The 126,885-nt window shown below is 37.9% G+C and overlaps 3 protein-coding genes across 6 annotated transcripts in view; 2 read left to right on the plus strand and 1 right to left on the minus strand.

Annotated features, from left to right (window-relative positions):
* Nucleotides 1–24,122: 24,122 nt before the first annotated feature.
* On the minus strand, nucleotides 24,123–31,011 carry Spcs3 (signal peptidase complex subunit 3). The gene is made up of 5 exons (XM_090354168.1): nucleotides 30,700–31,011; nucleotides 29,423–29,498; nucleotides 27,648–27,722; nucleotides 25,310–25,425; nucleotides 24,123–24,462 (listed from the first exon to the last, which is right to left on the minus strand). Exons 1-5 carry the CDS (start codon nucleotides 30,840–30,842, stop codon nucleotides 24,330–24,332), a joined length of 543 nt encoding a protein of 180 aa, XP_090210294.1. The 5' UTR covers nucleotides 30,843–31,011; the 3' UTR covers nucleotides 24,123–24,329.
* A 25,081-nt stretch (nucleotides 31,012–56,092) lies between these two features.
* On the plus strand, nucleotides 56,093–121,126 carry Asb5 (ankyrin repeat and SOCS box containing 5). 3 transcript variants are annotated; one of them, XM_090353777.1, is made up of 8 exons: nucleotides 56,093–56,345; nucleotides 90,332–90,411; nucleotides 94,342–94,449; nucleotides 95,137–95,287; nucleotides 95,444–95,578; nucleotides 96,667–96,858; nucleotides 98,222–98,350; nucleotides 120,994–121,126. In XM_090353777.1, the coding sequence occupies exons 1-7, from the start codon at nucleotides 56,150–56,152 to the stop codon at nucleotides 98,347–98,349; spliced, it is 990 nt and encodes a 329-aa protein (XP_090209903.1). In that variant the 5' UTR covers nucleotides 56,093–56,149; the 3' UTR covers nucleotide 98,350; nucleotides 120,994–121,126. The 3 variants fall into 3 exon arrangements, with proteins under 3 accessions (XP_090209903.1, XP_090209904.1, XP_090209905.1); XM_090353778.1 differs by lacking the exon at nucleotides 120,994–121,126 and adding an exon at nucleotides 102,387–102,466; XM_090353779.1 differs by lacking the exons at nucleotides 56,093–56,345; nucleotides 120,994–121,126 and adding an exon at nucleotides 73,120–73,322 and having other exon boundaries at nucleotides 98,222–98,555.
* Nucleotides 121,127–124,295: 3,169 nt separating this feature from the next.
* The window catches only part of Spata4 (spermatogenesis associated 4), an 8,750-nt gene continuing 6,160 nt past the window's right edge, over nucleotides 124,296–126,885 (plus strand). For both annotated transcript variants that reach the window (XM_090353780.1, XM_090353781.1), the window contains exons 1-4: nucleotides 124,296–124,541; nucleotides 125,268–125,397; nucleotides 125,731–125,849; nucleotides 125,950–126,170. In XM_090353780.1, coding sequence (XP_090209906.1) covers nucleotides 124,324–124,541; nucleotides 125,268–125,397; nucleotides 125,731–125,849; nucleotides 125,950–126,170 — 688 coding nt within the window. In that variant the 5' untranslated portion in view covers nucleotides 124,296–124,323. The remainder of the gene's footprint in view (nucleotides 124,542–125,267; nucleotides 125,398–125,730; nucleotides 125,850–125,949; nucleotides 126,171–126,885) is intronic.

Genomic DNA, 126,885 nt, shown 5'->3' on the forward strand with positions numbered 1-126,885 from the left:
TCCCTGCCTATCTTTCTTGTTTCTCCATTTATTTCCTAGTTACACATCTTTGGAGACCAAGATGAGGACATTTTGGAAATAAAATATCAACCTTGCTTGAATGCAAAATGCTTTGAGTCCCTGATAGGTTAATAAGGAGCATTATTATTGTTACAGATCAACAAACTTGTCAAACTGACATCGCTAAAGGTGATTTTTCTTCAGCTGGCTATGGGCAGGTGAAAGTAAATGATTATCTACAGGAAATGACTGCCATCTACTGGACCATAAAGGAAATGAAAAAAATGTAGGTAAACTGTTTAAGTTGGTTTTAGACAGTGTGGGTGTCTGCAATCTATTCTATAATGTTACAATTAATCCTTAGGAAGAAAAAGTAACTCTGATGAAATGGAGGACAATGAAAAATTTTGGTGGCATCGTAGTCAATCAAATCAAGATAAACGACTCCAGAATAGTTATGCAACTGTCCTAAATGTAAATTTCTGTTCCCTGTGACTTTTCTACATCTTATTGCTGATTTCTGCAGTCTGGTCTGCAAACTGAAGTTAATCTGATCAGTTTTGCTAATCCAGAGCCAACAATTTAATTGGCATTCATCATTTGAAGGGTCAAGACCCAAGTCTTCAACTGAGCTTTTAAAGGTATTTCACACCTCCAGCTTAATAAGATAAGCTAACTCTCCATGGATAGCTTATATTATTTCAATTAAGGTACAACAGTGATAACAAGATATGGTATTTTAGCTCCCTTTTTTCATATATTTTTATTATAATTAATAGAAGGGTTATATTATATTTGCCAGATAAAAGGTGCACACATACATTAATTCACATACATTGATACCCTTTCTCATGTCTTGTCCCCATTTCCCTCCCCCCCACCCCCATCTCTCATCTTGTTTTCCCCCCTTTAGCTCCCTTTTATAAAACTTTTTTTAAAACCAGTCCTAGGACTGGAATTATTGGCCTGAGTGCTGTCCTTGAGCTTCATTTTGCTTAAAGACAACACTCTACCACTTGAACCACAGTGCCACTTCTGCCTCTTTTGAGTAATTTCTTGGAGATAAGAGTTTTATGGACTTTACTGTCCAGGCTGGCTGGCTGGCTTCAAACAATGATTCTCAGATCTCAGCCTTCTGATAGCTAGGATGACAGGTGTGAGCCACTGGAACCCAGCTTAGTCTTTTTTTTCTTAAACACAGAATCTTGCTATGTTGCCCAGGCATGTCTTGAACTCCCGAGCTCAAACCATTCTGTCTCTGGGCTTACCTGAATCTTACAGATGAGAAATATGGGTGTCAAGGAAGTGCAGAAACCTGTGCATAGTTACATTAGTTGTAAGCAACAGAACTACAATTTTTTCATATATATATACATATATATATGAAGGTGACGTACAGAGGATTTGCAGTTACATAAGTCGGGTAAAGAGTACTTTTCTTTTTCGACAATATCACCCCATCCCTCGTTCTATAATTCATTCTTTAGTTCCAATGGACTCTAAGCTCTGTACTTCCCATTATACAACCAATGAGCAAAAGCATTAGATAGTATGTTCAAGTCTCAGTCTTACAAAGATATATATAATATAATACAGTATATATTGGAATATATACATATATCTATTTCAAAAAGCTGAACAAAGGTGGATTCTTTCCTCATGATGTAGCTCAGCTTCTGGACACTCTCTATAAGGCAATACTGAGCGAAGACCAGAGATGGTCAAGAAGTAATGCACTCTCTACCTGATGAGCATAACTGTAACCACTCTATACATCACCCCGACAATAACATTTAAAAAAAGACCTCCAGATGATGAGGTAGACTCCACAAAGAGTCAACAGAAGCCAGTTTCCTGTAGTTTAAAATGTGGTTCCTGGTCCTCTATTGCTTCTTCAGTATGACAGCAAATTTCTAAGTAAGCAATTTCAAGAATCTGTACCAGTCATCCCTCTACTTAGGAATACTATACTGCAGAGGTAACCAAACTTGGCTGTTGGATCAGTATAATTCTGCCATAATACAACTTGAAGAATCAATTTAACTACTTATACATAATATTTGTCATTTGTTGATTGAAAGAAGTATTGTTTGTTTTTCTCAGACATTTTGTTCTATAATACCACGTGTCAGCCGGAAAGCCAGTACTCACATGTCATATGTTTGCACACACACACACACACACACACACACACACACACACACACTGGAAATGTCTTATCTGAAAAGCACTTGACAAACTTTAGCTTTACATAATTTTATGCACTCTTCGAATAGTCTGGAAATAAAATCTATGTTTTGCCTGAAGAGGAAAATAGCTATGATTTTAACTTAAAATGCATGCAAGTGACTAAAAGAACAACCCTTATGCCCTACAGTAAAAGAACATTTAATATAAAGCACAATATGAAATATCAGTTATTATAACAGCTCCTTAAGAAGTTAACATGGGCTTCAATTTCCCAGAGGCTACAAATTTTTATTTTACCACCAAAATGCATTAAATAGTATGGATGTTTATTTAAATATTAATATTGAGGGGGAGATAACATAATAAAATGTCTTCTATAATTATTCAAATTCCTGTATTAAAATATACAACAGGTTGCATCTTGAACTCAATACTACCATCTAGTGGAAATCAACCAGAAATGCTCCACATTCAGTGAAAATGTGAGTCTTATAAGTACAATTTTTACTCTGTTCTATTCTATTCTAGTGCCTATCAATAACTAATCCAGATATCAAAATACTGGTGAATACTCTCTTGGAAAAAAGGCATTCTTAACAAAAATATATTTATTTTAATATAATTGAATCAAATACGTGGCATGTGATAATCTGATAATTTAAAATTATACTCTTGAAAACAATACAAGATACAAGATAGTTGTATCTCATAATCCAAGATACTGATAAATGTTCTGTTTTTGGTGGCACTACGGTTTTAATTCAGGGCCTTATTCTGGTAAAGCAGTCATACTACAATCTGAGCTATTGATAATAATTCTATAGTAAGATGAAGCAGTCAAGATAAAATATTATCTCTCTTTGGTCCTGAACTAAACTGATTGAATTAGAATAGCGGTGCCAAGCAATACTGGGTTTCAGTTTGTACATGCACACTTATTCATTCATTTTTTATATGCACTGTTTTAGGGTCTGGTACTCAGGGCCTGGATGCTGTTCCTGAGTTTTTGTGCTCAGAGCTAATGCTCTACCACTTGAGCCACTGCTCCCTTCTGGCTATTTTAGTGTTTACGTGGAGATAAGAGTCTCACAGACTTTCCTTCCTAGGCTGTATTTGAACTGTTATTCTCAGACCGCAGCCTTCTGCATAGCTAAGATCACAGGCATGAGCCACTGGCATATTATTATTTTTCACAATTTCTCTTGCTCTTAACATAATTCCTTTTCTTTTCTCTTCTATTTTCTCTCTGTTGTGTTCAGGATTTTTGCACTAACTTCTTGTAATCTTCTTAATCTTCTGTTAACAGACGTTCATCTGAATCCCAGCGTTAGGCCAACTACTTTTTGCTATTTCCATTACTGTTTCTTTCCTAAATTACCCCGGCTACCTGGTTCACTTCTATATATATGTAGTTTTATATTGTACTTTTTATTGTCTCTTATTCTAAAATGTAGCCAAAATTCTCTCTAAGCTAATTCTAGACAGAGGTTGTAGGGCCAACTTCCCAGAAGTAAACAATTAGCTTTTTGATAAAGCATCACAAGAAACAGTGTGCCCTCTTTATCCCTAGTAGAAGCATTAGTCAAGCAAAAACAACATATATGTTTCTGAAGTAAAAGAAGACAGATAGTTATGGAGTGTTCAGTTCCTCGGTATCACATACACAGAAGAAGCTGAAAGTGATGGGGTTGTACTGTTGGATGTGTGCTAGACATTTAAAAAGCAGAAAGACTGAACTGTGGAAGGTATGATAGTTGCTGTCCCTATCCTTCGTGCTGAGGAGAAAGACCCATCCTGGGTATATTACCGTGAATATAGAGTTCCAGGCATATGGCCAGCAATTGATTGACCTCTAGAGATGTCTCACTGTTGCATGTAGTTTGCTGCATCATAGGACTGAGAGCCTTTACTCTTTAAATTTTATAGTGTTGTCTACGTAGTAGTTTTGTCATTTCTGGTAGTTATTATAGCTATGGTTGTAGTCTTAATGAGTTTCTTGTATTTCTGTATCTGGTTTGTTTTCATGCTATTGTTGTTGGGCAGTTTGCTTCCTCATCTCTGAGTAGTTCTTGGAACTGAATCTTCAGTGGATAGTTTTCTATTGGGAAGTTATCATATAAAACCAGGAGAAATATTTATGACAACACATGCCGTCACTGAAACTTCAAAGCACAAAAAGTATGAAAGGACAAGGCAATATGACTTCTCCAAAAGTTTCTAACTCCCCAATAACTGGACCCAAAGATATCATAATAGTTGGAATGCCAAAGAATTCCCAAAATCTAGTCATTAAAATGTTCAATAGCCTCTAGCCAGACATGGTGGCTCATGCCTGTAATCCTAGCTTTAGTGCCAGCCTGAGCACTATTACCTCCAATGAAGTAGGGCTGTGGCTCAAGGGATAGGGCAGTAGCCTTGAGCTGAAGAGCTCAGGGACAACACTCAGGCCCAGAGGTAGTGAGGTAGCCTTGAGCTAAAGAGCTCAAGGACGGTGCTCAGGCCCAGAGTTCAAGCCCCATGACACCCCCCCACACACACACATACATACAAAGTGAGGAAAGGTGTGGCTTGGTAAGGATGGGTGAGAATATTGAAATGGATGACACTGATCAAGATGTATTTGATTCATAAACTGCTTTGTGGAATGGCCACTTCTCTGTGCAACTACTCAAAGATAATAAATAAATAAACAGGTAATATAAAAATACATGTATAATGGTGTGAAAAGTTAGAAGTAATGATGACTCAATAAAATGCTAAATATTTAGTGGCAATGATGGCAAGCTTATATAAGTTGAAAACAAGAATAAATAGCAGCATGTAAGTCATAAGCAGAATATGGTTAAAATGTTCTAAAGTCCATGTATTACTGGGGCTTTGCTAATTCACTGTGAATAGAATAGAACATTTTTTTAAAGACAAAATCCCAGCTCATGAAGCTTACATTCTTCATGCTGTACATTCTTAAGTATTTTCTTGAATATTCACTAACTTATCTGGCATGCTTGTGAATGCTTGTAATCCCATCTGTGTAGGATGACAATTTGAAGCCAGCCCAGGGTAAACAAAGGGGCAAATGATGGGGGGAGAGGGAGGCTCCATCTCAGAAATCAAGGGATATAAGCCTGTAATCTATGCTGTATGGAAGATAAAGGTAGAAGGATGATGGTCCAACTCCAGTCCAAAAGAAAAGCATGAGACTCTACCTATAAAATAACTCCAAAAGTAAAAGGAGCTAGGAGTGTGGGTCAAATAGTAGAACACATGTGTAGTAAGCCCAGAATCTGAGTTCAAACCTCAATGTTACCTGATACATACGTCATTAACTGAAGAATTTTTGACAACTGTAGAATATTAGAGCAAGAGGAGTACTGAGCTTTAAATCAACTCATAAAATAATGATCACTTAATTCCAAAATAAAGCATGAAGAAAAAACATTAGGCAACTACATAGTACAAAGAGGGGGAATCAATATAAATACTTCGATAATCACTACAACCAGTATTTAAAATATTTGAGGCTAGAAGGAGGAAGATGGCGCCTAGACAATAGGGACGCTGCCTAGCTCTCTCTCACAAAAAGAGAGAACCAGGGAGTCCCACGAATCAATTACCTTAAGAAATCCACAACAAACTCAAGAAGCAACGGAAAAGAACCCAAACTGGAAAAGAAATCCAGAAAAGCTGACATCCAACTTTCTCAAAGAATTCGGAACGCGAGGACCCCTCCCCCACCGCGCCAGCTCCGAGCCAAGAAAAGCGGCAGCGGAGGGGGCGCCGGAGGGAGCCGGGCCAGGCAGTGCCTGGCCGGGCAACCGGGTCAGCGAGCCATAGAAGCAGTGGAACCCAGATGCAGAACCAGAACAGCAAGCAGCGGAACCCAGACAAGGACCACAAGCGGTGGCGGAGATCCGAGGGGAGTGAAGGATTCTCCAACACCGTGCAGCATCCACAGACGAATGCAGAGGCGTGAGTACCGCAGCGGGCCCCCAAACACAGAGTGGGTGCCAAGCCATAGAACTTAACTCAGACCCCTACACCCCGCCTGAGAAGAGCAGGAGCAGGGGGGCAAGGAATTTAGAATCCAGCTCCTTCCCTCAACAGCCCCCTCCCCCAGGCCAATGACTGGAGATTGACAGGCGGGAGGCGCCAAGACCCAGCACCCCACCAGGGGAAGCGGGGGTGTCCCAGCTCCCACCCGCCCACCTGGTTCCTTTCCCAGGCCACTGGGTCTGGAGAGTGGGGAGCACTGAGTCCCTGCCTTACAACAGCGGGTGGGGTGTATGGGACAATAGGAGCCAGCATCTGTCCCCCTCAAATCTTGAGCCGGGCATTCTCCAGCTGGGAATCCTGAGCTAGACAGTACCGAGGGGTCCCCCACAGTCACAGACTCTCTGACAAAGCAGCAGGGAACTGAAGGGCCGACCAGCAGCCAAGCTCGCCTTCTGAGAATCAGAAAGGCGCGGCTCCACCCTTGGAGCACACGTCCTCAGCTGGGCCCTGCCCCTGGGAACAGAGTGGACAGCCAGGTCCTGCTGAGAGCCCCTGGAAACTCCCAAACCCCAGACCCTTGGCCGGGCCCCGCCCCTAGAAGCACCACAGGAAAACCAACCATCCGCCCAGCACCCTGAGACCAAAGCTCTCAGATCCATCCCATGGCCCACTGTGAGGCCACTGGCTGGGCTGAGAGCTAGTCCTACAGCAGCACACAACCTCTGGGAATCGACCGAACACCTACAAAAATGGCAAACTCTGACATAGTCAGCAGAGAAATCAATTTGGCTGAGAACCACAGGTATTCACATATTCCCAGAACCACGATCCAATCCAAGCAAAGATCGCCACCTACTGACCACAGAGCGAACTACAACAACAGTTCTCGATGCCGAGGAGAGCTCAAAGAAGAATCTCGACATACATAAATAAAGTCCCACGCAAAGCCCAAAAGGCAACAAGAGCGAAGGGACGAGAGAGATGTCACCATCCCAAGAAATGACACCTGAAGAGACACGAAACATGACCCTGTTCAAGGAGATGATTGTGAACATGACTAAAGAGATTAAAACAGAGCTCCAAAAACAATTCCAGGACATAGGCAGGAAATCCCCAAAGAGCTCCTCAAATTCAAAAGAGAAATGGAAGAAAAGATTAATACCCTCAGAGCAGACATGCTCAACTCAGTGTCCACACTTCAAGCAAAAATGGAGGCATTAAGCAGCAGATTGACGGAGATGGAGAATGGAACATCAGAAACGGAAGACAAAACACAAGAACTGGAACAGAGAATCGCCACCTTGGAAAAATCAGTCAGAATCTACCAGAGAGAGCTCCAGGAACTGGCAGATGCAGCAAAGAAGTCTAATCTTCGTATAATAGGAATTGAGGAGGGGGCCGAATTCCAGGACAAAGGTATGCAACCTTTATTCACCAAAATCATAGCAGAGAACTTCCCCAACTTCAAAAGGGAAAATATTCACATTATTGAAGGTTTCAGGACCCCAAGCAGGCAAGATCCTAGAAGGAACTCACCTAGACATATCGTAGTAAAGACATTAGACCCAAATACCAAGGAATTGATCTTAAATGCTGCAAAAACAAAGAAGGAGCTATATTATAATGGGAAGAACATTCAAATTACAGCAGATCTCTCCATGCAAACCCTAAATGCAAGAAAAGCTTGGAAAAACATCATTATGTCCTGCAAACCAACAACTGCCAACCCAGACTGATATATCCAGCAAAACTAGCATTTATATTTGAGGGAGAAACAAGAATATTTCACTCCAAAGAGAAGCTTTATGAATACGTGCACACTAAACCAGCGTTACAAAGAATACTAATTAACCGAGAACGAATTGTAGAACATCAAGAACCCCCATCAAGAAACAAACATCTATAATTCACTAAACACAAAAGGGGAGAAAAGACAAAGAAACTTAGAAGTAAAAACAAATAACAATGGACACTGAACACTTCTCCATAATCTCCCTAAATGTGAACGGGCTGAAAATCCAATCAAAAGACACAGAGCAGCAGACTGGATTAAGAAACACCACCCATCCATATGTTGCCTCCAAGAGACCCACCTCACTGCCAAAGACAGAAACAAATTCCAAGTGAAAGGATAGAAACGAATTTTCCACTCCAATGCACCGTGCAAAAAAGCGGGAGTAGCAATCTTAATCTCCGATAAAATTAACTTCTCAGTAAAATCAGTACACAAAGATAGAGATGGCCATTATATATTAGTAAAGGGTAAAATCCATGCCCATAATATTACAGTTATAAACATCTACTCCCCCAACACGGGAGCACCCAAATTCGTCAAACGAACTCTTTTAGAACTACAGAACAAGATAGACTCAAACACAATCATTGTCAGTGACCTCAATACTCCACTCTCAATAAATGACAGGTCAACTCAACAAAAGTTAAGCAAAGACACCATTGACTTAAATGACACCATAGCCCAGCTGAGCTTAACAGATATACACAGAGTCTTCCACCCAATGGTGAAACTTTTCACATTTTTCTCAGCAGCACATGGAACACACTCCAAAATAGATCATATAATAGTTCATACAGAAAACTTAAGCAGATACAAGAAGTCTGATATAATCCCATGCATCCGATCAGACCACAGAGGAGTCAGACTAATTCTGAACAATGCAGTCAAAGTCAAAAAACATTCAATCAATCAATCAATGGAAACTGAACAACACACTTCTGAATAACCCCTGGGTAACAGATCAGATCAGAAATGAAATTAAAAACTTCCTTGAATGTAATGACAATCAAGAAACATCACAAAGAAACTTATGGGACACAGCAAAGGCAGTTCTAAGAGGCAAATTTATCGCACTACGAGCGCATATTAAAAAGACAGAAGAAGAGCACGTAAATAACCTTAAAAAAAACTGAAACACCTAGAGGAGCAAGAAAAAGTTAATTCTAAAACAGCTAGAAGGACAGAAATAACAAAAATAAAATCAGAAATTTCAGAGATTGAAATAAGATCTACTATACACAAAATTGATAAATCAAAAAGTTGGTTCTTTGAAAGAGTCAACAAAATTGACAGACCCTTGGCAAGATTAATCAAAAAAAGAAAAGGGGAGACTCAAACAAGATTAGAGACCCCACGGGAAAAATCACAACTGATTCCCAAGAAATCCAGTCCATAATGAATAGGTACTACCAGGGTCTATATTCAAATAAACAAGAAAATCTAGTAGAAATGGATGATTTCTTAAATAAATATAGGCTACTCACACTGAACAACGATGAGGTAAACAAATTGAACAGACCAATTTCTTACAATGAAATTGTGGAAGCAATCAGGGAAATGCCAACCAAAAAAAGCCCAGGTCCAGATGGTTTCACTGCGGAATTCTACAAGATGTTTAAAGATGAAATAACATCTATACTCTTGAAACTCTTCCAAGAAATAGAAACAGAAGGAGCAATACCAAACTCATTTTATGAAGCTAATATTACTCTCATCCCCAAACCAGGGAAAGACCCAACAAAAAAAGAAAACTACAGACCTATCTCTCTAATGAACACAGATGCAAAACTCCTCAATAAAATATTAGCCAACAGAATCCAGAAACAAATTTAAAAAATCATACACTGTGATCAAGTGGGCTTCATCCCACAAATGCAAGGCTGGTTTAACATTCGCAAATCAATCAATGTAATACATCATATCAATAGAGCTAAAGATAAGAATCATATGATAATTTCTCTGGACGCCGAGAAGGCATTTGACAAAATACAACATCCATTCATGTTGAAAGCACTAGAAAAAATAGGAATAAGAGGTACATTCCTCAAAATAGTGAAAGCCATATATGAAAAACCTATAGCCAGTATTATACTAAATGGTGAAAGACTGGAACCATTCACCTTAAAATCAGGAACTAGACAGGGATGCCCACTCTCTCCACTTCTCTTCAATATAGTGCTGGAACCCTTAGCCAGAGCAATAAGACAAGAAAAGGACATCAAAGGGATCCACATTGGGAAAGAAGAAATTTAACTATCCTTATTCGCAGTTGACATGATCCTCTACTTGAGTGACCCAACAAACTCCACTCCCAAACTACTAGAATTAATAAACCACTTTAGCAAAGTGGCAGGATACAAAATCAACCTTCAGAAGTCAGTAGCCTTCTTGTACACCAACAATACACAAACAGAAGGCCAAATCAAGAAAATGATCCCATTCACAATAGCCCCCAAAAGAATAAAATACTTAGGAATATACTTAACCAAAGAAGTAAAGGAATTATTCAATGAAAATTATAAAAGCCTAATGAAAGAAATTAAGGAGGACACTAGGAAATGGAAAGACATCCCATGCTCATGGCTAGGGAGAATCAACATAGTGAAAATGGCTATACTGCCAAAACTGATATACAAATTCAATGCAATCCCCATCAAAATCCCAAAGATATTCTTTATGGAAATTGAAGATATAATCCAAAGATTCATATGGAACAAGAAAAGACCTAGAATAGCCAAAACAATTCTAGGCAAAAAGAGCAATGCTGGTGGTATTACAATACCAGACTTCAAACTCTACTATAGAGCCATAGTAACAAAAACTGCTTGGTACTGGCACAAAAACAGACCAGAAGATCAGTGGAACAGAATAGAAGACCCAGAAATAGAACCATATACCTATAGGCAACTTGTATTTGACAAAGGAGCCAAAGATATACAATGGAACAAACACAGTCTATTCAATTATTGGTGCTGGCAAAACTGGGCAGCCACATGTAGAAAACTAAAAATTGACCCTAGCCTTTCACCATGCACAAGCATTAACTCAAAGTGGATCAAAGACCTCAACGTCAGACCAGAAACCGTGAAACTGCTACATGATAATGTAGGAGAGACACTAGAACTCATAGATAGGCACAGGCAACAGATTCCTGAACAGAATCCCAGGGTCACAACAGATTAGAGAGAGACTCGATAAATGGGACTACCTAAAAATAAAGAGTTTCTGTACAGATAAAAACATAGTTGCAAAAGTAGAGAGACAGCCAACCAACTGGGAAAAGATATTCACCAACAATACATCTGACAAATGCTTAATATCCAGTATCTACAGGGAACTCAAGAAACTAATCCCCTGAAAACCCAATAAACCATTCACTAAATGGGCAAGGGAACTAAAGAGAGACCTATCATAAGAAGAGATTAAAATGGCAGAAAAACATATGAGAAAATGTTCATCATCTATGGTCATAAAGGAAATGCAAATAAAAACAACCCTAAGATACCACCTTACCCCAACAAGAATGGCCAAGATTTTGAACTCAGACAATGACAGTTGCTGGCGGGGTTGTGGAGAAAAAGGAACCCTACTGCACTGCTGGTGGGATTGTAAACTAGTTCAGCCACTCTGGAAAGCAGTGTGGAGGTTCCTTAAAGAACTGAAAATAGACCTTCCCTATGATCCCGCCATACCACTTCTGGGCATCTATCCTGAACAGCATGACTCAGGATATTATAAAGACACCTGCTCAGCTATGTTCATCTCTGCACTATTCACAATAGCCAGGCGATGAAAACAACCCAGATGCCGTACTGCAGATGAATGGATACAGAAAATGTGCTATATATACACAATGGAATTCTACATAGCCAACAGACAAGATAAAATAATGGCATTAGCAGGGAAGTGGATGAATCTAGAGCGAATCATGCTGAGTGAGACAAGTCAAGACCTAAGGAACAAAAGGCGCATGGTATCCTTAATATGTGGTTATTAAATCCAAAGTGTACAAGAGCAAAGACTCAATAACTGCATACTCAAAGCAATGGACACGGTAATGGAAATACAAACGTAACTATATAGACAAAAAACCCTATGACTCTATAATCATAATGTTTTATTTCATAAACTGATATGTTTCTATGACATACAAACCGTTAGCCTAATTTTGATTAAGTTCTAAAGACTAAGTCCCAGAGAATGTAATTAGAGATTCCCTCCTTGAACAATTGTTTGTTAAATTTGTCATTTAAAATATGATGTAAACATAAGCCATATAATTAATGATTGTTGTTCTTAAGGTACTATGTTATCTCTCATCACTTTTGCTTTCCCTTGGTTATCTCATATTGTTACACTATCTCACTTTGTTACCTGATATATTGGATATATTTGTATTTGGTTATCTGAAATTGGATAGGGAACGGGGGAAAACAAGATGAGGGGTGGGGGAGGGGGGAAGGGAAATGGGGACCATGACATGTGAAAGGGTATCAATGTGTGGGAATTAAGGCACCATTTATCTGGCAATATCATGTAACCCTTCTATTAATTACAATAAAAATATATTAAAAATATTTGAGGCTAGATATTCAAAATCCAGTCTTATCCTGTTGAAAAGAGATACCTAAACTGTAAGTAAAGACAAGGAAAGCGTGAGAGTAAAATTAAAGAATCCCCCATCTCTGCCTGTTAACCATCCTTTCTTACTGTTGTTTTGAAGCTGGCTTGTGATGACTTTTCAGTTTTTATTTATCTTGTTTCTGTTTGAAATTTATTGACAACAGACGTGTTAAGACCAATATATTGGTCTGTCTCACTTCCAAAGACTGTTTCTGTGCTCCTGGTTTGTGAGTTGACATAGCTTGAGGTTAGCATTGTTCTTTCCTATTGTTAACACTCAAAACATTTAAGTGTTATGTAAGACGAGTGTGAGTGAGCAGACGAATGCACACTCATTCTTTTGGATGATATTTCTTTATTTTTCAGTAAAACAAACTAGACTTCAGAGATGAGAGAAGACAGGGAATGATTGCTTGTTTTTACCAGCTATGACCATAGGAGGGAACCAAAGGACCAATTATCAGCACACACAAAAAACAGCATATGCAGTATGATTGTGAATAGTGGTTTACTCCCCTAAAATCTTTTCGTAAACACCCTCTGTGGTAACTTCATGGAGTGCAGTTGGTCAAAAGTTTCATTTAGTAAAATGTTTATACTGTCTTGCAAATTCTTCACAAACTCTTCCTATATTTGCCTATTCTATTTATCTGGAATCTGAGTGTGTTTATTCTATTGACAAATTCCTTTTACTATGTGATTTCTACCCAGATATACTGGAGCATCTCAAGTTGGCCGGATAATGTTGGATGTTCATATAGTAGCTGAGTAGAAGGCTGAGCTGTGTGTGGTAGCTGACGCCTGTAATCCTTCTATTCAGGAGGCTGAGATCTGAGGTTTGAGGTTCAAAGCCAGCCCTGGCACTAATGAACCTGAGACTCTTATCTCCAATTAACCACTAGAAAAACAAGAAGTGGGGCTGAGGCTCAAGGGGTAGGGCAGTAGCCTTGAGCTGAAGAGCTCAGTATGTAACTAGCCACTGCTTCATTCTGTTATGGATAATGGAGAAATCCCTTACTTTAGTCACTTAGACTTGTGTTACACATTCTATCATCTGATTTTGAGCTAATTTTTCTGAGCTTCATTTCTTTCCATCTGTATGGCTATGCTCATTCCTCTTGTCTTTCTTTTGACTGTTCCATGAACTTCTCAAGTTTCTCTGTCTTGCTCTTCCTCAAGTGAAGTTGTTTCTCCTGATAACTATAGGCTTCCTTCTTCATCAGCTTTCCTTGAGAAAGAAGTCTCCTGAGAACCCCATTTAAACTGATCCCCAATACAGTAATCCTTTCATGATTATTTTACTTTCAAAATGAAGTATACTTACCCCTCAGGAGTTAACTAGGGATTCTCTCCCTTAAACTAAATTTCCAGTAAGCACAATGTGTTTTTGGCGACTGTGATCACTGCTCCATCCAGCAACCACAATCATGCCAAAGGCAAAAGGAAACTCAATAAATATTTGTTGAACGTAGACCAAGAATGTTATTTGTAAAATTATATATCACAATATGTCTCGGTCAGTTCTTGTTATTGTGGGAACTTCATGTGTTTTTTACACGAGATATTGTAATTGATTTACTAGGTAAACAGTATGCTTTCCTTTCCTTTTCCATTCCTTCCTTCCTTCCTTCTTTCCTTTTTTTTTTTTTTACCAGTCCTGGACAATGACCCCAAGCTTCTTTTGGTCAAGGCTAGTACCCTACCACTTGAGTCACAACACCATTTCCAGCTTTTTCTGTTACATGGTACTAAGGACTCGAACCCAGGGCTTCATGCATGCTAGGTGAGCACTCATATCACTAAACCAGCTTCCCAGCCCAACACTATCAATTTTTAAAGAACATGGAAAACAAACACATGGCACCTCTCCCAATAACCCAAGTATCATTTTATGAAACTTCAATTGAAATTGGGAGGCAGAAGTGTGATCATATGATCCGAAAAGATGCTGATGATCTAGTACCTTTGCTCGATTCCCCTGGAGATTTTTTAGATTTTCTTTTTCTTACAGGAAAGTAACTGTCACAGGAAGGCTTAGATTTGGAAGGATCTTCTCTCTGTGTTTCTGTCTGTCTGTCTGTCTGTCATTTTCATACACACACACACACACACACACACACACACACACACACACACTTCTCTTTGTCTCTCATCCTCTTTCCCCCTCCCAATATATAAGAACTTTGATAATACCCTCCAAGGCTTAAAGCAATCCCCACAAAAAGATCAGATAGATAGATAGATAGATAGATAGATAAAATTTTGCAGCAAGAAATAGGCGAGACTGTTTTCATATCCACAGTGGATAGTTTTTCAGTATTTCTTCAATGTTTTATCAGTCTATGAGCTTAGAGATCACACAGTTGTCAACAGCATTTCACCCCAATCAGCTCCTCCTTAAATGTGAGCCCCATTCACTGGTCATCCAGCCAAGTGAAGTTTCTCACTGTTTGCCCAGCCATCTAGAAACTTGCTCTGCACAGCATACTACAAACAATAGAACTTTGCTAGGCAAGATTCAGTGTCATCTCTCTACCTTCAACCCATTTGTAGACTTGTATACTTTATTAAAAAGGACTGCAATCACAATACTTTCCGTTCTTAACTTTTTAATAGAGACAACTGGAGAAATCATAAAGGCTGACTGAGAGGCAAAGTAGAAAAACTTTCAAGAAAGCAAAATGTCCTTTGAGTAACTTTAAATGTCTTCACACTGCCCCAGGGTATAGGCAGTGTCTTGCCCAGGAGATGCTTGGAACATACAAAGAAGTACTAGAAATGTGGAGCAAGGTGAATAAAGTCTAGGGGTTATACCCATGTCATTTGCCAGGTTTGGCATTGAATGGTAGTTATGTAAGATAGCACCATGAACAAGAACTAGGAAAAGTAGCATAGAATCACACTAATTTTACAACTTCTAATAGATTCGTAAGTTTTTAAAGGATCAATAAAGGATTTACACACACACACACACACACACACACACACACAGAAAGAGAGACAGAGAGACAGAGAGACAGAGACAGAGTCTCCTCAGCTACCTTTCTTTTCAAAAAGAGTGGTAAAATATGCCTAATTATCAGTAATGTGTTGTGTTACAAAAATACTTCACTTCTGGAAAGCTTATCAAGAACTGGTAAGAAGATAAATCGACCAAGTGAGAGAAATAATAGAGTAGTCTGATGTTAAATAGACCACTTTAGAACTCTGCTAAGAAATGAAAAGGTGCGAAGTACTTGCTTCCCCCGCCCCCAGAGTTAGCATCAAACCATAATTCTCCACCTCCAGCCTCAGATATAGCTGGGATTATAGAAATGTACCACTAACATCTGGCATATTTGTTGAGCTTTGTTGAGAAGTGTTACTGTTTTATTTAGCCTATAAAATCATATATACATATATATAATCAATTACAAAAAGCTGATAGTGAAATATTTATCTTTAAGATCTAAATCATTGGAGACAGAACCATCTCATGTTCCTAATCTCTTTGGGGCCTTTTCCTCTTGATTAAATATGACATATTGCCTTGATCACTATAGCTTTTTGGATAGCAAGCCATATCATTGGTAGAGTGGAGGGTCTGTTTCTCAAAAATTCTATTAGTAATACTTAATATTTTCTGAGCCATGTGTTTCCAGTAAAAGGAAATGATTTTTAAAAGAGAAGAAAAAAAATCTCATCTGACTTCAAGGCAGCATTCTGTCAATAACCCCCTCTACCTTTCCTCATACTCTTCATGACCCTGTTCTTCTAACTCTGTAAAAACCCAAGCCTCCCTTACTGTCAGAGCCAAATTGTTTTTGATTGTCCAGTGCATTTTGTCTTCATACTTACTTCTGGCCAATTTTGCTTTGCTCTAGCTTTTCTTATGCCAGATAGTTAAAATGAGGTTAAAAATTTCCATAGTGTTCATGATTATTGCTTTATTAATCTACTGATTGAGGTAAGAAATACATGTTCCCCCATTTTTAGCAAAACAACAACAACAAAAAAACTATGTCATTCAGTGAACATGCTTCTTTAATTAAGAGCTAGTATGGTTCACCTAACATAAAACTTGTGCTGTTTGCATGTGGCATAACCCCAATCCTTTAGGTGTTTCCATGTAATATGCCTGAGCCGCAATTAAATAAATAGACATGATGCTTGTCATGTTCTGCTTCCATCCATTCTGGTTTGATTTTCCTGTACCAAGAGTTTTGTAACCTAGGACTGGCATGTGGAGTATATCCTAATACAGTCATTAGCCCTTCTTAATGCAATAAATACATGCCTGTTTTCATAAGGATACCCAATTGTCCTTTGTTTAATTCACTTCAAATATGAACTTATTCAGGTATAAATTCAAATATATTTGTTATATATTCCTCTCCTTTGTTTAATGCTAAGTACTTATTCTAATACATATTACTCACTTGTTACATTAAAGAGCCATTATTTATCCTTAAAAACATGTTCTAAAATGTCTATTTTATTTTTTTTATTGTCGGGGTAATGTAGAGAGGGGTTAGTTATTTTCACCAGGTAGTAGGTGCCACAGCTCCATTTTCATTTTTTTTATTGGTTTATTGGAGATAAGAGTCTCAAGGAGGCTTTTCTGCACAGGCCAGCTTTGAACTGTGATTCTCAGATCTCAGCCTCTGGAGTAGCTAGGCATCAGCCACCAGTATCTGGCTAAAATGCTAATCCGATTTCAGAAAACAGAAAACCTGGGTAATGTACAGACTCTTCACCATACCCTCAAGTTCTACATTTAAACTTTTACCTGTATTTCAAAAATACTAGAAAACTTATTGTTGCTATACAATGGCAGGGATATAGTTTTCTGACTCAGCTTTTGTTTCTACCAGTCTTAAGAAACTCTACACATAGCATTTGCAATTGTATAAGTCACTATAAATCGGCTATAAATGACTTTGTAACAATACAGAGAGGCTAGCTATGCATGAATGACATATACAAAGACACCATTTTATGCAAAGAACTTAAACACCATTGGATTTTGAAATCTGCAGGAGATCCTTGGGAACTAATCTCCCAAGGACACATAGGGTCAGCTCTAATTAAAACTTACTAATGACCCTCTTTTTTTCTTATTTTATTAAGAAATATGTATTTTCCTACATGGGTAAAAAAAAAAACAAAAACTTAGGCATCCTTATCATGCAACTGTGTATAAACATCCACTCACCCATCCATCTATGTAGATCTATTTATCTAGATAGTTGTTTAGACATAAATAAGTTTGCCTAGATGATAGACAAATAGATAAGCTCAGGTGGCAATAAGAACTTCCAACGTTGATGCCACTAGGGAAGGAAACAAAGCTGAAGAGCAACAAGTGCATGAATCTTGCATCAAGAATGTTGAGGACTGCAAGAAAGTTAGCTGTGTGATGCTGGCCCACTTTTAGTCACACAAATTTTTTTTTTTTTTTTTGCCAGTCCTGGGCTTGAGCTCAGGGTCTGAGCACTGTCCTGGGACTTTCTCAAGGCTAGAGCTCTACCACTTGAGCCTCAGCACCACTTCTGGCTTTTTTTCTATATGTGGTACCGAGGAATCGAACCCGGGTCTTCATGCATGCTAGGCAAGCATTTTAACCACTAGGCCAAACTCCCGGCCCCTAGTCACACAAATTTTATGCTTCTATCAAAGCAAGGGTGATCCTAGCAATTAGGAGGCATTCTCAAATGTTTAAAAGTAATAAACTCCCCATGTGTCTCACCCTGCTAGCTCCTGCAAGCAGGCAGCTTTGGAGCCAAGTTGGGCAAACACTTCAGGAGTCAGCAAATGGCTTTTATCTAGCTCAATTGCACTGTGATACACAGAAAGCCTGGAAGGACTGCTTTTTCCTAACTTCTGATGGAATAAGAGGCTAGAATGATTCATTCAGTCTGGTAACTTTTTTTTTTTTTGGCCAGTCCTGGATCTTGAACTCAGGGCCTGTGCACTGTCCTTAGGATTTCTCAAGGCCTGAGCTTTACCACTTGAGTCACAGCACTACTTTCAGCTGTTTCTATGTGGTACTGAAGAATCGAACCCAGGTCTTCCTGCATGCTAGGCAGGCACTCTACCACTACGCCAAACTCCCAAGGAAAGTTTTCTTTTTTTTCTTTTCTTTTTTGCCAGTCCTGGGCTTCAGCTCAGGGCCTGAGCACTGTCCTTGGACTTTCTCAAGGCTAGAGTTCTACCACTTTGAGCTTCAGTGCCACTTCCAGCTTTTTCTATGTATGTGGTACTGAGGAATCGAACCCGGGTCTTCGTGCATGCAAGGCAAGCACTCTACCACTAGGCCAAACTCCCAGCTGGAAAGGATTTTTTAAAACATAAGAAATGATATACAGAATGGATCTACTGTTTATCAGCTTTATTTTTAAACATACCATTTATTTTGTTGAATTGTCAACGACTGTATTTAGGTCTCATGCTTTTTGTTAAATGTTTACAACAGTAAGTTTGAATTCAAATAAATATTATTGGTCTTTGTATCGAAAAAAACATAAATGTTAAAGAAAAACCATTAGTTACTCCTTGATGGGACTGTACAAAATATTTGTTGAATTTCTTAACCTAAGTGGAAAGATTGCATGACTAGCAATCCAAGATTCATGCCTTCTGCTCATATACGTTAGTGAAGAGATTGTCCAACTAAAGCCAATTTCCCTTTCCATCCTTCCATCTATGCATACTTAAGGCTTGAACTCAGGGACTGGGTGCTGTCCCTGAGATTTGATCATATTCATGTATATTGCTGAGGGATCTCTACCACGTGAAACACACAGCTCCACTCTGGCTTCTCGGCAGTTAAGTCTCATGGGCTTTCTTATCCCAGCTGGCTTTGCATGATCCTCAAATCTTTGAGTAACTAAGATTACCAGTGTGAGCCACCTGCACCCAGCTTTCAATGAACTCAATCCTGGAATGTGTTGATGGTAATTAACACTGCCCCCAAGGAGTTTACTGTACCACTGTACTGGGTTCGGCCTCTCCATTTTCCTTCCAACCCTGGCCATCCAACTTGGAAGTGGCTTTAGGTGATTATAACCCTTAGGTAGGCAGGGGTGAGGCAATGAGGGGCACACTTGATTGCTAGTCCTTCTCAGTTCCCAGTCTGCTACCCATGGCCTCTGCCCGTATTGATGATTTTGTACAGCTGTTAAAGATGTTATAAACATCCCAATGGCTCCAGAACTGTGGTTCTTACCTCTGTCCTAGAGCGACACGAGATGGAAAGAATATGAGGCCTCCAGTCATACCATGTCGAAAGCTCCCTGAATAATCATATGGCATCCTTGTATGTGCAGAAATTCTTTTCCTGAAGTTACTGAAAGTTTGTTGCCTATTACACCTTATTTTTAAAAATAAAACTCTTAAATACCACATCAAAAGCAGTTATTACATGGATATGTCCTTATAGAATGCCATTTATAGACTCAAAAAAAAAAGTCTCCCAGCTTTAGGAAATTCTGGATTCAGAAGCAGAGAAGCCCCAACTGTTAGATGCCCAAAAATGTGGGAAGATTTCTTGGGTCCCAGCTCCCTGTAAGACGCTGCTCCAACCCCTCAATACATCCAAGTCCTCCTTCCCACTTCCCTCATGCTCTCTATACTATCTCATTGACTACAAAGGCTGCAGGGACCCCAAGAGGCTACTGTAGTGGGGATCACAGGGACACAGCAGGAGTAGGCTACACAGGGCGGAAAATGTGTAGTTCTCATCAGCTCCTTTATCATCTCCAGATGCCTACTTAAACTATACCATGGGCAAGTGGCAAGTGTGAAAGCTACACACATGAGAATCCTTCCAGCTCCCACCAGACACCACCAGGCAAGTCTAAAGCACAAATTCTTGCTAAAATATTTCACCAGGGAAAAGATAAAAATGCTCAAGTAGTACGAGGGAAACCATGGAATGAGTGAAGAGAATACTCTGGCAGTGTAATCCTGGTTAAAGACAGAAAACAAATGCATCAGACCTTTTGTAACTCACAAACACCTTTTAAAAACTTACCCTCTAAGCTTGTTTTCTATTGTTAGTGAAGCAGTTTTGTTCTCTCTGTCCAAGCTTGCTGGCAAAGGGTCCTTCTGAGAAACTTTCAAATAACTGGCACAACTCCTTAGTGAGGGCACTTAAGCCAAACCGGAGCCCTTGGCACTCAGTAAATAAGCTAGAAGTTTGAGTAGTTAGCTATATATACTTTAATCTACATCTTAGAACTCCATTTAGGCATGCATCCTGAGATGGTTTTAAAGTCAGGTTGGTGAGGGGTTTCTAGTGCTATTTTAGTCACTCTTTTCACCAGCCAGCTTCACTTGGCTCTTCATGAAAAATCTGGAACAGATCCCAGCACCTGGATAATACCATCCTTTACCTACACAGGACAGTGAGTTACAAACTGTGGACATGTTGACTTCATCATCACCAGTGTTTATTGGGTGCCCATCACATGGGCACGACACTAGGTGCTGAACATACAAAGATCCAACAGCCTGTCCTCAAAGGGCTTACAGTCTAGTATCTGAGCATTGTGTCTACAGAACCAGGTGTTTTGGATGTAATTTCCTTTCCCTTTATCCCTCATTTCTTACTAATAAAACACAATCCTAAGCTTACTACACTGAAGGCTCTTGTTAGTTCAGAAGCTTCACAAAAAAGCATACATCTGAGAATCTTTTAAAATGCATACCTGTAAACAAATTTTTATTTACTGCAATTAGGAAAATCCTCAAACACACATTGTTTTTTCATGTTAGCTGTGAATCTATTTTTGAAGTAAACAATGTCCTAAATTGCATCAAAAACATGCAACTTTTTGCAAGATCTCTTGAAACCACTGGCAGTCTCATAAGGCTCTCTGTTAGTAGCAAGGAAAGCTTGAAACAGATAGTTGTTTATAATCAAAGCTCATGACATATAGGATCCCCCCACAGACTTATTGCTTGTAAACACCTTCATACTACATGCCCCAAAGTCAGTTTCAAATTCTCAAACGTCATTCTTAGTACTATTAGCTGGACCAACCCATCAAAGAAATATGAAATAAACCAGCAAGAAAATTCAAGTTAGTCCATATTTCTGAACTTCCTCAGTGCTTGTGGCTCTTTCCTATAATCCTACTTTCAAAAAGGCTGAAACCCAGGAGAGTCCTAAACACTCCCACCTAAAAACCTGACCACCAGCAAAATGAATGCAGCCATGGGTCATGTGGTAATGCCAATTGAACAAGCAAGTGTAAGGTCCAGAGTTCAAACACCAATTATCACCACACACACACACACACTAAAATTTAAAGAAATCTTAAGTTTTAAATTTCCTTTTAGCATAGAAAAAAAAGTAGTGAACTGTGGAAATAAAAACCATTTTTTTTCTGGGTCCAAATGTAGAAGTAGAGATGAGAGTGCTACATTTATCCCCCCCCCCTTTTTTATCAGAATCATCTCTGGGCTGATTTTTGCTCTTCAAAACTTATAAATGCAAAACCCTGTCTTTAAAGACTTGATGACTTATTTAAAATATTGAGACTGACCATGTTTCATGATGAAGAGTCAGGGTAAACTCCCAAAGCTGTACTACCCCAAAAATGAGTTCCTGGATGCAGGTTCCTTATCTCCATATTAGAGCACTGAGTAGTTTGCTCAAAGTAAAACCTTAATCCACACTGAGCCAGATAGACCCTCCTACTAGCTATCTGCCTCAGCAAAGTGGATTTTAAAATCAACCATTACTGAACTTAAGTTCAGCATTCAATGTCACTAAAGATCCACTTGTTATAAAGCTAATGACCTCTTAATCCAGAAGCTGGGTTGGCTTTAACTGTACACAAGTTCCTGAATCAGAACACATCCATTCTTTCTAAATCTGGACACCTGCAGATTTTAAGTTTCAGTATCTAGAACCTACTGAGTCGATGAAGTTAAATTTTCTCAGTGAATAATGTACAAAGCTCAGATCAGGATGAACTGCACGTCAGTCTTTCAATCACCATCCTGATGTCACACGACTATGATGCTCTTCTGTTCAATCACCTGAACAGGATAAAGCAAATACTTGTGTGGCATAAAAAAAGACCACCATTTCAGTAAACCAGCACAACTGTAATGTTAAGATACAGAAATCAAGACCATGACAAGTTTCATGAAAAATTTAGGAGCCAAGCTCAGCTTAGCATTCATGCTTAACTGTATTTCTGACCTTTCTACTGGGTTGAAAAGCTTCCCAGACAAGATTTTATATGAACAGCACAGCCACATGGAACCACTGGTACGGTAAATAAAAGCTATTCTTAGAAAATATTAGCCCTTTTTGGTTGCTACTGATAGTGTTAGCTACAGTGTTAGGTCCTGCCTTTCAGGGTGATTTGCAGTTACTTTTAAGGATGTCTATTTAATCACTACAGAGAACCATATCAAACAAGATCACATATACCATCATGTACTTCACTCCTAAACTATTTTTATATACATTTAGATTTCTATACTTTCGGCTTCAAATGAATTTACACGGAGAATGAGTTGTTATCACTATGTAAGTAGCCGGCTTCCTGTAAAACGGTCACTTCCACACAATACAGGGGAACTTCTAGGAGTGATAAGGAATGAACTAAAAAATATGACACTGTAAATGAAATCTGATTAATCATCTGCAAACTGAGGTATAAGTGAAAAAAACAGTTTAAGAAACTGGATTATAGTTCAAGTTTCATCTTCATTCCTTGCTATTTAACTTTGGATTATTTAATAAACATCGGGGTTTCAATTTCTTCATCTGTAAACAGCTAACATTTATCCCACTTACCTCATTAGACTACTGAAGATAACATACAGTAAGATACAGAAGAGTGCTTCGTAAATGAAAAAGCACACTACAAACACTACTATTCTAAGAATTATTAAAATGTGGACCTACAAAAAATGGTAAATGATTACTTTGGCATGCTCACTTGAACAAACTTAATTTAGAATATACCATGCACACATTCTCAACTTTTGATAATTCTAGAAAACCATATAAAGATATACAAAGGAACATAGAGAAAACACTGAAAGACACATTTGGTTGACTTGAAACTTTAAAAATGAGTTTGAATGATTTACACCATAGAAAGAGGTATTTAGTCCTTTATGTGGAAAAGGCTGCTAATCATCCAAGAAAAACAAGCATTATGGGCATTCTCAAGACAAATAAAATAAAATTCTATCACATATAAATTTTGTAAACCAGGCTTTTAACAAGTACCCATACTAATAACGTTTCTGGTAATTAACATACCCTAAAAGACAATGTCTATACCTAAATAACATCTAATGTGAGCCTGCATGAATGCAAATATATAACCTAGAGGCACCTGAAAATGTCAACACCTCTTTATGGTCACTTCATATCCCATAAAGAAAAATAAACAAGGAATATTTGAAATATATATGTGTGTGTGTGCGTGTATGGTTTTTTTTATTATTTTTTTACAAATTCTTACACATAGCTACCCCACTCCTGCAATATTCCACCCTGGTGACCTGGTTCGTTGTGTGGTTTGTGAAACTTAAGTTTCTTTTGCCCATTAATCTTTTCCTTCTTGTATGCCTTTTGATGGTTCTTTTTAATAGTCCCCCTCAAAACAAGTTTTGAAAAAAGTAACAACCAAAAACAAATGAAGATGTAAGAGAAAAGACAAATGAGATATAATTCATTAAGTATAAAAATATGTTGCTTCAAATGTAGAATAGTTTAATAACTCTTCGTTATCTCATAGGTATCTGGAAATGGGACAGATACATGCCCTGATCCTGTCACAAGAGGTAGAATTCCAGCATTTGGTACAACGTTCCAAGACAGGGTCAAAGTGACATTCCTGTTTCCCCTATTTAAAAAAAAGAAATAATAATAGAAGTCAGCAAAAAAAAATTGTCATTTAATACAAATATTTGAATCAAGTACTAAGGTGTCAAGCATTTTCTTTACAACTAGCTATTCTTTTTTTTCATATATTTTTTATTGTAATTAATAGAAGGGTTACATTATATTCACCAGATAGAAGGTGCATTACTTCACACACATTGATACCCTTTCTCATGTCTTGGTCCCCATTTCTCTCCCACCACCCTCGCCCCTCATCTTGTTTTTCCCTCTTCCCTATCTGATTTCAAATAACCAAATAAGAATATATACAATATATCAGACAACAAGGTGAAATGTGAGATAGCCAAGGGACAGCAAAAGAGAGATAACTAGCTATTCTTAAAGAAGAGCTTAATTTCATAACATATCAGAATACTGGAAACCTCAGTATTAACTCCTAGACTTGTACTTGCTACTTTCTCACTGAGGTATTCCTGACCCTTGTTTAGATGGCAGAGCACAAATGAGACCATCCTATCATCTTAGCCCTATCATACACAAGCAAGCCCTTAAATAGAAGCTGGTGACTTTGTTAACTTGAATCACGGCACTTCACAAACTGTAAGATAACTGGTTACAGATTTTAGATCCTGATGCATTTCTTCTCATCCCCAATTTTCTTTTTGCTTTCATCTCTTCTCCTCCCTGCCACCTGCCCTATTGTTCTCTGTCCTGTTGGGGACTGCTGAGTCTTTGCACATTCTATTCATGCTCTCTACTACTGAGCTACATTCCTCAGTTTGTCTAACACATTAAATCATCTCCCTTCTACATCTTATTGAATGTAAAAATGTCAAAGAACTGCTCACTTGAGACCATTTCCATCATCGAAGAAAAAATATTTTGTTTTCATATCTTTCAACAGCAGTTTGGGATTATCGCCTCTCAAAACAATCTTGTCCCAAAGGACAACTTGGTTCAGAGCCTACATTGAAACAAACATTAAATAATTAGATAATTCAGAAGTAGCATCTTATCGCTTCCAATTAGCAGAATCAGTAAGAAAACAGTTTGACACCTGAATGGGTGCACTCTGATGGACTTGCTACAATACTGACACATGTAAAACGACACTCACAGATACATGTAAAAAAGTTGGTGCACCTTTTAAATTTTACACCACTAAAGGAATCACTAAGAAATAAAGGCTTAAGATTGTTTGCATTAATGTCATTGCAAATTTCTAGACAATTGTCTAGAGGTAGACAATTATTTACAGCCACTGTATTTTAACAAATCACAAACAAGTTTCCAATAAAAAAATTAAGGACTTAAAGTAGAGCTGTGGCTCAAGGTAGTAGAGCTCTAGCCTTAAGGAAAAAAAGGTAAGGGATAGTACCGAAACCCTGAGTTCAAGTTCCATGACCAACAAAAAAAAACCAAAAAGACAAATGTGGAATAGAATCTTTGTTCAACATAAAATAACTCGAAGTGCTATAAATTCTAGTTGATAACTTAAATAGTATCTATCCCTTGAAAACAAATAAGATTTAAAAAAAGACCCACCTTTAACTATAGTTAATTCCAACTGATGAAATATTCAGAACTACTCAACTAAAAATAACATACAAACAACATTTTAATTCCATATATTTCACTTTGATATTTTAGGTCTGTTACATAATGTCTTTAATATCAACAGTAAAACAATTTAATAATATTCTATTAAAATAATCCCAAAATGTACCTTATCTACAGAAAAAATGTTTTGTAAGACTATTTTCAATGTCATAATCATTTTAATGTCTTAATCTAATAGTTCTAGAGCTTTTCATTATTAAACTTATAAATAATAAGACTTGTTCAAGTGCTCAAGACTGATGAGTCTAATATAATTTTATAATAAAAGAAGTTATTTAGATACAATGTAAAAGACCACAAAAATCCACATTGTTGGTACTAAGATAGGTTAAAAATATTCTAATAATCTTAAGGTTTTGATTATGCATCCTGATAGTAAGAGTTTTTAATTATAGATTTCAAATTTTGTTGATTCAATTATGCTTCCAAACCACTAATTTTAATTGTGGAAAGAGAATATTTTATGTCCAACAATACTTCGCTGAGCAGCAGTGTAACCTCCTCATTCATACGAAACTAAGGGTTCAGAAACATCATTTTTCATCTTACCACTGGCTGTAGATCCCAATTTTTAGTCATGAATTATTTTGAGCACAAACTTGTAAAAATATGCATCTTCATTATACACATGACATATGTACTATTACATAATATCCATCAATAAGTTTTCTTAGCCAGTGTTATTATATATTTTCGTCAAATTTCTTAGATTACTTATCTTTTTCAGTCCTGTAATGGAACTTAACATCGAGAAAAAAAGTTTTTTCAAGAAGTTTTTGTCACTTTTCTATTGTTTACATATATCCACAACATTATCTTCACTCTGCATTTTCTTTATAGGAAATCTTTTAATAGCTATTTCCCCCCCATTTTATAACACTTAGGTAAAGTGAATAATGTAATTCACTTATACAATGCAATATTTTTATGAAATTCTCAATGTGTTTAAACAATTAAATGTTATGCAACAACATAACATGTTCAACATTTGATCTACAGAATTCTTTCTCTTCTACCAAAAATATCTACATGTTACTAGAAGGTTTGAGTTTCTGAAATAGACTAAATTTAAGTATGAATGCCAGTTTATGGACAAAGTATCAGCAAAGCTTAAATTCTCAGCCTTTTACTTTAATATATTATTGGACATTCCAAATTGTTTTCTTACATTTCTACCTTTTTTTTGTGCCAGTCCTGGGCTTGAGCTCAGAGCCTGAGCACTGTCCTTGGACTTTATCAAGGCTAGAGCTCTACCACTTGAGCCTCAGCACCACTTACTGCTTTTCTCTATGTATGTGGTACTGAGGAATCGAACCTGGGTCTTTGTGCATGCTAGGCAAGCACTTTACCAATAGGCCAAACTCCCGGCCTCTCCACCTATCACTTTTCATGAACACCTTTCTGCATATAATGCTAGAGATAGCACATATAGAGCAACGGAGTCTACCAAAAGAAAAAACTTTGCTAATAGCCTAATTTCTATATACACTTACAATGAAAAAAAATTATCTTCTTTCATAAAGAGTAAGAATATATAATTATGACATTATACTTATATATACTTACATTATTTTTTGTTGAATATTCTGCTGATAAATAAAGAAATAACTGCTTAACATTCCAATCAAATATATTCTCTAGATGTGAACAGATTAAGGAATATATAAATGACAAGGCAGTACAAAATTTTTAAACTGATCTTAGTGATATTACAATAACCATCTATATCATACTAATAAAAAAAATTGGTACAAATCCAGAGCAACTAATAAAAACATTTAAAATGAGCATCTTTATAAGATGTGTTTTATAATACAGCCCATTCTAAAACCAAATAAAATTTGTCTACATTCTCCCCAGCAAAAGCAAACACTACTAAAAGAAACACTTTCATTATTAGGAAAATAAATCCAAAATGTATTTTTCTGTAATAATTCAGTAGGTCCAAAATAATGAGGGCTTATTTCAAAACATTGACGCACTGAAGCTCTAAGGTTAAACTATCTACTCTTAAGTAAGTAACAAAACATAATAAATGTGTGTAAGTTGCTTTTGGTTACATGCCAGTACAGCTCGAAGTATCTCAATATATATATATTGCTTTGGGATGAGACAACTGAACATTATTTGGCTCCATTCAGCTAGGGGTAGAGGCTCACTCACCACAATTAACCATGAAACTGCTGGCATTATTAACAATTGACCTAAGTAGATGTTATACAAACACAAATTTAAATTTTGGACATTTAGAACATGCATTTACATACTGAAGGAACAGATTTGTGACAATTCACTTATAACTATGCATACCTATTAAAATCTGAGAAATCTAAGAATGTTCTTTGTAATAAATAAAATTTCAAATATTACAGATTAGGTCACTAAGAAATTCTAAATTAATTATAGGTGAAGAAATTGATAATGTACAAATAAGATAGGTGGGACATCAGGAAATTTCAATGGAATTCTCAAGACACACAATTTTCGTTACACTAGGTCTAAACTACCTCTTTTTTAGGTGGATCTTTAAAATAACACAAATGAGGTTCAGCCCACATTTCTGATGCTATCTACTTCTTAAAAGACTCCATTAAACCATTTTTAATCATAGAGTCTTAGACTAGCAAGTGAAGGCTGTGGTGGTATACACCTGACATCTCATCACTTAGAAAGCATAAACAGCAAGACTGAAGTTTAAGACCTGTGTAGGCTTTGGAGATCCTCTTTTAAAAAAGGAAGCTTGGGGAGATGATGCAGTACTGTAATTTCAGCTAAGCAGTAGGATGATAGTGGTCAGAGGTCTACCCAGGGCAAAAGCAGAAGACGTTATCTGAAAAACAGAGCAAAAAAGGCTTGAGGCAAACCTCATTACTCAAAAAGGGAGGGGGGAAAAAAGCAGAAAATGTTTTTTATGAAAAGAATGGAAAATCCTAATATCGTTTAACAGTAATGATTCCAACAGCCAGCCCTTTAAATAATTAAAAATGTAATTCACTTTTTAAATATATTTCTCTGTGCCATGAGGTGGGTTCTTTGGGAACTGTTCCTGAACAGTAGGAGCTTGGGTAATATTTTTTTATACTTAACCCAAGTCATCTAATTTTGTAGTCTCCTCCCCAAATTCCAAGCTTTCTTGTGTGAATTTTGACCATCGTAAAGTTACCATGCAGAATTTAAAATAGGTTTAAACAAATAATTTGTAAATCTATAATTTCCTGAAAATGTAAATGAAAAAGTACCAATGTCTAATTGACTGGACAGCAGAGTCCAATCTACAGTCTTCCATGCATCTTATTACAACAAAACTACACAAAACACAAAGGAACAGGTTCTCGAAGGATATCAGCAGCTATATCAAATGTAATGAATCCCAGATCACTTCTTTCTCTAGGTCCAGTGAAGTCTTCTACGTTTTTTCTAGAAGTAAAGGGTACAGGTTTTACTATCCTTCATACGTAACAACAAAAAAAATTTCACGTAACAATGGGAAGCTGTGCACAAGTAAAACAGCAATGCTAAGAAAGCACAAATTATACTCAGTGAAACCTAAAGTGTGGCAATAAGGTAAGCATTCTCATTCGATGTAAAAGTTCCTCGCTATTTTCATATACCTTGAGACACTAAATGCTTAAAAAAAAACAACCCACACTAAATACTTGACATAATGCAGATACAATGGGTAGAATGAGAACACGTATGACTACAGGTGGTGTGGGAAAGACAAGAACAGCTGCTACTGGGAAGTGCTGACTGTTTAGTCAGATCTGCTATGGATCTGTCACACTTATCTCGATTCTCTGACCATGCCTGCCGGTTAAATGATCACCAAAGGGGATAGTAAGGTCCAGGAAAGTAACTCGTTCAAGGGGAGTTCGCTCGGTGCTCTTGGAAGAAGCCCTCACTCACAAAGCTGAATCGTGGAAACCAACCACCAGTTCATGTGAAGCGAGGGCCAGAGGGGACACGGAGCAGGTCGCTGAGGGCGACATTGTCATCCCGTGTGGTTGAAGGAAAACTACATTTAAAAAGCAGCCGGTGACACCGTCCGTCCCGAGTCTCGGACGAGGCTCTGGCACCCGCGGCAGGGTCTCCAGCCTAACTTCCCAGTCGCCTGCCGGCAGTCGCGCGGTTCACCGGGGAATGTCAAGCAGGGCAAACTCCGGTGACCAACGACACCCGGGGTAAGCTGCCCGGGGTTAGTGTGTGGGGTGGTTCTCTGGCCCCACTCCCCGGGCGCGGACGCCGCAGGGCCCCGGGGCGGGCGGGCGGGCGGGCGGGAGGGAGGCGGCGGCGTGGGTTTGCTGCGGTGTTGCTCCCTCATTGGCCGGGGACGGACGAGGGAGAAGAGAGGAACAGGAAGCCGGCGGAGCCTCCGACCCGGGGACCGCCTGAGAGGCGCATCTGAGAGCGAGCCCGGGAGTGGACGGCGGCGCCGGGGGTCCGGGGGGATCCGGGGATCCGCGCCCGGGACGCCGGGCCTGGGGGACGGGGAGGAGAGGGGCGAACCCAGGGCCCGGGCGGACGCCGATCTCCCCTCCACCCCCTGCCACCCGCCGCCCTCCCGGCGTCGCTGCCTCTCTCCCCCGCACTCCACCCACGGTCCGACGGCCGCACTCACAGCATGATCCGAGAGACGTGCAGCCGCACCGGGACGCTCCGGTCTTTAAAGGCGGTGGTGATGAAGCAGCCGAAGGTGAGCGCCGCCATCACGCTCAAAGAGAAAGCGAACAGCGAGTTCGCCCGCGACAGCACCGTATTCATCGCGACGGTCTCTCACGAGCTTTCCCCCCCCCGCGGCCGCCGCTGCCCGTCGCCGTCTTTCACACAGGATCTCGGGTTCTCACCGTTCCCGCGGCGGATCCGGTATCCTGAGATCCGCGCCGTCTGCGGTGCGCACGTTCCGGGGGACCGCGCGCGCTGCCGCCGCTGCCGCCGCTGCCGCCGCGGCCCCGCCTCCTTTCCGGTTCTCCGACGCACGCGCGCGGCACGCCAGGACGCGCGCACCTACCCACTATGACACGCCCACTGCGTCAGAGCTGCGCTCCAGCCCTGAGCCCGCCCCTCCGTCCTCAGCCTGACGCCGCCACCAATCAGCGAGGGGCGAGGGAGGGGCCAGCTTCGAGGTAGGCCCGCCTCCTCAGCGGCTCGCTCCCGCTTCCTCCCTCGTTGGAGTCCACGGGAGGGAGGTGCTGTTGCCCACCTTCCGTTCTGGGTCCTTCGCAGAGTTGATTGGGGACTTCTGCTTTTTTGGGGCTCCTGAGCCATTCTTTTTTTTTTTTTTTATTTAAAAGTTGCGGCGCGGCCAGGCAGTTTGGAGTTTTCCCAGACGTGGTGTGTGTGGTGTTTGGAGGTAGTACTTTCAAACAAAACGCCCCGTCCTCCCTAGCCCTCGCTGCCCATGCGGGACCCACGCTCCGGGGGCGTCTGGGGGGACAGGCCGGGAAGGGGGCCCAGCGTCCCAGGCCTTCACGTCCCGCCAGCCCCCCTTTAAGCCCCCCCCCCATTGCTTTGCTTTCTGCCCACAGCTAAGGCTGCTTAAGGTTGGATGCTGTGAATTGTGAATATTTGTATTTTAACAGGGGAATTCAAGGAATATCATCATCCTCACAGAGGAATTGCTTTCCAGCACAAAATGTGTACGAAGTTAGCAAGCAACCAATAAGGAGTGGGATCCGGGTACCACATTGCCAATTAGTTGATCACCTGACCTTGATTATACCTTCTACCAACACCTTTGTTTCTTTCACAGCTAGGGATTTTCTTTTTGTAGTTCTTGGGGAAAGAAAAGGGAGGGGATAATAATCTGATGAAAATGTTTGTTTTCTTTTTAATTTTCATCCAGAAAACAACCTAAGTAAGATAATTTCTACCATAGAAGATCAAGGGTGTAACTGGAATTTAATGCTGGTTCATATTATTACTGGGCCTTTGCCTCTTTCATTACCACACAATTAATTCTCACACAGCCATAGAGGTAGGATTATTATTGGCTAGCACGTTCCAGGAACAGTAATGGGCCTTGAGAATACAGCGCTAATATGGCAAACTCCCTGCTTAAATGGAACACAACCAAGAAATGAAACGTGGATTGATTTTACACAAAAGATCCTTGGTTGAGCTTACCACTTTCATTTTTGTCTTTCGGTCAGTCACTCTCTGTCTTACAAAGCACATGTCTATGTAATGCTAGAGCTGCATCTGATGGATCGAAATCATTTTCTACTCTCATGAAGCTTTTAAAATAAATCCGTAAAAGCAGTACTCTGATAAAGCAGGTATAAATAGAGAGGGAAATTAAGAGACAAATTTCCAAGGAGAAAGAAACCACATCTCTGATAATGTAGGATGTAGCTGCTTAGGGCAAAATAATTCAGTGCTCGGATATTGATGTTTATCATCATTTTTCTTAGAGGAAAGATGACTATTCTAAAATATACCAGAAGTACAGGTATATCGAAAGGATACTCAAAAGTCAGATACAGAGAAATTACATAGAAAATATTAGGCAGAAGTAGATCGGGAAAATTGAATTAAGTGCCTACCTAGAAAATGGGGTCATGAAGTTGGGACTGTATTTCAGGAGAATTACACATTAAACAAGGATAGAGTACCTACATGGGCAGCCACAGACAGCATAGAAGCAGCATGATGCAGAAACACAGGAAAAAGGAAGACTAAGGTTAGGGGCATTTCAGAAACAACATCTGCTTAGCAACTGCTTAGATAAAAGTGCACTCTGTAAAACACAAAATGAAAGTAGATTCTAAAAGCACAAATGAGGTTAAGGTTATCTTTCTGGCCTCATGGTTTGAACTTGGGTGACAAAAGCACTAGAAATTCATACAAGTCCAGGAAAGGAACAGGCTGGAGATCAGACAGGGGAGTACCATTTTTCTCTTGTAGTTTTCTAATTGTTTCTTTCACTTCTCTGGATATTCATCCATATCATCCACATTAGATATCATTTTACCTTTTTCTTCCCTATTGTTCTATTCCTAATTGGTTTTTCCATGTCAGTAGCCCATGTTTCCATCATATTGCTCCACAAACTATGGAGACAACTGTCTTGTTTCAGATTTGAGTAGGGGATATCAACTTTCCTCAGAATTTAACATAGTATATTTGAGATGGAAGTATATATGTACACATACATAATATGATATGTTAGTATTCAAATATATCCATTTTATTTCATTGAGAGAACTTAAAAAGAACAAATGCTAAGTTGTTTTCAATGCATTTTCTACAATTTAGAGTCATCAGCATTTTTTAGGTAATTATATAATGTTTTCCTCCCTATTATCACAATGTGTTATATGAATAGGTTTCATATATTGAGCCACTATTCCTGGAACAATTCTATTTAATCACTGTAAAATGATTTTTAATATCTTCATTGACTTTCATTCCTGATTTGTAACAATAATATGCATTTTAACTTGGTGTTTGTGTCTATAATATATCCCATTAGGAAATGAATTTATAAATTTTTCATCTTTCTGTACACTAAAGTGTCCTACATAACATTTGCATTTATTTGATCTTTCAAATGTGTAGTAGAATTTCCAATGAGATCCTGTTCTTCCATTTAGATAATTACTAATTATGTATATTATGCTTTCTATCTATTTCACATATTTTACTTAGAATTTTTAAATTTTTCTAAGAACCATCTTTTACCTTTATTAACTGAACTGTTTGTGATTTCTAATTTGTTAATTTTTATACTTAATATCAATTTTTTTCATTACATTTTTTTGTTTAATAGTTTTAGGAATTGGCTAATTGATCGACTTCTTTTCATTCAAATGATAAAAACAGACCTCTAAATTTTGGGAGAACGAATTCTGCATTGACGGTTTCTTCATTTTTTTTTTCTTGTGTGGGAGGTAGTCATAAGTGGAATCGTAGTCTAGTTGTGGGTCTGAAAGTGAAGGATCTGTGGGACGGCAGGAAATCTGTTAATGAATACCCAGAAAATGATCCTGCCATGCTAACTGATTTTTTTCCATGTGGTCAGGCAAGATTTTGTGTCCAGGAGTCATGCAGGAACAGTTGTGATTTAAGATTATGATGTCTGAGTTACACATGAACCCCGTGGATATTTTTTTGCTGCATCTGTCATGTACATTTTGTATATGACATGCCTTCTTTAAGTTATCTTCAGCAGATCCCCATGGTCCTATTTCTATAAGAGATTTCATATGATTTTATGACATGGTGGTCCATGGGAGAAACTTGCTTATTTCTTCTTTATTTTTTCAGAAAGAATATAGAAGTAACCTTCAATCAAACAATGCATTTCTTCATTTTCACTGATACCTTGGATATAACTGTGGTGGCATAAGGACCTCTATATGACCCTTGTATTCTCCTGTGGATTGACAGCTTGGAGTAAATTTAGAACCCTTCTGCCATGTTGAAGCTCCAAATTTTGAGGCAAAAATCCATCCATCCATCCATCCATCCATCCATCCATACATACATATATCTGTGACAGTATCTTGCTATCTCACAGGCTATTCTCAGTTCTCCTGCTTCAGCCTCCCAAATGTTAGGATTACATATTTCTATCTGTCCAGCTCTTTTGTAGAAATGTAACAGACATTGCATTACTTAAAGGCATGGGGGTGGGAGAAAGTTGCTAGTATAAGACATGTAGATTCTAGAGATCAGATACGATACTTTGACCATTCACATTTGATTCTGAAAATGTGATACTACAATTTGACTGTTTACATTAATCTATACTGAAGTAATTCATGCACTGATCAGGGTTAACTTTGTGATTGTGAGGATCACTTCATGTTCAGGGGTTAAAAACAGAAGCCATTTCTAACATCAGAGAGGAGAATGGAAATTATTTAGGATATGCACATGCGCCAGTTCTGGAGCTTGAACTCAGCCTGGACACTGTACCTGCAACTTTTCTGCTCAAGGCTAGCTCTCTACTATGTGAGCCACAACTCCCCTTCTGTCTTTTTTACTGGCTAATTGGAAATAAGGGTTTTATGAACTTTCTTGCCCAGGTTGGCTTTCAACCATGATTCTTAGATCTCAGCCTTCTCTGTAGCTAGGATTACAGCCCAGAGTCTCTCTGCTCAAAAACATTTTAAGAGGAAGGCATTTACAAATTCATTGCCTATTCTTGTAAAAGTGAGTATTTCCAACTCAAAATTATTCTGCAAACTTTATAAAGTTAAAAAATCAGCTTTAGTTTGTATATGATATTTAAATTTTCTACAACTAATGAATAAGTGCTATCTAATTTCCAGTGATAATTCAAAAATTTCACTATCAAATAATTCAGATAAGAGAACAGTTACAACTGCTCAGAACAAGCAGCCTGTAGTATGGCTCTTTCATTACTCATTAAATGAACTTACTGCTTTTTATCCCAACATTTAGAGCAGTGCAAACATATTATAAATGCTGTACACTAATGATAGGTCAAACAATTTGATCTGAACAAATATTTTTAATGTGAGTATATGTGCCAATACCATGCATTTTTTTCCAATCACCTTATGTAGTGATCAGTCACATTTAAATGGAAGAGAACATTCAGTTAATAATAAGAAATAGTGCATGAAAAAATAGTGTATGAAACAAGAAAGCTTTCAACATACATTTCTGAACACAATGTAAAAGTTATTGGAGATTACTTATTGGTATAACATATTATTTACATTATTTTCTATTACCTGAAGGAAAACAAAAACAGCAGAAAAGTTTAAGGACAATGAAGACATAAAAAAAGAAAAGAAAACTTACCCAGAAATATACTTTTAGAAAGAAAACTACCGCTCAGAGCATAACTAGAATTGCCATGTACAGAGATTAAGTCTTCAGTGTTTAGGAATACGTTGCTTCAGCATTGTATTATGGCAAAAGAGACTGTTGGAACCAATGATGCAAAATCTACTCCCAAGATGCCTGAGTTTTCATTTCATTAGCAGTAATACTGAAAGGAGAAGTTAGAGTCTCAGGGTTTGTGGCTCATACCCAACTGGGGAAAATAGTTTAAGTGAGAAACAAATAAATGATTCAAATTTTTAATTACAAAGGTCACATCTAGATATTAGAAAGCTGAGAAATCTAATCTTTAAGTAGCTCTGTGAACCACTGAAAATAAACACAATGGATCTTGATGGGCACATAACAGTCTTTCTACTTATTTCTTTTCCCCTTTTCTACAGGATGGGAGAATGCAAGTAATTTTAGTTGCAGCTATCTTTAGGTGTGAGAGAAACTTCTAAATTTACATTCCACAATTGAAATAAAGCATTGCAAAGGAAAAAATTACAAAAAAAAGACTGTAGCAGAGATTATGTAGGGAGATTTACAAGGAGGTCATTTAAGGTGTTTCCAGGTGCAAAAATAAATTCTGAACCTAGGTGGCTTAGAGGCTTTCACAATATTTTGCTTTGCAGGCTGAAGGATCTGGCTAAATGCTAGATCATTTGCCTAGCCCAGTGTTTTTTTTTTCTTTTTTTTTATTGTAATTAGTAAAAGGGTTACATGATATTTGCCAGATAGAAGGTGCGTTAATTCACATACATTGATACCCTTTCACATGTCTTGGTACCCATTTCTCTCCCCCCCCACACCCCCCACCCGTCTTGGTTTTCCCCCCTTCCCTATCAAATTTCAAATATCCAAATACAAATAAATTCAATATATTAGATAACAAAGTGAGATACTATACCAATATGAGATAACAAGGGACAGCAAAGGAGATGAGAGACAACATAGTACATTAAGGACAACAATCATTCATTATATGGCTTTTGTTTCACTATCCTGGAGGTCCTTTTAATTAGCTTCACATTATATGGCCTTATGTATCAAGATTTTGCTCTATTGCAAATCTCTGCTAGTAGAGCCCAAGGTTTCTACTGATCATGACGAATGAGGGAAACCATTGAGCCTAAGTTCCTTTGAGTCTGGCTTACTTCACTTAATATGATTTTTTCTAAGTCTTTCCATTTCCTAACAAATGGGGCGATGTCATTCTTTCTGACAGCAGCATAGAATTCCATTGTGTACAAATACCACAACTTGTTGATCCACTCATCAACTGAGGGACATCTAGGTTGGTTCCATATCTTTGCTATGGTGAATAGTGCTGCAATGAACATTGTTGTGCTAGTGGGTTTAGTATGTCCTTGTTTCTGGATGGTTGGGTAAATGCCAAGTAGTGGAATTGCTGGGTCATAGGGGAGTTCTATGTTTAGCCTTTTGAGGCACTGCCACACTGCTTTCCATAGTGGTTGAATAAGTTTGCACTCCCACCAACAGTGTAGTAGTGATCCCTCCTAGCCACATCCCCTCCAGCATCTGTTGTCATTCGTTTTCCTAATCCTGGCCATTCTAGCTGGAGTGAGGTGGAATCTTAGAGTTGTTTTGATTTGCATTTCTTTTATGACCAGAGATGTTGAGCATTTCTTCATGTGTCTATAGGCCATTTTTGTTTCTTCTTCAGAGAAGACTCTCTTTAAGTCTTTGGCCCATTTTTTAATGGGATGGTTGTTACTTTGGAGGTTAGTTTTGGAGTGATTCAATTTTTTGAGTTGTTGATATATTTTAGATATGAGGCCTTTGTCCGTTGTTTGGTTGGTGAAGATCTTCTCCCACTCTGTAGGCTTCCTGATTAGTTTACTAGCTATGTCCTTTGCCATACAAAAGCTCTGCAATTTAATGCAGTCCCACTTATCCAGCCTTTCTCTGATTTGTTGTGATTCTTGGTCCTTATTAAGAAAGTTTTGACCTGTGCCAAGGAGGCCTAGTGTATCTCCTATTCCTTCCTGTAGAGTTTTCAGTGTGTCAGCTTTTACCTCCAGGTCTTTGATCCATTTGGAGTTAATTCTAGTGCAAGGTGACAAAGAAGGATCCAGCTTTAGTTTTCTGCAGGTGCTTAACCAGTTCTGCCAGCACAACTTGTTGAAGAGGCTGTCTTTCTTCCATTCTATTTTTTTGGCTCCCTTGTCAAAGATTAGGTGGCCATAGGTCTGTGGTTTAATATCTGGGTCCTCAGTTCTATTCCATTGGTCTTCAGGCCTGTTCCTGTGCCAGTACCAAGCTGTTTTGAGGATTATAGCTCTGTAATAGAGTCTAAAGTTTGGAATTGAAATTCCTCCAGCGCTGTTCTTTCTGCTAAGAAGTGTTTTTGCTATCCGGGGTCTTTTATTATTCCATATGAAATTTTGGATTGCCTCTTCTATTTCTTTAAAGAATGACATTGGTATGTTGATGGGTATTGCATTGAATTTGTAGATAGCTCTTGGCAAGATTGTCATTTTCACAATGTTGATTCTTCCAATCCAGGAGCATGGGAGGTTTTTCCATTTCGTTAGTTCTGCTTCAGTTTCCTTTTTTAGGGTTTTGAAGTTTTCGTCAAAAAGGTCCTTTACATTCTTAGTTAAGCTAATTCCTAGGTACTTTATTTTCTTTGATAGCCCAGTGTTTGATCTTCAGAAACAGAAAACAAGATAAAACAAAACAAGAAAAAGAAAACATGGGGAGGGAAAGAAGGGACAAAGAGGGAAACAGTACTCATTTAAAGACACAGCACATATCATAGGCAATAGATTCAATACCTCAGCCATATCTTCAGGTTGTGAATTTCTCTTTTTACTCTGCTGTATACATTATCAGTTTCTTTTTATTTATTTATTTATTTATTTTTTTATTGTAATTAGTAAAAGGGTTACATGATATTTGCCAGATAGAAGGTGCATTAATTCACATACATTGATACCCTTTCACATGTCTTGGTACCCATTTCCCTCCCCCCCCACACCCCCAACCCATCTTGGTTTCCCCCCCTTCCCTATCAAATTTCAAATATCCAAATACAAATAAATTCAATATAGAAGATAACAAAGTGAGATACTATACCAATATGAGATAACCAAGGGACAGCAAAGGAGATGAGAGACAACATAGTACATTAAGGACAACAATCATTCATTATATGGCTTTTGTTTCACTATCCTGGAGGTCCTTTCAATTAGCTTCACATTATATGGCCTTATGTATCAAGATTTTGCTCTATTGCAGATCTCTGCTAGTAGAGCCCAAGGTTTCTACTGATTATGACGAATGAGGGAAACCATTGAGCCTAAGTTCCTTTGAGTCTGGCTTACTTCACTTAATATGATTTTTTCTAAGTCTTTCCATTTCCTAACAAATGGGGCGATGTCATTCTTTCTGACAGCAGCATAGAATTCCATTGTGTACAAATACCACAACTTGTTGATCCACTCATCAACTGAGGGACATCTAGGTTGGTTCCATATCTTTGCTATGGTGAATAGTGCTGCAATGAACATTGTTGTGCTAGTGGGTTTAGTATGTCCTTGTTTCTGGATGGTTGGGTAAATGCCAAGTAGTGGAATTGCTGGGTCATAGGGGAGTTCTATGTTTAGCCTTTTGAGGCACTGCCACACTGCTTTCCATAGTGGTTGAAGGAGTTTGCACCACCAACAGTGTAGTAGTGATCCCTCCTGGTCACATCCCCTCCAGCATCTGTTGTTATTCAATTCTCAAAAGAAGTTTCTAACTCAAGGATAGTAGCAACTATTATTGCTTTCACTCTTGTATATTTTCATCATGAGGCATTAAAAAAATCACTCCTACCCTTTCTCCTATCCTCCTTTCCCTTCCTTCTTTTTCCTCATGCCTCCCCTCCTCTCTCTTCATTCCTTCCTCAGTGGTCATAAGAAGTAGCTGTGGCCTTGTGACAAAACCTTAGCAAAGAGATGTAAGTGAAAGCATTCTGTACAATTTCTGAATTACATCCATTCTATGTTGTTGCTTTCATTCTTACTGCTGCTGGAATGTGAATATGAGAGCTGATCTGCAGCACATACTGAAAAAGCCAAAGTTACATGAACCTGAGTGTTGGACAGTAATAGCCTTCTCTTAAATGAGAGATGAATTTTTTTTGTTGTTTAAAACCACTAATTAGAAATTGCTTTTCTGCCATATGAAGCCAATGAGTCTTTTCCAATTTGTAGTCTTCCCTGGACTAAGGATATGATTATAGCCTTTCTTGGACAACATGCTGTATGAGATAGGGAGAAATAAAATAAATTTGCAACTAAGAGGAACAAGAAAAAGGATCGTGAGTCACTGAAGCACAGAGATTATGATAAGCAAAGAGTAAAGGGCTGAATCTGACCTGAATTCTGTAGACTAAATCCTACCAAGTGTATATGGATTTTCTAAAACAAGAATGAGCATGAATTCGGATGTGTTCAAAGAACTGGAAGAAAAAGCCAGTTTAATAGACAAAGGGAGAAAATGATATAAAGGCATGGCTCAGGTGATTTAGGGCCTTATAAAACAAGTAAGCAGGTACGTACCCAGAAAAGTCCAAATTTAGCCACGTTTTCCTTGAAAAATTGTGGCAATACTCTTTTAACCTCTCTTTTTCGGAAAAATATCCTGCATTGAATAATATATTCTAGCATTGATTTTCATAATAAATTTCCATGTTAAGGAATTTGGACTGTATTCTGAATATTACAGGAAGCAATATTTGTTCTCTGTGTGCAGAAGAGCAGGCTTTTACCATTGGCTTTTTTTTTATCTCTTAGCTACTCCCTTGTTCCTTTTGCTAGGTGAATTTAGAAAATTCTTCTTGAATTGGATCAAAAGGTTTTTCAACCTCAAAAGAACAGATAAAAGCCCATTCTGCCTCTTCGGATCTATTTGACATTCTTTCCAAGGCTATGTTTCTCTGCTTGTATTTCTCCTCTAGCAGCACAATTGAAATACAAACAATCTTGCAATATTGTTATGAGCTATTTGTGGGTTTAAGGTAGTTTTTAAATAAGTTTGAATTTTTCTTCTCATAGTTGTACAAATAGGTTTCTACTTACATGTGTATTTTAGGTGTACCATTCATTTTTATTAGAATCCCCCCTTCCACCATTCTCTTCCCCTACGGCATTCCTTTTCAAATCTTTCTGACTTATTTGGACTGATTATGTAGCCCTCTAGTCTTCTAAAATTTAATCTGATATCTGCTTTGTGACCATGACCAAGTTGCTAAGCAATTTCTTTCTTTCTTTGCAAAATGGAGCCACTCATATAATTAGTTTACAAGGTTTGTATTCATCTTCTTGGAACGCTGTAACAAGATATCACAGATTAAGTACCTTAAACAATTTTTTTTTGTGGGTCATGGGGCTTGAACTCTGGATCTGGGCGTTGTCCCTGAGCTCTTCAGTTCAAGGCTACTGCCCTACTCCTTGAGCCACAGCCCCATTTCCTGTTTTGTAGTAGTGGATTAGAGATGAATCTCACATTATTTAGTGCCAGGGCTGGCTTTTAATCTTGATCCTCAGATCTCAACCTTCTGAGTAGCTAGGATTTCAGGCATGAGTCACTGTACCTGGGGAAAAAAAGTTTTTTTAAGGCCACTGTATCTCAATGCTTAAGGTTAAAGTTCAACATGCTCCAAAGACTTTTTTTCCCCTTTTCCTATCTTGTAGATGGCTGTATTGTTCCTGTGTCTTCTCAGGGCTTTTTGTTCTATGTGCATGTAAGGAGGCATCTGTCTAAGGACTCTTATCTTGGATGGTTCAAGTCCTATGGGGTTAAGACCAATCCTTGGGACCTCATTTATTTTTCAAATGTGGTCTCAGTGGGAGTTAGGTCTCTAATGTATATATTTTTAACTGACAGAGAGGATTGAAACAGTATTTCACTACAAGTGCATTTATTATTTAAAACCCAGAAATGATGATTCAGATAAGCATGGTTTATGATGAGATGTATGCATGTATCATAATAGTCTACAAGAAATGACAATTTGTAGTATGACTTAGTTGCTTTACTTTGGCACCAGGTAGAAAACATTGTTTTACATAAAATGAATATAGAAGAAATTATCTTTCTCCGGATGCAGTGTCTCACACCTGTAATCCTAGATACTCAGGAGGCTGAGATCTGAGAACTGTGGCTCAAAGCCAGCCAGGTACTAAAGAACGTGAGATTCATCTCCAATTAATCACTATAAAATGGGAAGTGAGGCTATGGCTCAAGGGATAGAGTGGTAATCTTGAGCTGAAGAGCTCAGGGACAGCACCCAGGCCCAGAGTTCAAGCCCCATGACCCACCAAAAAAAAAGCATCTTTGACACAGGTCACACTTAGTTATTATTTGAAAGAGCAACCCAACACAAGCAATAATGTGTGATTCTTATCACTATCTGTCAATTCTACAAACAGCTTAAATTTTCTACCTTCACCATAACCGATACTGTTATTAGGTACGCCATTTTTATATTTTGTTATATCTTATTCATCATCTGTTGTTTGTTAATAATCACTGCATGTGAGTTACAACTCTTGCACTAAAGTTCCTGAACACCAACGATTAGAATTTAGTGATATCTTCTATCACCACAACCTTTTATTTTATAGAAATCAAAGAATTTCAGTGCAAAATAACCTAAATTTTGTTCATACTTATGGTTTACAGAGAGCAAGAAGGAAGATACATATGTTATTAAGAGTATGATATGTTTGTGTGCTACATTATGAAAAATATTATATAGTCATTCCAAAGATTATAATGGAGAGAGTGATGTCAAAATTTTAGTCCCTAGGCATAATGTCAATTTACAATGAGCAAGAACGGGATTTTGGAGAAAAGGAATTAAATGTTTGTTCACTTGCAGGGAAATATAGGAATGCAGCATATCTAGCATTTGAAAATAAATGCAGTCCCCCTTCCAAGTGTATTTGCTAAGAAAGCCTCCATCTCCTAGGCATTTGGATCTGCTTATCTCCCATTGGCTCCACTGTCCAACTTATTAAGTTACATATCTCCCTGACAAAAGATCTTCTACTCTAGAAGTGAGGAACATAATGGCTCGGAAGATGGCAGTAAGAATATTAGTTTTGAACTCCTCGGCACAGGGAAGTAAGGAGAACAGAAAACAAAGGAAAAATGCTTAACCAAATGAGCAATTGAACAAAGCAGACTGCTAGTGAATTCATTTGAATGACCTGACTAAGAAATGGGACTTGAGTATCTTCAACTATCTGATCTGCTCCCATTAAACTTTTCACACTTTCTATGCCTATGGAAAAATAGTGTTACATCCTTCTGACTGCTTCCTGCTAGTGATGACAAGAGGAAGGGGTACTTCACTTCTGGTGAAGGAAGCATCAGAGAAGGCCTAAGTGCACCGACAGACATTTTACTTAGGGTATGTAATAAAGTGCGATTTGAAAATGTGGGCATACTGATCCTTTGGTCAACATGACAGTAATAAAATGCACCTAAATTGAAAAAGATTCAGTACTTTTGGGATCCAAGAAAACAATCCAAGCATTTAATCTGCCCATCCAGCATCCAAGCCATCTGGCGTGGTTGTGTGATGCTGCCATGTTCATTGTCAACAAGTAGCATGCTGTCCAGTCCTAAAGATCATGGTCAGGTCAGAGCTATTCTCTATGGACAATATTTTTGAGGAATGTTAAGTGGAAGAGAAAGCCATTTTCTCACAACCAACTTGAAATCCTCCAATAGCTCATGGAAATTAAAAAAACAAAAACAAAAACAAACCTTCAGTCTTTGATGAATCTGGATGTTCCTGCCTCTGCTGTAACAACTCGAGACATAGGTTTTATTTTCAGAATGTGAATCCCAGAGTCATGTTCCTGAAAGCAGTAGTATCTAATTGTCTTCAAAACTAAACTAGGGGTTGGGAAATTTTATTCAACTTTTAAATAAGAGCCCCTAATGCTCTACTCTGCCTTTTATATAGAATGGAATGTTTACTTAAATCTTTAATTCTCATTGTCAAGAAAGATAAATCTTTGAAGCTTCTGATAAGCTTCCTATTGTTTCTGATTATTCAGCAGTTGGCAATCACCTTTTTGTAGTGCCTTCTTATGGTGCTTAGCAATGAACCTAAAATCAAGGATCCAGATTCTATGAAATCCAGCTATTGTCAGAAAAATTCTGAGTCATTTGTTTTTTCTTTTTTGCCAGTCCTGGGCTTTGAGCTCGAGGCCTGAACACTGTCCTTGGGCTTTTTCAAGGCTAGAACTCTACCACTTGAGCCATGGTACCACTTCTGGCTTTTTTTCTATGTATATGGTACTGAGGAATCAAACCTGGCTCTTCGTGCATGCTAGGCAAGCACTCTACCACTAGACCAAACTCCCAGCCTTGGGTCATTTCTTTTGTTCAAGGTAGCCCTGACTTTAAGACAGTTTCTCCCAAGCATAAGAATTCATTTCCTTAAGGTTAGAATATGTCCTTAATATTGTATCATTTGTCAAAAGTGCCTTGAAGGGCTTTTGTGTCACAGTCCTGAATAGAAATCATTTCCCCATAATCTCTTAGCTTTATTCACCTTTAGATGGGCTGGCACAAGTAACTCTGACTCATAATCTTCTTCTTTCAGCCTCACAAATGATGGGGTTATAGCATGTATCACCAATCCAGGCTTGCCTCCTTTTTGATCCTGATAAAATGCCCGCTTCTCTGAACAGTTGTCTCCAAATGGTTCAACTGAATTGTTCCATTTTCATTGTTCACTCTCTCTGGGATGAGATTTCTCATTTTTTTATACCAGGATTAAATAACCTGTTCTGATTGGGTTTAAGTTAGGGGACATGTAGCAGACAGCTGGTAGTCGGTGTTGATAAGACCTTTCCGGCAGAATCCAAGCAATTAAGGGGTTTAGAAAGAACTTGCTTTCTAAAGAATAACTCTGCCTTCTTGTAGGTGCTAAACAAGTCATCTACAATAACAACTGATGAAAACTGACTCACTAAGAGATCCCAAAGTACTACAGAATACAGTTGAATACAACTCTATTTATGGCAGAATGGAGCAGATTATTTGTTCTGGTAAATTATTAGATCCTTTGTCCCAAAACTTTAAATTCATCAATCATAGTAGCCACATAATCTTAAAATGACTGTGTTATCTTTGGGATTGCAAAACAAGGTATGTTTTCATTTCAGGTTTTGTTCCTTCCTTGATCTTGATTCCTATTGAGTCCCAGAAAGTGAGGAGCCAAGTATGGCTTGGGTGAGGGTAGAGCCAGTGCCCTTTCTTATTTCCTCCCACAGAGGCCAGCAGAGTTCAACTTGAACTTATGTGACAGAGGGATGGGGATGTCTTTTGCACTTTACTGTTCTCCCTGGGATAGGAAACTCCTCAGAGCAGCCTTAGGCTTCATACTGTTGTGGGGACCTGAAGCCAAAGCTACACATAGAGGTGTGAAGTTGGGCTCAGGCCAAAATTAGGATTCAAGAGATTCATTATGCTTAGCCATTTCTTCTTCAGCACTTCCTTCTAGGGTGTGGCTTTCTTTGCTCATTCCAGCCTTTAATTTTTCTTGTGTCAGCACCTTTAGTGTCTGGCCTTTTCATATAGTGCAACTGTGTGAATACATGAAGTATGTAAGCCCACATGAATTTTCATCCCATTGAAATACTTTCTGAAAGCATGATACCACTTGCAAAATGGTATATTAACTAAAGTTCCATCCAGAGCCTTTTCTCCTCATTTCCCAGCAAGTATATCAGCTAGGCAATATTGCAACAAAAGCCTGTCTTTTTCTTTATTACAGGCTTATAACAGTAGATAGACAACTTGGCCAAAAGTCTTCACATAAGACTTTCAGCTAGGATAGCTATGAAGTCTCCCAGAATAATTACAACACACTGATACAAAGCCCCCAAATGTTTTTTTTTTAATCCCATCAAACCAAGACCACAACATGAGAAAATTCCACACATATTAACGTCCCCCTCAATTAAACAAGAGAAACCTATGGAAGAGATCATTAGTCCTACCTAAACTGAAGACTTACATTCCACATGCTGCTAACAAATGCCAGCATGATGTTGGAAGGTCTGCAAAATATAATTGTTCAAGATGGGCAGACTCAGTAGGTCTCACACAGATATATAAGAGAAAAATAAGTCCACAACTAGTTTTATGACCCATATTTGAAAAGTAAATACTGTATTTTACTGACCACAGCTATTGCCTGAGTTCAAAAGTGATGCTATCTTCTCTATGTTTTTTTTGCCAGTCCTGGCCTTGAGCTCAGGGCCTGAGCACTGTCCTTGGACTTTCTCAAGGCTAGAGCTCTACCACTTGAGCCTCAGCACCACTCCGGCTTTTTTGTATGTAGGTGGTACCAAGGAATCAAACCCCGGCCTTTGTGCATAATAGGCAAGAACTCTACCACTAGGCCAAACTCCCAGCCCCTCTTCTCTATGTTTTATAAGTAATGTAGAGGTTTTTATGTGTTTGCCATTGAGGAGCTGTGGATCAAAATTTGGCTATAATTTTCCTTTAGTGTTTGAACGGTTTGAGTTGTTTTTGCTTTAACATCTAAGAATCTAAGTACCACGAGGACAGACTATTTTTTAAATCCCTGATTGTGCAATTAAATCACAGAGGGCACTTACGAATATTTAAGACTGAACACCACAGACTGAGAATAGGGGATCTTTCCATAACAACAAAAGACAATTTCATTCAGATATCTATCCCCCCACCCAGTTTGTTTATTTTTAGTACTGCTCAGAATAGCTAAAGAAACTCGTTAAAGGAATAATTTTCTTTATTTTCATATATACTTTAACTCAATCAAACTGCCAAGAATTAATAATGCCTATTCTTCTATCATGTTTATTAAATAAAGTATTTCGAGTGTTGTTATCCACCTTCTTTTCAATACACTTAGTCATAACAATTACCATTGGTTTATTGACTATATGACAATGAAGCTGAGGCTTCATTCCTTTATTTTTGTGCTAATAAAATATACTTTAAAAGTCAAAATAATGTCAAGAATAATTCCTCTCCTAGCCCACTAACCCTTTGAGAGTTTGAACATCCTTGACACTTCTGGGAAGAATTCTAAATTTGTATTTTTTCCTTTGTATAGAGACTCAGTTAGCGTTTCTCTCCAATGCTTTTGTAATTCCCTTCCATACTAAGCCAGGAATAAATCACACGTTTGATTAAAAATATTAGAAGAAATATGGTTATATACCTCAGATTCTGCATTCTATCTCCTAAATTGTAGGAGCTTGTTTCTCATTAGAGGAAAAACTCATTTCTGCTCCTCTGGGTTCAAGCTCTTTTTCTTCTTCTTTTTTTTCCAGTCCTGGGGACTGAACTCAGGGACTGAGCACTGTCCTTGGGCTTTCCTCAAGATTAGTGCTCTACCACTTGAGACACAGCACCACTTCCAGCTTTTCTACGTATGTGGTGCTGAGAATCAGATCTGGGTCTTCGTGCACTCTAGGGCAAGCACTCTACCACTAGACCAAACTCATAGCCCCCCTTCTCTGAGTCATGTAATAGTCCTTTTCCTGTCATATGAGATGCCTGTAATAATTCTTAGTAGACGTAAGACTCAAATGGATGATATGCTTCAACCCAATCTTGATGCCTCCCAAAAAGTAAGTGGTACCTCCACAACAATGTGAAGTGATAAAAGTTCAGATTTGTTGAAAGGTGCCATCTGTTTCACAGAAGTTGGGTGACAATAGGACTCATTCATGAGGCATTGCCAGAATAGTACTTAACTCCATATATCCAGAGCATTCTGGATGTTTCAACAGCATTTTCCTTGGAACCATTGATCAAGGGTCTACTCTGTATATTTGTACATGTTTCCTTTCACATGCATTTTTCATATATGTACAAGAACAATGCCCTTCTCCAAAGCAGTGCCATCCCTTCTGTAATGACTTTATTTATTTATTATTCATAGAGGTATCAAAAGATACTAGCAATCTTGAATCATATAATTTGAATTCTGGAGAGGAAATTTTCTGGAGCATCTATACTGCAGTCATTAAGAGCTAGTGTACATCTGTTTGGTTTTTGCTTTTGTTTCTGCCAGTCCTGGGGCTTAACTTTAGGGCCTAAGCACTTTCCTTGGGTTTTCTCAAGACTAGACCTATATGTGGTACTGAGGACTCGAATCTGGGTCTTCCTGAATGCCAGGCAAGCACTCTACCACTAGGCCAAACTCCCAGCCTATCTGTTTTGTTTTTACTGCAAGGTATTAGAATGAGGAATTGGGTAGTACCCTATGCTACCATAGTACCCAGTCTTAGTTCCCTTTTTCCTGAGAGACTTAGAAGTGTTGTTTAATCTCTCTGGGTTTTGTTTCTGATTGGTAAAATATTCCTAGGGGAAAGGTAGTCTAATGTGTCATGCCCTCTTTCCTGAATTCTACTCTTGTGTTGAATTCTTGGTCCATTGGTTTTTCACTCTTTTTGTAACTTGATAATTCTACTAAGGAATATATATATATATATATATTCATGAGAGAGAGAGAGAGAGACAGACAGACAGAGAGAGAGAGAGAGAGAGAGAGAGAGAGAGAGAGAGAGAGAGAGAGAGAAATGAAGTACAGTTTTACTATGTAATCTAGGCTAGACTGGAAACCTAGGGCTCAGAAATTCCTATTTTAGCCTTCTGTGTTCTTGGGCTATAGGTATACATGAGCATACTCAGTTTTCTCCCATTTGATGGCACTGTAATTTACATGAAGTAATATGTACAGATCCTCATTTTTACAGTTGAGTTCCCTCACAAATCTATTTATCAGTTTCTTGTTGAGAAACATTTGAGTTGTTTCTAACTTGGGTCTGGATATTTACAACAAACCCTGGGAATTCATGAATACATGATTCCAAGGGTAATTTATTGAAGAAAACAGCATGTTCAAGGTGTGTAGAGTTGATTTTTGGTTGATTTTTTTCTCATAATACTATCCAATTTCTGCCTTCACACAAATTAATATTTCTCACTCTAGCAATTAAATCAAGCACATTAACTTTTAGTTTGCTATTTTGTGCCATTTGTTTTATGTGAGGTAGATGTTTTGCAATATTTAGATCAGGAAAATACTCAGCAGATGATGAAAGCACTTAAGTAAAATAGACAGCCCTGATAAAGAACAGAGGCCTATCTTTCATCAGCTAAGCTAGGTAAGGCTCATGTGAAAATTCAAGATATATTGCTTCCACAATATATCTTAAGTTTTAAAATTGGTTATTTTTTGTACTGTGTTTGGTCCAAACCTCATGTAAAACACCTAGAGATAAAATGGGCTCATTGTATATCATTTATGAACATTCTCCAGGGAATTCGTCTTGAGGGAACTGAAAGAACATTTATGTTTACATATCAGTCATATTGGAGTTTTCCACACCAAGCTGTATGCCATGCTCAATTTGCTATCTTAGTCATCAACAATTGGTTTTACTATCTATCTTTGTACTTACAAATTTATTTCTTTAACAAATTCCTATAAAACACTATATCCATTCAAACTAACTTTTAGATATTGCCCTCACCTACTTTTAAATTCTAACCTAACCTACATTTCAACAAATCATTGGCACATGCAAATATATTCACATTTCACAAGGGTAGAAACACAGTCTAACTTTCTGAGGTTCTAGGTCTTGAGGTTCTCTATCTCTCCCTGAGGTAATGGGACAGGAGTTAATCACTGTTAAAACCTTGTGAAATATGGTTAAAGCTTGATTCCTCATAGGCCTTTGTGGTAGCTCCACTTTGACCTTTTCCTTTCAAGTGCTGAGATGATGGAACCAGGGGAGATTAATGGCTTAATGCTAGTTCTACTTCCCTAGGGCAATTATCTGGAGCAAAGAATTGCCAATTGGACAGCCAAACTACCCTCCTGCTAGCAAGAGTCACTCTGAACCCAAAGTATGACTCTAGCTACAAAAAAAACCCAATGCCTCATTAGGCAGCTAACATTGGACTTTTGCCTCTACAAGCCCCAGTACATTCTAGACAATCCTGCACTGTGGCCAGAGGGGGATTGCTTCTTTTCCCAGGTGGCCCTGAAGGCACTCTGTGACCAGTACGAAGTCAGTAACTTACTAGCATAAGGAACTGTACACAATTCTTCATTTGTGAGAAGGGACTGCTGTGATTGATGTAGACAGCCTGAAAACATCCCCCTTTTCTAGCTACTTAAAGTAATGTCCAAGTAGCTGAAATTGCCCGAGAATAAAACTGATAGGAACAGCTGGCCAGTGGGGAAAATGACTGGGAAAGTGACCTCAGTGGCCCTGATCTCAGCGGTGAACATTGCAACACACACTCTTGCTGAGAGCTGTAAAATGCCTCTAGCCTGACCCTGAGGCATGAAAACCCATGGATTGAGCCTAAGGAAGAAGAAGCTGCTATATTAGGAGATGGCATATCCTACTCTCCACTGTCATCCACTCCTACTGCGGGCACCCAGCAAAGGCCTGAGATAACTGGAGATGCTGCTCACCTACCTGTGATTTCTACCTGGGTAAAACAGGAGAACTCAAGCCAGTTAATTTGTAATACTGGGAGCATCAGCTTTTCTGGTTCAAGAGGCCATGTTGCCTCTCTGGAAGTGCTTCCATCTGAAAAGTGAATAGCCAGCAACTTGTCCTCATGAAAAGCCCATGGATGGAGATATCCATTGCTGTAAGTTACCATATAACACTCTGCACATATGAAATGTGCGTGCTTGAATAGCAATGTTACTACATTAAAGAGACTTGCAACAGTCAAAGATGAAGGGAAGACATATGGTGACTTTCTGTGGATCACAGTGAATTCCTGGGCAATATTTACCACTCATATCGTGAGCATACAAGATTCTAAATCCATGTGAAAAATATGTGAGAGGATTACAGGTCCTCCTTTCTTGCCAGTCTCCTCAGTGTTGTCTTAACATCCATCCACATTCCCTTGACATTTACAAGCATAATCTGATGTTGAGATCACTGACCTCTCTGTAGTACCTGTTTATCTTTATCTACAAAATATTGTCATGCTTACCACCACTTTTTGGTGCTATTACAGGCAAAGGCCAGGTGAGGGAGCTCTCAAATGACTCTCCTGAGAGGAACTTTGGCCAGTCCAAGCCCCCAGAGGCATTTTATGTAAAAATTGAAGTCAAATATAACTGGAGGGAAATATCCAGGGCTGAGAATCCAAATAAGGAAAATAAAGGGAAGGTGTAAAAGACACCTTAATGTGGAGGCTAGTGGTGAAATGATGGCCTCTCTTGTCTTTTTGTTGAGATGCTGAGCATTAAAGAAAATAGCAAAATGAATCGAAAAAATTGGAGAAAATACTATTACGTAAAATTTGTTATCTATATATGTCACACATATCTGTATATGTACATACACATGTACATGCATATACATGTATATATGCATGAATACATGCATATCTAATTCATTGGTCATTCCCCAAAACATCATGCATTCGAGGAAACATGGATATTTAGTGCTGCTTGCACACATCATGTATTAAAAACTATGTCAGTTCACCTTCTCTTCTACAAGTAGGTAAAAGTTTCTTACTTCTCACCTGGGTGTGGTAGAATAAAGGAAAAGGAGTCTGCCAGATCAAGTTCATCCCACGTAGCTGACATGTACCCAAGCCCAGTTTGCAATTCAAGCACGATCCATTAATAATTATAATGTGTACTTTAACTATCTAAGTACTTCCAGGTGAGGACATTAGTAACTATCAGGGCCATTTGGGAACAGAACAGTGATCAGTTCCTGACATGTTCTACAGCTATACTTTGCTCAATGTCTATGGCACTGGAGAGTGGTAAGAAATGTAAAAAGGGGCTTATTGGGGTTAACCTGTTCAAAGTATTTTACATACATACATGAAAGTGGCATACTATGCTGTTTTGTTTAACATACACCAATAGAAATTAACAACAAAAAAGAAGGCGATAAAGTTGCTAAATCCCCTAGAAAGATCATTTGGAGATTAATGTTGTTTTTCCTACATAGTCTTTGATTTTAGTTCTAAGGAAAACATGCTTAAATGATGATGATTTTTTTTCTCTAAAATTCATAACTACAAGTTAGAAATAAATTTGAAATATGAGCATTCAAGGCAGTACATATGTTGTCAAAGAAACTAAACTAGATCATTCACAGACCTCAATTTTATTGGACAGTTAGGCACATTTTGGGATAAATGATAGTATTTTCTCTCTTAATAAATTTTGCTCTAATTCCCATGCTGAAATTTCTTTCCTTGCGATTAAAAAAATTATCTTTAAGTAGTTGTACAAAAGAGTAGTATTTAATAAAGCAGCTCATGAGTACATTGTCTTGATCAATGTCAACCCTTTCAACATTCTCACCCATTTTTCCTTGTTCACCCCTTCCCTCTCTTGTTCACTTTGTAGGAAGAAATTGACTGCATTCTCCACTCCCCTTCTCTTCTTCATTTTCCTACCTCTTTCTCCTTGACCCCATCCTATCTCTTTAAATATTTGTTTTGTGTTGTTTGTTTTGTGTGAGCTTTGATTTTGCCTTTCTAAGGAATTACACCACTTGATTTGTTCCTTGGATCTTCTGTATTTTAGTTCATATGTTTCTCTGTACTAGCCTCAAGGTAGCTAAATTGAGCTTCCACTAATAAGTGAAAAAAGTATCTTTTGTCTCTGGGCCTGTGAATGGGGGATCGCCTGGATGTCATTCTATGTCTAAAAAGCTCCCACACTTTAGAGACAAAGGATTCCTTTTCTGTCTCTTTTGAATATGAAATGATTAGAACAAATTCTTCATTGCAAAAGGTCTGAATGGAGTCTGTTGGCTTTAGCCCACCAAAACACACAAGTGTTTAGTCAAAGCTATTTATACCCTGCACATGGCACCATTGTGTGCTATGAGTCACAGGGTGTGGCCCACAGGCACCCAGTGGGTAAAGTATGCCACATGAAAGATGTGGTACTCATGTTGCCAAAATACAGAGAAGAACCACAATGATAAATGTTGGACTTGAAATCTTTGTACTGACATTTCAAGATGTGCAATATCTCATGAATTGCTTATTTTTTGGTGGTTTCTTTCTTTCTTTCTCTTTCTTCTTTCTAATCTGTTTTTTAAAAAAAGGATAATCAAGCACTAACATCTGTCTATTCCTGAGCATACAGTTGAACCAAACAATAGAGTAACTCTTACTCAAAATTTCCCCACCAGTAATGCAAATTTAGTTATTATTATAAATCACTATGAGAATATGTCCTTTATCAGATATTAAGATGTCTAATAAAAATCTGTGATGTTAATATTTATAGTTCTACTGGGAATGTATTGTATATGACAGAAAGATTATGTGATAATAATCTGTTTTTAGTAACACAATGTTGAACTCAATTTCCACATTTTGGTTCAATTAGAACTAATAATATTAAGAAAGTTTGGATGTTCTAGGATAAACAATACATCCTTGAAATTATAAGAACAGTTATCTGAACAAATTACTTAAATTGCTAATGAATATTTTAAGGAAATGCTAAAGCAAGGAGAAGATTCCATACATTTCTTTTGTCTGTCATGGGACTTGAACTCTGGGCCTGAGCATTGTCTCTGAGCTTTTCAGCTCAAGGCTACCGCCATACCCTTGAGCCATAGTGCCACTGTCAGTTTTCTGGTGTTTAATGGGATCTTTAGTGCCCCAGTTGGTTTTGAACCGAGATCCTCAGGTCTCAGCCTCCCGAGGAACTCAGATTACAGGTGGAAGCCACTGCTCCTGGCTCCCTCCACTTTTTTTCGTTTTTATTGTCTGGATAATGTATTGAGGGGTAACAGTACATTCATCAGGTAGTAGGTGCATTACTTCTCACACATTAATACCCCTTCTCACGATTTTGTCTCCATTTCCCTCCCACCACCCCCTTTCTTGAACTTTTTTTTTTTGCCAGTCTTGGGACTTGAACTCAGGGCCTGGGCACTGTTCTTGGGCTTTCTCACGGCTAGTGCTCTATCACTTGAGCCACAGCACCAGCTTTCTTTGTATTTGTATGTAGTACCAAGGAATCGAACCGAGGGCTTTGTACATGCTAGGCGAACACTATACCACTATGACAGCTGTCAGGCTGTCCATACAAATTTTATCTTCTAAGAGATTTATTCAAGATGTGGCTGGATGTTGAATATGTGAAAGGTAGTTTCTGGTATGTATTTGATGTGTTTATTTCCTGTGAGTTATTTTATTGGACTTTGATTTCAATTATGTAATTAATTGACAGGTGCAAAATTGATTAGGAGAAGGAATAAAAAATGAAAGAATTTATGAAAATGAAACTTGATAGCTTGACAGAGTATCTTAAGCAGTAATGGGTTATATTTTTAGCAAAACCAGAAGGATTTAAATTTTCCGCATCCATGACAGCAGCCTTGTTAAATGGAAATGCTTCCTAACGCCAAAGAATCTAGGCTGATGCAGAGCTCTTACCGGTAATGTGCAAAGCACTTAGATGTGACCAAGGCTGGTTTATTTCTGACTCCATTGGAGTGGAATTTGCATGGTGACTCAGAGCATTAGGATGGTTTGTGAGCCTCTCCTTCTCCAGCCTGCAGTCAAGGCGCCGCCATGCCAGGCAGAAGACTCACTGCAGTGTAATCGTCATGACTTAACCTCAGTGGAGGCCAGGAGCACGCAGTTAATTTGTCTTCCACCTTCTTGAGTTAGCTTTCAGTTTCCCAAAGCACACGTGAGTTGGACCACTTGGCCCGATTATTGTATGTGGACTTGTAGTTTGGCTCTGAAAATGACCCTAAAGTTTATTTGCATGAAGAGCTTCGTAGTTTCTTTCAGATTTATTCATTCATATATTTACTTATTTATTCATTGTATAGTTCTGGGAGCTATTCATGCACCGAGGAAAGGAACAACCTGCTCGGTTTGACCCATTCATTTAATGCCTATTTCTCCCTTATTATCAAAATGCTTCATGTAAACCGTATTTGTTAATATACACAGCATGGAAAAGTACAAACTGATGTAGGCCAAACATCTCCCAGTATGACCTATCATAAACACACCCCATTTCCTGAGAAGAATCATGGCTATTTCCTTATATCTACTTTTATTGATTACCTTCACATTTAGCCTTTGCAAAGAATTAAGGAACATTGTAACAAGAGACAACAAACTTGTTGATCTAAACAAATAAACTCCCTGTTAAACATCATATTTTTGACTTTGGCAAGTTTTTTTTTAAACTCAAATGCCAAAATATTGTTACTTTATATTATTTGTCTCAATAATTTCTCATATTTTTCTTTTTCAACTATCGTGTAAATACTATCATATATGTTCCATTACAATCATGAATAGATTGGATTGGGATTAATAAAGATCCTAGGCCTAAAACATCTATTGTTCTACTCAATAATTCTATACCAACTTCTCCCCAGAAGACTTCTTTGATTTCCCTCCGAGGATTGGGCCTTTCTCTTTGTACTCTCATGATACTCTATCACAACACTGTTACCTGATTTCTTGTTTGCTTCCTCGTCTAAAGAATGAGATGATTGGTTTGAAGGAATGTTATATGCATCTTTATTTTCCCAGTGTCTAGAAAAGAATGCTTGGTATATAATTGATACTTCAGAAGATTCACTTGGAGAATCGAAAGGTAAAAGTATTTATCAATGATGTCCCACTTATAATCACATATAAGAAAACCAATTTTCATCTATGTAAACAAAATTGTCTAACTTGACACATATCATCATGAGGATTTAAGTCATTTACTATACAGAATGATTTATTTCATGTTCTCTAAGCAATAGCATTTTAAAAGGCTTAACTTTTTTCAACATTTTGGATATTATTCGCATTCACCCATGGGGATTTCATATACAAAGTCTTCCAAATGTTTTCAGTAATTAGTTACTAAAAGGAAAATAATAGTAATATGTGCATATGGACCTTGATATTCAGAGAAAAGAGGTGTGGTGTCATTTTATATTGGGAATGGAAAGTCAGGAGTTTTATGAAATGTGATGCAGTTGCTTCCATGATATATTGTCAGACCAATAGGAGATTGTGAAGAGCTTTTATGGACAGTATAAATATTTTGAGCCGTAGGCATCACTACCAGCTGATATTTTCTTTCCTCAGGACCAGCTGTTCAAGAGCATCTCGGACTAGAGCCAGACACAGTTGAGGCTTGGATCTAACTAAAGACCGACGCTGATTCTTCTGCAGCAATGTCGGTGTTAGAAGAAAGCCGACCATTTGCTCAACAGTTATCCAATGTCTACTTCACGATCCTCTCACTTTTCTGTTTTAAGCTTTTTGTGAAAATCAGCCTGGCCATCCTCAGTCATTTCTACATCGTGAAAGGCAACCGCAAAGAAGCGGCAAGGATAGCAGCTGAATTTTATGGAGTAACTCAAGGACAAGGTAAGTTTATGACTGCGCTCTTGTTTCAAGTGGAGTTTAACTGGCATTTGATCTGCACTCCAAGAAAACATCACATGTTTTCTTTATGGAAGATTCTGTAAACTGTGAAGGAAAATTCTTGTAACTCACTCCATGGCTTCATGAAAAACAAAATAGTTATTTTCTTTGGAAATGCTTAGGTTAAAATCAAGGCACCACTGGAAAAAAAAGACAAATGGAGGAAACTATTAACATATGTCTTTTCTCTTGATAAACATTAAAAAAAATCTTACATACTTCATTTACCAAGTCATGGTTTGAGAGATTCATTTTAAAGGAAACTGAATGATTATATAAGATATGTCAACATTTTAACATTTAACAGCATTTTAAATGAAATATTCAGTTGTGTGTGTTTATGTGTATTTGAATGATCCTGGTTATTAAGTGGAGAGCATGTAAGATTTTATTTTATACAATTTTCAATTTTACTCTAAATTGAAATACAAATATGAATATTTACGGTATATGTTTTCCTTAAGGGATTGTAATTGATTTGCTCAGTTGGTGAAAACTTAATTATTAAATGATAGGCACATGAATTAACAAATTTTATGAGTGTGTAGTCAATTGCATCTGTATTTTCTTAAAATAAAATGAAGTATGGGGTGAAATGAAAACAATATTAAGCAGACTTTAAAATTTTGGAAAACCATTTAAGTGAAAGTTATCAAGAGGATGGGCTTCAAATAGGCATTTTAATTTCAGATAACTTTTCAATGAATTTTTGATTTGAAATGAATCAGACATGCATGAACATTTTATAGCCCAAATATCTTCAAGTCAATTTAAATATACAGCATCTAAACCTAGGCCACTTTTATTTCCTCAAACTGATTTTCCTACATTTTTCAATTTGTGATATGACTCATTTTAAAGTCTAGGTCACACACACTATTGGTATGTGGAAAGTTGAATGAGAATGCAAAATCTTTTGTGGTATTGAGGTAGGTAAGAGTACATTTTTTTATGAGAAAAATTGCTCTTTTGAAAAGTAAGGAATTTATATACTAACTCAACATGACAAAATTCTAAATGCCATGGAAGATTCTAATGGGGAAGATGAAATTTTGAGGATTAAGGCAATATTCATTCTTTTATCTACTTCTACTACACGAAAGGCATAACCACTTAAAGGTGAAGTTCTTATTATGTAATCCAATGGCAAATAGTAAAACAATTCGGTTGGTACGTGGAATATTTGCATACCTAATAGCAAATACAGAAATCTAGAGTTTAAAACAAAAATCTTACTTCTAGATACAAAACTAAACCAGTTAGGAAATCATGAGATAACAAAATTTATACTCCTGAATAGCCTATAACTTATTACCCCATAGTCAATTCTTGTGTGCTATAAGAATTATACATAAAGCAATGAAATGTGGGAATATTATATTTATCTAGTCATAAGGGGGCAATGGATGCTATTTCTTGTATACATTTATGAATATAAAGAGAAAGTCTCCCTGTCTTTGGGCTGACCTGTGTGTGCTAGCACACTGAAGCATAGTGGGGGAAGGCTGTATGAAATGGCTTCCATTTTCTGTCTGCTTTCATTCAATATTCTTCCCTGGGATAGAATTGTAGCACTCTAGGATTTACCCCAAAACAGAACGGATGATATCAGTATTCCTTAGCAGCAAATACATTTCCTGGAAATATAAAATGGGAACAAATTTATAGAAAGCTTTGTTTCTGTCTTAATGTCAGATTTAGTTAACAAAAACCCTCTGATACCATGTGCTTATCATTATATACTCAACAACAGATGTGTATTGTGATTTTTTACTCTTTCAATGATAGTGCCTAGTTTTATTATAAAGTTAATAGAGTAAGTCAAGAAACTTTTAAAGTCCTTCTGCTAATTGGGAATTCTTCCTTGCCAAGGAGAATTACTATTTTCTGTATTTCTTTTTTTCTAAAGTATTTTAATTTTGTTTGTATCTTGTCTTTAGATTGATTGATCAGGCTTAATTGTATCTGTTTTATCCAGCAATATCTTTCTTCCTTAGAAATATTATCACTTTCATCCTACGTTCACTGAGGTTTCTTATTACTGCTTTCAAGGCTTAGTCAGATTATTCCTTGGCATTGTGTGTGTGTGCGTGCGTGCGTGCGTGTGTGTGTGTGTGTGTGTGTGTGTGTGTGTGTGTGTGTGTGCGTGTGTGTGTGTATGTAATTTCCAGATTCTATCAAATAAGACCATCGTGTGTATTTTTTTACATGTTTCCCAATTATAGAAAATCCTATTGGTAATAATACCTCGGAAAGCAATTTAAAAAAATCTGTTTATGCTGGGCACAGTGGTTTACACCTGTAATTCTAGCTAATCTGGAGGCTGAGATATGAGGATTATGGTTCAAAGCCAGCCTATGCACTAAAGAACAAGAGACTCTTATCTCCAATTAATCACTAGAAAATTGGAAATGGGGCTGTGGCTCAAGGGGTAGGATGGTAGCCTTGAGCTGAAATGCTCAGGGACAGTGCCCAAGACTAGAGTTCAAGCCCCATGACCCACAAAAATAAATAAATAGAAATCTGTTAATCTGTTCTGTTGTAACGAAGCTCAGATTTTTGTATAGGATTTTTTATAGGATATTTTGTTTTTGTTTTAAGACAGTATTTCATCAAACTGGAGACCAAAGCATGATTGCATATGAGATGTGAGGAGTTAAGTTAGCCACTAAAATAGCTTAAAGCATTATCTTCTTGATCCCTTTACAATTCAAATAAAATTTACATATCTACTCTTTTATCTTGGAAGATGTGTAAACCACCATCATACTGAAGGGTCCTATTCTTTATTATGTTTCCATGCATCCATCATGCTGTTAAATGTACTGATTAGAAGCTCGGTTTTTCAGAAATCATGTCTATTTTTAAAGGTGGCGCTATACTTTAAGACTGACTGTGAGACTAACAAAAATAGAAAAGTGTTTTCAGCTATAATGTTAAAGGTGTTTTCAGCTGTAATAGAGCTATAACAGTGCAGAGCACAAATGAGGATGTGGAGGAGAGCATGAACTTTGTGAAGTCATTGTAACAGCTTTGAAGATGTGAACTACTAATAGCCCACGGGCATGTCAAAATGCAGCTTTTCTTGTCTGTTAAGGGCAGTTCTTTTCAAGTTCATTCTTAGACTGAAATAATTCAGTAGAGCTACGTCCAAGTATACAGACTTTAGTATATGAGCAGCCTTGATATTAAGACAATGAAGATATAGGCCACAAAAATGACAAAATGTGTTTACATTCTGTTTGAGGAGCTAGGATATTGGTACCTAACAACTACTTCCACATACACTAAATAGCAAATGATTCTCAAGAATGAAAGGGCAATTTCATGTTGGGCCTTTAGAAATACGTGCAGAATAGTAGATGTTGAATTGACCCTTGGAACAGAGACAGGATATATGGATGTACTTGAACTATGGAGAGATTGTAAATTTGTCTGGAGTAGAGAGTTTATGGTAGAGAATACTAACAACAAATTCATCCTCAATAGAAAAGAATTTGAATGGCAGCTAAGCAATTTGGACTTAATTTTGAGGGCACTGATTCATTAAGAGTTTGAGTATTAATAAGTTTGGAACTCCCAAAAGATATTAAAGAACCATAATTTAAGGTAGTGATACACAGATGTGATCTCTGGAGCTGTACAATGATAAATTTGAAACAGATAAACCAGTTGAGACCTCACTGTAAGATGAGACCCTAGACTGTTTTGGTGGTGCTGGCAAGAACGTAAGAGAAAAAAGAAAAGAAGAAAGAATGAATCTGCTGGTGCCTTTAAATATCACAGGCAGAGCAGGCAGAAAGAACATTAAGTTGAGGTAAACCAGGGTCTTAGCTTTTCATATCAGTTTATCAGGCAGAAGGAGGATTAATTAGCCACAAAGGCCAAGGTGCATTCTGGGAAGGTAGACCGTTAAATGCTTGCTGAATCTGTGTGTCACCTACTTTTGGTTACTGTAAAATATCAAGAAAAAACAGGAAGTAGGAAAGCTACAAACTCAATTCTAGTCTTGTATTGTGTATTTTATGAATTTTTTGGCTTTTCAGGAGAAGATAATATGATGTTTTCAGACCATAGAGTTTTAGTCACCCTGAAATTTTACTGCTGGGTGTAAATTAATATATTTGCACCTTCAGAAAAACCTTCAGTGGTTGGCGTTGTTTGGATGGGGCTTTGAATTTGTTCCAGCTTTGCTGATATATTAGGTTTCTGAGCATGCAAGGCCATGAACACAATTTTGGGTTGTAGAAAATTTCTCCAGGTGATGAGCCTTTGGGATGTGAATTGAGAAATGGACAGCTGACCTTCAGCTTCTTCAGGCAGGCCTTTCCCTAGAGCATAGAATGTATGCAAAACCACCTAAGAGAAGATTTGTGTTACTGTTTCCTTAGTTTTAAGGTTGTCATTAACCTATTGCTTTCATCACAACTGTGGATGATACCTGAGAATAGGATTCACTATAGATATGCTACCTCAAGTCAATTGGCAAAACAACTTGTCCTTTCAGGGAAATAGCACAACTTGGGTAGGCAAAGCAGCTAAAATTTGACATAATGTTGCATCCTTTGTTTCTTCATGAGCAGATGTGATCAACGCATTTATTTTACCTGTTTCTTAGTAAAAAAAATTCGTTCTGTGAATTTGTATTGCTGTTGTGTTGACTGGATGAGATTGGCTATGCGTAAAACAGGCCAAAATCCTCACAATGAAAACTTTCAGCAAATTAGTCAGATAACTCCTTGAAATGGTGTTTGTTTTATAAGCGCATAAAAATATCCTGAACATGTTTTGGACACATTTTCTGTATTTAAGTGAAATAGCCTCACATAAGAATAATGGAAATAATGCAATTACTCATAAAAGACAAAAGATGTCACATTATATTTGAGAGTACTGTCATTATTTTTTAAAGTGGTTCTATTTTGTATAGCTCTATTATTATCCTCAATTCCTAAGCATTTTTTTTGTAATTCTAGGGGGGAAAATGAACTTCAGGGACAAAGTTGCAAGTGTAGAAATGACTGTCAACTTTTGATGTACTCATACTTTCTTCTTTGATTCTTGGAGCTAAAGAACTTGACACAGTTGGTGGTAGCTTAGGAGGAATCAGGTTTTTCTAGAAATATTCTTTTTATACATTTTGCTCCTATCTTCTTTCCTTTAGTCATTCAATCACTCATTTATTACAGTTTATACACAGTGTTAATTTGTGCATGTACAAATTCAAAAGTTCTGTGTTTGGCATTAAAAATAGGGTATTTCCCAAAGTACTAGTCCACAGAAGAGAGAAAATAACCAAGTAATTTTTAAAACATGATGTTATCTTATTAAGTTAAAATGCTATGAGAGATGGAAAGAGTTCTGCCTGAGATATTGTTAGGTCAAATCTGTGCTAAGAATATCCATACATATTTTTCTATGTATTCCTATTTTCCATAATATGTTCCTATCCATAATGCTAAAGTAAACAATTTCCAATTCCCATTTGAACTCCTCAGAAACTTGTTCGCATCTCAGTCTGCAATTTCTTTCTCATGTTCATCTTGTTTTCTTTCTTATCTCTATCCTGTTTTCTTTCTTTTTCCTTATTTTTCAGTACTGTGGTTTAAACTCAGGGTCTTGTTCTTTTCAACTTCCTTGCTTAACTTGAGCCATGTCTCCAATTTTCATTTTGCTTTCTATTTTGGAAATTGAGTCCCATTGGAGTTATTTGCCCTGGTTGGCCTGGAACCATGATTCTCTGGACCTTAGCCTCTTAATTAGCTAAGGTTACAGAAATGAGGCACAGTTGCCTGGCCCTCCACCTGTTATTTCTAAATCATATAACCCTGGCCTAAAGACAGACTGAAGTTTTATTGTTAAAGTGATTTACTTTTAGGAAAGGTAAAATGCTTATTAGTTATTTACTAATTTTTTTGAAAATCACTAACTGTGCTGGTGAAAAATGTTCAAAATAAGTTGTATAGTTTGAGGGTAACCACTGACCAAGTTCACAAACTTTTCATATAGTAAGGTTGGAAAAATCCATGGAAAGTAGACCTTATGCATCTATTTCTTCTATTATTATTTACTTCACAAAGTGTTGAATTTTTTAAATTATATACTCCTGAATTTAACTCAGTTAGATATCATGCTACTCTTCACAGTGTTATGTGCTGATGTGAATATATGCTATATATAATATATTACTTTTTAATAACAAGAGAAGGCTTAGAATAAATGAGCTAAACCTTGCACATATAAAACAAGCAATCACTAGGCCAGGAGTTTGGCCTACTGGTTAAAGTGCTTGCCTAGCATGCATGAAGACCCGGGTTCGATTCCTCGGTACCACATACATAGAAAAAAGCCAGAAATGGTGCTGAGGCTCAAGTGGTAGGGCTCTAGCCTTGAGAAAAGTCCAAGGACAGGGCTCAGGCCCTGAGCTCAAGCCCAGGACTGGCAAAAAAAAAAAAGAAACAAATAAAACAAGCAATCATCCATTAAGTCGAAAGTATATGCTTAGGAGACTAAAATGGGAGCATCACAGTTTGAGGCCGTCCTAGGTGAAACGTTCATATGACTTAATCTCAACAGGGAATGCTGTGTGTTGTGGTGCATACATGCACTCTAAACTAACTAGAGTAGAAGCATAAATAGGTTCTCTGTCTAGTTCTAGCCTGGGGAAAAAAGAAAACCAAGATCCCACCTTAAATTTATTTTTTTCCCACCTTGATTTTAAGGAGAAATGAAAAGGATGGAGCCTAGCTCAAAGGGTACACACTTCCCTAGCAAGCACAACCCCCTAAATTTCAGTACCGATACTTTCTTCCCCAAAAGAAAAAAAAATAAAAGAGTAAGGTTTTGTAACTCTTACTGTGTTAGTATTCAGGAGGGAAAGGAATTGAGGTCAGCTGAGAGAGTATAAAGCATTTTGCAGAGAAAGAACAATTTGAGTCAGAATATATTTGGTTCCACAGAAGTGGAGACAAAGCCAAGCTGAATATAAATAAAACAAGGAAGAGGAAAGGGGAGACTTTAGAATATGGAAGCGAAAATGCTGGCTGGAACTGGAGCAAAACATAATACTTGTTGGAGAAAAAGGCAGCTAGCGGGTGTCAAGGGATTTTTGATCTTCTTAAAATCATACATCTAAAAATGCATAGTTGTATTCAGAGTTTCTTATGCCCTTACTGGACTCAGCATATATTATGATGTCATTAGCTAGTGATAAAGTAATTACCACTGTAAGTAGTTTACAAAATCTTTGGCATAAGGAGTTAATATGTCATTACATGAATTTCTGGAACTTCCCGTCAGAGATGCTGGAAGGTATCCTCAATGGGGGCTAGCAGTTGTGTGCCCCCACGTAATTCACCACAGCTCCAAGCATCTCTGAAGGAATTCTAGCACATTAAGTATATTTTCTAAGCTGGTGGAAGATGATTCCACTGACAGGCAAACCCTTGTCATTGGAAGCAGTGGTGTATTTAGAAGTCCTTTCCCTCCAAAGCTACCTTCAGCTGGAAAGAATTAGAGAGGAAGGCAGGAGAGAGAGAATGAGCACAGAGAAGTAAGAAAGAAAAGAAGAGAGGAGAGGAAGAAAGGAAAGTCAAAGGAGGGAAGAAAAAAAGAGTTCGCTTAGGGACTATGCAGAACTTTAGTCATTTCTTCTTTGCTAGACCCATAGGGAAATAAGAATTCATTCCTTCCAGCCTCCCTAACTACCCTCCCCCTCCAACCCTGCCCCAGTGATGCTATGAGCACATTCTGGGATTCTAAGACTGGAAATGCTCAAACAATACCAAGTTAGAAGGGATAAACTGAAGGTTTAACTAAAAGTTTAGGCTAAAGGAAATATATACTAGAATGATGCTTCAGAGTCCTGCCAAGCATCTTTGGTTTCACTGAGATTAGATGAAAAAAATTGACTCACTAAGTGTATTTAAGTGTTTTCTACAAAAGGAAAGTATGAAGAAACAATGATTCCACAAACCTCCTTCCCATCTTTAACAGAATAACTGTATTTCCCTGAATCTTCTTAAGTTAAATCAAGGGATAAAACAATGTTTTATACTCCACTGTCCCCCATTTATTTAAATATTATTCATATATGCACATCATTACAGAATACATTACTATATGCATCATCCCTTCACATCCTTTTCAATATGCAATATTAACTATTTCAATATTCTAGAAATTAGAACAGTTAACTTTTTGAGCCTGTGGAATGCACATAACTGTGAAATAGCATGAAGGTATTCTCTCTTCACTAGGTCAACTTAAATGTTCACATCACTATGATCTACTGAGTAAAATAGAAGCATTCAGCAATGTATATACTATTTTCAGAAGGCTTACAGTCTTAATCTATAGGCAGATTATAAACCAGCTGAATTTAATACCAAGACGCCACACATGTTCGTCCATAGAAGCACTGTTCACAACCAACCCAATACGCAGCTTGATTTAAAGGACAACTGACAATGGCAAAAATTAAAGTGAAAGTTTGCCATTTACTACTGCCCTTCTGCCAAGCTACTTATTAGAGAGAATTGGGTGAGGCTACCACTGATGGGTGACAGGAAGCCATCCTTCTAAAAGGGTTTCAACATACTACAGCCATATTTAAATCATGACTACAGACGCATTGATGGTGTTGTGATTCAACTCCTCAGTACAACCAAGCACATTTTTTCTTAATTGCTGCGGAGACTTACGAACATTTTTAGTTTCCAATTTCTGGGAAAATGATCATATCTAACATCCATTAAGAAAAAGCAAAAGAAGGGCCAGGAGTGTGGCTTAGGGGTAGAGTGCTTGCCTCGCATGCACCAAGCCATGGGTTCGATTCCTCAGTACCACATACACAGAAAAAGCTGGAAGAGGCACTGTGCCTCAAATAGCAGAGCACTAGACTTGAGCAAAAAAATGTGCAGGGAGAGTGCCTACACCTTGAGTTCAAGCCCCAGGACTGGTGGGAAAAAAAAGAAAACTTTTAGTAGGATGAAGTGATTCAGCAAACACATTGCCGACTTTGTAAACTTACTGATTGAAAACTCTAACATCATAAATTTGTATTTGTGATGAGATTTCTCATCTAGTAAAAGCTATATAGAAACAAAGTTTTATGGAAATTTCATATTCAACAACAATAACAACAAAAATGACCAAGCTGAGTTAGTGAGAAAAAGCTCCTTCTGAATGTTAACTACTAAAACAATAGTTGCATGTCTAAGTGGTATAATATTCCAAAAGTATGAGAGAAATGGAAGTCTATTTAAGTAAACAGCATTCAGCATCCAGTAGAACTGATGAGATTTTTACATTTTTATTCATAAAGATTAATTTGCTTCAAATATATGGATTTTTAAAATTTATTTGAGCCACATGTTTTACCCTTGTACATTCTTTAAAAAAGAATGTATAAATGATCTCAGATATAGTTCAGCAGGATCATAAGAAATATGATTACAAGTTTGTTATTTGTTAAAGATACCTGTGTAATAAAAGGAAAAAGAACATGTGACAATTCATCTAATATTCATGAGGCAAATGTAATTCTTGTCAAATATTTGATTAGAAATTGAAAGGTAACAAGACAAGAAATAATCTGCAGTGTATATGGACCTAAGGATAGAGAATCATTTCAGATGATCATAAAAATAAATCTTCAATTTCAAATCAATGTTTAAATTCTACAATAGAGTTGCAAATTATATTCCAAAAGCTATAGCTTCCAGAAGCACTAGCTGCTTCATCACACCCCTGCAAAAGTCTATCTGAAGATGACTATAAGTCGTGAACTAGAAAATTACTTACCCACTAGACAACATGTTAGAAATGGACTACAATTTGTGGTAGCCAGAGCAGGATGGGAGGGAAAACAATGGGGGGAAACAAGGGAAAATGTGACACTGTTCAAAAAGAAATGTACTCATTAAAGTGACGTAACTGTAATTCACTGTACATCACCTTTACAATAAAAATAAATAAGATAGATTTCTATCTTCTCTCTTTAGTATGAGTCCATTAAGTGATAAAGAACAAAGAGTTTTCACTACAAAAAACCTGGTTAGCATATAAGGGAGAACTAAAAATTTTACCCAAATGGAACATCTTATGACTTTCTAAACCTGACAATGTGATATCAGGCTAGGAATATCTTAATTTTTAAAAACATTCTAGCAAAAGAACAGTTTTCAAAATAGGTAAATCCTAAGTGCTTTAAAAGTATATTTGACTTTTTTTTTTCAGGGCCGGGAGTTTGGCCTAGTGGTAGAGTGCTTGCCTAGTATGCACAAAGGCCTGGATTTGATTCCTCAGTACCACATATATAGAAAAAAGCCAGAGTGGTGTGGAGGCTCAAGTTGTAAAGCTCTAGCCTTAAGAAAGCTCAAGGACAGTGCTCAGGCCCTGAGCTCAAACCCAGGATTGGCAAATATGTATATGTATATACATATATTTGATTTTAAAAATAATTTTATTTATTTATTTCTGTTTATGTGGTACCAAGGAATCAAACCCTGGATTTCAGACTTGCTAGGCAAGCACTCTACCATTAATTAAGCTACATTTCTATAGCCCTTGTCCTTTATATAAGTTTACCTGATTTGGGGAAGGGAAGGGGAATTACAGAAAGTGCTGGACAAAAGGTGAACCAATGCAATGGTGATACTTCTTACACATTATGTTGGAAATGAGCTTTATAACTTGGGGAAGGGGAGGGGAGTTGAGGAGGAAAGCAGAAGAAAATGAGGGAGGAGATAACACTGTTCAAAAAGAAATGTGCCCTAGCAAAGATATGGAACCAACCCAGATGTCCCTCAGTTGATGAGTGGATCAACAAGATGTGGTATTCATACACAATGGAATTCTATGCTGCTGTCAGAAAGAACGATATTGTCCCATTTGTAAGGAAATGGAAAGACTTAGAAAAAAATCACATTAAGTAAAGTAAGCCAGACTCAAAGGAACATAGGCTCAATGGTTTCCCTCATTTGTCATAATCAGTAGAAACCTTGGGCTCTACTAGCAGAGATTCACAATAGAACAAAATCTAGATACATAAGGCCATATAGGATGATGCTAAATGTAAGGACCTCCCAGGATAAGGAAACAAAAGTCATATAATGAGTGATTGTTGTCCTTAATATACTATGTTATCTCTCATCTCTTATGCTGTCCCTTGGTTATCTCATAGTGTTATAATATTTCATCTTGTTATCTGGTATATTTTATATATGCTTAATTGATTATTTGAAATAGGATAGCGAAGGGGGGATATTAAGATAAGCGGGGAGAGAAAGGTAGGGAAATGGGTACCATAACATGAGAAAGGGTATCAATATTTGTGAAGTAATGTACCTTCTATCTGGTGAATATAATATAACCCTTCTATTAATTACAATAAAAATATATGAAGAATTAAAAAAGAAATGTGCCCATCATCTGACTTATATAATGGTATTCCTTCTGTATATTACCCTTACAACAATATATATATTTGAAATTAATAAAATATGAATAAAAACTCGCACCTAGCAATCTAAGTATTCAATAGTGCTTTCTAAGTTTGTAGATAAAACAGATTTTAGTAAATTACTTAATTTTTGTCATATCCTATAAGCTTATTAAGAGTTCTTTTAGAAATAAGCAATTTACTAATTCTACAAAACTCCTTTCAAGTTCTGATGTTTTAAAGATAGTCCCTTACCAAGTTTATCAGGTTGTTTAGAAATTATCAATCTTCCCGCCTCCTCTTACCAGTGCTTTGATACCAGCTATGTCATATCATGTGTGTCTTAAAAATAAAATTATGAACACTCCATTTTCTGTCAATGAGAAGTTTAGGTACTTCTATTTGTTGCTTTTCCAATAAATGTGTGAGCTTTGTAACAGGAGAAAATGAGGAAGAGAAAGGAAGACACATCTTCAGTTTCCCAATAAATTGGTGTCATCAGTGTGATTCTCCAGTCTCTTGACATTTTTTCAGAGGCTTTGACTTGACCTACCCTACCTCACACTTTGTGTGGAGAATACACTGCTTTAATTGTATTTCACAAAGATTTTCTGCACAGGATATCCCTTTCCATTTTCATACCTGTCATCACCTAAACCATGTTATTATACTTCTACAAAAATGTAAGTGATTGAAAATACAAGAGAGCGGGCTCAGCATTATTGCTTTACTTAAAGAAGGGTAGAAATGTGAATCTGGGTCTTACAGTTGTGCACCTAAATATACTTAAATAATTTAAAAAACATAGTAACTTAGGAAATTAATCTATAAATGAACAAATGAAGACAGAAAACCAACACTCTCCAGATCTCTTGCATACATTTCTATGGGTGTGGTGTCTTTGATCTAAATTCTAGGATTTGTTTCAGTTAGCAACATAGTCAGAATGAATAAGCAAAAATGAACAAGTCTTAATTTTCCTCTATAGATGACAGGATTATCCATCCATTAGATTGTAATGGAATTCTAACTGAAGGAACACTGTTTCTAGTGCTGGAACTTCTATCCACCCAGTCTTAGTATATCAACCTGGGAAGAGAAAACAGCATGTCCACAGAGGACAGGGCTTCCTGTGTGATAATAGGAGAGCCTGGAAAGCACCTAGACCTGGTTGGCCAAAGAGGATGGAATGCCAGCTTGACATGTAACCTTGGAGTTACCGAATACTTGGGATTCTTAATTTTCTATGCTCTTTGTTCTTAAAATAAAGTATGAATAACCAAGTATTTTAGCAAACACACAAAACATTTATGGGAAATAGATTACTAAATTACCTGAACTTCTCTCCGCACCCAAACTTCCCCTGAACATAGTGACTGGTTATTGGTAACAAAACTATTAGTGGAAAACTATTAGAGGGGAAAGGTGTATGTAAAATTGTTCTTCCATCAAGTTCTAATCCATGTTGCATTCAGAACCTTTCTCCATAGCTTCCTTCTCCTCAGACAACAGAAGATTTGGGCATTTTCAATCCTCGTATGAATTTGTGACCCTTTTGAAATTTCAAGTTTGTGGTTTGTAGAGACAGAACAGAGTGTAAACTAATTGAGGACGGAGAAGGGACTAGAAAACATTTTATGAAAACAGCAAACATCATGTTCTGATACAAGGAATAGGGTCTGATTATTAAACATGTGTCCTTATAACTCAGTTCTCACACAGAGCTTAGAATGTATATATTGTTGATAATTAGATATGTTTTTCCTCCCTTATTTTATGTCACTGGATTAGATTTGTTCACATATGGTGCTAAGGTAGCAAAGCATTATGTTAGAAAATGCCAGGTGCTAGTGGCTCATGCTTGTAATCTTATCTACTCAGAAGGCTGAGTTCTGAGGACTGTGATTCAAAGCTAGGCCAGGCAGAAAAGCCCACAAAATTAATCACAAAATAGCCAGATGTGGAGTTCTGTCTCATGTGGTCGAGAGCTGGTCTTGAGTACACACAAAGAGCACCATGGATTTTGTTTATGTTACTTTCTTGTTGATCCTGTGGTTGGCTGTGAGTGAGAATGTTGATCTGCCTTCTTTTAATAGATTTATTTTCTTCTTACTTTCTTTTTTTCCTATTTCTCTCTCTCTTTCTCTCTCTGTTCTGGGATTTGAACTCAGGGTTTCAAGTTTGTGAAGATTCTTCTCTACCACTCCTAGCCTTCAGTCTAAGTTTATTTTATCTGTAAAGCGAATTAGACAGAGCCAGTGAGATTTTAATCCCCCCCCCCCTCTCTCTCTCTCTCTCTCTCTCTCTCTCCCTCCCTCCCTCCCTCCCTCCCTCCCTCCCTCCCTCCTCTCCTCTCTCTCTCTCTCTCTCCTCTCTCTCTCTCTCTCTCTCTCTCTCTCTCTCTCTCTCTCTCTCTCTCTCTCTCTCTCTCTCTCTCTCTCGTTCTCTCCCTTAAACTAATAAGGGCATTTGACAGGATTTGCTCATCACTACAGTAAATGATACCCAAGCTCACTTTCAGCTTGTGAATGCTGTGATTCTTTCATGTTCATTTTTGTCTTAGAGGAACTTTTAGACCAGACAAGCCAAGGTACCTTTTGTGATTTTATTACAACCATGACTTCATCCAACCTGGCGCAGAATTTGGAGAATGTATTCCACTGATCAGCCCAGAACAACTGCCTTGAGTCACCAAATAGCACATCACGGCTCTTATTTCGCAGTACTTCCTGTGTTCTTGCAGATCTTTGATTTAGCTACCCCTCAAGGACCACTTGGGATACGTTGTGGGCAATTTTGCTCCTCAGCCACACAGGGAACAACCACCACTTTTCTCTGCTCTCACCTCTCCACTGGACCCACTTTCAGTATGAAGACTCCATTCTATAATGATGGCGGGCAAAAGCTAAACAATAACAAAATAGACAAGTTATTATTCTTAACAAAGGTGAAAGGTAACTGCTTAACATAAATGGAAGAACTATAGTCTATTGCTGCTCTCAAGTACAGAGCACATTTTCAGAAGGTCTGGGCAGGCAGGGAGAGTAGGGGCTTCCAATAATAGTTACTTCTTCATTTATATCTCTATCTATCTATCTATCTATCTATCTATCTATCTATCTATCTATCTATCTATCTGACTGGGATCTTCTTGGGCTATGACAATGTAGTGGCAGAACTGCTTTGCTTTGCTTTCCTGCATTCTTCTGGGTCTTGGAAATGAAGCAGGAGAGAGGACATTGTGAGTTTTGAATTGTCCTTTGAAGATGCTTCCAAGTTCATTCTCTGAAGTTTGGTATTAGAGCATCAGGGCCCATGGCACTGGTATTTGTCACCAATTAATGTGTCATGTCAAGAATAACAATAGTTGAAATACTTTTCTTCTTATTTTTCTACAAATGTTTTTATGTTTTACAAAAATCTCAGCGATGGATACATTCTGTCCATAATGTCACATTTTCTCATTTGAGAAGCACCACTGTTTCATAGCACAAATGAATGATGTATTTAAAATGCATTAAAAATGAGATAGCTGTGCACTCCTGGCTCACACCTGTAATCCTAGCTACTCAAGACAATAAGATCTGAGGATCATGGTTGGAAGCCAGTCTAGGGAGAAAAGTCCATGAGATTCTTACCCCTAATTAACCAATCCCAAACCAGAAGTGGTGCTATGGCTCAAAAAAACACTAGCCTTGAACAAAAAAGCTCAGAGACCATGGGGCCAGGAGTTTGGCCTAGAGATAAAGTAGTTGCTGTCATGCAAAAAGACCTTGGTTTGATACCTCAGTACCACATATGTAGACAAGCCAGAAGTGGTGCTGTGGCGCAAGTGGTAGAGCACTAGCTTTGAGGAAAGCCCAAAGACAGTGTTCAGGCTCTGAGTTCAGTCCCCAGGACTGGCAAAAAAAAAAAAAAAAAAAAAGCTCAGGGCAGGGACAGGACCCAACACCTGAGTTCAAATAAATAAATAAATGAAATTCATTAAAAAGTATTTGTAAATCAGGTATATTATGAGAAATTAACACACAAATATCTGTATTTGTAATGCAGTTGCATTTCTGAGCTTCCTATCACTTCTAGATCTTTGGTTACTAGATTTAAGGTGTCTTACAATTACTAAGGTTGATGCCATTTTAAAATGCTTCTGAAAGACTTACTGGAGTTTAAGGCTCAATTAGGCAGCAGTTGTTTTTATATTCCTGGAACAGGTAGTTGCATAATAAATATTAAATGAGTAAACAAATTAATATTATTTTACCACTTCCAATCAACCAGCAAAAAGCCAGTTATGAAGTGCCATCCTTGAGTAAAAAAGCTAAGATACAGTGCCCAGTCCCTATGTTCAAACCCTAGTAATGGCAAAAACAATTAGACCAAAATAAAATGAGAGAACAGCCGGCTGACCGTTATGTGACAGAAAATGAATAGCTCAATGGTCACAGTTACAATAGTCCTACATATTTTAAGCCTTGAGAAATAAAATTGTATGTTTTTAGTTTTTTTTGTTTTCGTAGATGTAGGGATTATTTGTGTTGCTTATAAAATCACTACTATTATTCAGAATAGTTTAAAGTGCTCTTTACATGGGCACATATTTTCCTTAGATAAAATAATGTAAAATATTTTCACCATTTTCAGAATATTTTTAGCTCTCAGTATTAAACATCTTGAGTATGCTAAATTGATCTGTTGGTAACAGCTACAAGGAAAATAAGGCTTCATTGTTGAAACTTCCTCAACATTAGGGACTAGTACATCTTAAGTAGAAAATTTTTACTTTTGCTTCAGGATGTACAATAAAAATCCTTTCACTGAAACCATGTGTTGTTATTATAAACTATATTTACTGAAGTTTTACATTATGTCTGTAGGTTTTCCAATTGTACCAGATATTAAAGCTGCAAAAACCCATTACATTTTCTTTTTACAAATCTTCAAGTACAAATGGTAAACAAATACGCTTTGCTATCGTGTTTGGGTGTTGCTGCTATGTGAGTGGTTTTGAAGTCATTCTATCCATATTTTATCTAATTGTGTTTCTTTCAGTCCCATGTGGCCTTTTCTAACCACACAATTCTAAATCTGAGAGGAAATACCATGTACCACAAGGCTAACATCTTCAGGTTTCCCAGCAACCTTTATATAAGAAGAGAATGGCTATATATAAGCAGTGAAGGCACAAAGGCTACTATTGGATAATAATCACTCTATATTTTTCCTGAGATGCTTGTATTGGCCCTTCCTTCATGCCTTATCTGCTCTCACTCATTATCACTGTACCAACAGATTTCAGTAATCATGTTTAAATAAAACTGAGGAAAGAACAAAATGGAACAAGATGAGGCTCAGAAATTAGTTATAAGAGTTGTCTGACTGCATGCCTTGTAAAGAAATCTGAAATGCCCAGCCTTTGAAAACTGAATAATGGCAATTCCAGATGTTACTCTACAAGGGTGGAAATTTGTCACTTCCAGGTAAAAGAGAACCTCAGTGTCCTTTGTGACGTTGTTCAACTGAAGATTTGGTTTTGTACTTGGTGAGCCCTTAGTTGTTTAAAGAAAATAAACTTTATTTTTAAGGATATGAATCCAACTTTTCAAAAGAGGTATTCAAAATGGGGAGATTAGACTGTTTCTTCAAAGCAAAGGATTTAAAATTTAAATCCAGATACTATTTGAGAAGGAAGTTTATAAACTGGACTACTCTTTTTCCTTTGGGAAATAATTTCATTGTGGTGTAAGTTGCAAACAATAGGATATATTCACTTTAAGTTCATAGTTTAATGAAATTTGTACTTACATGTCTGTAAGAAATAGCCATAGGATATTAAAAAACACAATCTGCATTTGTCACTGTTATGGAAACACTTTTTGTTTGGTTGAGACGCTGCAATTAAACCATTCTCATCTTTTAGGGAAATACAGAAATATGTATGAATGAAATGGCATATTAATATTTGCTTAAAATAATCCTAAAGGTAGTTGTATGGGGTAATTAAATTACAGATGGCACAAGGTGAATTGTGGGGTGACCGTTGTGACAGTGAATGTTGGATATGCAGTTAAGCTTGAAATATTAAATAGTTAGACACAGGGGAAAGTGCCAACTCAGACCTAGAAGGAATGTCTTTACATTAACTTGCTTGTTCTGACAGCAGAGGAACAGTTGCATATGGTATAAATGATTATTCAGAAATTCTCTTGAATGGGCTGTGGTGTGGTTAAAGTAGTAGAGACACGATCTACTTTGTCTAAGTACTGAGTTCCTCAGTACCTCAACAAAAAGAGAGGGGAGAAAAGAAAGGAAAGAAGGAAGGAAGAAGATTGGTCCTCAAATTTTAATTTGAAGATCATAAATTTATTAGCTTATATAGATACTACATTTTCAAAGCAATGAACTCTTTGTGATAGGTCACAGTAACTAAAGAAATCAAATTTGTGTCTCAAGTTTGCTTTTGAAGTTCTCAGAGGACACCCACTTTGTGAATTTCTTCCCTCCTAACGTGACTATGAAGATTTCTGGCATACTGCTTGTTAGAGGTTAACTTCCCAAGCTGAGGGTGTAACGGCGAAGCTCTGTGTCTTGCAGAAGTTTTGTTTCTTCTCTGATTTCCAGTGATCCTTTTAGAAACTTTTCCAGTTTCGACACCACTTTCTCACTGAGATTGGTGACAAGAAAGTGCCCTATGTGTATTTTACATACTTTTTTTCTGAGACATAACTCAAAGTCCAATATTTTCAAATGGATAGTTTTTATTTTTTTTCTTAGTTTTATAAATAATAGTGGTGTCTTAAAAACTTCTGCTTTACAACAGGGCCTTAGGATACCCTGTAATTTATCTGATTTGAGGTTTGTGTTTATATTAAGGAATATATTCAATTACTCATGCATTAAAAATTCCATATACAGCAGCCTAGAGTTTGGCCTAGCAGCAAAATGCTTGTCTAACATACACGATGACCTGGGTTCCATTCTTTACTACCACACACATAGGAGGCATTGGCTCAAGCCCAAGGACAGTACTCAGGCCTTGAGTTCAAGCCCCAGAATTGGCAAAATAAAATTTTAAAATTCATATATATATATGTTTATTAATACAGTTACTAACATGTGAAGATTTTTATATGTATTTAATTTTTTATTGTAATTAATTGAGGGGTTACAGTTATATTTGCCAGATAGAAGGAGCATGACTTCACACACATTGATATCATTTCTCATGTTCTTGTCCCCATTTCCCTCCTCCCATCCCTCCTCTCATCTTGTTTTCCCCCCCTTCCCTTTCCTATTTCAAATAAACAAATAAACATATATACAATATACCTAATTACAGGGTAAGATATTGTAACAATATGAGAATAACCAAAGGACAACAAAAAAGATGAGAAATAACACAGTACATTAAGAACAACATTTACTCATTATATAGCTCTTGAAGATTTCTAACCCCAAACATTCATTTCATTTTGGGCATCATTCTTTATGAAAACATAAGAAACATACGCAGTGTGTATGAGCTCATTGAGTAGTTTCAATCTTTGGTTTTTCTTTTTTCCTAAGGAATTTCCAAACTATATTTTTCAGTTCTATGGGATCTCTTTTAATAATTATGTTTTTACTTTAGCTATATAAATTTAAATTTTTTTTAAATTGCGCTGTGGCTCACATCTGTAATCCTAGCTACTCAGGAGGCTGAGATCTGAGGATCGTGGTTCAAAGCTAGCCTGGTCACTAAAGACCTCGAGACTCTTATCTCCAATTAGCCAGACTGAAAACCAGAAATGGGGCCGTGGCTCAAGGGGTAGGGTAGTAGCCTTGAGCTGAAGAGCTCAGGGACAGCACCCAGGCTCAGAGTCCAAGCCCCACGACTGACAAAAAAAAGAAAAATTTTTGGAAAAAATTCATATACTCACTTTAGCTTACCTGAAGAGCAGTACACACCTTAATGATTTAGTCGTGCTCCAATGGCTTCATTCCCCATCACTGGAAATTTGTTTACATCACCAAAGATACACAAATCCTTCTTATGCCAATATAAATTACTTTTTAAACTGACACTCTTTAAGATGTCTACAAAAAGAAGTATACCTGTGAACAGATTTCATGTCTACAATCAGAGTACATAATCTAGTGAGAAAAAGATACAGAAATAGGTCATCATAATATGATATCTAAAATATAAAAATAAAGTGATCTTATACTTAAAGCTCCATGTATTTATTTTCTGATAGCAAAAACGTAAAGCTTAGGTCATAACTATTTAAAATTTCTTCTAACTAATCTTGTTCGTTTTAGATCAAAAATTACTTTTAATTTTATGTCTCCTATGGATTATTGAACATTTGTATATACAAATTTGATACATAAAAGTTAGGAGAAAGAGAGAAATTGATCAGTTGGCCCATCTGTATACACTGAACTGAATAGGTTTAGGCAATTGCCTAGGCTGAGCTGTCTTTGAGGGGGTGGATATTTAGCCTCTGTAGAGGAAATACAAAATATCTAAAGTCCATATATTATTTTCATCTGGTTTATCATAAAAATTAAATCAAAGGGCCGGGAGTTTGGCCTAGTGGTAGAGTGCTTGCCTAGCATGCACGAAGACTCGGGTTCAATTCCATGGTACCACATACTTAGAGAAAACCAGAAGTGGTGCTGAGGCTCAAGTGGTAGAGTTCTAGCCTTGAGAAAAATCCAAGGACAGTGCTCAGGCCCTGAGCCTAAGCCCAGGACTGGCAAAAAAAAAAAAATTAAATCAAAGACTTAGTTCCAAATAGGAATAAACCTCATGTTTTTTTTGTTGTTTGTTTGTTTGGGTTTATTTCTTGTAAATGAAGCAAAGACATTGAATGACTTGCCCTGGCTCATATAAATAATATGAGTTGATCGTAATTCAAGATGGGGAAATAATGTAGTTGGTATTTATTGGTGACTTACTCATGGTAAATTCCAGCAATGTCATATCACAGCAAACAACAAGACAGTACATAGGAACTCCTGTTCCTTTTGTGATGGTTTCTTTTCTCCCTACATTGCTTGTTATAATGACAATAGTCCATGTTTTGTTTCCAAAAAGAGTTGAGCCTTCAAAATAGTGTTTGAAAACTAGATGTAGATAACAGAATCTGTCACCATCTTTCATCCAGGCAGATCTCAATATGTTAATACCCTGTAAGGTGACCAGCTCAGTTAATCCTTGGAGCCCTTCACAGCTCATTCCTGCTTCTTACTCCATCAAGGATTGTGTGCCTTCTTCAGTTGTACATGCTAGTACAAATAATATGTGTTTCCCCACTCCATTTCACTTCTTGGCCTGCATTTTAGGGTAAAAAAAAAGCTCAGGCTGTCTGCTGATGTCTTTTGATTTAGGAATGACCTCCATAAAAATCATAATAGTGATATGTGTCTATATAAGTTAGAGGTTTGTGACTTTTTGTACTGAAGCCAGCTCTAAATTTAGATTCTTACAGAAATAAAACATGAGCTGGCCATCACTGAGCTTACCAGTCATAATATTTGTTGTACAATTATTATCAATGGATCATTTCACATTTGATTGCTTTGTAGATCACTTATATAGGCTTTCATATTTTGAAGACAATATCTATGTATATTCTATTTCAACCAAGAAAAGCATCCTAACCCATTGACCTTCACCTTCCACATCATGCAAACAGTTAAAAATTTCTGGCAGCAGTGTGTCTCCACTTTAAAAATAGAAAATGCTACCAAATTTCTAGCCCATCCCCCACAAGGCATCTACCAGCCTGGCTCTCTGCGTTTCTAAATAGAGTTCAATGTGGAAAGCATTCTCCCGTCCGCACTTCAATACCTTTGTGAAAATCTGAAGGGAAAGGAAAAGCAGGTAGAAAACCAGACGCTAATATTTCTTCTCGCTACAGCCTTCCCACTTAAAAACACCTGGTTTTCAAAGACAAAAAGTTCACCTAACTATGTCTGCAGATACTGCTCTTGAAGGCAACTGCATTAAGCAGATCCTCAAGAAAAGAAGGCTAGCAAGTAGAGAGGAAAGTTTTTCCAAACGCAAAGCTAGCTGGGGTATTCTGACCAGTCAAGGTTAGTAGAGCAGCCACTGCAAATCTGTTGGTGTCTTGAATTGATTGACCTGTTAGTTTGCATATACTAACTTTGACCTGCGGCTACTTTCTAGAATGCAATTCTGAGATGTAAATGTATAGCATAGCAAAGGATTGACCATGGTTCACCTTGTAGTGAATGGAAACTGAATTTGTTGGTTCATTTTTATGATGGGATATTAAAAACGCTGATCAACTTTTGACTTCTTTGTTGTTGCTTGCCTGTCTTTCTGTTATAGCAAGTTCTTCTAAGGCATTATGGAAACAGAAACAGATGACTGATTAAGGAAGAGAGGACTATTTATGGGAAATATGGAAATTTTAAATTATGTAAATTAGACCATCAACCAGAAACTTGATGAACAGAACAACTTCCTTTAAATGTTCAGACACATAGCTATTAGTTTTAATAATAGAAAATGATGAGGTAGGAAGAATATGCACAGTATTGCAGAGGTGTTATGTGAGGGAATTAATTAAACACCTACAATTAGTATAACTTTTACTTGGACACCAATGTGATCCATGAAAGATTTAAAGGTTTGATACACATGCTCAGAAGTAAAATAACCATATCTCTCATCATCACACTTGTGTGTCAGTTATTTTAACAGATCATTATTTATTAAAAATATTGTGTTTGTCAAAACTATATTCATTAGGGCCAACAATTCTTTAAAAAACTGTAAAAGGAACTGGATTGTTTCCCCTCCTCACAGACACATTTTCTTTTTATTATGATTTTATGTTTAACAGTAAGTTGAGAATGCATATGCATAAATGAAACTAGATGATTATATAGAAACAGTTAAGTAATTGGATAAATGTTCTTTGTCTGTGTTAATCCTTGTGCTACAGGTGGGGAAACATCTGTAGGTTGCCTCATACCACTCATGGTCTTTAATGTCCTGCATAAATGCAGTGACTGTAGAAATAAAAATGAATCATATAATTTATTAAATAAAGAGATTACCAGATATTAATTTATGTGACATAGAAAAAGAAAAATAAAAGAGAGTGCATAAATTTACTTAGATGTGCCTCATTTATTTTCAAAGTAGAAACTTTGGAGAAAAAAGTTATATATTTTAAAAAGTTATCTATTAAGTCATAAAGTTATATATTAAAATCTCATTTTGCTATTTTCTTTGTCATAGAGTTTAAATATATTGAACAGAACATTCACATTATTTCAAAATTGTTTCATACTGTTAATATCAATGTATATATCCCCAAGTCTGTTAGAGGTAATTTGATGAATTTATCCTAAGCAAATAATTATACACGTTTTTATTGTTTTCCTAAAACCAAAAGATGCTTAAACATTAGTTATAGGCCATCAACTATATAAATAGTGTTAGACAATGAAATATATGTCATAAAGTAGTCACTGAAAATATTATAGCATTATACTTTATTACAGAGAACAGTGGCTTGGAGATATCATTAAATGAAAGCAAAACATTAATAATCATATGAATAGTGTGTTCTCATCTTGATTTAAACTGTGTTTGTTAGCCAGATATTGGTAGTCCACTCCTGTAATACTAATCAGGAGGCTGAGATCTGAAGATCCTGTTTCAAAGCAATCCTAGGCAGGAAAGTTCATGAGTCTCTTATCTCCAATTAACTCCCCAAAGCCAGAAGTAGAACTCTGGCTCAAGTAGTAGAAAAGCTCAGAGATAGTGCTTAGGACTGAGTTCAAGCCAAAGACCAACATTTAGAAAACAAAAAAGAAGAAAGAATAAGAAAAAGAAGTATTTATGGTAAAGTTGGAAAGAATATATGCTAAAATGTTTAAAATGGTTCTACTCGAAAATAGTTATTATGAAATTTTCTTTTACAATTTACTTGATGTGAAAATCACCTTATCTCTAAACAATAGTGCAGCTCTTATGCTATTTTAGTTTTTAAATACATGTGCCATTGCATGAACACTCAGAAAATAATATTCTATGAATCTTTTCCTTTAGAAGGCAAATTTTCACATGTTTATTCTGTCATTTAGTACAATTATCATGGCTCCATTAGAGATTATCAGTCTACTGTGATTCTAGGGTTAAAATGAAAATATTGTATCATGAAATGTCACTGGGTATTGAAAAGAACTGAATTTGCTTTCTGACTTCATTAGTTTTAACTTTGTCAAGTTATTTAATTTCTCTGAAGCTCAATACAAAGAAATTGAATTTATTTTGTTAGACTTCTCTCTTTATCAATTTTAACTCCTTCAAGAAAATAATTAATGTTGCCATTTTATAGATGTGAATGGAGATTTGGCAATTATTTTTTAAAAACTTACCAACATAACAGCAAGTATATAATACAGTTCAGTGTAAATACGTCTTTCTCCAAAGCTCATTTTTAACCTTACTACACCACACCGTGCAGTGCCTCCAGATGGGATTCCTATGAGGCTTTGTGTGAACATTTATGAGATTGATTCTGGTGGTTTTGAGAGAAGAGACATCATAGCCTTTGCTCAACATGTATTAGACTCTGGTTTATTTCCCTTGTGCCACAAAAAGCAGAAGGAGAGGGAAGTGAAGGAGCAAAAGAAGGGAAAGGAAAAGGAGAGGAATGAAGGTAGAGAAGAGGAAGAAAGGAGGAGGAGGAGGAAGAGAGGAGGAAGAAAAAGAAGAAAGGAAAGAATCAAAGATGGAAGGAAAAGATCATCATGCATATATGCTCAAATAATAATTTGACAATTTCCAAGAGCTTCCAGCCTCTGTATTTGTGACATGCAAAGGTGTCACTCTCAAAGTGCTCACACAAAAAACCAGTCAAGGACTGTAAGAGAAGGGCATGCTTTTGTTGAAACTATTGCAAGTTGTTTTAGAGGAGGAAGCTTTTGAAACATGATGAAGACGGGGATTCGAATGAAAATAATCTGCTGGGAAAATAATTCTGCAGGTTGACCTAGTCAAAATATAAGCAAGCTCTGTGGTTGAATGCTTATTTAGCAGGTTGGTGGCCCCATATTTGCTCTCCAGCATGGAAAGAAAAGAGAAAAAGTAGATGGACTTATTTACTGTATATTTTTCCAGAACACCAAACCCAGGGTTTGTGTACGCTAGTTAACATTACAGGCAAGTGTTCAGTCCCTTAGCTATGTCCCCAGCCACTGCTGTCCATGGTTTCAATCTCCAGTCCCACCAGGCTGAAGAGGATTTTTTATCTTTTAAATAACGTTTCCTGCTATTATCTCCACTCGGGCTTTTGCAGAGGCTGGAACTGAATGCTGGTATACTGGGAAACACAGCAAGCCTCATTTCTAAGATCTGCTTTTGGTAAACCCACTGGCTAAGTCCATGCTTGCCTGTTGTAAACACAATGAACAACAAAAAATGTCCAACTAATTTGTTGCATGTGATTGTTGTAAATAAGAAGACAAAATAGTCTAAGGTCTACCTTGTTCCTTATGGTCTTAGGTAGTCTTCTTACTTATTAGGGATATAAGTAGAGTTGCCTTGATCTAGAGCCTCCTTTTTACTTTTGTTTTCTAATGCCGCCTTACAAATTCTTTTGAAAGCTGAAAGTGGACTCAGTTGCACATTCCCTTCAACAACTATGGTTCTTCCTTGTTTTCCTACTCAGCCCTCAGGATCTCTAGGTCTATGGCAACTTTCCTCACATCCCTAATATGTAAGAGGACTTCCTAAAACCACAAGGAACAAGCTGGACCTAGAGATTCTTCCTTATACTTACTACCAAATGACAAGTCTGTATTACTGGATGTCCACCTTTTCTCCCCTAATATCTTTTCTCTCATCTCTTATGGTTTTTATTTGGCCTCTTTATTCTTTGTTCCTTCTTCCCACTCTACTAATGTTTCTTTCCCCAACCTAGAGTATCCCTATTGACTTAAAAGAAGAAACCTTCGTCAAGCTACTGCTGTTTAGACTTTTTAAGATCCTGAAGCCCAAATAGGAAAACTAGGGAGAACCACAAGCAAAGAGATTCCTCAACACAATACTATGCACAGTATGGAAATGAACTGAGCACACAGGGAACCTAGAATGAAATCAGGAAAGAAAACAGTTGATGGGAATGTGCAACTGAGTCCACATCCAGCTGTCAAAAGAATTAGTAAGGCAGATAGTCTCTCCTTCCACATAGTAATGATAAACTGTATTCACTAGGGGCCATTAATGTTTTCAAACCCCAAAAGAGGCAAGATTTCAACAGTGCTTCGGGGGCAGCCACAGGTTTTGTATGTCCACCTACTAAGATAGATTTCCTGTCTTCCCTAAGTACAATCTAACATTCTTGGAGCTTCTAGAGTTTTGTTTAATTTAATAACATAGAATAAATGGGCGAATTTGTTGACAACAATTCATCTGGAAGTCAGGGTGCAGGAAAAGGAGGTCTTTCCAATTTCAGGTCATGATAAACAACAAAAACCTCAATGAGGGCTCAGTTTCGTGGTGCAGGCTTGTAATTCCCAGCTACTCTTGAAGCAAAGATTAGGAGAATCATGAGTCAAAAAGTTAGTAAGATCCTCAGCTAAACCAAAAAGCCAGGCATGATGATGTCTCTTGTAATTCCAGCCACATGAATGGCATAAGCAGGAGGACTGAATGCCTAGGAAAATCCAAGGCAAATAAAGGAGACGTAAAACATACCTAAAGCAAAAGAGGACTGAGTGTGGCTCAAGTGGTAGAGCAGTAACAAATGGGAAACATTTGGGAGATCAAATCCCAGTACCATTACAAAAAATGTTGAAATTATATTCTAGGTGAAAAGGGAGGCCACTGGCTTTCTGATTTTAATACACTTTGTTGGTTCAGACTCCCATGTTTAGCATAGACTGTTGAAAAATGTGAGTAGAAGCATACTTGAGATTCTTTTGTGAGACTAACAGAAGCAAGAAACTGAGTATTAAGAGTGGTGGTGGAGGGATAGTCAAAGTCTGGCTGATGTTCCAATGGTTCAGGCAAAAGAGAAGCAACTTTGAAGCAACTGGATGAATAGAGTTGCAATTTATTGAGAGGGAGATTTGAGAAAGAGCAACTCCAGAGTTCAGTTTTGGACATGTTAAACTAAAGTGCTATTTAGAAGTTCAATGGAGAATAAATAGCCGAGTGCAAATGAAAGTCTCATATTTAAGAGGCAAGTATTGGTATTGAGATGCAAAACCAGCCTACAGATAATATTTATATCCAGGGAACTAGCAGGGATCTCAAGAATGAATAGATATATGAAAGCTGAGCTTGTAATCATAAAGATTCAGAGGGTATGTGAAAAGAGAACCTTCTTTTTCTCAAAATAACAATAACTACAACATTCCACATGCACTAGTCATATATACTTAAGGTTTCCTGGATTCAGAGTTTGACTTCCATTATTCTGAAGAGAGGTTGAGAATAGAAAGAACAGTCCCAATCCTTGAAGTCACTGCTGTTTTTGTTGTTTTAAAAACAGACTACAATTTCGCTCTTATTAGGCTTGGCCTTATGAATTCCTATGGATCTGTTAATCTTTCCTCTGAAAGCATATAAACAAAAGATACTAGATGTCTAGTTAGCTAATCTTTTAAACTTGTGAGTAAAGATGGGTAAATGTTTTCATGTTAGACAGAACACATTTTGGAGAAATCTTAAAACGTAAGATCCAAAATTAGATACAGTCTTGCAAAGGGTTTGTGTAATCCAGGGGCTCATCATTGAAGAAGGTAGCTGATTTAAAATTTTATAGCTAAGAAAGCTTTAAATGTACTAAGTATATTAATAAAGGAAAATGCTGCATGAAAAGGTCACTCGTTTTCAACTTGTTACAAGTCTGTGTAAGGGTGTATGCTTCTTATTTTGGGGATACTAAGGAAAACCGAGTGTAAGCAAATCCTTGGGATCACAAAACCAACGTTAAATGAATTTTCCATAACTCTTAATCTCATTTCACTGAAACACTAAGATTGGGAACAATCAATAAATGGTCTTACAATAGTCAGACACATAAGTCAATTATAACATTTTTATTTCACAATAGAGCATAGAATATAAGAAGAAAAAATAAGTTAGGGTGATAAGATTTTCAAATAAATAGGAGCAATCTATTTTTTTTTTTAAAAAAGGCAAGTCTCAAAGCAAATCAGATTCCCCAAAGCCATTTTTCTCTGTGGAGGTGAAAGGTCATATTACAAGGAATGAAGGGGCTTTCTAAAATGGCTGAACAGAACTAGCAAGTGACAAATGAGGTTTAGTTTTTTTAGCCCAGGCTGAAAAAAAAAAAAAAAAGATATGAGTCGAATTTATCTCAGCAGTGGCTGGCTTGAAGTGCCCTGGGGAGATGGTGATTTAGGTATGATATGCATCTTTATAAAACTTTGTATATATTTGTGGATAAAACTGTGAATGTTTTTGCTCGAGCAATGTGTTGTTTACAAGACAAGGCCAGCTTTCACCCCGTAAATAATCTACTAGATATCCAGAAACCAGTTTCATTTCTAAATATAGTCAGAGTTACCGCCTGCATAGCTGCACAGTCTGGAGCAGTATGCATTTGATCAGCATGATGAAAGTCAGATATTTTGCAAAACAATTTCACTCTGCATAGTTTATTCTAATGAGTTAAATTGAAAGCATTTGTTTTTAGAGTTGAGGTTTTATTGCTTTTATCCTAGATACTCAAAGGCTAACAAGATAATAAAATGAATAAACAGAGTATCAGGGGCACAATCTTGAAGTTGTGCTCAATCTTGAGATATTTAAATTTGGTTTGATCTTAAGATAGCTTATAAATGTGATGTAAAACATAGCTATAACAGAAGGTAAGATGTTTAGTATCACTCATTTAAAATGAAATTTGTAGTTGCTCCTTTTCAGGTTTGATTGGGTGGAAACAGGAAAAGGGAAAGACTTATTTTAACTAGAAAACAGAACATTATCTAGTATCTTCTAATTGTCACATGTTAAAGATGAGTTGTAAAATTCTAAGAAACCCTCCAGGAAGTGAATGAGATGAGGTTCGAGTTCAGAAGGCAGAATTCAAAACAAATGATTGTTTTTATCTGGAAGCATGCATGTTCTACAAATTACTCCTTTTAAAGTTTGTGGGTAAATTTATTTCTTGCTACTCAAGAAAGAAAATATAATAGCAATTTAAAAAACGATTTAAGTACTTGTATATCTTGTTCATTGTAAACTGTTTTGTCATTCTTCTCCAAAAATTCTTAATTTTGGACCGTGTTTAGCTATTTTATAAATCTCTCTCTCTCCCTCTGTTTTTCTGTGTCTCTGTTTCTGTTTCTCTGTGTCTGTTTCTATCTCTCTCTCCCCCTCTCTTTCTCTCTCTCTAAACAGTAAGACATGACATGCTAAATTTTTTCAGAAGACTAATGAAATCATTTTGATGCAAAGAAGGGGAGCAAACTAGGAGCAATATAAGAAGACCTGGAATGAAAATACTGTTAGTTTTTGCTGCTGCTAATGGTCTTACTAATAGGAAGAAATGAGTCCAAATTGAATCTAAAAGGCTTAGGTGTTTGCCAGTTCTAACATCTAATTGTCATGCTTGCTAGTTATGACAGAAAGGCAGGCTGTGGAAATGAGTCAGCATCCTAAAATCCTGCATATATCTTCAGAAATAAATTGATGGTAAAATTTTATTATATCACATAGGAAGGAAAATCCAGATGATTGCAAAAATTTCAAGTGATGCCTTAAAATTGAGCATATGGATAAGCATCGATTGTTCAGGATTTTACTAATTTGCCATTTCTCTGCAGATTACGCTTCACATCATGTTTTCAAATTTGCAAACCACTTGGAAAACTAATATGAGTTTTCTGTTCTGTTGCTTAAATATTTACAATGAAAATTGACATATGTTCTGAAGTCTGGAATTTCAATCCACACTCGTGTTTTTCATGATAAAATAAAGGAGTATGGTTGATTTGTCAAATTTTATCTTAGATGCTGAAGCTCATCTCATGGTCATTTCCCCCAGAGAATTTTGTTTATGATGGTGAAATTTGCATTTTAGTGAGCAAAAGCATCATGTTCTAATATCTTATAAATTATTAGTTTGCCACCAAACTTTGTTCCACCAATACCTAATACTCTATATTATTATAATTCAGCTTTAAATTTATAAGACTACACATTACAAACAAGTAATATACAAAAATTCTAGCCAATGGAAAAATCAAAGAATTAGATGTCTGTTTTTTGTTTTTCTCTTGCCAGTCTTGGGCCTTGAACTCAGGGCCTTGGCACTGTCCGTGGACTTTGTCAAGGCTAGAGCTCTACCACTTGAATCACAGCACCATTTCTGGCTTTTTTCTATGTGTGTAGTACCAAGGAATCGAACCCGGGTCTTCGTGCATGCTAGGCAACATTTTACCATTAGGCTAAACTCCTGGCCCTGTCTTATTGTTTTTTAAACAAATTGAATGGACACTTCTAGATAAGCTAACTCTTTATAAAATATGTATTTATCTATTTGTAAAGGAAATCGTTGTCTTTATTGCAAACTTTTAGTGCTTCAAATTTAAAACCATGATCATTGTTCTGTGACTAATAATAAACATGTGGGATAAAAATTGTACCATTTCCAGGGTATCCTTAATATTTGCTCTGGTTTTTTTCCTATAAAGACTTGATAAGACTTAATTCTTAATTTTCTTTTTTTTTTGGCTTAGTAAATGTGTGTTATTTTTAATTTTCATTGGCCTTTTTCCCTGAAATTAGAAGATTAAAAAAAATCTAATGAAAAAGACTTGAAAAGAAGCAAGCTGTATTTTAAAATCACACCAGCTGCTTAATGAAAACAGAATACAATTCAAGTTCCTGAATACATAAGAAATGGATTCAGTATTAGAAAAGGGACCAAATTAATGGTATAATTAGAATAATTTGGAGCTAGAGTGGGCCTGTGGCTCAACTGGTAGAGTTCTAGTCTTGACAAAGCCCAAGGACAGTGTTCAGGCCATGAGTTCAAGCCCCAGTACTGGTAAATAAAAGAAAAAAAGAAAAAGTTTTGGCCTAGTGGTAGAGTGCTTGCCTAGCATGCATGGAGACCAGGGTTTGATTACTAGGTACCACATACATAGAAAAAAAAGCCAAAAGTTGTGCTGAGGCTCCAGTGGTAGAGGTCTAGCCTTGAGAAAGTCCAAGGACTGTGCTCAGACCCAGGACTGGCAAAATTTGGCACTTTTTATTCTCCAGTTTGACTTTTTTGGGTATTTTTTTCCATCTCCAGTGTCTGTTATCAGAGCAACATCTTACAAATATTCCTATGAATAAAATAAAATATCTATTTAGGCTACAGGGTTTTAGTTTATGGAGATATTTGAAGAAAATAGGCCAATTAAATAGCATAACAGAAAAAGTTTCCAGAGACATTTATAGCATTACCATTCACTAAAAAATACTTAGCATGTTATAGGAGGGGGATGGATTACACAGAGTTAAAAGTGTTGCCTCTGAAGTTAAAGAGGCTGTAGTTTGGATTTTATATGTATAATTATATGCTTTGGGATCTTGGGTTAATTTCTTAGTCAGTTCTATCAGTTTCCTGGCTGGGAAAATAGTAGAGAATTAAAACAAGAAAACTTACACTTAGTCTTTATGAGCAATCTGGTGAGGTTTAAGGACATTTGTATTTAGTTAGATTTATCAATAATTCAGTGGTACTCTGAACTTCAGGCAATAAGGTAAGGGGTGGGAGGAGAAAGGAGAGAGGAAGGGAAGAGAGAGGAAAGACTTATGAGTTGACCTTCTCTGACTCATACAACTGAATGATAATACCTACCTTACTCTCAATGGCTCAAGCCAATTTTCTGTATCAGTTTCAGAATTTTCAGAAATTTGCAAACAGCTTTCAATATGCTTGCTGTTAAATAAAGTCTTGTAAAAAGATTTCAGTCTGCAGACTTCATAAAATAAGCACTCTGGAGAGGGAGTAGAATTCTGAAGAATGTTTCCTAACTTATTTTATCCAGAGAAGTAGATGGCAAAACTTAAACTTATTAGTTTGTCTTTGTTTAGGACATCAATGGAGTATTGAAGATCTTCATCCAGTATAAAAAATTCTTCTTAGTTTCCTGACATAGAATAACTCCAAGAATTGAGGATAATGCTGCTTCTAACCCATACTCCCAGACCCTAACTGTTATACTGGCTGAGCATTCTGATACTTTTTCCATAAAACTCTTATCATTCACATTTTGAGAAAAAGATTGTGACCTGGGAATTTCTTTTCCTGCAGAATGTCACTCTATGTCAATAAGCAAATCAAAGAAGGTGGTGTTGCATTGTGGTTAGAAGGAAAGCTAGGCATTCAAATTACATTTTCCTCAGAATTATTTCATTTTCCCTAATTTTCATTTCCTCATATTTAAAATGGAAATAATCATTGTACATACCTCATCACATTGTTATGAAAACTGAATAGGCCTTGTACATAAAGCTTACCTATTACAATGGATACAGTAAATGTCCAATATAGCTATTATAATTATTGCTCATAAATCAACAGTAGAGACATCCTCTGGCATCGTGTCACGTTGTATTGAATTTTCTTTCTTTTTTCTTTTTCTTTTTTGCCAGTCCTGGGCTGCAGCTCAGGGCCTGAGCCTTGTCCTTGGACTTTCTCAAGGCTAGAGGCTCTACCACTTGAACCTCAGCACCACTTCCAGCTTTTTTCTATGCATGTGGTACCGCGGAATCAAACCTGGGTCTTCGTGCATGCTAGGCAAGCACTTTAACCACTAGGCCAAACTCCAGGCCCCTGCATTGAATTTTCAATCAAATGCTATTGAATAATTAGGCATAAAAAGATTGATGATTGGCAGTTCACTTAGGTGTGATAAAAACAAAACCTCAGGGAGAGCCGTATATACATCACATGTAGACTCTCCTTGATCTGAAAAGAAAGGGATAGTGAGACGGCTTCTAAAACACAGCATTCATGCAACTAGATTTCCTAACCCATTCAACAAGCTTGAGATGGACTTTTCATAAAGTCTACTTTTCTGATTAGTAGCTAAGGGGATTTGTTTCCACTGTGTTAGCATCAGCAGGTTTTTTTTTTTTTGCCAGCCCTGGACCTTGAACTCAGGGCCTTAGCACTGTCCCTGAACACTTTCTCAGGGTTACAGCTCTACCAGTTGAGCCACAGCACCACTTCCGGCTTTTTTCTATGTATATGGTACCGAGGAATTGATCCCCGGACTTTGTGCATGCTGAGCAAGCATTCTACCACTAGCCAAACTCCCAGACCCAGCATCAGCAGTTTTTAAAATACACTGTTATTTATTACATCCTATGAATTTAAGAGAGAAAAGTAGTTAATGGCAAGATAGATATTAACAATCATCCTATTGCATTGGGAGGATTTTGTCTTTAGTAAGGGGTATCTTTACTTAACCGAGTCCTTGAAGTGACATTATATTTTCCTCTGGTGAACATTGTCTGCCTTTACTATTATTATTATTTTTAATGTTGATCATGGGGCTTGATAAGAGCCTATGTGCTGTTCTTTAGCTCTTTTTTGCTCAAGGCTAATGTTCTACAACTAAAGCCACAACTCCACTTCTGGTTTCTGGGTGATTAATTAGAGATACGGTCTCAGAGACATTGCTTCCCATGCTTGTTTTGTATTACAATCGTCAGATCTCAGCTAGGATTATAGGCATGAGCCACAACTTAATCATCTTAAAACATTGACTATTATCCCATTTTTGGCAAATTGCATCCAACATACTGAATTGAAATGAAAGAAAAGTGTTGTACTCCCAGAATTAAATCTACCTGTGTGGCTGTAACGTGAGTGATGGGAGAGGATTGTATGCTTCTGGGTGGTAGCTCCTGGGAGCCAAGGAGGGGCTGAGGAAGAGAACCTCATATGGCAGGTCTGACTCTTCTAATTGGAGGGGTTCAGAGCTTATATGAAGAGCAAAACCGAGATAGGGACCCTGAGAGACCAGAATCCCAGAACACAGTTTGGTAGGGGGTAGGGAGCCAATGCCATCCTAGGGTGGCACAGAGAGGATTCCTGACATGCTAAGAATCTGAGGGACAGCGCCAGGAGGACCACAGCTCAGGACACTAAGATGAAGTGAGCATTTTGGTTGCTATCAATCACAAAATGATTTAAATTTTTTTCTGCTTGTATATATGAAATATTTTTGCTTCCCCCATCTGCAAATCATAATCTCTCTCCTCTTTGGAGGAATTTAGTGGGTACAAGTAAGTGTAGTGTAACATCCCTCTGAACTTTGATCGTCTTCAGGGAAGAATACAATTTCTTAGTGTGTGGAATTGAAGTATCTCAGTGACCTTGTTGAGTGTGGCATGTGAATCATGTATATCACATAGTAATTGAGCCTGGAAGGGATTACTTTGACTCACAAATTTTTCTTTATTTTTTTCTTTTTTTGATAGGTTCTTGGGCAGATCGATCACCATTACACGAAGCTGCAAGTCAAGGGCGTCTTCTTGCTCTAAGGACATTATTATCACAGGTAAAAAAAAGTATATTACATGTTGTTGCTTACAATGCACCCTGTTTGGGTGAGCATGGAGCACTTCAAAACCAATCACTCAAAAATAGTAAGATGGTTTGCATTGTAATTACTACATCCATTTGATTGCACTATAGTTCGGGCAAGTCAGTAGTTTCTGGTTTGCTTTGGAATGTCCTTTACCACTATTTTGTTATGTTTGGCCTCTGTATTTGCATTTTTCATACAGTGTATTTGTTCACTGATACACATATTTAGACAACTAATAGTTGGATTTGGGGATTATTTATTAAGCATTTTAAATACACTTACTTCTATACAATGTGGGCAAATAATTGCAGATTTCGTTTAGTTACGTACCAGCTAAAAATGCAAAAGGATAATTATATGGATGGGTAAACAATGTTTTACATTATGGTAATCTGTAAATATAAACAATGAAAGCAATAGAATTTATTTGCTCTTCAGATAAAACAGAAGAAAAAATTTAAAAATTAAACAAAATAATTCCTCCCTGAAACTCAAATATTCTGATCTGTGTATTTTAGTGTTTAAGCTTCTAGTTTGATTCACATGGACACCCAGTTCTGGAAGTTATAATATTTTTACCTTCCAGTATCACTGAGAACTGAATTTTCCATTGATGAGAAAGGGATGGTCTTATGGTCTCAATTGAAAAGTCATGTCTGGGAATCCAGACTCCTGGACCCCAGAACTGGCCTTTGAGGTAACTAACAGCACTGAGATCCATTTTCTAAAATAAAGCTGGGTATAAGATATCTCCGTGGGGGTGTTCATGTCTGTGACAACCATGTGACTCACTGGTTAATGGCTTGATGATGGGGAAAATGAAACCTATAAAAAAGGTCAGTAATGGGGCCGGGAGTTTGGCCTAGTGGTTAAAGTGCTTGCCTAGCATGCATGAAGACCCAGGTTCGACTCCTTGGTACCACATACATAGAAAAAAGCCGGAAGTGGTGCTGAGGCTCAAGGGGTAGAGCTCTAGCCTTGAGAAAGTCCAAGGACAGTGCTCAGGCCCTGAGCTCAAGCCCAGGACTGGCAAAAAAAAACAAAACAAAACAAAAAAAAAAAAGGTCAGTAATTTCAAAGGGGCAATCCTTCAGATAGGGGGAAGCAGTTCTTTGAGAGGAGAGCAGTTCCAGGGTATTTCTCAATGTGTATCCATTTTTCACCATCAGTCCAGCCAAAAATGGTGAGAAGCTCACCCAGAGCCTTCTGACCCTGTCATGTGGTTTCTCTAGTGAGCAGCAGTCCAAGGCACTACTCCAAATTGGACTGTTGGCTAGGAACCTGAAACTTCTGAAAGGATAGTTAAGAGGTCTTAATATTTTCCACTTAATAGTCACAAAACTTTGAGCGGGGAGCATGGCCTAGTTGTAGAATGCTTGCCTAACAGGCACGAAGCCTTGAGTTCAATTCCTCAGTATCACATACACAGAGAACCTGGAAGTGGTGCTGTGGGTAAAGTGGTAGACCACTAACCTTGAGAAAGCAGAAGGACAGTGCCCCAGCCCTGAGTTCAAGCCCGAGGACTGACAAAAAAAGAAAAGAAGTCACAAAAGTTTAGGGTGGACTATTTTGAGAGTTTCATTTTATGATTCTTCATTTATGATTCTTCATTCTTCCATTATTAGGAATCTTTCAGATTACCATATTCTATAGCCTTAGACTATTTGGCCTTGAAATTCTTCCAGTAACAGTACTTCCTATGATTGTCAAATAATGAATTAATAGTGGTATCAAGAAGGATCTCATATCCTAATAAGGTTTAATTATTTTAGTCAGTTCAGATTATACATAGTCTTCAGTTTTGCCTGTAAATAAATGCATACATAAATAAATAAATGAAAATAAACAAGTAAAATTTAAAAGAAAATGCACCCTCATCTATTAACTGAACAAACTAACATTCTAGGCCAAGGTATTATGGTGCTGGAGTAACATATTTTTTTTTATTATTTGAGATTTACATATTTATGGGTTAGAACATGATTATTTAATACATATGTACAAGGTATAATGATCAAATCAAGGTTATTAATGCTTCTATCTCCTTAAACAACTTTTATAAATTTTGACTGATGTTTAGTAATTGCACATATTTGTCGAATGTACTTGATACACTGATACATGTACACACTGGAACCTGATCAAATCAGGATGATTAATATTTCCATCCCTTTAACATTATTTTTATTTTTGACCTGGAGACTTCCAGTTTCAGAGTAAATTAAATCAGAAGATCAAAGAAATACCTCTAATACTGTAACTATTGCAGCAATATTCACAATAGCCAACATGGAATCAATCCAGATATCCTTCAGATATAAATGAATAAAATGTGGTCTCTGTACACAAAGGAATAAAAGTATGAAATTGGAGGCTACCAAGTGAAATAATTCACAAGTAGAAAGACAAATAGCATGTGCAAATAAATGCTTTATAACACTGGATGTGAATATAAAATAGCACAGACTTGAGTCTTAGAAGAAAGAAAAGAGAGAAGGAAAACATCAGTTGGATACCTAAACAGTCAGAAGTCATGGAGAATTAGTGCACAGTTCACCTGGTTCAGCATATTTCACAAAATGACTTCTAAGATCTGCTGTAATTGCATCGAAGAATATGGCAAAGGAATTTTGACTACTGAGTTTATTAGTATTTAAATTGGCCATTCCAGATAAATTGAAAACTAGTTTCCATGAGGTTTTGTGATCTTTAAAGTATCTTTTCCTAATTATAACAGATATTGGTTGGGATGTGGTCAAAAAGGAATGCTGCTACACTGTTGGGACTGTAAAGGTGTTCAACCACACTGAAGAGCAGAATGGAGTTTCCTCAGACTAATCATAGAACTCTCCTATGATCCAGCAATTTCACTCCAGGGCATATACCCAAATGATCACAAACAAGACCACACTAAAGCTACTAACATACATACGTTCACTGAAGCATTATTTACAATAGGTAACAACTAACCCAGATGCCCTTAGTAGATGAATGGATCAAGAAAATGTGGTATACTGTTTGTTTATTTGAAATAGGGATGGGGGCAAACAAGATAATTGGCAGGGGGAGGGGAGGGAAATGGGGACAAAAACATGAGAAAGGGTAGCTATGTTCAAAAAGTAATGCATCCACTACCTAACCAATGTAACCACTCTACACATTACCCTAACAATAAAATAAAGTTTTTTAAAAAGTAAATGTAGTATATATACAAAATGGAATTCCATGCTTCTATTAGAAAGAATGGCATTTCCCCATTCATAAGGAAATGTAAAGACGTGGAAAAAGATTATATTAAGCAAAGCAAGTCGACCCAAAGAAACAAAAACTGCATTGCATTGTTTCCCTCATTTGAAATAACTATGTCTGTGATACTCTTAGCAAAGGATCACATTAGGTCAGTAGGTGTACATGACCATATAAAATAAAGCTTATCAAAATATACTCCAAGAAATGGAAACAAGAAGTTTTTAAAATGTAATGTTTGCAGTTATTGATTTTTTTCTTTCTCCTTTTCCCCTTTAATTTATATCTTATTGAGACTGTTTTTAATTTCTGTACTCTTTGTGATGTACATAAGTTTATCTGATTTGTGGAAGGGAAGGGACATCCCAGAAACAGCCGTGTGAAGGGTGAACCAATGAGACAGGGATACTCACTAGACACTATGTTGGAAATGAACTTTACAACTTGGGGGTAAGGGAAATGGGGGGAAGGAAGTGGGAGAAAATGAGGGAGGGCAGAACACTGTTCTGAAAGAAATGTACTAATATTATTTATGTAACTGTAGCCCCTTCATAAATTACCTTTACAATGAAAAACATCATTCCCAAATGAATTGGTGCAGATGATTTCCTACATTTTGTGTTCATCTTTCAAAATGTTTTGTATCACTTTTAGGGTTATAATGTCAATGCAGTCACCATAGATCACATCACCCCACTGCATGAAGCCTGCCTGGGAGACCATGTCGCATGTGCCAGAACTCTTCTAGAAGCTGGAGCTAATGTAAGCACCTTTGCCAACATTCATACTTTCACATCTGCTGACTGAGAGCATCAAATAAAACTCTCCTTTTTTCTTTCTTGATCATTTTCAAAAATAACAGAATAAAAATGAAGCCTTGAATCACCTCAGCATTCTCAGGGTACTCTAAAAGGAACTTTCTACTATTGTATGAATTGGTAATCTGCTGTATGAGAGTATGAGGTATTTAGGTTATTTCCTGCTTTCATGACTCTAAAGTAGAAATAGATGAAAATAGTTAGACCTATAATTTCTTTCTCCTCTTTTGATTGATTTTTTCGTAGCTAACTCCCCAGAAACTGATTTTATGTAAGTAGCCACCAGCAAAGTGGCTTCATCAAAATTCAACATTATTACATATTTTTTTCTTCTTGAAAATTACCTCAGTGTTGAAAACCATTTCTGTTTAGGACTCAAATATAGCTTTTCTCATGAATTTCACTAGTAGTACATCCAATTTCCATGAATTATTTGCCACATCATATTTTTGTTGCTTTCCTGATGTTTTAAAGCCATTTTATGGATGTGTAGGGGATAAACAGACTCTCTCACTTATCACACACATTTTTCCCAAGGATTGGATCATGTAATTTTTAGAAGTGCATTAATTAATTTGGTTATTCATTCAAAACTTATAAGTCTCATTCTTAGATTTTGGGTTTGGCTTAGGTCAATGCAGTTACCATCGACGGCGTGACTCCACTGTTCAATGCTTGCTCACAAGGCAGTGCAAGCTGTACAGAACTTCTTCTGGAATATGGAGCCAGAGCCCAGCTGGAGTCCTGCCTTCCATCTCCTACACATGAGGCTGCCAGCAAAGGTACCTAGTTATAGGATTAAGAGAAAGGGGAAAACATGACTGGATATGCAATACTTCACACATCTTTTAGTGAATTACTTTATACTGGGGACAGGGTAGGGGTTGAGATGTATGATATTAAGTGAAAATAGCCTCATCTTTCCTTTGTGTTGGCAGGCCACCATGAATGTTTGGACATACTAATATCCTGGGGCATAGATGTTGACCAGGACATTCCTCACCTGGGTACTCCTCTCTACGTAGCTTGTACAGCACAGCAATTCCATTGTGTCTGGAAGCTTCTTTATGCTGGTATAGTTCCTTAAATTATCTTTCCCTCTGTTCACACCCCTTAGCGATTATTTCTCTAGGCTTCTTTGGAAACGATATCTCATTACTATAAATCCATCAAAACAACAAGCTCTTTCCCAGACTTTCTGTTCCATTTTACTGAAATGGCTTTATGTGTTTTTCCATTGCATTGAATAACTCACTCTTCAAGGTTCAGCTGAGACCTATTGAGAAACATTCCACATCGACTGATATCAGAATGATCTTCGATCCCCTGGGGGAAAAATCATTAACTCCTTATAGCATAGTGTAGTAGATGCCAAAATATACATATATCAAGTAAATTATTTTTATGTTATTTACTGTTTGTGACACTTATCTGATTCCTGCTATATTTAAAGTGGTATTTCTATTATAATCTCTTTATCTATAACTCTTACCTTGGATAAGCTACAATTATTTCTTGCAAGTCATATAATTTGTTCATAAAATTGTAAAAATTTTTTCTAATCTTCTTGATATGCCTTTCCACTTGAAAACCCAAGTGTCTTTAGTCATTAGTATCAACTATGTGATGTGAATGGTGATGAGAAACGTGGCAGAAGTCTGTATATACCTGCATATCTCATATATCTGGACCCAAGAGTTTTACAAGGAATTTTAATCTCTATTTCTTTGAACAAATTGAAAAGAATAAAATAGTATGCTCTTGAGTAATATTAAGAGTTATTGCATATGATGAATATATATGCATGTGTGCACATACTCATGAACTGTTTATAGAATTAGTAACTTAACTTTCAAAAACCTTTTTAATTCTCTCAAGCATGCAGAGAAATATTTGAGAATAAAAGAGGCAAATATGTGTAGCCCCCTATATAGATAAATGTATATATAAGGTCCTCAGAGTTGAGTATAAGTGTTGAATATATGCATATATTTAGATATGTTATGCATATATCTTGTATATTCATGAGGAATACACAAAACATGCATATATGCAGACAAATAGCTCATAAGTTTAGGGTCCTCTGTATCTAACCTCATTTACCTTGCCTATTACATCCACACAATAATTCTCTCTTTGCCACCTCTCTCTTGAAATTCAGGCGCGGATGTTCAGAAAGGCAAGTACTGGGACACTCCATTACACGCTGCTGTTCAACAGTCCAGTATCGAAGTAGTTAACTTACTGCTGGAATTTGGGGCAGATATCAATGTCAAGAATGCAGAGCTTCTGCGACCAATTGATGTAGCTGCATCTAACAGTGCAATGGAAAGAAGACTACTTCAACATGAAGGTAAGGAGAAGAAAAGGGCACATTCATCATCACCAAAATAACTAAGTCTGCCTGAAATAGTGGAAAGTGAAAAGCTCTCTTTATAAAATAATGATATGCAAATTGGAAGATTTTTTTGAAACCTTTTCAATGTATCTTTCAAAACATTTTCAAGTCGGGAGCATAGTCTAGTGGTAGAGAGCCTGCCTAGCATGCACGAAGCCTGGATTCAATTCCTCAGTATCACATACAAGGAAAAAGCTGGAAGTGGTGCTGTGACTCAAGTGGCAGAGCAATATGCTTGAACAAAATGTGTCTAGGGTCACTGCCCAGGCTCTGAGTTCAAGCCCCAGGACTGGCAAAAAAGAAAAGAAAAGAAGCACCACACACACACACACACACACACACACACACACACACACATTTTTAATTCAATTTATGGCTATAAAGACATTATCACTATGCTCAGGTGGTAGAAATCAGGAGAATCATGTTTCAAGGCCAGTCTGGAGAAAAAGTATATCAAAGAACAAGCTGGATATCATGGACTACGTAACTAAGCCTTGCTTGGTGGGAGACATAGAGGACTATAGCCCAAGAGCAGCTTTGAGCAAAAATCATGAGACCCTATCTGTGTAAAAATAGCTTACCCAAGAATGGGCTGGAAAAGGGTTTAAATGATATGGCAAGTGACATCTAGAGAGCAAAGAGCTTAAATTCAAACCCAGTACCACAAAAAGGGACTATTCTATCATTTTAATTTTCACCTTTCATATACTTTTCATATCAAACCTTTTATATAGTTTTGGTTAAGGATAGTCAGATTCTTTTGGCAATGAACATTATGTTGTTCTGATAAAAAAAATCTATTTATTTATTTGGGAAGCACATTCTGTTTTATCAGGGGGTGTGCTTCCTGAAGAATGCTGCAAACTTTAACAAGGAAGGATCATCACACTTCAGAAAAAATTCTATTTGAATAGAATTTGTTAAACTTTATTCTGAGATTGTAACAATTTTGTTAAGATTAAATATCAAATCTGAATTTGAGAAAAGATATAATGTTAAAATTTCCCCTTTTGGTAATAAATTACATTATTTGTGGCTATTGACTTATAACCCCTTCCAAAACCCAGTATGTATTTCTGAGGCTTTTAACACAACAATTTCATAATCTTGAGTCTGGAAATCATCTTTGTTATATGATCTCAGAAATCAAAGCAATACAAATCTTACTTAGGTAAATCTTCCTAGTATACTCATTATAATAGTTTACTGCAAAGCATTATAAGGGTTTTTGTTGTTATTGCTTCATTTCATGTATCTTACAGCATAAAATTTTGTTTTAGTAAGAATTATCAAATATCTTTGTGTCTTCTTCTAGCTACCCCAAGTTCTCTCTGCCAACTTTGCCGACTGTGTATCCGAAACTACATTGGGAGACCCAGATTACACCTCATATCAGAACTCCAGCTGCCAACCTTACTACAGAATTTCTTACAGTACCGATAAGGTGGTAAAAATAACTTAAAATTGTGTGAAAATCAGAAATTCCTTCCTCATTTGCATAATGAATACTCCATTATAAGATGTAACTAAGCATAAGATAAAAGTGATTATGAGGTGAAGAAGCAGTGAAATACCAATTTTCACATTAAATCTTCTAGTCAGTACTGTTGTATGAATTTTTACTGTTTTTTGATGATAATTTGTTTAAATACTTACCTGTTCTAATACAACCTCTTGTTAACTAAGGAAAAATGATTGTGAAATTCTCCATTTTGTGTTTTTCTAAAGTCAAAAACATTACTTATTAAAGATATTTAATTATGAATTCAAAATATATTTTAAAAGATCTTTATGTCCAAATAGTTTAAAGGTGATTTTTCACTCCTATAATTGATTATCTGTGTTTTAATATTGATAAAAGTGAGTATAATGTAGAAATGACAAGTTAATGCTCTTTTGGAATAAAGATGATTATCTTTCAAAATATCCATTATTTTGAACGTAACCTTGATATTTTAATGATCCATAAGTGAAGAAAAAAGTTTCCCTTCCCCTGCAAAGAAAATTTTTAAAAAAGTCTTTCATTGAAGTAAATGGACCTGTGACAGAAACTAGTAAGAGACATTTAGCACTGCCCTCTTTCCTGCCATATACTATTGTCCCATAGCTATTTTTAAACCCTCTCTCAAGAGTAGCTTCTCATGATTTCTCTTCAGTGCTTTTGTGCTGCTATTCCAGCCTTCTTTCATTTAAGAAATTGTCAATCACTAGTAATACTCAACCTGGAAAATATGGACTTTATATTTAATTGACAAAGAATGCCAGGATTATAGGCCAGGGACCAAGAGGCTAAAAGAAATCTGTAAAACAAATGGAAGCCAAATTTCCTGAAGTTATAGAATTTTCAAATAAAATCAAAAGTTATACCCCTTATGATAAAGGAAAGGTCTTGTTGTGGACATTGAATAATACTTCTTCGGATAGTCTTGAGATATTCAAAATTATGTATATATAGATATGAATATCAGTGCTTCAATTCAGTTTTTTAAAAAATAATTATTTTTATACAGTTGTACAAAGGAGATGACATATAACAAAGCACCTTATAAATACAGTATGGCTTGCTTTTGACCCAGTGTCACCTTCAACATACTCACCTTCCTTCTACCCAAACATTCCCTTAATTTTCTTAATTTGTGGTACATACAATGAATTATTGACTGCATTCTCCTCTCTTACCCCACTTTATTCCTCTACCCCATCTCGACCTACCGTCTTGGATATACTTGTTTTCTGGTGATGATTTTGTGGGGCTTTGACCTATTTTTTTAAGATTACATTATTTGAGGTTTCTGTAGAGTCTATTATATTTTAGTTACTTTAGTTGTAAGAGCTTGCATACTGGCCAAACTGTTTACTTACAGATTTATAGGTACATCCTATTTACCACAAACAGAGGGAATCAATACAATTTTTGTTTTTCTGGGTTTGGCTTACTACATGTATTATAATTTTATTCTAAGTCTTTCCATCTTCTTACAAATGGTACTATGTCATTCTTCTACTAGATGAGTGAAATTTAATTATACACATATCACACACATTTTCCTAATCCACTCATCCATTCATCCATTAAGGAGCATCAGGGCAGATTCCATATTTGGCTATAATAAATAATATGGCAATTGACATGGTTGTGTTGATGGTTTTCTTGTAACCATAACATAAAGAAATGCTCAATATTTCTGCGCATAAAGAAAATGCGAATCAAAATGACGCTGAGATTCTACCTCACACCAGTTATAATGGCCAAAAGGAAACTCTATTATCATGTTGGTAGCCATACAAGCTTTTTCAAACACTCTGGTGAACAGTTCCTCACAATACTAAACATAGAATTACCCTATGACTCAAAATCTTTTATACAAAACAAGAGCTTGGAGTAAACTATATCTGCAAATGACAACAAAAAAGAAATATTAAAACTTCTTTCTCATTATGTCATCGAGTCCTCTTAAAGCTATACTCTAAACAATACTAAAGAATAAAAGTGGTTAAATGCTCATTTTCAGTATGTCCTAAATACTCATACTTAAAATTTGTGAAAGAAGTACAAATATACATTGTAAGTTGTTATGAAATTTTTTTATTAGGAAGACTTTTTACTTATACTAATCACATATCATCCTAACTGCAGAAAGGAATTCATAAATATGGGAGAGAATCACTCAGAAGGAAGTCATTATTCCATGGTTCAGATGATCTAGTTAGGAGTTTGCCTGCCTAACTAGTTCTGGCATGAGTCCTCATAGGTATTACAGAAAAAATTGCATTAAGCAATTAAAATATTTAAGTCTTTAAAACAAATTCATAAATCTAAGCAGTTAAATTGTATTTTGATGTAAATTTTCTGCTCCTGCAAGGGAACAAAAAGTAATAATACGTCTGTGATTGGTAAGGATTATTGTGACCCAGCAAATTTTACTGTCTACAATTGCTTCTGGTAGGTTCAGAAACAAGACAACTAGAACTTTGACTTGGATGGAGATAGAACTCCAAAATCCTTGTAACTAAAGATGAATAATATGGTTTTAAAGGCAATATATTATGTTTTTTTTTTACTTTTGGAATCTAGTATAGTTTGCATATGAAATACCTTCCTCCCCCCCAAATTCATGAATGTTATAGGCTTGGTCATTGATAGCGGATCCCATAATTGGGAAATGATTGGACCTTGAGAGCTGTGACTTAATCAGCAATGAAAGCATAATTTGATGGGACTACTAAGAGGTGATTGAAATCTTTGGAGATGCTGCATATTTGGAGAAAGTAGGTCCTAGGGATATATTCTTTGGGGGGAGGAGTTAAATTCCAGGCTCCTACCTCCTACCTCAGAGGAGTCTTTGCTCCTGGCTGCCGTGAGGCCCGCAGCCTTCCCCACATTCTCCCACCAGAGCAGTGGAGCAGTGGAACCAGCAGACTGTGGACTGCAAATCATGAAACCACATCTCTGAATCAAAGTAACTATTCCTCCTTTTCAGTTGCTGGTACCAGATGTTAGTAATAGTGGTGGAAACCATTACAAAACATTTTTCCGAAACAGTGACACGTGAGAGAACTTTTCACAATGGAAGTAGGAGACTCCAAGGAATCTAAATGACAGAGACATATACAAGAAAATAGCTGTTATAATTGAATTTGTTTGTTTTGCATCATGGAAACAAAACTTGTAAGGCCAACTTCCAGAAATACCCATTACTAGAGTTTTTATGCCAGAAAATTAATAAAACATGCTATTGAATCACTAGATAATGATTTCCCAAAACTCAAGAAAAAGTATTGAATTCCTAATGGACATTTGATATGATATCAACCAAAATAGAACAGTAAAGAGATTGCTTATTGATCAAGACAGTAATCGTCAGAATATCCAAGATAAGACAGATAGATCATATTGTAGACAGATGTGTAGTCACTAAAAATGATGCCTATATGAGATATCTGGGGAAAGAAAGTCAAATAGGAGGAATGAGAAAGTGTAGCTTCTCTGCAATAGTAATTAAGGTGTCATGGTGTGAACATGTTTAGATTAGACTAAAGAAGTAAAGACACGAAGAATACATTGTTGGCTGATTTCCCATTATCAATATACAAGCTGGAATTAGCTGTTAGGCCAGGCATAGTGACTCATGGTCTGTAATCCAGTTGTTAAGGAGAGAGGCAGATCTAAAAGACCACTTTGGGGTGAGCCTAGCTCAAAAAGTTTGAGCCTCTATGCCAACCAACAATCTGGGTGTGGTGGTACATACCTGTGAGTGTATATATATAGAAGCATAGTACAAGGATCATGGTTTGAGATCAGTCTGAGTGAAAAACTTGAGACTACCTGAAAAGTCACAAAGCAAAAAGGGTTGGAGACATAACACCTGCTTATCAAATATAATGTCCTGATTTCAAATTCCAGTACTATGGAGAGAAAACAGAGATTTGATTTTCAGAGGGCAGTAATTTCAGCCTCTCATCTCTCATTCTTTTGCCAGGTTCATTCTTTAGGACAGACAAATCTAACATTTGGGATATGATTTCTCACATCTTAGGCCCCTAACTTCAGTTGCTTCTCCAGAAGGTATGAGTACACCTTAGTAATAACACCTATGGATAGGAGTTAATCTTCTTATATTTACCTCCCCCAGGGACCCATCCCCTACTATGCTCATTAGAAAGAAAGGTTTGATTTTATCTATGCCTTTCTCCAAAAGTGATTGCTGCTCACACATTGTCAGGTAGAAAGACTGTCGTTGTTGTTTGTTACTCTGTTTTCCTATGTGGAAGAAGTGACACTTTTGAATAGTCCTAAGCTTTGTCCCTACCCATTACCGGTCCTGACCCATTAGACCCTGACATACCCTTCCTCACAAAAGAAGGTTCATCTGAACAGGAGTGGTTACGTTGGAAGGAGAACTAAGCCTATGGTTATTTTCCACTCATTTGATCTGTGGCAACCACAGAAAGCAGAACCCTGCTTTGCTTTGCTAGTCTGTACATTTTAAAGTGGTAGTTTATCCTACCACTGTCCAAGTCCAGCACACTTGGACACAGGACCATGATAGGGAGACACTTCCCTCAAATGCTGGAATGCTGTGAAGACCTTCACCCATAAACACAAACTCTTTTCTCTTATATTTCCATACATAGCTTATGTGAGTTTTTCCAACTGCTTCAGTCTTTTGTCTTGTCAAGATTGTTTCAGATCTCAAGAAGAAAAAGAAGATTTTGTTTTTGATCTTCAATATTTCAATAGAGTAGCTTCCTCATAAGGCCTATTTATCATAAGCAGGAACTTGCAATTTGATATTTGTTGCACAGAAACAATGTTTAGTATATTCAGAAGTAAAATATTCCTAGTACTTACACTCAAAAGTAGTCAAAAGTAATTTCAGAAACTGTGCTATCAAAATCTTTAAGTCAATGATTTCTCTAGTAGTCATGTGTGGTTTTTTTTTTGTTTTGGGTTTGGGTTTTGTTGTTGTTGTTGCTGTTGTTGTTTTGTCAGCCATGGTCCTGGAACTCCTAGCCTCTCCCTGGGCACGGTCCCTAAGCTTTTTCACTAAGGCTAATGTTCTACCACTTTGAACCACAGTATCACTTCCAGTTTTCTGATGTCTACTTGGAGACTCATAGACTTTTCTGTCTTGTCTGACATTCAATCACGATCCTCACATTCAACTTCCTGAGTAGCTAGGATTACAGATTTGATCCCACTAGCTCTTGGATTCTTGTAATCACATTTAAGATACTGATTCCAATACTGGAATATAAAATACTTCAGTAGTAATACAAGTAGATATATTAAGATCTTAAGTAAAGCTGATTCAAAACTGTGGAAGAGTAACAGGCTATAAAATCAACACTCAAAAATCAACTGCCTTCCTTTATGCCAACAGTGAGAGGAACGAGGCAATAATCAGGAAAGAAACTCCTTTCACAATAGCCTCAAACAAAATAAAGTACCTAGGAATTAGCTTAACTAAGAATGTAAAGGACCTTTTTGATGAAAACTTTAAAACCCTAAAAAAGGAAATTAAAGCAGAACTAAGGAAATGGAAAAACCTCCCATGCTCCTGGATTAGAAGAATCAACATTGTGAAAATGACAATCTTGCCAAGGGCTATCTACAAATTCAACGCAATACCCATCAATATCCCAACGGCATTATTTAAAGAAATAGAAGAGGCAATTCAAAATTTCATATGGAATAATAAAAGACCCTGTATAGCAAAAACACTTCTTAGCAGAAAGAACAGGGCGGGAGGAAGTTCAATTCCAAACTTTAGACTCTATTAGAGAGCTATAATTCTCAAAACAGCTTGGTACTGGCACATCAACAGGCCTGAAGACCAATGGAATAGAACTGAGGACCCAGATACTAAACCACAGACCTATGGCCATCTAATCTTTGACAAGGGAGCCAAAAAAATAGAATGGAAGAAAGACAGCCTCTTCAACAAGTTGTGCTGGCAGAACTGGTTAAGCACCTGCAGAAAACTAAAGCTGGATCCTTCTTTGTCACCTTGCACTAGAATTAACTCCAAATGGATCAAAGACCTGGAGGCAAAAGCTGACACACTGAAAACTTTACAGGAAGGAATAGGAGATACACTAGGCCTCCTTGGCACAGGTTGAAACTTTCTTAATAAGGACCAAGAATCACAACAAATCAGAGAAAGGCTGGATAAGTGGGACTGCATTAAACTGCAGAGATTTTGTATGGCAAAGGACATAGCTAGTAAATTAATTAGGAAGCCTACAGAGTGGGAGAAGATCTTCACCAACCAAACAACGGACAAAGGCCTCATATCTAAAATATATCAACAACTCAAAAAATTGAATCACTCCAAAACTAATCTCCAAAGTAACAACCATCCCATTAAAAAATGGGCCAAAGACTTAAAGAGAGTCTTCTTTGAAGAAGAAACAAAAATGGCCTATAGACACATGAAGAAATGCTCAACATCTCTGGTAATAAAAGAAATGCAAATCAAAACAACTCTAAGATTCCACCTCACTCCAGTTAGAATGGCCAGGATCAGGAAAACGAATAACAGATACTGGAGGGGATGTGGCCAGGAGGGATCACTACTACACTGTTGGTGGGAGTGCAAACTCATTCAACCACTATGGAAAGCAGTGTGGCAGTGCCTCAAAAGGCTAAACATAGAACTCCCCTATGACCTAGCAATTCCACTACTTGGCATTTACCCAACCATCCAGAAACTAGGGCATACTAAATCCACTAGCACAACAATGTTCATTGCAGCACTATTCACCATAGCAAAGATATGGAACCAACCTAGATGTCCCTCAGTTGATGAGTGGATCAACAAGTTGTGGTATTTGTACACAATGGAATTCTATGCTGCTGTCAGAAAGAATGACATCGCCCCATTTGTTAGGAAATGGAAAGTCTTAGAAAAAATCATATTAAGTGAAGTAAGCCAGACTCAAAGGAACTTAGGCTCAATAGTTTCCCTCATTTGTCATAATCAGTAGAAACCTTGGGCTCTACTAGCAGAGATCTGCAATAGAGCAAAATCTTGATACATAAGGCCATATAGTATGAAGCTAATTGAAAGGACCTCCAGGATATTGAAACAAAAGCCATATAATGAATGATTGTTGTCCTTAATGTACTATGTTGTCTCTCATCTCTTTTGCTGTCCCTTGGTTATCTCATATTGTTATAGTATCTCACTTTGTTATCTGATATATTGAATTTATTTGTATTTGGTTATTTGAAATTTGATAGGGAAAGGGGGAAAACCAAGACGGGTGGGGGGTGTGGGGGGGAGGGTAATGGGTACCAAGACATGTGAAAGGGTATCAATGTATGTGAATTAATGCACTTTCTGTCTGGCAAATATCATGTAACCCTTTTACTAATTACAATTAAAAAAATACTGAAAAAAAGATCTTAAGTAAATAGTCCTATTTGTTTTTCATATAAATACTTGCAATATATTGTTTAAGTTATTGAAGGCTAAAAGTGGTTTCTTAAAAAATATAAAAACTACATATATTTATAAATAAAAGTATAAAAATACATAAAAGTATATATATATAATACTATATCAAAACATTTCAGTGAAATCAGTTCTGAAAATCTGCAGTCCTACGACAATTACAAAATGGATACTGTTAGAGTGAGAGCCCCCAGGATCTTGAACTTAAGGATACAGACAAAAACAAAGGCAGGTCAGTGCTAGAACTAACATGGTTGATGAAGATGAGAAAATAGGAATGTATGTGGTAGTGTTTTCCTTGAACCATCTCTGAGAAGGTTCTGATGTTTCTGCACATCCATGTGAACCCAGGTGAGAAGCTCTGGTTCTAATAGTATTTTTTTTCAGGAGGTTTACATAATGACAGAAGTGAAAGACTTTTTTCCTCCCTACAGAACACAGGTTTGCCTGGTAAAATCTTCCCGGGCAATGATTGTGTGGGTTTTCTGGCAGTTTTGTATAAAACACTGGGGTTTCCTAAATTTAAGATTCTGGATGTGAATGCCTGGGGTGAGAAATTTGTATCTGGACCACTTGACAGCATCCAGAGAGAGACCTGTAGGACCACAGGAGGAGCTGGTCTGAAGATGGAACTCAAGCTGCTCCCCTGCCCTGAGGTAGGACCTACACAATTGTTTGCCTAGGAGTATTTTCTTCTGTAGGTATCCATGAAACTATCAGACATTTTTTCCAGCTTGTCTCCATTGGAAGCAATTTCACACCTTTTGTATTTCTTGGCAGTGATACCTTGTGCTTTAATCTTTTTGTGTAATAGTCAAGTAAATGACTTTCAGTTACCCAATCTTGGCAGTAATACCTCGTATCTTAATCTTTTTGTATAAATAGTCAAGTAAATTTCTCAGTGAAATTATTCAAATTCAAACCCTTTCCTAGTGCATAGTTGTGATGAAGGAGTTTTCTGTTAATATATGCTATATATATATATATAATATACACCTAATAATGTAATCTGAATTACTCACTTTTTAACAATAGATGTATTAAGCATCTACTGCATGTAAGTAGATGCTTAAATGGTAAAACTGTGGTGCATTAAAAGCAATTTATAAGCCACATATGCAGGTTCAAGCCAGATGTGGTGGCTTGCATGCCTGTTAATATTAGGGACTCCAGAGATAGAGAAAGCAAGGCCAAGAATTTGTGGGGCAGGCCAGAAGAAATGAGTGAGATCTTTGTCTTAAAAATGAAATAGAAACAAGAGGGCTGGGGACATAACTTAAATAGAAGAGCACTTGTCTAATATACACAAGGTTCTGAGTTTAGACCCTAATCACACACACACACACACACACAACAACAACAACAACAACAACAACAACAACACAAGCAATTACAGGCTACTATATTTACACATAGTTATGTGCACAGTCATAAAAATAGTGGAAGTTAGTTGTTTATTCCTTTAGAAATCTTGATTTGTTGAGCTTTGTGTTTTGTACTGCTGCTATGGTTCTCCCTGTGGTTCTGTGCTTTATCAACCATTCATTATGGAGTGATATCTTTCATATCTATAGAATATTTAGGTATATGGGAGACTGGATCTGCTGACATTCTAGGAATAAAAGGCCTTTGATTATCCTACATACATCAGCATCTTGTGGGTAAACAGCATTCACTCCAAGTACTTAACACCAAGAACTTAATGTAAGAAACTTGGTTAAACAGATGTTGATGAACTAAAAAAACATTAAATGGAATAATTAAGTAAATACAGAAATAGATGCTGGTAGAAGCAATCACCAGCTCTGCGGGGGATGTTGAGCTTATAAGAACCAAGTACTTGGTATCCATACAAGTCAGTTGATGCTGAAGTTCAGAAGAGCACAAGAGCCATGCTAGAGTAAGATCTGAGCCCTAGCCTTCTGAGGAGGGCAGCTTCTGAGCAGTTGCAAAAATCTCTGAGAGAATATGAAGACACCAGCCCTAATTGCTAAGGAAAACAAAAGGGAGACTGGAACCAGCTGCCACTGCCAGGTGAAGCTTTGTTGCTGTGGTGACAACAGAAATGAACATGGAGCAGATGGGAAAACAGCAACCCCCTCCCCTTCCTGCTATTGGCATGGTTTACCAGATGCTTAGCAAAGAAGTCACATTGTAGAGCTCCAGAACCAGCATCACAGAGCATAAAAGAGTGCATTTATACTTAATAATTGGAACGATTTATTACATGGAAAAGTTCCAACTATGCAGCAAAACTGCTCATAACTAAACCCCAATGGATAGACCTAACATTCTTTTTCTAGCTGTTACCACCCAAATCTTGGGTTGATCTTCATTCTGTTGCTTATTTTTCCAAACCTAATGGGTTCTTCTTATTTCCAGATGTTCATAAAAACACAGTTCTATGCTATACTATGCTATGTTTTTACTAGTATTATTCTCTATAGAAATGTTCCTTTCCTAATGTATCCAACAGATTTCCACAGTGTTCTGAGAATAATTTATACTTATTGAGGAAGAATGTTGTCTATTGCCGCAGACTCTGTGTATATTTGACTTCATTTAAACCTCCAAACAGGTCACTTATTTCCCTATTTTACAAATAAGAATAGAACCAGTGCTCTAATCAATTAAAATTACTGCCTTATAAAATCTACTTTGATTCTCCCCTCTGAGAAGGCTCAGATCGTATTGACTTCTTATTCCTTGTCCTAAGTTTTTACCCTGGCAGAATTTGTCAGTATACATGATGTGTTCAGTGATACTGCATCTCTCTGTCTTCTGTTAATGTTCTAGCACACACATCCCCTTATCTTGTGGGCTATGTAATAAAGAAGCATCCAAGACAGCAAGGACTGTAACTCAGGAGCCTGACATGAACATACCTGGAAATAAGCAAGCCCATGACAAGACCATCTCTTTTAAAGTCACATATGTTAGCTCATACATTCCCAAACCCACCTGCTGGTTTTCACTTACAACTCCTCCCTACTAGGACTGTCGATTAGAGTAGCTTATTCAGTTATGGCTTCATTTGTCTGGCAAAATTAATGTCTTTATTCCTTTTCCTAAAAAAGAAAATGTTGTCATTATTTGTAATTTGGCCTTGAGCTTAGGAGACTGTCAGTGTGGAGGTTTTAGTCCTCGGTCCCTCCCTCCCAACCTGCAGGAGGGATAGGGAGAACACGCCCCATCCAGGATGAGTTGAGAAAGGAGAGGGTGGACTGACTGCCCACACCCAGGTTTCCCTTGCTGGAATACAATCAGATGTGTAGGGAGACAGTCAAGGCAGGAACTCAATTATTGAGGAAGTACATTCAGCTAATATAGGATGCAGGAGCCTATCAGCACAAAGTGGGCAGGGCAGGGCAGGGGAGGTACTCTCATTGAGGAAGTCCATTCAGCTAACATAGGGATCATGTGCTGTCTGAGAGGGTGGAAGGGTTCCAGGCCTATCCCAGAGGTGGCCTTAACCATGGCCACTCCTTCCAACTGGGCAGCAGACACCATCTCAGCCAGGTGCAGTCTCAAGACCAGGGAATGAGCACTGGGCCACGAGTTAGGCCTCCTTTTACAGCATAGGTTTCCATTTCCCTGATGTGATGTGCTCTATATCTCCCCCTTTTTTTGTTTCATTAGCAGGTGCTTGCCTTACTCTAGAGTGTGCCTGTCTTAGGTTTTCCCCCTCTGGGGACTTTACCTGTCATTGACTACCACTCTAGCTTTTCAGGCAATTCACCTGTAGGGTTGGCAGACCCAAATGGAGATTTTAGGGGAGATGGCCAACATCCACAAAGGAAACCCTTCTATCCTCTGCTCTACACCTGTACATCCTGGTAAGGGCTGGGGCCAACCTCATAGGGTTCCCAGTCCATATCTCTTAGCACAGTATATTGTTGTCAGACCACCATTAGCTGAAAAGCTTTAACCTGAGCCTGATCTCTAAGAAACTGAATGAGCTTATTGATCACACAAGGTCTGAATGTGAATACAAGGAACAAAGGGGCCCACGAAGGGGAGAAGGGAATCGTTGAATGTCTTTGTGGGTGGCATGGATAATGATGCCCAGGATAAGGAGAAGGCAGGCAACTATGAGGAATCCAACCACAAGTAGGCAGAGTGCCAGTATGGTCTCCTCATTCCTGTGAACAAGAGGGAGAGGAAAATCATACCTCAAGAGGGGGTGCTCTTGGGTTCTTATGTTTTGGTTTGCTGACAATATTTTAAATCTCTAGCAGGTACCAAAATTGTGTTTGGTTCTCCCACCAGGAAGACACATCCAAATCCTCTCTCCACAGGGCCTCTCCATGATCCAGTAAGAGGATCTCTCCAATGGCCTTCAACCTTTAAATAAGGTGTCTGATTAGACCAATGTCTCTGAAAGGCAGTCAGAGGCTGATCCTTGGAAAAATTTAAAATGTATAGTGTAAGCATGGCTATCCTCAATTGATCATGTGGGTTGCCTTCCCCTTTTTGTTTTATTAGTTGATTTTTTAAGGTTTTATTGTGTCTCTCAATTATGGCTTGTCCCCTGGTGTTATATAGTATCCCAGTGGTCTGTTAAATATTCCAAGTCTGAAAAAAAATTTGTAATGATTTGTTTATAAAACAAGGCCCATTATCCATTTTAACCTGTAGGGGTAAACTCAAGATAGCAAAACATTATAAAAAATGGCTTTTAGCGTGTCGGGCTCTTTCACTGGAATGCGCAGTAGCCCAAAAAGCGTGTGAATGAGTATCTATAGACATAAATATGTATTTCAATTTTCCAAAGGATACATGGTGGGTTACATCAGTCTGCCAGATAATGGTGGGTTTGAGGCCCCGGGGATTAACCCCAGGGGATTGTAGAGGTGGGACTTGTAAAAATAGCATGTACGACTTACCTGTTCTCATGATCTTTTTTAAGTCTTTTATAGGAACCAGGGGGAATCTCTGATGCAACCCTTTCCAATTTAAGGGAGTCAGTTCATGTAACCCGAGAGCTAATTGAAGGTCCTGCTGAGGCTGAGCAGTAGCTGTAATAATTGCATTGGTTGCCAATTGATCAGCCATGTGGTTTCCTCTAATCAGCCTCCCAGGCAAATCCTGCTGTCCCTTGAAATGCTGTAAAAAATGGATTTAGCTCATTTTTTTTTAACAGGGATCTGACTGGAATCATTAAGGGAGTAATAGAATTTTTGTCCAATTTTATATAGGCTGACACTAAGGTTGGTAACAAATTGACTACATATAGGCTATCAGAAAACAAGTTCATTGATCCACGAACATGGGTTAAGGCCAAGGCAACTGCATACAGCTCCTTAAACTGTGCAAATCCTGTGGCTGGCTCAAAATAGTGGGTGCCTTTCCTTTCTTTGATAGGAAGGGAGGTGGGGCATATCACTGCAGCAGATCCCACCTTTTCCCCATCTGTGAACACATTGGCTGCTCCAGGGAGGGGCCTAGTGGAAAATAGTATGGGGGGCATCCATTGTAACCTTGAGAATGACAACACCCATCTTGAAGTACCATAATGGCAATCCACCTTTCCCATGAAACCCTCCAAGACAGTGGCAACCTGACCATGGTTTCTTCTGACCCACTCAAAGTCTGACAACCAGTAGGGGATTACCAGCACATCCGGTCTTGGCAGTAATGCCTCAGGGAAATATCTCTACCCCTAATTACTAGGTCAGCCAACTGGTCAAGTTGTGAATAAACTCTAGGAGCCCCTCCTATTGACACATGTATTCATTGAAGGGGCTCACCCAGCTGAGTAATTGCTGCAGAAAGTAGGTTAGAGCCGGGGAGAATCCAAAGACAGAGGGAGCATTGGGGATTATAACAAGCCAGTTGTGCCACATTTAAGGCTATCTGAATCTTATTAAATATCGATTGATGTAATGGGGTCATGGTAATAACTTCCGTAGGGGCCTTATCATTTAAAGAATCAAAAAGTGGAAGGAGTTCTTCCATAGGCAGGAGAAGCCAAGGTCTCAGCCAATTGAGCTCACCTAACAATTTCTATAATTCTACCAAGGTGTAGGACGATTGGAAGAGTAATTGGGGTTTGACAGGACAGGCAGAGTCTAGTCTAAGTTCAGCCCCCAGAATCTTAAAGGGGGCAAGGTCTGGACCTTGTCATTAGATATATGCAATCCTCCTTCCCGTAAAAGAATCTGGAGCTCCTTATAGGCAGAGCTTAATATCTCGTTGTCAGTTGCCACAATAATAATATCATCCATGTATACATATATAGTTATATCTGATCTCCTCCAAAGGGGTTGCAGAATTTGTGAAACATAATGTTGACAAAAGGCTGGGCTATTGGCCATGCCTTGGGGCAGCACCACCCACTTATATCTTTCATCTGGCCCCTGGAAATTGATTGAGGGAATGGAGAAGGCGATCCTGGGGATCTAGAGGACTAGAAAAGAAGCAATCCTTGATATCAATCACAATGAGGGTCAAGACTAGAGGGATGGAGGGGATCCAAGGCAACCCTCGCAAGGGGGTACCAACATGAACCATCGGCTCATTAATCTTTCTTAGGTCCTGTAACATTCTCCATTTCCCCCAGGACTTCTGTATGACAAACAAAGGACTATTCCAAGGGCTTAGAGAGGGCCTGATATGTCCTAGGGTCAGCTGTTCTGATATTATCTCTCTTAGTTTTTGTAATTTATGTAAAGTAAGCGGCCACTGTTCCATCCAAACAGGAGGGCCTGGAAGCCATTGGATGGGGGGGCAGTAGGAACAGTGGCCTTTAGGATTGGGGGTGAGGCCTTACACAGGGTGTAGGAGTGTTCTGCCTTACAGCCTCCAAAGGCGGGTCCCCCTATAGTTATTAAGATGGCCTGATAGGCCGAACTGCTGTCAATCCTCTTTCTCTAGGGTATCATTATATATCCTTTCATGGTCTGTGGTGATGAATGCCTCCGCCTCTACCAAAATACCAAAATATCCTTTCCCAGTAGGTTGGCTGTTAGGCCAGATGCTACTAGAGTTCCCCCCCCCCCAGTTACCATCTACATCCTTTCAAGAGAGCCAGTCCTCGGCCTCTTCAGACTTGGTGTCACCCCCTACCCCTGACAACTGGGGTCCGGGAATCAATTTCCACTGGGGGGGAACCTCCTCCTTTCTGCTCCGGTGTCAATCAGGCAGGTGAACCTCCCCCCCCCATGGAGGTATCCATTTTGGGCCTAATCCCTGGGATTACTGGGATGGTCCAGTGAGTCCTAGGCGGGTCCCTAGATGAGATGCCTCCTTTGGGTGACAGGGCTGGAGGGTGCCCTGTCATTAGTTTAATGGCTTTCCCTTGATGTCAAATTTAGATTTACAATTTCTTTGCCAATGGAATCCCTTCCTGCATTGGGGACAGGGTGTTTTAGGTGGGGGATCAGGTCTTATCCGACCCCTAGGGCAATCTCTTTTGAAGTGGCCTTGCTGGTCACATCCATAACAGACTCCTCTTCCAGCTCCATTGAAAGAGGCAAGGGCGGGTAGAAAGCGCCTCGGCAAGTGAAGCCGTTTGGGCTTGTAGGGCCGCAAACAGCATCTGTGACTGGTGGGCTTGAGTGCCTACATCCTTAGAGGCAACTATCCAGCTCCCCATAGATCTTTCCTTCATTCCTGCACAGGCCAGTTTGTAGTCTGTGGTCATCCACTACCAGACCAGCATCCTGATAAACTGATCTCAGAGGGGCCCCAGGGGGAACTTTCTTTGGAGGCTCTGCTTTACTCTTTCTATGAAGATGGCAAGATCCTCGGTAGCCTTCTGAGTAATTCCTGCTATTGGAGGCTCTGAGGGGCCTTCTTCCAATTTTTTTCCATGCAGCCCTGAACTGCACCTGTTCTTGGTAAGGGGAAGGGATAGAAGCCTGCTGGAGGCCTTGGAAAACGGATCACTGGACCCTGATAGCATCCCATAAGTCACAGGGACTGGGGGATTAACAGCCTGGTTCCTCTTGGCTTGGGCATGGCACTCATTAAAAAAGGCACACCATTTGAGGTACAGGGGGCCAGGGAGCACAGCCTTGGTGAAATGTTTCCAGTCTTGGGTGGTGCACTGCTGGTGAGACAGGCCTTGGAGGATGGTCTCGGCCCAGGGCGAATTAGGCCCATCCTCGGAAAGCGCTTTGTTAAGCTCCTTTAAATCTTGGCCCTCCCAGGGATACCATGGGGCCAGTCTATTATCCCCAGGGTTAGCGGTTACCTGTAAAGTCAAGATTGTTGGGATGGAGTCACCACTGATTTTATAGAATGGTGGTTTAATCTGCTCTTCCGGTTTAACAGGAGGTGGTGAAGAGTTTTCTTGGGAAGAGGGATGGTAATATGGTGGAGGTTGCTCCTTACCCCAATTGTCTGCCACGAGTTCCAGGGCAGGAACACTTGGTGTAGGGCTCAAGGGCCTGGCCCCAGGATCAAAGGAGACCAACAATCCCTCCTCAGGGTGAGGCTTTAAACTCTTCCCCTCCTGATCAGCGGGAGGGCTAACTCGCCCAGACCCTGAGAGCTCCTCATAAAGGTTTCCCCAGCTGGGTCACCCTTTGAGGACACCTTGGGGGCATCTCCACTGTCCCCAAATGTCTGCTTAACTGAGCCAGGATAGAAGCAGGTCTTGAGGGCAGACAAAGTCGGGTAGACCCCGAGGGGAGGGTCCTCTCCCAAGTTAACGTCCCTCCTTCTCACCAGGTGCTCTACGTGGTCCCAGGTGGCCCAATTGAAAAGATTGGCCATTAACCAGGGAGCGGAGCATGGCAAGGCCTCCCAGACTTTCTCAGCCTGGGGATCCGAGATCTCCAAACCTCGGCTCTTAAGCAAAAATCTCAATGCCTTGAGCGCTGGGTCCTCATGGTTAGTGTGAGATTGCCCCATCTTTTCAGCGAGACCCTTACCTCGTAACTCACTTGGCTTGACTCGCCGAAGGTTTTCACTCTTTTCAAGCCCCACATTGGTCCCTCCCGACCTGCAGGAGGGATAGGGAGAACAGGCCTCAATCAAACTTGTCAGGGAGACCAATCAAGGCAGGAACCCATTTATTGAGGAAGTCCATTCAGCTAACATAGGATGCAGGGGCCTATCAGCACAAAGGTGAGCAGGGTGGGGGAGGTACTCTCACTATGCTGTCCCAGAGGGCAGAAGGGTTTGGGGCCTATCCCAGAGGTGGCCTTAACCACAGCCAAGTCTTCCAACCGGGGCACAGGCACCATCTCAGCCAGGTGCGGTCCCAAGACCAGGGAATGAGCACTGGGTCACGAGTTAGGCCTTTTACATCAGAGGTTTCCATTTCCCTGATGTGACGTGCTCCACAGTCAGGGCTGAGGAACTTGTTTTCTTCTTCTGACAATGGCCATTGTCAGTCGTGGGCCTTGCGAAATTACCAACACAGGCAGACATTGGTGGGCAGCCTTTGAGAAACACGTTTATCTATCTATTTACCAGCAAATGATGTTGTGAGGCCTAAATTAATTTTGAAGTTTGATGAACTTCAGTAAAAAGTTATTTCTAAGTAGCCTTGATTCTACAGAAGCTAAGTCTGAGAAATCCCCTAACTGCCTCTTCTCAGGAGAACTGTAAGATGATCCATCAGTTGTTTACTCAGACAGCTAGCAAGGACAGTCAAGGTAATCTCTAGGACTGCAGCTGTGTTCCACAGCTAGCAAGGCCATCCTGATCTAAACTTCTGTGGGAAACCATAATATTAAAAATTGTGAAATGTCTCTATGTAAAGGTTAACTAAAACGTGAGGCTGTGAAAATGAAAACTAAAACTTGTTTTTTCTGTACTATAATTCTATACTCAGGGCCTTCAAGTGTCACTGGTTTCTAAGGCACAGAGGACCAAGCTTGAGCTTGCTAATAAACGGCTCTTTGTTGCTTGCATTGGTCGTGGGCTCTGGTGGTCTTTCGGGGATTGGGAATTTTGGGTACAACATTTGGTGTGTTGGGCTGGGAATCCCCTTGTAAGCCCACTCAGACGCCTGATCAGAGAACCTGATGGGAATGGCCGGTAAGTTGGGACAATTGTCATTAATTCTGGTTTGGCGCTTTCGGTTTTGTGTTTTGTGTTCTGTATTTGCCTGCAGGTTCTGATTCTGAGTTGGTTGGCAAGAAGTCCTGGCAGACGTGCCATAGGACAGCCAATGGGGCCAGCGGGAGACGTTCCCTGCGCCCTTCTGGGGGGCTATCCCTAGGACAGACTACCCTGCAACTTCTCATCGTCTAATAGCACCATCCAGGCTGTATTGGGAACTATCCTTAGGATTGATGCATTCTTGTGTCTGTCTCATTGTCTGATAGTTCCTGTCTTAGTCGAGTCCACACTTTGGAGGTACACCAAATCTCTCGGGTTTACAGCCTGGATGCACATGCGATTTGTCTGATTAAGTGTTTTGTCTTGTCGAGTAGTTGTCTTGTGTTACATTAACTGTTTTTAATTGAAGAGAAAAATCAACAGCTAAAATCCTGGAGACCGTAGGTTTACAACTGGCTGCTGCTCTCCCGAGTGACCCAGGAGATCAGCGAAGGGCAGAGCACTTAATTTGAGTATGGAAATTAGAAAAAGTAAATTAGTTTACACTTTGCAGAGAGAAATGGCCCTCCTTTGAAGATGGATGGTCAGCTGAGCCTGAGGGAACTTTTGATTTCCCTCTTGGTTAAAACACTTTTTGCCCCCCATTTTTGTCTTGACCATCCACACTGAGCAGCATTTCTTCTTTAGTTCAGTGTGTGTATCGTGTGCCCAATTAACTTTGTTTCAGCAAACCTGGCATTTGTTTGCTTTGTTCTATCTTGCATGCAAATCTTTACAGGATAAACTTGTTACTTTTTGCTCTGCAAATTGACTCACATTTGGGGTCGGATGGCCTTGTCTGGCCAGCTGCCAGAGAACAGAGGTCTCCACAGGGGAGGCACCCCCTGAGAGTTTTCAGGGGCCTGGGGTCTCTTCCTCACTCTGACTGCTGCAGGGCACACCATCAAAATTCGGGGTTATTTAAAGGTCTCTGCTTCTCTGTCTTGTTTTGTTAGATTTTTTTTTTCTTGTCTGGTACCAGTCCTAAATATGGAATCTTGGTTTTTTGTGTGTGTGTGTCTTTGTCACTAAGCATTTGAAAAAGCTTCAGCCCCCCTGGGATAGGTCTCCAGCCTGGTATGGCTTCTCCCACTCAGCTGCAATTGGGGCAGGCAAGGCATCTGCAAGTCTACTGCAAGCCTACTCTAGTTATCTTTTTCCTAACAACCTGGCTAGTGACATTCTGGAGACAATTGGTGGCAGGACACAGGCATCAGTCTTGGTTCTCCCAGGTTTAAATTTGGTCTTGTGCACTGGTATGTGAGTTGGCCTAGTCAAAATTGGGAAAATGACTAGAGTTATGCCCCAGGTAGGTTGAATTTGGCACTGGAAGACTCCCCACCAATTAATAATTTCAACTAAGTTGTCTTGTAAAAAATTTTGTTTTGAACTTGGTTTTCAGCTGCAAGAGTAAAATTGGCAAAACTCTCTTGACACTAAAGCTTCCAGAAAATGAATGGCCAATATTAATTTTGTGTGCTTTAAGATCTTTGAGTATGAATGTATATATGAATGGGTGTGAATGAACATGTTCAAGGTTAAATTTTCAGCATGCTGTGTAAAATAATGGGTAAATTGATACTTGAAACACAAAGGCAGTTGGGTAAATCTAAGTCTAAACTTCAAGAAAATGATTAGGTTTAAATGTTTCCAATGTCTCGAAGGATTATTGCATTGTTTTAAAGAGGAAGTAATTAATAGGATTTTTCTAAAGATTCTGAAATTTGCATTAAAAATCTAGTATTGTAATGCATAGAGCTGTTTACATTGTAAAAATTGTATTCTGTTTAGTACAGAGGCATTAGGGAATTTGGAATTTATTTCCTTGAGTTAAAATTTGGAGATAAGTATCGAAAATTAAAGAAGAGTTTTAAAAAAATGTTTAGAAGTTTATCTCTTTATAATTTGGTTTCATGCTATTTTGCAATTAAATGTATTTAAGAAAAAGAAGGAAACTAAGTCTGGACCTTAGGTACAGAAATGATGTTTGCAATTCTTGCATCAGGAAAAAAAATGTTATTTGAGTTTAAACTGTTATTGGAGTTCTAAGCAGTAACCTAAACTGGAAAAAAAAAGCCTCTTCTAAAAGGAGGCCTAGAGACAAAGAAAATGTCTTGAGCCCATAAGGGTTCTTTAAATGAAATTAAAAGCTAAAATGTTAAGTTTTTAAGCAAATATCAGTAAAAGTTAAAAAAAATCAAAAATGGGTTTCTAAACACAATTTAAAAGTAAAGTTGTCCTATTTGCTTCAAAAAAATAAGAAAAATTAGGACTACCAAAATGATTGCTTAATTGCTATTTCAGTTTGCCCTTGTAAGTTTCTTTATAGCAATTTCCAGCTGGCCCATGTGGAAGGACAACAGATCCTTACTCAGATGTAATTTTGGCCCTTACCAAGTTCCAGGTAAGTTCATGCTTAGAGACTATTTCTGTTTTGACCACCTTGTTGCTTTGATTGGACTAAAATCGCCTTTTGTAGGACTCATTGATCTGAAAGCTGCAGTTCTGAGCTAGCCCAGGCAAAGCAAAGTCCCTGTGAGACTGTGGTGTTTAATCTAGCAGCAGAGTGCCAGTGAGGCAGAGTTGCTTTGGAGCTCAAAGTGGCAGAGTGCTAGCCTTGAGCTGAAGAGCTGAGGGACAGTGCTCAGGCCCTGAGTTCAAGTCCAGCAACCAACCAAGTGAACATTTATCCCTGTGTGAAGAGACACTCCTGGGACAAAAACAATGAAGCATTCAGGTGCAGTAAGCCACTGATTGGATGGCAGAGATGGTGTCAGATTTTAGAGTCACTTGTGCTTGGCCATTCAAAATTAATCAGAGCTGTGAGGTCACAGAATAGTTTGTAAGCATGCCTTTCTACTGTCCATGTCCATTTACTCCATAACTGGGAAGGAACTTGTCAATCATCTGTAATAGTAGGTAGTTTACAATCCTGAACCCCGTGTTTGGTCAAAGCCCAAACTGAGCAAATTCCGAGTTAATACCAGCCACAAATTCTGGAAATTTGTAGACCTGAGGTTGTATCCCTATTGATCTGTATATAGGCTAATTTAGGTAACTTAGGCATTGTTAGGGTCACAGAAACTAAGTTCTCCAGACAATCAGGAAAAAACCTTTGCAGATAGGTGCTAAGTAAGCTACACTGTTGTAGCCAAAGAAAAGGTTTGTGCAATCGTTAAATGTTGTATTATTTCTTATATCTAATCCTGGCAACCCTTGGTAAAATAGGCTAAACTTTTAGGTCCCTAGAAACAATGACCCTGAGTGAGCTTGAAAAAGTTACAGAATATGGGTCTTCGCCCATCAACCCCCCTCCTCTTTTATTTTTTTTTTATTTTTTATTTTTTGACTTGCAATTCTGTTTTTTTCCTCTTTTTTTCATATATTTTTATTGTAGTTAATAGAAGGGTTACATGATATTTGCCAGATAGAAGGTGCATTAATTCACATACATTGATACCCTTTCACATGTCTTGGTCCCATTTTCCCTCCCCCACATCCCCACCCCTCATCTTGTTTTCCCCCCTTCCCTATCCAATTTCAAATAACCAAATACAAATATATCCGATATATCAGATAATGAAGTGAGATACTATAACAATATGAGATAACCAAGGGACAGCAAAAGAGATGAGAGATAACATAGTACCTTAAGGACAACAATCATTCATTATATGGCTTTTGTTTCTATATCCTAGGGGTCCTTTCATTTAGAGTCATACTATATGGCCTTATGTATCAAAGTTTTGCTCTACTGCAAATCTGTGCTAGGAGAGCCCAAGGTTTCTACTGATTATGACAAATGAGGGAAACCATTGAGTCCAAGTTCCTTTGAGTCTGGCTTTTTTTAGTCTTTCCATTTCCTTACAAATGGGGTGATGTCGTTCTTTCTGACAGCAGCATAGAATTCCGTTGTGTATAAATACCATATCTTGTTGATCCACTCATCAACTGAGGGACATCTGGGCTGGTTCCATATCTTTGCTATGGTAAATAGTGCTGCAATGAACATTGTTGTGCTAGTGGATTATTTAGTATGTCCTTGTTTCTGGACAAGTGGGTAAATGCCAAGTAGTGGAATTGCTGGGTCATAGGGGAGCTCTGTGTTTAGTCTTTTAAGGAACTGCCATACTGCTTTCCATAGTGGTTGAAGGAGTTTGCACTCCCACCAACAATGTAGTAGTGATCCTGGCCACATCCCCTCCAGCATCTGTTGTTATTAGATTTTTTTTTATTCTGACCATTCTAACTGGAGTGAGGTGGAATCTTAGAGTTGTTTTGATTTGCATTTCTTTTATGACCAGAGATGTTGAGCATTTCTTCATGTGTCTATAGGCCATTTTTGTTTCTCCAAATGGATCAAAGACCTTGAGGTAAAAGCCAACACACTGAAAACTTTATAAGAAGGAATAGGAGATATACTAGGCCTCCTTGGCACAGGTCAAAACTTTCTTAATAAGGACCAAGAATCACAACAAATCAGAGAAAGGTTGGATAAGTGGGACTGCATTAAACTGCAGAGCTTTTGTATGGCAAAGGACATAGCTAGTAAATTAATTAGGAAGCCTACAGAGTGGGAGAAGATCTTCACCCACCATACAACGGACAAAGGCCTCATATCTAAAATATATCAAGAACTCAAAAAATTGAATCACTCCAAAACTAATCTCCAAAGTAACAACCATCCCATTAAAAGATGGGCCAAAGACTTAAAGAGAGTCTTCCCCCTCCTCTTTTAAGATGAAGAGATGAGTCATTTTTGGAATAAAGAGGATAAATCAGAGGCAGGAGAAACAGTAGTAATAGATGTGCAAGAGTGAAAACTGCACTTGTGAAAAATATTTACAGGTTCAAGTCTTCTGTAGCTGTCTAGAGAATCCTAGCCTCATTTAAAGAAAAATCTGGTTACTAAAAGTTGTCACCCTGGTATTGCTTTGGGATCTCAGCCTATACTATCTTGAAAACCAATGGGGTGCTGCAAAAACAAGTGTGCTCAGAAAAAACAACCAGGAAAGCATTGGAAAAATTCACCAAAGTCAGGCCTTGGGTTAACCTAACCTTCTCTTATCAGTCTGTGCAGAAATTTGCAGGCCACCCAGCAGGAGGTGTGACATTCTACTGGAACTACTGAGAGGCAAGGCTGCTGCTACACATCTGCCTGATTCCACCACCCCGCAACTGCTTCCTGAGAAGACTGGAAACCCTTGGTGGTGAGACATTCTATCTGTGCTAAGTTCAAAGTCCCCTAACGAAGTCATAGGAGAAAAAAGTTCAGGCAGAAAATCTTAAAAATCAATGGTATGATGTCATATAAGTAAAAATAAAATAAGACTGCACCTAAGAAACTTTTTGCAGCCATCATGGTGACTCTGGATGGGTAAAGGGAATTTTCCATCTAGTGCTAAACAACCTAGAGGTGAGAGGCACTAAATGTAAATGAGGCCTATAATCAAGTAAGAAAAGGTAAAGGTTTTGAAAAAGGAGTTGAGAAAAATGGTTTATCTGGATAAAAAAAGGATCTGAAAGGAATTCTCTTAAATGTTTGCTCAAAAGGGAAAATAATCATGGAATGTTCATGTAAGTCGTAAAAGGTTTGAGTATGTCGCCAATGGTATGAGTATGTCTTGAGTAAAGTTGGTATGCAGTTAAACTGCAGTAATGTAAATAGAGTCAGAATTGATACACTGATGTGAGGGGTTGCTATACTTGGATGTATATTTTCTAATTGTGTGGGTTTTCTTGGGTGCAGAACTGGGAGGGAATGCTGTATGCCCCTCCAAACCAAAGAATGCTGTCTGGCCAGCATTCTGCCCAGGTCTGATAGCAATTGTTAGCCCCCCCCCACCACCAGGCCATATGTTATCTCTGCTATCAGAGGCAGCCCCAGGAGTCATTTAAAGGAAAACTTGGGAAAGCTAAACTAGTTGACAGTGCTAACCATGATTCAGTCCAGTCCTTCCAGGCCTTACAGGTTGATCTAGGGACATGTTCATCGTCTGGTTTCTAACATCCTGGCACTCAAGTGAACCTGCACTGTGATCCGCAGCACTCCAACCACTATGAAGGTACCGGGAAAGAGCTACTGGATTCATCATTCCCAGGTGGAGACAGCGTGTGTGGACTTTGGACTTTCAGATTCCCAGAGAAATGGACTTTGACATTATTGAGTCCCAAAAAGGAGGTTTATGTGTCACCCTAGAATGTCGCTTTTCGGCAGACCACGCTGGAGTAATAAAAGATACCCTGACGGCTGTAACAAGGAGACTTAAGTAAAAGAGAGTGACATTGCTCATTGTGTTTGTGTGGGCCATTGCCATTTTCATGAGAGCGGTCCCCACTCTGGGCTGAAATTGTGTCTGCAACATCTCTGCCTGCTCTTCCCTATTTATAGCAGGAGTTACCACATTTTCTGGACTGTTTCCAACCTCATGGTAGTAGTATACCTGCGGATCTACTTATACATCAAGAGGAAGACCAGTGTCTTGTCCCCCCACACAAGTGGGTCTCTCAGCCGCCTGAGGGCGCCTATAAAACTAATGAAGATTGTAATGACTGTCTTAGGGTGTTCAGCTCTTCTCCACAATGAATGAGTGTCACTATGATAAACACATGGACTATTTCTAGTAGGAGCAACACTGACACTGTGGATGAGTGGACAGGAACAAAGCTTGTGATTGTTTTGTGTGTTGAGACCCTTTTCTGCCTGTTTATTTTTCCAATTCTCTGGTCATCACAGCTGTGATCAAAAACAGAAAATTTCACTTCCCCTTCTACTACCTGTTGGCTAACTTAGTGGCTGCTACTTTCTTTGCTGGAATTGCCTATGTCTTCCTGATGTTTAACACAGGCCCAGTTTCAAAAACTTTGACTGTCAACTGCTAAATTCTCCGCCAGGAGCTTCTGGACACAAGCCTGACTGCCTCCCTGACCAATTTGCTGGTTATTGCTGTGGAGAGACACATGTCAATCATGAGGATGCGGGTCCACAGCAACCTGACCAAAAAGAGAGTAACAGGGGTGCCAAGGATGGTTTAAATCTTGGTTTAATGCCTCCATGTGGCTGACATTAATTTCTGGGACCTCTAATTGCCTTACTAATCATGGTGACTATTAGGCCTTGTGTATGTTAAACAGATTGGTAACTTTTGTAAAGGAGAGGATCAATACAGTCCAGGTAATGGTTCTTTGATGACAATACCTACCAGTAAAAGTGGCAATCAGTAATGAGTCATGATTGACTCATTTATGTACCAGTGAGAGGGAGGAATGTGAGGCCTAAATTAATTTTGAAGTTTGATGAACTTCAGTAAAAAGTTATTTCTAAGCAGCCTCCATTCTGCAGAAGTTAAGTCTGAGAAATCCCCTAACTGCCTCTTCTCAGGAGAACTGTAAGATGATCCATCAGTTGTTTACTCAGACAGCTAGCAAGGACAGTCAAGGTAATCTCTAGGACTGCAGCTGTGTTCCACAGCTAGCAAGGCCATCCTGATCTAAACTTCTGTGGGAAACCATAACATAAAAATTGTGAATTGTCTCTATGCAAAAGTTAACTAAAACACCAGGCTGTAAAAATGAAAACTAAAACTTATTTTTTTCTGTACTATAAAAGCTGTGCTAATTCTGTACTCAGGGCCTCCAAGCATTACTGGTTTCTAAGGAGCAGAGGACCAAGCTTGAGCTTGCTATTAAACGGCTCTTTGTTGCTTGCATTGGTCGTGGACTCTGGTGGTCTTTTGGGGGATTGGGAACTTTGGGTACAACAATGTCATTGGCTACCGTCTATCATTTGAGGTTCCCCACCCCTGTACTTAGGGCATCTTTTTCAAGTGTGGAAATGTCATGTAGAAGTGTGGTTAAATGTTATATAAATTTTCTGAACGTTATTTAAAATTTGTTTAGTAGGTATATTGGATTTTGAAGAAATCCTGCCTTACACCATAGTGAAAGACACCCTTCTATTCCTTCCAAGTTTCAATCAAAACCTGTCCCGTCCCTGGGAGCTTTGTCACACCACTTTGCAGAATGCCTCATTGAAAGGCTGGAAACAGTATTTAAAGGCATTTATTAACCTAAATAAATAAATAAAGGAAACATTTCCAAATTGATTGTGAGTCTAACCAACTACATCTGTGATCGGAAGCTCAGCCCCAAGGTTTAAGCTCCCCACAGTGCCACAGTGCTCAGGCCCAGAGGTGGTTCATGCTAGAGATCCTTGGCCCCCCAGCTCTCCAGGCTTAACTGCAATTACAAGTCCCAGTGTCTGCCACACAGCCCAGCCTTCAACAAGTGTAGGCCCCGCCCTTCACCGGCCCCGCCCTTCACCGGCCCCGCCCCTCACCGGCCCCGCCCCTCCACAGGCCCCGCCCCCCGCTGCGGTTACCTTAGCAACTCAGAAAGCGCCATGGCTGCCGCCGGCCAGGAAAAAGAGTGTTTGTCACAGCCGGCGGCAGCCCGAGTCAAATCACCCTCACTTTCTTCGCAGTCAGCAGTTCCTAGCCAAAGGAAGTCAAAAAAGATTTTGGTGTATCCGCATCCTCCGAAGAGTTCCCGCCTGTCCCGATGCGTTCTGCGCTGGCTCCAAAGCCTCGATCTCAGCTTCTTTCCCAGGAACATCAGCAGGTGATGGAGCCAGTAGGCCCAGCCCTGCGGCTGGCAGGCACTGGGCCAGGCCTCCTTCCTACTGGGTGCTTCAACCCAAGACCCCGCACCTCCTCTCCACACACCCATAGCACAGAAACACACAGGGCACACAAGCCTGAAGCAAAATACGTAACATTTCCTTTGCTTCCTCAACCACGGGTTCAATTGTAGGCTTCAGTTAAATATAGGATGCTTTTGGACTGCAAAAATTCTGATAGTCAAGGCTCCTTTTTTACAGGTATGATGGTATGGTAGGAATTCATGCCTGCAGGGTTTAATTTATCCTCCCTGTGAGCTGGCATCTATCATCAAGGATTTTTTTTTTTAAGTTGCTGCTTAAATGGTCATCCTGAATGTAGCAGTTAACATTTACTCTGAGAACACAAATTGAGTTTCATAAAAAAATTAAGACCATGCCCCTCTTATAGGAAGAATCCTAGTTTGCTCAATTTGATATGTGTGGCAGAGATGGACCTGAAATTTCATTGTGTATATAAATCACTTGGGGATCTTGTTAAAATTCCTATTGGGGATTCATTTAAAGTACACCAAAGGTTTTTGTTGTTACCAAAATGTTATGCCATAGATCCTTCTCAATGGCACAGAAAATATGTTTTTGAAAGATACTCTCGGTATGAAATTCTAGATTGATGTCAATTATATTGTTTAACTTCACTGTTGCATTTCTTTGTTTCTATGGATCAGGGATTTTTCAAATGGCTTCCTGATTGCAGAAATATTCTGTATCTATTACCCCTGGGATCTTAATATAACATCCTTCAAAAATGGATGCTCTCTAAAAGTCAAATTGGATAATTGGGCACAGATAGAAAAGGTAAAATATCCTTTGACTCCTAATGTTGATATGTGTGTGTGTGTGTGTGTGTGCTAAAATGTTGACAGTTTGTTTCCATGTATCGCAAATCTGTAAAGTTCAACTGTTCATGCAACAAGAGTCTGTTGTTCTACAAGAATTGAGTATAACAAACATATTTGCCTCAATTAGGGTGGTATGATTGTTTTTTCACTAAAAGATTATGTATTATTTGATAACTAATGTGTTAAACACCAGAAAATTGACAGATAAGAGGGATTAAAGTGAATTTATATAAATTAATAATTATTACATAATTGCTTATGATGAAAATATTTCTTTCTACTATTAAAGTTTCTGGAAAAAAAGAAACTTAAAATACCCAAAGAACTAATCCATGGGACAATTCATTGTAAAGCTGGAGTACCTGAAATATTGATGCAAGAGGTTTACACGTTATTGACACATCGAGAGTAAGTTGTTCACATTTTCTAGTAAGACAATTGAAGATCATTTTTTTTTGGATGATACACATAGATGAAATGTGACTTGTCAACCTTTTCTTATTTCCAGAATTAAAAGTATACAGGATGACTACGTGAATTTCACAGACTATAGCTACCAGATGAATTTACCTCTGGTTCCCAGGTCTACAACGTCAAAGTTGATTAAGGATAATATTAGGCTAACAGAACTATTAAGCCATCCCAATATGCTCAGCAATGAACTTAAAGTAGAGTTCCTCTTCCTTTTACAGATGTTGCAAAGAAAATTAACCCGACAATTGAATCCAGGTAAGTTGTACCTGGAAGCAGGTGAGTTCTTTCAAACTCAAAGACATATTCTTGAATACAGAGCAAAGAAAAGCTTGCCATGTCAAGACTCCATATCCACTTCTGCCATGGGCTAAAATGGGAAAAGGCAATTTTTAAGATGGCAGTAGAATCATTTATTATTCCTGCAGTGCTTTTTATGTATTCTTTCTGATGGAAACACAGGGTAACATCTGGCAGAGACACTGCATATTTAGAAAAACAAGTTTGCCAATTTATTCATGTAAACTATTATGGGAAATAAATTTACATATCAACTAAAGTAACCCAAAAGAATGGAAATGTTTGAGTGAATCAGGACTTACTTCTTTATTAAAAGCCTGCAGATTACCATGACTCACTTGAGGTACTAGAGTATGGTCAGTATTCTTTTCTACTTTTATTTTCTCCTTGATTGGTGTGTGGACGGTGGGACAGATTAGGGAAAATCATGGCAAATTTCCAGCAAGATGACTTAATTGGCAATTCCAAGCAGGTGGGCTCCCTCATTACTTCCTGGCATTTTTTTTTCAGGAGCCCACTCATGTTTTTATTGTTGTTGTGGTGGTGGTTGGTTGTGGGACTTGAACTCAGGGCCTGGGCCTGAGCTCTTTTGCTTAAGGCTACCACTCTACCAGTTTGAGCCACAGTACTACTATGGGTTTTCTGGTGGTTAACTGGAGATAAGAATCTCAGG

Source organism: Megascapheus bottae, chromosome 20, assembly GCF_031878675.1.
Source record: "Megascapheus bottae isolate mThoBot1 chromosome 20, mThoBot2.hap1, whole genome shotgun sequence".
Classification (NCBI taxonomy): domain Eukaryota; kingdom Metazoa; phylum Chordata; class Mammalia; order Rodentia; family Geomyidae; genus Megascapheus; species Megascapheus bottae.

Bases quoted from the DNA above. Each gene is read 5' to 3' on its own strand.
- Spcs3 (XM_090354168.1), bottom strand. From the start codon at position 30,842: ATGAATACGGTGCTGTCGCGGGCGAACTCGCTGTTCGCTTTCTCTTTG. The intron at 29,499-30,699 runs GTGAGTGCGGCC...CTTTACTTCTAG, and splicing joins CACGTCTCTCGGATCATGCT to AAAAAACGTAGAAGACTTCA. The intron at 27,723-29,422 runs ATCCTTCGAGAA...ATCTGTTCACAT, and splicing joins CATTTGATATAGCTGCTGAT to CTAGAGAATATATTTGATTG.
- Asb5 (XM_090353777.1), top strand. From the start codon at position 56,150: ATGTCGGTGTTAGAAGAAAGCCGACCATTTGCTCAACAGTTATCCAAT. The intron at 90,412-94,341 runs GTAAAAAAAAGT...TATCACTTTTAG, and splicing joins TAAGGACATTATTATCACAG to GGTTATAATGTCAATGCAGT. The intron at 95,288-95,443 runs GTACCTAGTTAT...TTGTGTTGGCAG, and splicing joins ACATGAGGCTGCCAGCAAAG to GCCACCATGAATGTTTGGAC.